The sequence below is a fragment of the Sciurus carolinensis genome, chromosome 17 (assembly GCF_902686445.1).
Source record: "Sciurus carolinensis chromosome 17, mSciCar1.2, whole genome shotgun sequence".
In the NCBI taxonomy this organism is placed as follows: Eukaryota; Metazoa; Chordata; class Mammalia; order Rodentia; family Sciuridae; genus Sciurus; species Sciurus carolinensis.
In genome coordinates this window covers 2,609,588-2,732,690 of record NC_062229.1, presented here as the reverse complement: position 1 = coordinate 2,732,690, position 123,103 = coordinate 2,609,588, and the positions used below count along the sequence as shown (strand labels likewise).

At 61.0% G+C, this 123,103-nt stretch overlaps 3 protein-coding genes and 2 non-coding genes across 17 annotated transcripts; 3 read left to right on the top strand and 2 right to left on the bottom strand.

Moving 5' to 3' along the window:
* The first annotated feature begins 37,305 nt into the window (after window positions 1–37,305).
* Trnav-cac (transfer RNA valine (anticodon CAC)) lies at window positions 37,306–37,378 on the top strand. The gene has a single exon. It is a non-coding gene; the product is annotated as a tRNA-Val (tRNA).
* A 221-nt stretch (window positions 37,379–37,599) lies between these two features.
* On the bottom strand, window positions 37,600–37,671 carry Trnag-ucc (transfer RNA glycine (anticodon UCC)). The gene has a single exon. It is a non-coding gene; the product is annotated as a tRNA-Gly (tRNA).
* A 207-nt stretch (window positions 37,672–37,878) lies between these two features.
* Dpp9 (dipeptidyl peptidase 9) lies at window positions 37,879–72,723 on the top strand. 7 transcript variants are annotated; one of them, XR_007105986.1, is made up of 22 exons: window positions 37,879–38,027; window positions 38,887–38,939; window positions 40,737–40,823; window positions 44,095–44,348; window positions 50,036–50,148; window positions 51,193–51,366; window positions 51,444–51,612; window positions 52,141–52,254; window positions 53,117–53,245; window positions 54,706–54,767; window positions 56,146–56,246; window positions 57,280–57,457; window positions 57,557–57,719; window positions 59,898–59,977; window positions 62,621–62,773; window positions 63,180–63,315; window positions 65,178–65,323; window positions 65,419–65,565; window positions 68,095–68,247; window positions 68,370–68,499; window positions 68,800–68,942; window positions 70,391–70,502. XR_007105986.1 is itself a non-coding variant. In XM_047532538.1 (22 exons), the coding sequence occupies exons 3-22, from the start codon at window positions 40,768–40,770 to the stop codon at window positions 71,832–71,834; spliced, it is 2,676 nt and encodes an 891-aa protein (XP_047388494.1). In that variant the 5' UTR covers window positions 37,879–38,027; window positions 38,887–38,939; window positions 40,737–40,767; the 3' UTR covers window positions 71,835–72,723. The 7 variants fall into 7 exon arrangements, 6 of the variants coding, with proteins under 6 accessions (XP_047388494.1, XP_047388495.1, XP_047388498.1 ...); XM_047532538.1 differs by lacking the exon at window positions 68,370–68,499 and adding an exon at window positions 71,742–72,723; XM_047532539.1 differs by lacking the exons at window positions 38,887–38,939; window positions 68,370–68,499 and adding an exon at window positions 71,742–72,723.
* A 3,832-nt stretch (window positions 72,724–76,555) lies between these two features.
* Window positions 76,556–86,240, top strand: Mydgf (myeloid derived growth factor). The gene is made up of 6 exons (XM_047532598.1): window positions 76,556–77,075; window positions 77,619–77,669; window positions 81,724–81,785; window positions 83,850–83,931; window positions 84,688–84,760; window positions 85,795–86,240. Exons 1-6 carry the CDS (start codon window positions 76,569–76,571, stop codon window positions 85,872–85,874), a joined length of 855 nt encoding a protein of 284 aa, XP_047388554.1. The 5' UTR covers window positions 76,556–76,568; the 3' UTR covers window positions 85,875–86,240.
* Tnfaip8l1 (TNF alpha induced protein 8 like 1) lies at window positions 86,166–95,753 on the bottom strand. 7 transcript variants are annotated; one of them, XM_047532600.1, is made up of 2 exons: window positions 95,644–95,753; window positions 86,166–88,204 (listed from the first exon to the last, which is right to left on the bottom strand). In XM_047532600.1, the coding sequence occupies exon 2, from the start codon at window positions 88,198–88,200 to the stop codon at window positions 87,640–87,642; it is 561 nt and encodes a 186-aa protein (XP_047388556.1). In that variant the 5' UTR covers window positions 88,201–88,204; window positions 95,644–95,753; the 3' UTR covers window positions 86,166–87,639. The 7 variants fall into 7 exon arrangements, with proteins under 7 accessions (XP_047388556.1, XP_047388560.1, XP_047388561.1 ...); XM_047532604.1 differs by lacking the exon at window positions 95,644–95,753 and adding an exon at window positions 94,518–94,653; XM_047532605.1 differs by lacking the exon at window positions 95,644–95,753 and adding an exon at window positions 94,097–94,120.
* Window positions 95,754–123,103: the final 27,350 nt, after the last annotated feature.

Genomic DNA, 123,103 nt, shown 5'->3' with positions numbered 1-123,103 from the left:
CCTTGTGCATCCCTTCACTTGGCAGCCCCTGACTTGTGCCTTTTATAATAAAGCTGTAATTGTTGGCACAGCACTTTTCTGAGTTCTCAGCGTCATTCCTAGTAAATTATCAAGCCTGAGCAAGCTGTGGGAACCCCAGAATCTGTGGCCAGTTGGCCTGAAGTTGGGTGGCCTGAGAACTCTGGAGTGGTGTCTGGAGCCAGGGCGGCTGGTGGGGACCTGCGTTTGACCTGCGGGATGTCAGGCTGACTCTGGGGGCGACTCAAGCTTGCCGGAGGGCACGGAGGGCACGCAGGGCCAGCTCTGCTCTTTCCCAAAAAGTCAGCAGGAAATGGTGTAGTTAGTTCCTCATCAAGTTCACCAGTCACAGCAGCAAAGCCAGAAGGACAAGGAGGGAATCTCCCTCGCCTTCTTGTTACCGCAGCCCCCAGCAGCTGCCAGTTGAGCCCTTTGGGGGTGGCCAGGAGGGTCACAGCTGGCCGGGCTGTGTGGGCGAAGGCAGGTCTGCACGGGTGTGACCGCGTGATTTTGTGACTGCATTCATATTCCAGGTGAATGCGCTCCGCATGCCACCCTGAGCCAAAAATGGAGGTACAAGAGGAGCCAGTGAGGCGAGCAGAGCCCCCGACCCCAGGGGTCTTTCAGCAAAAGAAAATTTGGTGGTGCTTTAACCGGAATCAATCTTGGCAAAACGCAGGATCCTGGGCGGGCCTCGCTCCTGCCTCGTGGGACCTGGAGGGTCCTGGCACGTGTGCGCTGGGCTGAGTCTCCCGCCGGAACTGGGAAGGGTCCTCGCGGGGGTGGGGAGCCAGGCTGGGGCGCGGACTGGGCTCCGCGGCGACGGCGGGGCTGAACAGCAGGGGCCGCGCTGGGTGGGGCTGCTCGGGGGACCTCGGGGGTATTTGGATTTTATCGCAGTCAGCGGGAGTCTCGGGAGCCGGAGCGAAAGGGCGGGGCTGGATCAGAGGAGTGTTCTAGAAGGAGCCCTGACTGTGCCAAGATGAAGGCTGTGCGCCTGTGCAGGCAGGTGGTGGGGTCCGCGAGGAGGGGCGCGCAGGCCGCGGGCCCTGCGGGCAAAGTGCGGGAGGCGAGTGGACTGACGGGCGGCGGGGAGTGCGGAGCACAGAGCCGTGTCGGGAAGGCGGGGGCTGGGTGCTGGGCGTCCCGCCCACAGTGGCGAACGGGGTGATTGCGGAACAGCGGGGCAGCGGCTCCTCTGCCGCAGTACCCCCCTCCGTTCTCTCCCACCCCGGATGCTTCCGAACGCGCCGCGACAGCTCCCGCCACCAGGCTTCGCCAGCCTGCCGCCCGGTCTGCGCGCCCCTTCCCGCACACCTCTGGCATCCGGGGGTCTTAGACTCATATGCTGCTGCGTGTTAATGGACCCACCGAGGCAGCCCTCCAGGGAGAGAGAAAGATTTCATTTTTCTGGGGCTGAAAAGGGAGCGGGGGCAGGGGGGTTGCCCGAGCTAATGAAGAATCAATGCTTCCTAATTGCTAATTAAATGAGCCTGGCCCTCTCCTGGGGCTATTAGTTGTCCCGCTGGCCCTTGAGTGTCCACAAATTTAATTACAGTGCCTCAATAAACACCTGCCGCCACCGGCACCCTGCATCTCTCAGTGGGGGGTCTTCATGTGTGTGGCGAAGCCATCGATCCATTTATTGATTGGTGTATTGGTTTATTTTTCGATGCCTTTATTGATTCAAGAAACATTCATTGAGTGCCTGCTGCATGCCAGTCCTTGGACTGGGTGTTGGGGACAGAGCAGTGAAAATCCAAACTGCAGGTGACAGAAGTGAAATAAAGCACTTGAGGGTGACTGGACTTCCTGCATCTGGGCGGACCTTTCACGGCCAGGTGGTGAGGCCACTGGAGTTTCCCTGGAGGAAGTGAAGCTGGGGCAAGGCAGAATCCTCCAGGGGAACTCTGTGGGAGGGGCAGTGCATTCCAAGCCCTGGGGACCGCAAAAGCAAAGACCTGAAGACAGGTTGTGTCCGTGACATGTCAGGATGTCGCAGAGGGTGGGTGAGCCCAGGCCCGGTTTTGGCTTGTCCCGGGATTAGTCCATGACACTGATGGGCCGGTGAGGGGGGACTCCTGTTGTAAGCATCCTGGGAGCCCTGGTCTGGGAGGGGTCTGGGGGCCACGCCCTCCCTCACCGATTCCCCCAGGATGCCTCAGGTTGTGGCCAAGGGCCCTGAGTGTGAAGGCAGGTGCTCATCAGTGGCGGGAGACACTGGCTCATAGCTGTGGGCTCAGTGGTGTGTGCCTGTGCTCAGCTCCCTCCCCGTCCCTGCCTGCGACCTGTGGCTCCCCTCCCGGCCCTCCACTGCCCAGCTTGTCCATGTCTGGACTGTCGACAGGAGTCTGCGCTGTGAGGCCGGCTGTGACTTGTTGTCATAGTACACCAGAACAACAAAATCACTAGTCTTCCACACAGCACTAGACCACACCACTGGTCTTCCCCGCTCAGCCTGGCCGCAGCCTGGGCCTGCCTGGGGCATCTGGGCTTCCCACTGCCACACTGTCCCCTGTTCTCCATTCCTGGCTCCCCTGGAGAGGGACAGGCACATCAGAAACACGGGGATTTGGGGGCGGCTGGATGTGGGGGTCGTCTACAGCTTGGACTTTGGGTTGGGTGCCCTGGGACGATTTTCCTGCCCCTCTGGGACCTCCTTTCTTTCAACTGTCATCTGGGTGTCTTGACACCCATGTTCTAGAGCTACAGATGACATGATACAGTGTAAGTGCACTGCGTGACAGGTGCTCCCCACGGAGTCTGGAACAGGCGCGGTCCACTTGGCAGGCACGGCTCCCGCTGATGGACGTGTCACCTGTTGGGAATTGCGGGCTTCCTTGCGTGCTTCCCTCTCACCTGCTTATCTGGAAAATAAGCCGTATTTGAAGTCTCTAGGCAGGGGCGGGTCTCCAGCACGCCGCCCCGCCGGACGCCCTCTCCCCCGCCCCTCCCCCGCCAGGCGGCAGGCTGTCCCCACCAGGGGCCAGCAGCGCGGGCCCCGCCGGGAGCTGTCCGGAGCGCGGTGCTGAAGCCGTCGGGATGCCTCGGCGACACGGGAGGAGCCTGCCTGGCTCTCCCGGCCGGTCCCCCACCCGACTCTTGGGAACCCCATTTCTCCCCGCGCCGGCCCTCCCCTAGGGGAGTTTCCGAAGGGCCGGGGGAGGCTGGGGAGGGTTCGTACCTGTTCCGCGCCCGGCGCGGCTCCGCACTCACCGCCAAGGTGCCAGGCTTCCTGGGAAGAGATCCGTGTACTGACTTCCAAACCAGCCTCGTCCAGCTGACCTGCGAACCAGCCCTGTCCCCAGGGTCCCGGCCCCGTGTAGCGTCCCTCCCCCACGCAGTCCCCGCGTGCCTCACCTGCTTCCAGGCTCGCTGGCAGTTGCGGCTGTCCGGTGGCGGCCGAGGCGGGGACCCGCGCTTTTATGCGCTTCGGGAGAGGTGGGGCCTCGGGGACCCTGGGCGGGGGCTTCGCCCGCTAACCAATGGGACTCCGCCTCGAATGAAGCTCCAAGGATTACCTCATAGGTTGCGGCCTCGGCTTCAGAATAAAAGTCTGGCATCTGCCCAAAACCTGGTTTTTTTTCTGGAGCGGGAAGGAGCGCGCCTCGCGGTTCCGCGGAGTTCCCGCACTCGATTCCAGCCCCACCCGTGTCTCTGAGCTTCCGGGGGGCTCAGTAACCTCCCAGTCTGTGCCACTGCTGGGTCAGGGAAGAGCAAACTGGTAAACCATGTGGGAGGAAAACGAGCCGTTGAGTATTGAAGCCAGTTCCACCTCGGGAACCCGAGTCTGCAGAATGGAGGGCTCCAAGGAGCCCGGGCCGAGGAGGGCGCAGACCCACGTCTCTGCCCTTTGTCTCAGAACTCCACGCACAGCACAGTGTACCACAGAGCTTTGCGGAGCAGGCTGCAAGGCAACAACCAGACAGCGCTAAAACCCAGTCCCGGGCCGGGGTGTGACTCCCTGGTGCAGCACTGCAGGGGAGGGGACCGGAATTTCTCCTCGGGTGGCACAGTGCAGCCCCTTTGTATCTCAGTGTGCTCCGCTGTGACGTGGCAGTCTCGGCGAGACCTTCTCAGCACTGCGCTGAGGAACCAGCACCATGTGTGGACCCTGTGTGCAAAGAGCCAGGGCAATCTGGGGAGCCACTGCCTTGGGTGCAAAATCTAAGGGGACACCAAAGAACTCAGCAACCAAGACAAATCGTGTTTTAAGAAAGCCCAGTTCATGCAGAAGAACCATGGTGAGCAGAGTATCAAATCCTTAAACAAAGAGGTTCATTCTTGCTTTTTCCTTTCTTTTAGGCTCCAGGACGGCAGGGCATGACACTAGAACTGTCTGGCCCTGTTATGGTCTCTGTGTCTGTTACTTTGTGAGACAGTCCTTGCATTTATTTGCTCAATAAACTTCCACTGCGGCAGCACAGGTGGCTCTACATGAGTTGAGCATGCAGCCTTATCTTTGGAGAGCGTAAAGATGGAAAAGGTGACCATACTCTAACGTCCTTGTGTGGGACAACAGAGGGATTCCTGTCTTTGCTTGTGCCCTCCGCAGCCGAAAATCTCCAAAGGGGTTGCTCATGTCAGGGAATTTGAGCCCCCAAATGAGCCCCTGTGGATGACCCATGGAGCCTGGGGCTTCAAATAAGCCACCCAGCACCTGTCAACAAAGATGACCACACCAAGTTGCTATGGTCTGGTGAGCGTCCTCCAAAGATCTGTGAGTCAGAGGCCAGTCCCCAGGGCGGCACCATTTGAAGGTGGTGGGGCCTCTAAGAGGGGGACTCCTTGGGAGATCTCGCGGCCTGGGGAGGGGGTCGTGCTCCCAAAGAGGACGGGGTCCTGATCGCTTTCTCTGTTTTTCGCTTCTTGGCAACAGGTGAGTGGGTCTGCTCTGCCTCATGCTCCCAGCAAGATGCGCTGCCTCACTCTAGCCCCAAAGAAATGGGGCCAACCTCCAAAATTATGAGCCAAAATAAGTCTTTTCTCCTGGAGAGTCGCCCGTCTGTGTGACTGCTGTAGTGGTAGAAAACCGGCCCACACACCAGGGGACTCTGAGTTCCCTGGGGAAAGTTCCATCAAACCCCTGGAGCAGGCGCAGAGGTCATGTGCAGCCTGACACACAGTAGGTGCTCAACAAGGTCACTGGCCAGGTAGGACCCGAGGGAGCGCCTCTGCAACACTCTGCAGCCTCTGCTGTGCCTCCGGCTGCCAGGCCGGCTTCCCCGATCCGAAAGGGCACCGAGAGCCAGGCCGAGGAAGGAGCAGAAAGGCAGCGTGGGGAGGGGCTTGGTGCATTTGTTCTCCTTTAGAAAGAGGAAAACAAGATCAAGTCCACAGGCGTGGCAGACGGTGCAGATGAACAAACCCGGCGGCATCTCCACCGTCACTCTCCCGACGCTCCGGGCGCTGTTTCCACTTCTTTCCCAGCCAGCAGGTTGCAGGCATCCCGTTCCTTCATTCCCACGGCCCCCAGGAGGGAGGACGGTTTTCTAGGCGACTGCAGTTACAGAGATCACAACCAAGACGTCGGGACAGCACCATCCATCGCCTAATCAGTACATCTCACCAGCCGTCCTGCCCTGTGGCTCTGTGCTTTTCGGCAGTTCTCTCCAAGCTGGGACCCAACTCAGAGTCCTGCTCCGGTGGGCTGTCTGGTTCCCAGCACTTTAGCAGAGTGGGGCTTTGCAATAACCAGATGACTCTAAGGCCCCAGGATTCTCTTCTTCACCCTTAAATCGGGCTCATTCTCTGTCTTCCAAAGGGTGTGTATGATACAGGGTTTGTCCCCCTTTCTTAAGATAAGAGTTTGTTGAGGGGGATTCTTAAGTTTCTTTTCTTTCAATGTTCTGGAAAGACCAGCCAGATCCGTGCCCCCCATGCACTCCCCAGAAAGTGCGCGATGCTTGGGAAACAGCAGGGAATGAAGCAGAAGTTCTTCCTGTCCTCCGTTTCCTGTGGAAGACAGACAACAGGCAAGTAGACCAATAAGAAGACAGGTAATTTTCAGTGTTGGTGACTTCCATGAGGAAAACGGAGAGCAGGGGTCTGCAAACTTTTCCCATAAAGGGCCAGAAAGTACTTGCATGGAACGAACTGAGTCATGAGCACTGTCCTCTGTCATAGGAACTCACAAGCAGCCCTAGAGAGATGCAAATCAATGGGCATGGCTGTGTGACAATAAAACTTTATTTATAAAAGCAACAGCAGGGGCCACAGTCTGCTGACCCCTGTGGGAAGATGTGATTGGCTGGTGAGAGGCACAGTGCTTGAGCCTGGGTGTCTGGGCAGGCATCGTAGGGTGGGGTCACTTGAGCCCCAACCTGAAAGGTGAGGAGATGGCATGGGGGTGTTTAAAGGGCAGATATTGGGCCAAAGGAAGAGTTGGGGTGAGGGAGAGGCCTGCTGGTGGGCGGGTGGAGGAGTGGAGGACAGGCGGGTGCGGTCAGGGAAGGTGGCGTTCCCACCAGGACCAGTGAGAAGCCCCTCGGGGAGCATGGGGCCTCCCGCCACCCCTCTTGTCCTTTCCTTCCTTGAGTTTTTTTTTTTTTTTTTTTCCAGTGCAGAGCGTGGAAGCCAGAGTCCCCCCACCTATGCCAGGTGAGCAGCCCACCACTGAGCACAGCACCACCTGTCCTTGAGCCCATGTCAGACTCCGCACCAGATGCTGTCCACGCCAAGCATCCCCGAGACCCGGGGCAGCCCCAGAAGACAGCTACCATCATTCCCATTATAAAGGTGGGGAGACGGAGGCCCAGAGAGGCTAAGCAACCACACAGGCCACCTGGCAAGCAGGCGCCAGAGCTGGCGAGGAGCACAGCTCTCCCTGGGCTGAGTCTCCCGCTCCTGGCGGCTGGCCCTGCCCTGCTTCCCTAAGGGCCTTTGTGCCTCCAGGAGGGCCCACGCTCAGGATTCTGGGTGCAGGTCAGTGGTAGACTCCTGCCCAGCATGCATGAGGCCCTGGCTTCCATCCCCAGCACCATGAAAGAAAAGAAAAGTGATTATTTAAAAAAAACCAGGTAGCAGAGGCATGATCCCCGCGCAGTGACGTTTGTGATTTTAGGTGTGCAGCTCTGTACATTCTGGCAATGTATAGTCTTGTGTGACCACCATGAACCAGATGAGAACTATTCCATCACCCCATAGTCCCTCTGGACCCTGCAGGTGTCCCCTCCCCACCCTGCCCGGGCCACCGCCTGTCCCGTCTGCATCCATGCCTCTCCCCATGCTGTCTAAGTAGAATCCCGCAGTGGCTCTGGTCTGGCCTCTCGCCCCGCGGTGTGCTGGAGACCCAGCCCTGCTGTTGCGTGGACCTAGACACAGCACCTTCTCACTACGAAGTGCTAGTCCACGATTCTGGTGGCCATTCTCCAGGGACCTGGGGGCTGGGGCATCTGTTTGGAGACAGAGTGAAGCTGCTCTCACCGCGCAGGCACAGGCTTCTGCAGGGCTTGCTCTCACTTCCTTGGGGTGAATGTCCAGGCGAGGGACAGAGGGTCACGCCGTGAGAGTGCGCGTCACTGTCGCGCACCTGCCGCGCTTCCCCCCAGGCTGGCCTTTCCCGTCTGCATTCCCAGGTGGTGCGTGAGATGTCCCCCTGCTCCCGGCCCTCACCAGCAGCTGGTATCATCGGTTTTTTTATTAGCCACCTAAGAAATGCGTTGTTTCCTTTCCATCCTTTTTTTTTTTGGGGGGGGGGGCGGGGGGTGCTGGGGATGGAACCCAGGGCCTTGTGCTTACAGGGCAAGCACTCTACCGACTGAGCCATCTCCCCAGCCCCCTCCATCCTTTTAATACAAAAGTAGCACCCCCCACGCACCAGATGAAAGGTGCTCCAGCCGAAAATGCCGTCATCCTCCACACAAAAGGTTTGCTCTCCCAGATGGTTACAGCTCAAAAACGAAGGAACAAAACATCTGGAGGAGGCACAGGGAATTTTGGGAACCCAGAGGAGTCACCTGACCCAGGCCAGGTGGAGGGGCCAAGGGTAGATCATGGCGGGCTTCCTGGAGGAAGTGCTGCCATTTCAGCTGAGACTTGGGTAGTGTGCTCGCGGCAGGGGGACCAGCACGTGCAGAGGCCAGGGGGGCACCCCTGGGCCCAGAGTCAGCAGGCTGCAGAGTCTCCCTCCTCCTCCCAGTCCCAGCTTTGGGTCGCCAGGTGGCAACTTCCCCTAGCACTCATTCTACCTTCTGGAACAATCAGAGCTGGCTCTTAAAGTCACTTACTGTGGCTCCCGGCTAATTCTAGCACTGCCCTTTGTCACCTTGCTGGGGGCTTCAGCTTCGAGGAGGGGCCCCTTGTTCAACTTTCTCTCCCTCTGAGACCCCAAGTTCTGCAACACTGGCCTGTGTCCCAGGGGAAGGACAGGTGGCAGCAGGGAATAGTGAATGAATCTCTTCAGAACAGGTGCCCTGGAGACTCCAGTGAAGAACAGTAGCTAATTATCTCCAGAGACACGAAGCCAGCAATGAGTGTGCATTAATAGCTCATCATGGCAGGAAGAGAAGCGTCCAGGAACAGGAGTCTCTTCCTCCCCGTCCCCGCCTGGTCCCTGCCCGGCCCGCGCAGGCGCACAGGCAGGCGCACCAGCCCCTTCCCCAGCCGTTACTATAGAGACCTCCTTCCTACCCTCATGAGCATTTACAAATCAAAACCGCACAGATGGTGGCCTCAGCCGGCCCGTCCTTCTCTCCTGTAGCAACAATTTCTGGAGCCCTGAGGATTAGGGAAACTGAGCTGCTCTGGACAACATCTGCCTGGGGCCCGAAACCTGACCCTGGAGCCCAGGCAGGGGGAGATTAGTGGACGTGTTTGCCCAGAAGCAGGGAGCAAACAGGACCACACGCAGCCCCCCGCCCCCAGGTCTCCAGGGAATCCCTGAGGAGGGTCCAGAGCCCTGAATGAGAGTCGCCAAGCCCTCGGCACCTCGGCCGCGGGAAAGCCAGGAGCCTTGGTAGGCGCGTCCTGGAACCAAAGCTGTGTCACCTCGTGTGCCAGGGACAGTGCTAACTCCAAGCAGGTGACCAGGGTGACGACCACTTACCTGTCACTCCCTGTTGCCCAGAGTGTCATCTACCATGTAGAGGCGAGGACCTCGCCCATTTTAATCATCTTGATCTCCCAACGCCTAGAAGTGATTGCATGTGAAGCGTGGAAGGAAGGGCCAATGGCGTCCCCTCTGTGCTCCTCAGCCAGCTGAGCCATGAGGACGGAACCCCGATTTCAGAGGTGGAAACTGAGGCTCAGAGTGGTGAAGACGTCCTCCCATGGACGCCCAGCAAACAGGCTAAGAAGGGATCTGAAAGGAGGTGATCCTGTTACTGAGCCCCCGTCCCTCTTTTCATTGAGACCCAGGGAGGGGGAATAACTTCCGCTGGCTCGGGGCGTTCCCTGTCCTCTCTTCAATGCTCCTTTCTGTGACCCTCTCACGCTGTCTTGCACCTGCAAATAGTGAGCCCCAATAGATATTTGATGCTGTGATTACCACATTTAGACCTTCCAGAACCTTCCAGAACCCTACACAGGTTATCTGCTCAATCTCACACCCGCACCCTCCAGGAGCCGACGCGAGCTCTGCTCCTATTCAAAGATGGGACAGGAAAGGCTGCAGAGGGGAGCTGGCCGGCTTCCCCTGCCTCCCGCCCTTCTCTGGGACCTGCCAGCTCCCTCCTGTCCTAGCTTTCCTACTGGTCCTGTGACATTTACAACATCCCTTCAATTTACCCCCTTTCTGCCGAAATAACACCAGTTCCCATTTCTTGACAACTCCCTGGGGCTGGCTGCCTATTTCAGTGCTACTAGCCCCACTTTCCAGATGAAGCGGCAGTCAGACAGGCTGAGACACTTTCTCAAGCTCACACAGCAGAAAAGGGAGATGATTCCCTTCTGAAACCATAATCCCCACTTGTAGCCACACCCTGTGGCTGTGTCCTGTGCCTCGAGTGAGACCTAAAGGCGGCTCTAGGCTGCAGAGTCCAGGAGGGAAGCCAAGGGCCTGCAGCCCTGGTTTTCCTTCCAGCCCTGAGTCCCAGGTTGACCTCCAGGGAGGGAAGGCTGTATGCTCCCTGGTTGGGTTTGGCCTGGGAGCAGGGATGGACACAATTCCGAGCACAACCTCCCCTACAACTGCCCTTCCCCTGAGCACCCATCCTAGAGGTGGGGGAAGGGCCAGGAGCCCAAATTTCTGACAACCATTGAGTGTGAACAAGGTCTCTCCATAGGTGAGGCAGAAATAAGATGTGTGTGTTTCCAGGGGGCCCCTCTGGGGCTGTGCTGTTTGTGTAGAGTGGGAACAGGAAGAGAAGAGAGGCAGGATAGAGGAAAGGGACTTCCAGGCAGTGACAACAGCATGTGCAAAGGCCCGGAGGCAGGGCCCAGCATGGGAGAAACTGAGAGGTGACCAGATATGCCCTCCTGTCCACTGAGATCCTGGCCACATCTCTGGCCACTGATAGAGCTCCTTCTTGAAGTCTGTGTTCCCAGTGAGGCTAACAACTGAGACCTACCATAGGGCCCAGGACACAGTAGATGCTCTATGAATGATTGTTGATGGGGGGTGGGAAACAGACCAACAAAGAACTGGAAGAGACCTGAGAAGTCCAGTCCAGGAATAAAAATCTCAGGTGCCTGCAGGGGCATTCCACAGGAGAGCCCCCAGGTTGGGCTCATTGTAAAGGAATCACTGCACAGGCGCAGAGCTGCAGAGGCCTCCCGCCCAGTCCCTGCACTGGACGGTGCTTGCCAGTCTCACAGCTCACCAGGAGCTGAGCTCTGGCGAGGACTAGCTGCTGCTGTTGGCGCCTACTGTATGCTTTGTGTACAACCTCTCTGTAATTACCACTGCCACAGAAAAATATCTTTATTTTTTAACGAATGAGCAGTCAGGGACTCGGTGAAGACACTCACCTAGAGCCGCCATGGGAGGACAGAGAGGAGACTCCGACCCTGTCTTTTTATGCACTTCCCTCAAGAGTTAGCTCTCCGTGTTTTCGCGGAGGGGAAACCCAGGCCCAGCGGGATGGGCCGGTTTATTCAGTAGGCCAACAGCGAATGAACAGTGCCCATGAGGCCCGGTGTTGAGGCCCCAGTTCCTCTGCCCTCAGATCCAGGCTGGAAGCTAGGGTTCCCCACTTTCGCCGCAAACACTCCGATCCTCTCCACCCGCAGTGGATGCACACAGTAGGCGCCTAATGGATGCTTTGGTGGCGGTCGTGGAGGCAGCGGCGAGGCAGCTGGAGCACAGGCTCCGGCTGTCCCGCTCTCCCGGCTCAGCCCCGGCGCACCGCACGCGGACGGAGCTTTCCCACTGCAATTACGGTAATTAGCTCCGCGCGGCGCGGGCCGCGGGGGAGGGAGCAGGTAGGAGGCGGACTTTGGCCCAGGCTGACCTGCTTCCCCGCGGGCCCCCGGATTGGCGGGTGCCGGCACGTGACGCGCGCCGCGGACTTGTTGCTGGGCATCCCGGCGTTGCCAGGGCAACGCCGGCCGCGCGCGCTCTGCGCAGAGTGCCGGGGGAACTGGCCGCGCGAGGGTCTCGAGACCGCGGGAGGCGAGAGCGCGGACCGCGCGCGCCGGCGAGGCTGCCGCACCCCCCCGAGCCCCGCAGCCCCCACGCCCAGGGACGTGACGCAACGCGACATCCTCGTGGGTGGACACAGCAAGCTCAGGGGCACGAACAGGGACAGGGGACACGCATGGGGGAGACAACATGCACAGACACGCACAGACGGGGTGCACAGAGCGGCCCGCTGAGCACGGACAGACAGACGGGCTCCCAGATTTCATGTTCACCAACAGCGGCGGGAGCCCCGCCCCAGTCTCCGTCCCCAAAGCCTTCCTCCTCAGAGCACTGTCCCTGATACCCTTCCTGCAGAGCCTGAGCTAAGCACCTCCTCTGTCCCAGGTCTTCGCCCCCTAGTGAGGCAGACGCTGGTATTGTTGCCATTCTACAGATGAGAAAACTGAGGGCCAGAGTGGGCAGCAAGCACCCAGCGAGGAGCTAGGGACTCACTCCCCAGGTGTCTACTAAAGGCCACATACCTGCCACTCTGAAAAGTTGGTTCTAGTAACAGGGTTTCCCGTCATCTATCACTGGGTAATAAATCACGCAGAACGCAGCAAGCGACAGCTCGGCATCTCTTGCCTCTGTCGGTGGGAACTCCACGTGTGGCCTTGCTGCCTCAGGGCCTGCCCCACCCGTCACCCAGGTGCCAGCCCGAGCTGGGTCTCATCTGAAGACCTGACTGGAGGACTGGCTGCCAGCCCCCATGGTGGTGGACAGGCCTGGCTTCTCAGGGCCCAGCAGGTCCCTTCCATGAGGTGGATGTCGTCACAGAAGGAAGCTGGCCAAGGGGACGGTGGCCTGCTGGGGAACAGGAGCCACGCTGCAGCTGGGCAGGGACGTGCGGTCCCCGCAGTGTCCGCATGCTGCTTGGAACAGGAGCACACAACGTGGAATTGCCACTTTGATCCTGCTGGGCTGTGCGCTCAGTGGCTCAGCGGGCTCACAGCACAGAGCAACCATCACCACCGTCCACTTCCGGAACCTTCCCTCCTCTTCCCAAGCAAGACTGCCCAGGAGGCGAGGTTCCCCATCCCAGCATCCGGTGACTTCAAGTCCACTTTCTTCTCCACAAACGTGCCGTGGGGGCCCCTCACGAGCGGCGTCATTCAGCAGCTGCTCTTTGGTGTCCGGTTCCTTCTCTTGGCATGACCTCCTCCAGGTCTGTCACCCCGCTGGGAGTCTCCTCCCTCCTAAGGACGGTGGTGCTGTGCCGGTGCGACCTTCCGACGTTCCCGCGGCCTCCGTTAGAGCACCCTGGTCCCTCCAGTGTGGAGGGCGCCTTGGCGAGGAGCTGGAGTCCCGTGAGGAAGTGAGATTCCAGCTGGAGCCGCGGGTGGGAACCAGCCAGCTTTCTGACATTGCAGAAGGAGGCAGAGGGTGATCCAGGCAGAGAACGAAAGCCCAGCGGCAGTAGCCAGGTGACACCTGTCATCCTCGCCACTCTGGAGGCTGAGGCAGGGGGATGGAAAGTTCCAGGCCAGCCTGGGCAACAAAGTAGGAACCTGTCTCAAAATAAAAAATGGAGAGGACCACGGAGCGGCTCAGTGGGAGACCACTCCCCGCATGCACGAGGCCGGGTTCCACCCCAGCACCCCCGAAAGCCCAGAGGAGGGAACGTGCTGTGTACTTGAGGACCAAGAGTGCCAATGTGGCTGTGTGGCAGGACGCAGTCCCCAGGGACACAGAGGGACTGTCAGGACTTGGCTGTGGCTGGCCGGAGGGTGCCCACCCCTCTGTACACCCCTTTTTTAGGCCCAAGTTGTGGGGGTCAGACTGGTCCTGCTTCATAGAGTCCATGCTTCGCAGAGTCCCCCATAAACGCACTGCTGTCCCGGCTCTGCCTCTCTCGCTCCCGTGGCCCCGTCCTGGGGCCTGAGGCAGCTCTTCTGGAAGGGCCATTTTTAAGCGTGCTGTTTGGAGTGTCGTGTTTGCTGTTCTAATGCAGATGTCCGGAAGGTCCCACCGTGCAGATCTGAGATCTAACCCTCCTCCCTCCTCCCCAGCCAGCACCGCCAACTGCTTGCTGCTCTCTGACTGGACTGTGAGGACCTCAGGGGCCTCACAGCCATGAGGCGACAGCTGCTTGTCTTCCTGGACTCGTCCTCTCGCCTGGCATGTCCTCCTCGTTCAACCCCATGTGGCATGTGACAGGATTCCTTCCTTTTGAGGACTGAATAATATTCCATATTGTGTGTGTGTGGCACGTTTGTCTACCCACTTATCAATGACGGACGTTTGGGCTATTACCTCTCTATCTCTGTCTTCTGGTTTGGGGTCCTAGAGGTTGAACCTTTACCACTGAGCTGTATATATCCCCTAGATAAGAACAGCAACAGGGCGTCACTGGGCTGCGCGTTAAAGATGATGTTCCACTGTCCCTTGGGGTCTGTGGAGGATCGGTTCCAGGACCCTGTGGACACCAAGATTCCAGGATGCTCAAGTCCCTTTTATGAAATGTCGCAGACTGTTTGCAGGACCTGTTCACGTCCTCCTGAGGACTGTGAGTCATCTCTAGATGTCTTATCACACCTGAGGCAGTGTGATAAGCTGGAGTGCCATGTGGCTTGGGCGCCTTGACAAGCCCGTGCCTGAGCAGGTTCTTGCAGGTCCTTCCCTGAGCATCTTCACCCCCTGGCGACTGAGCCCGCAGATGCAGGACTCAGGGATGTAGAGGGTCGACCGTATCGTATTTTTTTAATATGTGTTTAGCTTGAGATAATTATAAATTCACATGTGGTCGTGAGAGAGAATTCCGAGGTGTTCCATGCGTACCTTGCCAGGTTCCTGCAGTGACAAGGTCACATCCAGGGTACTGGCGCTGACACAGAACTCTCCCCCCTCCATGCCTCCTTGGTCCTCTTGCAGCCTCCTGATTCCCTCCCACCCCTCCCCTTTGCCCCTGGCAACCACTAGCCGATCCAGGTCCACAATTCTGCTTTAAGACTGTGTACTGAGCTGGGTGCAGGGGCCACGCCTGTAGTCTCAGCAGCTCAGGAGGCTGAGGCAGGAGGATTGCAAGCTCAAGGCCAACCTCAGCAACTTAGTGAGGCCCTAAGCAACCTAGCAAGACCGTTTTAAAGTAAAATTTAAAAAGGCTAGGGATGTGGCTCAGTGGGTTCAATCCCTGGTACCAAAAAAATAAAAAGTGTCATACAGAGGCAGCTCTGGCTGCGACCTCTTGGGATTGTCCTCTTTGACGCTACATACTATGTAGTTCTCGGGAATTCAACCAGTCGTGCTGAGCATCAGTTCCGGGACTGATCCTTTCCAGGGCGAGTCCTCCTCCATATTGGCCTTTAACTTTTTATTTTGAAGAGAATCCAGAGTTGTGAGAACAGTGGACTGACCCTCCGGGCCCTCTGCCCTCTTCGCCAGCTGGTGGTCCCTTCATGCCCTGTGATGCCCCTTGTGATGGTCAGTGAGCCCCACAGGGGACTTGGCCTCTCTGGGAACAAGGTTGTTCTCCTCTGTAATCATGAGATTTCACGTTGACTGATGCTGTCCTCCAACGCACAGTCCATAGTCAAACGTCCCCACCCTGCTCTCCCGAGCCCTTTCTTGGTGATCCGGGATCCCCTCAGCGTCCCACGTTGTCTGCAGCCTTCCGTCTGAACCATCCTCAACCTTTGTCTTCCACGACAGAAGGAAAATTTTTCTTAACTTTTAAATCTTGAGACAGGCCTCCCTAAGTTGCCCAGTCTGGCCTTGCCGACCCTGCAGCCTCCTGCCTCAGCCTCCTGCCTAGGTGTCATGGCGGGTGTGCCCACCAAGCCTGCTGCAAGGGATGTTGTGCAGATGCTTTGTGGATGGTTTGGGTTGGGTCTGAGCTGGCCATCTCACGGTCCGTCAGTCGAGCCCACATGTACTGAGGGCCTACTGCATACCAGGCGCTGGTGTCTCAGCTGCAAATGGGGCAAGAGAGGACCCTGCCCGGACTCCCCAGTTGCCTAACAAACAAGTGGAGGTGTAGAGATGCCTTGTCATTCCATCCCAGCTCTGTGACCTTGCATGGACACGCTCCCTCTCTGGGCCTCAGTTTCCCCATCTGGAAAAAGTGGTCAATCAGGGTCTTTTTCCCCTGGACTGAGGTCAGACCCAGAGACCCAGGACTCTGCTGCCCAGTTCTGCCCCAGCCTCAGGGACATAAGGCTTCAGTGGGACATCCCTTGGTGATCCTGGAAAGTGCTGACCGCCAACGTGTCCAGCGGCACCTCAGGAGAACCATTGCGCCACTAGCCCAGCCCAGAATTTCCCTCTCGGCACTGATGACATTTAGGCCAGATGACTTTGGCCGTGAGGACCATCCTGGGCGCCTCAGAGTGCTGAGCCTCCCCCCCCCACGCCAGAGTCATGACAGCCACACACGTCCCCAGACATGACCTAGTGTCCCCTGCACAGAATCACTGGCTGAGGACCACTGGTTGGCGATGGCAAGTGACCTTAAAGAGTGACAATAATGGCAGCGATTTACTAGCCCATCACAGGCTAGGTCTCTGTGGCTGAGTGGAGGGGCGCCCATGCATCCCGGGGTGCAGCCCCAGCCCCTCTGAGCCAAGCTCTCTGGGTCCCCAGGACTGTGACTTTGTGAGTAGCTGCCAGCCCTCTGTTGGACCTGCAGAGGCTGTTCCTGGGGGGAGGCTCCCGGGCCGGTGCCTCTGTGAGAACAGCCCTGGCCTCCGGTCCTCCCAGCCACCCAGCCACCGTGAGGCCCGGGCGGTGGGGTGAGGGCCAGCCGGGTGATCCCTGTGTCCCCTGCAGTTTCCAGGCTCACCTCGGAGGGAGGCCCCTTCCAGGGCCTGGGAAGCAGGAAGAGTCTGACCTGACGTGCCTGCAGCCTCAGGGTGGAGGCAGGGGGCCCACAGGCGACCCCGCCCCCGCCACCGCCTTCCCCAAACCCGCGGGTCCACGCGCACGGCATCTTTTTTTTAAAAGAGGTTTACTTGTGGTCTCTTTCTGATTACAAAAGTACAAAAGTACATATCCCCTGCAGCTAATTTAAGAATCGGAGGAGGCAGGAAGAGAAGGGGGTCGCTCGAGGCCCGCCACCCCGCGCGCTGGAATGGCTGCCGGCACTTTTTTCTGCTACGGATTTTTAATGTCCTCATAGTCTCCTCACTTCTCATTTCTTCTCGGCACATCTTGGTCTCATTCTTAAATTTACAGAAAGAAGCAGCAGCAGCAGCTGGGTGGGGTGCCGCAGCTACTCAGGAGGCCAGGGCAGGGACGCAGGGACGGCAAGCTCAGGTCAGCCTGGGCGATTGGTGCAACCCTGTCCCAAAGAGTCAAAGGGGTGGGGATGGAGCTCAGGGTCAGCACACCTGGGTCCCGTCCCCAGTGTCACAGGAACAGAAGCAAAAGCCCCATTTTGTTTGTCTGGAAATTCCCTCCTCCACCCTGTTCCTGACCGGGTTAGGGAACCAGTGCCCTGGCGGAGTCCCTGGACTGTCCAGCTCGGGGCTCCGCACCCCAGCTCAGCTCGCTGGGCTGAAGCTCTGGTGCTGAAGGTCAGCGTGCGGCAGAGGCCACCAGCCTGCGCTCTTGACCCCCGCTTCTTGGGAAGGTCCTGCAAGCCCAGTGGGATTCGGGCTGGGAATGAGGAGCAGCTGGAAGGACCAGGGTCTTGCCCTGAGGCTGGATGGACGGTGGCCAGGCTGGAGGAGGGCGGGTAATAGGGCGGATGGTGGGTTTGTGTTTGGGTGCACGGGGGACCTGCTGGGGATGGGGGTGGGCCCATGAGGAGGCTGAGAGCAGCGGGATGTGGACGAGAAGCCAGGCTGGGGGACTCGCGGTGCCCAGGATCCTGCAGAGGGGCAGGCGGGGCTGGGGACGAGGTCGCCTCCGACCACGTGCCTGCTCTGGGCCTGGAGTCCTGCTGAGCTCCCCTCCCCCACCAGCAGCCCCTGGTGGCATAGCCTGGGCCTGGGGAAGGGTCCTGAGCCCGGCTGCAGCCCGGTACAGCCCGGGAGCGTCCCCTTCTAGGACACTGAATGTGCCCGTGACATCCAAAGCAGAGGTGCACGCGGAGGCAGCAGACGCTCTCTGCAGAGGGAGGAGGGCCTGGCGCATCCAGACAACAGCCTCCCGGAAACCATGGCGACCAGCGCGGGGGGCGGGGCGCCCGGGGCACTCAGTGATTCTCTGCGGATTTTTCCAGCGAGTCTTACCACGTGGGCGGGCAGCGGGCGAGTGAGTGTGTGAGTGTGACTGTGAGTGTGAGAGTGTGTGAATGTGACTGTGTGTGCGTGACCGTGTGTGTGACTGTCAGTGTGTGTGTGAGTGTGAGAATGTGAGTGTGTGTGAGTATGTGAGTGTGACTGTGTGTGTGAGTGTGTGTGACCGTGTGTGTGTGAATGTGACTGTGTGTGTGTGAATGTGTGTGACTGAGTGTGTGGGTGTGACTGAGTGTGTGTGTGTGTGTGTGTGTGTGAGTGTGTGTGACTGTGTGTGAGTGTGACTGTGTGTGTGAGTGTGTGTGTGAATGTGACTGTGTGTGTGTGAATGTGTGTGACTGAGTGTGTGGGTGTGACTGTGAGTGTGTGTGTGTGAGTGTGTGAGTGTGTGACTGTGTGTGTGTGAGTGTGACTGTGAGTGTGTGTGTGAGTGTGACCGTGAGTGTGTGAGTGTGTGTGTGAGTTTGTGAGTGTTGGCACCGCGCTCGCCGTGGAAGTGGGCAGGAGAAGCAGAGACACGTGGGAGGGTGCGCGACCAGGACTCCTGAGGGGCACGTCCGTGGGCGGGTGTGCGAGTCACCGCGTGTGACTCCATGGGGTGAGGGTGCCAGGGCGCAGGGGGTGGTTCTCCACCCTGCTTGTGTGCACATTCCCCAGGGTCAGTGTCTGTGTGTTCGTGTGGGTGTCTGGATCTGCACACGCGTGTGGCTGCATGTGTGGGGCATGTGTGAGTGTGTGTGCGGTTGTGGATGTCCAGAGCATCAGCAGGCGTCACTCGCGTGCCCATGGAGCAGCCGCGTGCGTTGACTGGTGTGGCGTCCGCTGCCTGGGAGGCGAGCGTGAGTGACTTGTGCACGTGTTCCAGGGTCATCGCGCATCACCCAGAGCGAGCGTGCACACCCAGGGTGTGTGCAAAGAGCTCAGTGGAGCCACCATTGCTGGGAGGGTGGTGGCATGCAGGGAGGGTCCGGCCACGCAGTAGGCGGAGGCCCCAGGGCCCGTGAGCCCCACCATTCAGGGCCAGCCGGGCAACATAGCCTGACCCCATCCCCCCAAAAAAAGAAAAGGAAAATCTGGGCTGAAGACCTTCCCCATCTAGTGGACTATGCAATTTCCTGACTTCCAGAACGTTCTGGAACTGGGTGCAGTGGCGACCCCTTTAATCCCAGCGGCTCGGGAGGCTGAGGCAGGAGGATGTGAGTTCAAAGCGAACCTCAGTAACAGCGAGGCCCTAAGCAACTCAGCGAGACCCGGTCTCTAGATAAAACACAGAACAGGGTTGGGATGTGGCTCAGTGGCCGGGCGCCCCTGGGTTCAATCCCTGGCACCAAATAAATAAATAAATAGATAATACTTTAAAAAAAAAAAAAAAAAGGCGGGCTGGGGAGATGGCTCAGTGGGTGGAGGCTGGCCTTGCAAGCACAAGGCCCTGGGTTCAATCCCCAGCACCCCTTAAAAAAAAAAGGCAAAAGAATGTGCTGGAATTAGAGGGGCCCGGCTCCCAGGACCGGTGGCTGGCTGTGCTGCTGCTGAGAATTCCTGCATTATCGACAATCATTATTTTTAAAATAAAAAAAGTTTTATTTTTAAATCTGAGGATGAGAAAAAGAAAACAAATTTCTTAAAATTTTCCTATCTCCTCAAAACACCAGCCTCTGTGTGTGTGTGTGTGTGTGTGTGTGTGTGTGATAAGATTTTAGCTGAGAAGGGGTCAGCGCCCCTCCTGCTGAAGGTGGCCATTCAGGCATGGTGTTGGGCTGGGGAGGGCCGAGGCTCAGCCCGGCAGGTGCAGTGGGCCTTGTCATGCCGGTGGCCGCCAGGTGACCCGGGAGGGGCCTGGCCAGGGAAGCACAAGGATCAGCTGCTTCTGCAAACGTGTGGGGCCCCTGGGCTGAAGGGGGACATTTAATCAACGGGCTGTGAGAAAAGAGCAGCAAATCCCGGGGAGGGGAGGGCCCGGCACAGCAGGGATCCCAGGTGTCTGGCTGAGTGACCGGGTCCCCTGGGACGAGTGGGGGGGACAAGGCACACAGAGATGGAGAGACAGAAGCAGGCTGGGGGAGGGGAGGAGGCAAGAGCAAAGACGGACAGACAGAGGGAGGGAGACGGGACAGACGAAGCAGCTGGAGATGGAGGTACCAGGCAGAGCACCACAGACCCCGGAGCAGAGACGCCGCAGAGCCGAGCCCAGAGGGAACAGGAGCAGAGAGGAGGCAGGGCAGGAGAGACCTGGAATACCCGGAGCGGCCAGAGACAGTGGTGCAGAGAGGAGACCCTGGAGCGGGAGGCCGACCCGCAGGCAGCGGGTCCACGGGGCGGGAGCCGGGGAAGCCCACCCCAACAAGGGGCCCTCCTCGTCCTCACGTCTGCAGCCTCCTGGTCCCTGAAGACGCTGCCCCTGTGTCAGTCCCTGGACGGTGGCACAGCCGCCCCACCTGCTCAGCGTGGCAAGACCCCAGCCATCCTGGGCTCAGGGGGCAAACTGGACGCAGCCCAGTGAAGACAGTGCTGCAGTTTGGAAGCTGACTGTCCCCCAAAGGCCCCCAGAGGTGTTGCAGGCAGAAAAGGGGGACTTGCGGGCACGGTCGGTCACAGAGGCCCGAGCCGCTCAGCTCCGGCAGGGAACGAGAACGGCTATCGACTCAGTTCTGGAGCCTCAGTCCCCGGGCGGTGGCCTCCTTGCCTTGGGCCCACCACATGGGCCCTGGGGGCACCCGAGCAGACCGCAGCTCCACTAGGCCTGGGCACCTTCCGGCCTGCCTGCCGCAGGCCCCACACCTAGTTGGTGGCTTTTTGTTTTTTGAGACGGGGTCTTGCTGGACCACGCAGGGTGTCTTTGGACTCCAACTCAAGCAGTCCGCCAGCCTCCACCTTCTGAGGACTTCAGATAACAGGGCATGCCGCCGTCCCCGTGAGGCGACGACTTCTTCAAATCCTTAATTGGCTGAGTTTCTGAAAGAAGAGAACACATTTGCCAGAGTGCTGGGGTGCAGCAAACATCCCTGTTGTCCCAGGTGCAGACAACCACCAGCGGTGATGGGAGGGCATATTGGATCAGATGATGTGACATCTCTGTTTGTGTCTGAGACCTCAGAAAACAAGGGTGTATCAGTTAGGGAAATGCTGCAGTAACAAACATCCCCAAAACCTCTCAGTGGCTCAAACTTCCGGATGTTATTTATTCGTTTGTTTTGTGGTGCTGAGGATAGAACAGAGGGCCTTACACATGCTGAGGAGGTGCTCTACTACTGAACTACACCTCATTATTATGAGATAGGGCCTCACTAAGTTGCCCAGGCTGGCCTCAAATTTGTGATCCTCCTACCTCAGCCTCCCAAGCAGCTGGGATGACAGGTAAATAGCATCATGCCTGCTCTGAGATGTACTTCCCGCTGTTCTGCCCTCTCTGTTGGTGGCTGGGGGCTCCCTGCGTATGCCCCTGGGTCTGGGCTGCTGTCTTCACCGGCACCTCCAGTATTGCCAGTCACTGTAGCTCAGGGAAGGAGAGAACAGGACAGGTTATACCCTGAGTTTCCACCCAGAAGGGCCATTGTCACTTCACCTCCCATCAGGAAGGTCACGCAGATCTCATGGCTGCCCTCTGCCTTGGCAGGGGACGAGGACATGCAGTTCTGCTAGGGGGACCTTCCTCTGGTGGGCTTGGGGAGACGCTCCTAGAAATTCTCAGACCGGAGGCAGATGCATGCCCGGGCACCCTGGCTGTGAGCAGCCCCGCCAGCCACTCGGGGAAACACGTCCCCAGTGTGAGCCCTCAGAGGGCAGAGAGACTAATCCAGCTGTGGTGCTGGGCGGCCGTGAAGGTCCCATGAGGCCACGGGGTGGCACCCTGGCCTTGTAAGAGGAGGAAGAGAGCTGGGTGGCTCGCTGGTAGGGCACTAGTACACAGGGCCCTGGGTCCATCCCAGCATCGGGGAAAGGAAGAGAAGAGGAGAGGCCAGAGCGAGGATGTCCGTCTCAACACAGGATACCTGGTGCCAGCAAGGAGGCCCTCATCAGATGTGGCCACTGGGGCTCAGCCCTACCGGCCTGCAGATGGTGAGCCCAGCAGAGCTTGGTGCTGCATAACATTCTCAGTCTGTGGCATTCAATTACAGTAACAGGAAATGGACCAAGAGCCGGGTGTGGTGGCGCACTGCTAGAATCCCAGCAGCTTGGGAGGCTGAGGCAGGAGGACGGCAAGTTCAAAACCAGCCTCAGCAACGTAGCAAGGAGGCCCTAAGCAACTTAGTGAGACCCTGTCTCAAACTAAAATAAATAAAATAGGCTGGGGATGTGGCTCAGTGGCTAAACATTCCTGGGCTCAATTCCTGGTACAAAAAAAGAAAAAGAAAAAGAAAAGAAAATGGATGAAGACACTAGCCAAAGCCACTACCCCTGATGCTAGCAAAAATAAACTCCATTCCAAGCTCGGACATGAAATAGCCCATGTCCTCATGACCACTCTATCCGACAGATAAAGAATCTTAGCACAGAGAGGTTTAGTATCTTTTCCAAGGACCCACAGCAGCAAGGGGGATTTAAACCAAGACAGTGTGTTTTCAAAGTTGGTGCATTTCAACACTTCAAACCCAGAGAAACTTCAGGAAGAAAGAGACCGAGAAACACTAGTGGCTGCTGGACCATGCTGGAGGTCCCAAGGACCCTCACAATGAACCCTCGTGCCCCATGACAAATACAGTCCCCCGAGGACGCTAGCGTGAGCCTCGGGACTCTGAAGCCCATAGGAGGGCTGCAGAGAGGAGCCTGTGTTTGTCTGAGATGCAGGAGACACTGGCGTAGAGGCCATGGGCCAGGAGTGCTGTGACGGTGGGCTGTGTGCCTGGTGGTCAGAGCAGGGGCTCTGGGTCACACCGCTGGGCTCGCTCCCTGGCTTCTGTCTCCTGGCGGTGTGCTCTAAGGCAAGCAACTTACCCTCTCTGTGCATCCATTTTCTCGATTACACAGTGGGGAATCTTATTTCTTGTAAGCCGCGTGTTCTGCACATCTGGGACAGCACGGTGCGTGTGATCATCAGAAGCGTGGGGACTTGACTACGGTTGGTTTATTTTCTTTCTTTGTCCCTTCCTTCCTTCTGTACTGGGGATTGAACCCAGGGCTCTGAGCCCCACCCCAGCCCTTGTTACATTGAGACAGGGCTTCACTAAGTTGCCCAGGCTGGTCTTGAACTTGCAAGCCTCCTGTCTTGGCCTCTGAAGTCTCTGGGAACACAGGCGGGGTGCTGCAGGGGGCGATTTTCTTTATTTTTCAGGGGGCCGGGCTATCCTAAGGTGCTTCTTTCTCTCTCACCCTTCCCCCACAGAGTAGAACACGTGACACAGTCTGGCCAATCAGAGTGTGCCATCCACCTGGCTGCAGAGATTGGTTCAGGGGTAGGCAGCTGCTCTGAGCTGAGCCAATCGGATGCTTCCCTGGGACTCTTTGTCCCCAGATTCTCCTCTCCAGTCTGTTGAGAGGGCTGTGTTCAGGTGATGCATAGAGTTCCACTGGGATCTGGGAACACTTTTGGAAACCAGCTACTTTCCTGGGATAAATCAACACACCATACGTAGAGAGAATGGTTCAGTGGACTTGCCCATCTTCACCGAGTTGTGTGCCCACCACTGCTCTCACATCCCAGAACATTTTTGTCCCCTCTAAATGAAGTCCTGTACCCATGACAGTCACCCTGTCCCCTCCCCAGCCCTGCACTAACAGATCCACATCCTGCCTCTGGACGTCTCTCTCACCTCTGGGTCACACACTGTGTCCTGTACGTCTGGCTCTCACTGAGCGTGAGGTCCTCAGGCCCATCCACGCTGTGACTGTGTCACCTGCTCCCGCTGGTGGCCGAGGAACGCTCCTGCATGAAGGTGGGGCTCGTGTGTCCACTCACCTGTCCAGGGTCCCTTGACTGTCCCACTGTTGGCCATCTGAGTCCCGCTGTGGTGAGCACTGTGTGTGGCTGTCTGCGCTTGCCTCCCCTGGCGTGGACCTGGGTCTCATGGTGGCCCTGTGGGCACCGTGTTGAGAAGGGACAGCTGAGTCCCTGCTGAGGTCACCATGCCGTGCTCTCCACTGCTGGGGTGGCGGCTGGCCTCCCCTCCCCTCCGCAGGACAGGGTTTGCCTAGCTTCTCACTGCCAAGTCCCAGGGTCTGGCCCGGAGCCTGGTGCACACAGGCTCAGCGAGCAGCCCTGGAGTCAGAAGGGCAGCTGGAAACCACTGAGCTCTGAGCTCCTCCCTCCTCTTTCTTCTTCTCTCCTGTAACCCCCCCACCTCTCTTTCCTGCTGTGCCAGGTGTCTCTCCCTGTCCTCCCAGGCTGACCCAGGCAGGCAAGTCTGTCTCTGTCCTGCTCTCTCCATGGGCCACCTTTGTTCCTGTACCCCTCTCCTCCTCTCCTCTCCCTCTCCCCGCTGCCGGCTCTGTCTCTTTGTGCCCCTCTTGTCTCTCTGTCTCTAGTCCTGTGATGTCTCTCTGTCTCTGGCCCTGTGATGTCTCTCTGTCTCTGGCCCTCTCCCTTCCTGCCTCCTGAATCCTGCAGTGAATCTGTGGCCCCTCCTGTCTGGTCTGCTCTGATTTGGGGGCCTCTCCCTCCCTGGCTCTGCACCCCTCTAGGCGTGAACAGCAGGGCCCCCGCTCGGTCACCAGTGCTGGGCAGGGGGCTGCAGGCTCATTACACTAATGGGCTGGCGAGGGCACCCAGCCTCCCAAGAAATGGGCCACTTCAGCCTGTGGCAGCTGATGGCAGCCAGTGGCAGCTTCTGCCCAGCCGCCTTCACTGGGCTGGGGAGGAGGGGAGGAGAGGGAGGGGGAGGGGGAGGGGGAGGGGAGAGGGAGGGGGAGGGGGAGGGGTTCTTCGGGACCTCTTCCGGTCTGGTGTCCTGGGAAGGGGCCTGGGCTGGCTGGGGGCACTGGGAGGCCCCGGGAGGCCCCTCCACATGCATACACTCTGTCACTGGTCATCTAGAGTCACTGTCACCAGGGGATCACAGGCACCCCTTGCTGTTCAGGCAGCCCAGACCTCCTGCTCCATCCTCAGCAACCCCTGGGGACATGCGCAGTGTACCCAGAGTCACAAACGTGGCCATGGACACCTGAGGCCACACCAAAGGGCTTCAGGCAGGATCCAGAACCAGAGAGGCCCACACCCAAGACACCACCAGCTCAACCCAGCACTTACACCCGGTCACAGACACACCTGTCCCCATACAACCACACATGGGGACGGACACGCTCATGTGCCCACGAACGCACACGGCCATAGACTCGTGGTTGCAAGTCCACGTGCACCCGCACCAGTGTGGCTCCACACACGGACCGTCACGTCAGCACACGCAGGAGACCAGGTCCAAACAGCCCTCACACAGAACGTCCCAGCAACCTGGGCGGCACACACAGCACGGTGATGCTCCAGAGGGAGCCACCCTCAGAGGAGCTCCCTGGGGCACACGGGGCCCCGCACGGCCCACGCACCCACATGGCCGGAGAGGCACCTGCAATCCCTGGGCAGCACCGTGTGCACGTGTGTACACATGGCACACCCACCAAGACCCGCCCATCAGGTCACACGGAGAAGTAGCCACTGCCCACCTCCACATGGTCACCTGTCACCAGGGAGGACAGAGTCCAGCAAGGCCAAGTGGGCCAGTGTTTCCCCAGGAAAGCTGGTCACCTGGGATAAAACCGTAGTGGGGAACTGGTTTCCCAGGGCTGCAGCGCAAGCCATCACAAACCAACCGGTGGCTCAAAAAACTAGGACCTTATTGTCGTTTTGCAAATGAGAACTCCCCAAGCCAGGAGCCCTGGGCTGGGGCTGCATCCTGCCTCTCTCCTGGCTTCTGCGCCCCAGGCACTTCTGGCAAGCACATGCCTCCTCCAGTCGCGGCCTCCCTCTCCCCTTCCTTACGCTCTGGGGCTCCTGTGTCCTCATATGAACAGCAGGGCTCTCGGGGCCAGGGCCTGGGACTCAGGGGACCAGAGTCAGGGAAAGACAGTCAGAGAGGAAGAAGGAACCAGACAGACAGACGTGAATGGACCACGAGGCTAGGGAAGGGAAGCGCCTCAAGACATGCCCACCGGGCTGCTGGCAGCAGTGCTGGACGCAGACTCCAAAGACTCCAGCCCAGGCCCTTGTGTCTGAGAAGGGGTGAGTGGGTGGGTGCCCTGGGTGTCTGTGCGTCTGTCCTCCGTGCTTCCTCATGGTTCTGCATGTGGGCAACCCCAGGGTATGCACCGTTTGGACCTGGAAAATCCCCCAGAGGCCCCAGGCCTGATCCCCAGGCTGGTGATTTGGGAGGTGGGGACCTTCAGGAGATGACTTCAAAGGGATGGTGGAGCCCTGCCCACGCCCTCTGCCCTCCCTTTGGCCTCCTGTGCAGGAAGTTAGGGGTCTGCTCCACCAACTCCTGGGATGTGCGGCCTTCTCAGGGGCCCAGAGCCGGGGCCAACTGGTGCGGGATGATACCCTCCAGACTCTGAACCGGAATAAGGAGAAAGAGGCAGGAAGGTGGGGGAGTAGCAGCGAGGTCTGCTCCCCTTCCTGTCTCTGCCCCACCTGGGACCCCAGCCCCGTCCACGCCGTCTTCCCGTCTTCCCGAGCCCCTGTCGACCTCCGGGTCCTCCGCAGCAGCGCCGTGAGCAGAGGGGGCGCGTGTGCATGGCTCTCGGGAGCCGGAGCGGGAGCGGGTCCCCATGGCAGCGCTGGCTGCTCACATTGGGGCGGGGGGCGCGGAACCCCGGGTGCACCCACGCGGCAGAAGCGAGGTCGGTGTGGTCCACACGACCCCCACCTCGTCTCACCCCAGACCCGCCCCACCTTCTGACGCTGCCACCGCAAGCCCTTCCCTCGGACCCTGAGAAGAAGGGATGGACAGTAGCCCCTCTCCCCGTGAAACCCCAAAACCTAGATGGGGAGAATCGCGCCTCTCCAGCAGATCCGGCGCGGGGGAGGGGGAGAGGCGGAGGGTGGGGAAGAGCTGGGACGCCTGCTGAGAGGGGACCTCAGGGTGGGAGGGTTTGACCCCAGGGGTAGGTCGCAGGGCGGCTCAGCGAGGGGGGCTGGGAAAGGGAGGAGGTCTCAGATGGGACTGGAAGCCAAGGGGCTGCAGAGCGGGGCGCGGGGGGCGCGGGGAAAGAGGGAGGGAAGGCCCGAGGGAGGGGCGATCCCCAGCAAGGGGCCTGGGACGGCCCTGGCAGGAGGGCCCCCACGTGACCCTCCTCCGGAAGTGGGCCCCAGGGGCAGCCCTGACAGAGACCAACCAGCTGACCCTTGCTGAGCAGAGGCGCGCAAGTGTGTGGGTGCTTCCCAGGATCGTGGGGTCCCCGTCTTCCTAATCAGGCACGGGGAGGAGGCAGGGGCGGGCCTGGGGAGACGCCGAGGAGTCCAGGATGCCCCAGGGCGGGTCCGCGGAGTGGGGGTCCTTGCCGGCATCCCCCGCACCAGGTCCCCGGGCCCCTCCCCCTTCCCGCCGTCCTCCCCTCCCCCGCACGGTCCACCGCCCCCTGCGGTCTTATTGGCTTTCCGGGAGCCAGACTCTGACAGCAGGGGGGTCCGGGCCGCAGCGCCCGCCTCCGCCTGGCTTCCCGGGGCGCCGCCGGCAGGAGCCTCTCCCGCCCCCGCCGCCGCCCAGCTCGATCGCAGACAATGCGGGGGCCCCGCCGTCCTTAAGGGCCGGCTGCTGCAATTTGGTCTAATTCAGCCCCGAGACAGAGACAGCGAGGCAGCGAGGGAACAGAGCCCTAGCGAGCTGTCTCCCCCGCCCCCGCCTGCCACCCGGTCCCCGCTTCCCGCTCCGAGAGCCCCCTTCCCCCAGCCTGGGCAAGGGAGGACGCGACACAGGGGCCCCCGGGGCTCGGCTTTGCTGTCCAGGGTGTGGTCCCCAGGACTGGGCATCCAGCTGCAGCTGGGGCTGCGCGTGGCTGCCTCAAATCGCCCTTCGGCCTCCCGGCACTAGAGACCCTCTGCTGTCTCCTTGGGGTAGGGTGACAGGAAGACAGGGACCCAGGAAGGACCAGGGCTGTCAGAACGTGCCTTTCCAGGCCTGTCACCTGGATTCCTGGGAAATCCTTCACTCTGCCTGCGCACTGCTGATCAGCCCCAGCAAACCAAAGAGGCAGAGAGGATGTTTTAAGAAATCTATAATTTAGGGGACTTTCCAGTACTATCTATGGATCAGATAACAGAGACCATGTCAGCCTCAGGGTCCTCAGAATGACACCTTCCTGTCCCCACCGCTCCCCAGGTGTCCTTTGGAGAAGAGCCGGGGACCTCAAAGCTGGTCTCTCCCCCGAGATGGCCACATTCTCCCTGGAGGGTTGTCTGCTTCTGACAAGCCTCCCCATGCCCGTGACTGGCACGTGCTGACATTCTTTTGTCACTTGAGTCAAGGACCCCTGGGCCTGAGCCAAGTTCCTGCTCTCTGCAGGAACTGCACCCTCCTCCTGGGACACCCCTTCTCCTCCACACTGCACACTCCACACGGTTGGGGTTGGGGACAGTGATGAGGACCAGGATTGTTCAGGGTGGTGAGCCAGGGTCTTGGCAGCTGGCCTGCTCCAAACAGGACTCTGGACCTGCAGGTGGGGTGAGGGAACCCAGGAGAGAGCCCCTTTGAGCCCCCAACATGGGGCCCTCCGATCCACAGTGGGTCCCTGGAGGGAAGCAGGTAGAAACTAGGAGATAGCCACTCCTCCACCGGCTCAGTCCCCCTCAGGTCTGTGGACACTGGGGCCACAGTGTTCTCAGCACCCAGCATCCATCCCACCCACCCTGAAGTCGGCCTCCACACCCAGCCTGTAGGGTCAGGGGAGCAGAGTGGGGCACGGCCCGGCTGAGACTCCCTGTGTGGAGTGACCATGGGCGTGAGCGCTGCCCTGGAGAGAGCTGTCTTTTGACTCCCATGGACTCTCTGGAGCGACGTGAGGCCGAGTTTTCTCACCAGTGAACGGGGCATGAGCAGTGTTGTGCTTGCCGTGTGATTGCTGTGAGAGCCAAATGAACACAGGCGCGTGAGGTCCTGAGCACAGCTCACGGGGACACACGCTCCTGAAGTGGCGGCTGTTTCACCGCAGTGAATTGTGCTCCCCATGTGTGTGGACAGGTGCTCGGCAAGGGAGGAGTCTGAACAGTGTGTGGGGCGGTGTCCATCCCATTTGGATGACCCCAGGTGAGCCGTGGTGGGACACCAGGAGGAGCAGACCCTCTGTCCTCCTGAGTCCCTTCTGCCTTTCCTTGTGTGTCGTCCAGGCTGGGGTTTCTCAGCCTCAGCACAGTGGACACACAAGAGCAGGTCCTTCACCGTGGTGGGGGTGCCAGTAGGCTCTGAGCACCCCTGGTCTCTGCCCAGCAGATCGGTGCTTGTGGCCTGTCCTTGTTTCCAGGCTTGATAGCCGCGGTGTCCACAGTGTCTCCCAGTGTTCCCCGGGGACCCTCTGAGGCTGGGGTGCCACTTGGTGGTAGAGGGGGCCCCGCATGCGCAAAGCCTTGGGTTCCAGCCCCAGAGAGGGAGGAAGGGGAGAGAAGAGCCGCTGCTTCAGGGAGGAGCTGAGCTGTGAGCCTGGGGCGGGGCTGCGAGCAGGACGGGACAGCTCGGTGTGGCCAGGTCAGGTGTGCCGCAGGCCCCCTGCAGCACGCTTTCCAGGAGGCACGACTGGCTTCAGTGCCACTTACAGATGAGGAAACCGGCCTGCAGCCCCAGCGGGTGCCCACGGCGTGACCGGACTGTTGGAGCCCAGCGCTGCAGGGGTGGGGGGCAGGCTGGGCACAGGGAGGTGCGGCTCAAGAATGTCAGCTCAAGATTCCCCACGGGGCTCAGGACAGAGGCCAGGTGGTCGGGTGGATTCTTCCTCACAGGGGCCTGGGGTGGGCGTGGGAGGCTCCCCGTGTGTGTCCCCGAGACACGTCCAGTCAGGGGCAGGGCTCACTCCAGCGTCCCCACCACACGGGTCGGTCTTGGGACCAAATGCTCGTCACCCTGGATATTCCATGTCAGGCACTGTTGTGGTTTGCAATGTCCCCAGAGGCTCCCGGTTGAAGGCCGGTCCCCCGGTGCATCAGCGTCCAGAGGTGGGCTTTGGGGACGGAGTCGGATCACGGGGCTTCCAGCCTCATCAGTGGACTGGTCCACTCGTGGCCCACTGGACCTCTGGAGTGACGGGAGCCCAGGGCTGGGGGCCGCAGCTGGAGGAAGGGCCGCGGGAGGCCTGTCCCCAGCTGAGCGGCTCCCGGGCTGAGGCGTCCAGAGGCTGTGGTGTTCTGTTCTGCCTCACCTCAGGCCCCGAGCCAGAGTCCAGTGATCACGGACGGAGACCGGCGAGGCCTGAGCCCACAGAAAGCAGTACGGGGGCCCTGGGAGGAGGTGTCCCACCACCTCCTCTGGGTGGTGGTTCTCGGGCGTTTGTGGGGGTGATGGAGAGCCGAGGTGCACAGGCACGTGCTGTGCGTTAACCCTCAGAGAGGGAGACTCATCTGCCCCATGGCACACAGCAAGGATGCACTTAACACAGTGCCCGAGAGGGAGAGGGAGAGGGAGGGAAGGAGAGAAACCCCGTGCAAGGAAATCTCCAGCAGATTCTGCAGTGGGTGGGCAGACATGGGGGCTCAGAAGAGAATCCTCGCGACCCATCTCTGCTACATTTAGTCTCTGCATGGGTGGCTGTTTGTGCAGAGTTAAGAATATCCCTGAAGCTCTCGACATGGCCTTGAGATGCAGGGAGGTGAGGGGTACCAGAGGAGGCGACGGAGGAGGGAAGTCCCGCCCCACTCCAGCCCCTCCCTCCCTCAGCCACTGTACGGCCAAAATAAGAAGCCCACCTCCAGGCGCCATCGGGGAGGGCCGCTTCTATATTTGCAGGCACCACTCGGCTCTGGGGAGACTGCTGCCCGCTCTGTTCCGCGCAGGAGGCTGTCTGCAGATAGTAACGCACCCTGCGCAGGAGCGAGGGCGTGGAACGTTCCACCATACAGAAATAACAGCTGCTGGAGGGACGGTCCGTCTGACCTAACCTCGCGCGGAGCATACGCGCGCTGAAACGTCACATGGCAATTCTTATGTTTTTATGCAGCAGTTAAAAAATAAATCCAGGGCTGGGGTGCAGCTCAGTGGCAGAGTCTGGATTGGCCCGCGGGAGGCCTGGGTTCCGCCCCAGCACCCCTCGCACGCGCACATTGATTAAATTTAAAAAAGAACAAAAAGCACAGACACGCCCTCGAGGAATGCAGGGTTGAAGCCCCACTCCCTGGACCAAGTCTCTGGCCTCAACTCTCCCGTCTGTAAAATGCTTAATCGGCGCACCTCAGAGGGACAGGGCAGGAGGACACAGCGCGGAGCAGGGCTGCCCTCGACCTGTAGCTGCAGGTGGACTTAGGGACCCGAAGGCAGGGAGCAGGGGAGGGTGCCGACATGGCTGCAGACAGCGGCCATTTCCTGAGCCACAGAAAGCAGCAGCACAGGGGCCCTGGGAGGAGGTGTCCGCAGGGACTTCAGACCTCCCCCTAGCTGCCCGTCCCAGAACTGCTGCCGTGGATCCAGAATAAACAGGACCTTCGCGGTTACCAGGCTGAGGGTCCCATCGTTCATATAAAAGTATCTGTCCAAGCGCGGTGGCCCAGGCTCTAATCCCAGCGCCTTGGGAGGCTGAGGCAGGAGGATTGCAAATTTGAGGCCAGGCTCAGCAACTTGGTAGGACTCTGGCACAAAACAAAACAAAACAGAAGAGCTGGGGACTGGGTAAGCACCCTGGGTTCAATCCCCAGCACCAATAAGTAAAGGACTCGGCACCCACACTGCCTCGTTGTCGACGTGGTGCTGCTGCAGGGGCGAGAGGCAGGAAGGACTTCTCTCTTCCCGTCCTCCTCCCGCCTCCCTCCCCCTCCTTCTGCAGAACACAGCTCGGGGCCATCACCCCACCACGGGTTACCAGTGTTGACTCTCATATTTTCTTTCTTGTGACTGACTTCTGATTGCAGATTCAGTGTCACCTCACAGAAGACGTGGGGACGTAAGACGCGGGCGTAACTCTGAAGCCACAGTTGGTCTCCGCCAAGTCCAGCGCCTGGCGAGGATGAGCCCTGGAACACGAGGCTGCCTCTGCCTCGTTCCTGTCCCCAGCGCTGCCTTGGCGCCATCCTAGCAGGTCCACGCTGGGCGAGCCCAGGACCGCACGGCCACCTCCAGCTACCTGACCCGCCTGGGGGAGGAAAGAGGTTCAACGTACGGAAAGGACAGGCCGCCTCCCAGGCTCGAGCCGTCCCGGCTTCCCGCTCCACGGTCCCCTCCAGACACGGCTGTGCACAGGCCCAGGTCCCGTCGGGACTGGGACGGGGCCGTATTACGCACCCCACACCATTCCCGCAAGCAGGATGCGAAGACGCCCTGTGGGCTGTGGTCCCTAGAGCCTCGGACTTCGCCTGCACCCTTGGCTGATTCCCTTCTGCCCACAAAGCTGCCGGCTGCTGTGTCCTGCTGTACCGGGACCCGTGAGGGTCCAGGCAAGTCCTGCATTCCATCGGTACCTTGAACTTAGTCCAGCCCAGCCGCAGACTTGGGCAGAACCTCTGTCTCTGAATCCTGGTTCTGCTGTTTGTGAGCTGTGTGACCTTGGGCAAGTCACCCACCCTGGCTGAGTCTCCTTGACCAAGCTACCTTCTCCCTGCGGGGATCCCCCCGGCCCCTGGAAGGAGGAGGACGCTGCTGAGAGGCGGGCATGCTGGGGAGACGAAGTGACACACCAGCCACTCGCCCCACACGCTTCTGTCCACAGACACAAAAGGGGACGGGGCGCTAGCGTTTGCGAGGACTGTTCCCTAGTCTGGAAACGCGGGCTCCCGCGTGCTGCCCTCCTCGGCTGGCTCTCTTCTCCCTAGACTCTTGCTGCTGGGATGGTGGCACCAGGCGGAGCAGCCCGCTGACCCTGCCGCGTGTCTTGGGGGAGGGAAGTCTGGTTCTGGCATCCGGGGCTGGGAGGAGGGAATGTGAGGAGGGGGCGGCTGCGCTGTCCCCTGCTGGCACCTGCTGGAAAGACAGAACCTCGTCCCTTCCCGCGAGGCAGCTCCACGGGCCGTGGCCTCCCCAGAACACCCACCTGCCCCACCTCGGGCAGGCTCAGGGGGATGGAGCACCCGCGGGACCACGGCGTGCGTTCCCCAGGGGTCCGGGAAGCCCTGGGCGGCCGGGGAGAAAGCCTGCGTGCAGCCCAGCGGCCATCCGCACCCCAGAGGCCATTTTGAAGGAGTGTTGTTGTTTTTGTTTGTTGGCAGCTAAGTGAGCTCCGGGCGGCTCCCAGGGAGTAGCATCAGCTCTCCTCCCTCCTGGAGAAGCCCACCGGCCTCCCCGCCCAGGCTGGCCTCCTCTGGACCATGTTCACTGATCACTTACGGAGGCAACAGGGACCGAAACAGGCTCAGCAAACAACAACGAAAAGCGTGTATTCCTGGAACCCACGGCCTGCGGAGCAACCGGAGGAAACATTCGTCAACGAAATGACTCCTTTGATTGTTTCAAAGATTAGTGACTCCTTAAAGCAATACGGGGACGTGACAGGGATAGAGAATGGGTGCCAAGGTGGGGAGGAGAGGTTCAAAGGTAATCGGGCTCAAGGAAGGTCCCCCTAAGGTAACAGTGAAACCAAGACTTGAAGGAGGAGAGGAAGAAGCCAGCCTTAGAAAGCAGAAACCAGAGGGTGCAGCTATGCAAAGGTCCTGGGGCAGGACAGAGCCCAGAGTGGTGGAGGAGCAGCAAGGAGCATGTGTGGCTGGAGCAGAGTTGCGGGGCAGGGAGTGGGCCACAGTAGGACCTGGGTTTTGACCCAGCGGAGGTGGGAGTCACCCGCTGTGGGCAGAGAAGGGAGCAGACCTGCAGGGGAAGCTGGACGCTGAGTCCGGAGCTGGGAGAGGCCGGGGCAGCGAGAGTCTCCTGGTCTCTCCAAAGAGCCTCAGCACTGGCCCCCACGCTGCCAAGCGCCATTGCAGGTGCGCGACTGTCTGGGCACCGCCACGCCTGCCACGCCTGCTCCCTGGGCTCCCCGCATCTTCGCGTCTCCAGTCTCTGGACTGTCCAGACGCCCTGCCCTTCCCACGCGGCCCCCGGGCCACTTTCTGCTCCGCAACCCACCTGGCCTCCTCCGCCGAGCTCGACCCTTGGCTCCCGGCTTCCCGGGGTTTTATGTCCCCAGGGGCCTCAGGTGCAGGGACCCCAAGTCCTCGCTTCCCTCAGCCCGCACGCCAGGACCTCGCCCCAGACCCGGCCTCCTTCCCCAGGCCAGCGCCAGCCCCTGGGCATTCTCGAAGGGCTTCACTGTGACATCCCGCACACGCGGGCCGTTTGCCCACAGGCAGAAGCTAGCCGGACTGCGTAGATTCTCGGCGCTCAGGGGTGCCCACAGCCACCAAGAAACCTGTCCCAGGTCGGACGCAGCCACGCCTGGAACCCCCGCGGCTCGGGAGTCTGAGGGAGGAGGATCAGGAGTTCAAGGCCAGCCTCAGCAATTTAGCCAGGCCCTGAGCAACTCAGCGAGACCCTGTCTGGAAATGAAGCATAAAAAGGGCTGGAACGTGGCCCAGAGGTGAAGCGCCCCGGGCTGGATCCGCAGTACAAGATAGAAAAGGGGCGAAGGAAAAAGCAAAAGACAAGAAGCCCTTGCCAGTAGCGCTGGCCCCCCCCGACCCCGCCGCCCCAGCCACCGGATCCCCTTGGGTTTGCCTCTTGCGCCGTTTCGTTGCAAGGCGTGTTCGATCTTTACCGCCGGCTCCTCACCAGTGCACGGTGAGTGGTTTTCCAGCTCCGTGTGGTGGCGGGGACTTGCGGAGCCGCTGCGGCTGCACCAGAGTTCAAGGACAGCCTGAGCAACAAAGCAAGACTCCGTCAAAGTTGTTTTCCAGGCTGGCCCACCTCGGGGGCTGCAGCGTGTCAGCCCCGCCCGGGGCACTGGGGAGTCCCTGGGCTCTGCAGTCCCTCCGGCAGACGCTGAGCAGTGGCGTGGCTGGGCACAGGGCATGGTGACTCCACGCCTCGCACCTTCGGGAAGGACCTGACCGCTTCTCCAGAGCGGTCACACTGTCCGGCAGGCCTAGCCTAGGTCGGCTGGGGCTCCGAGTTCTCCACAGCCTCCAACTGCTCGGCCTTCCGGATCACAGCCTTCCGCCCTTGCCTCTGCCCGGCCTCCCCCACCCCACCTCCTTCCCCACCCAAACCCCTGGGTGTCTCCCCTCCCCTCCCCTCCCCCTCTCCTTCTCCTCCTCCTCCTCCTCCTCCTCCTTCTCTCTCTCTCCCTCTCTCAGTACGGGATGGAACTCAGGGTCTCGCACATGCTAAAGCGCTTTACCACTAAACTACAACCCCAGTCCTTTACTTTTTATTTTGAGACAGGTTCTCACTAAGTTGCTGAGGCTGGCCTTGAACTTTCCATCCTCCTGCCTCAGCCTCCCCAGGCGTGTGCCACTGTGTTCCACCTCTACGGAGCCTCTTAAATTCACACCATCAGGACTGCTTCAGACAGAAAAAGGGCTGTTATCATGGACAAAGAGGAGACTCCTTGCCTCCGCCCTCTGCCCATGAACCGTGGCACGCCAGTCTCCCCAGCCCTGTCCTCCTCAGTCAGTGCCCCGCTCCTGCTCGCTCCTGCTCTCCGCAGCTCAGCGTGGCCTCCTCGGGCTGCCCTGACCCCTGCCCTAGAGCCCAAAGCCATGTGGGCTTTCTCTTCTGTCCTCAGAGGGACGAGCTACGTCTGTCCTGCTCAGTGCGTATCCTCAAATCCAGTCTAGTGGTGGCACGCAGCCGGGGATCAGTAAATGGTTGTTCAATGAAAGAAAGAAATGAATTCATGCATGGAATACTATGCAGTCCTCAAAATGATGTTAGGGAAGAATGTTTAAGTGGAAACTCTGATGTCACCAAGGAAGAAAGAGGAATGATGAATCCCAGAGACTCAGAAGGCTGAGGCAGGGGACAGAATTTGAGGCCAGCTTGCACAACTTAGCTGACACCGTGTTTCAAAAATACTAAGGACTGGGGAACTTGTTCTGTGGTGGAGAATTTGCCTAGCATTCGGGAGGCCCTGGCTTCCATCCCCAATACTGCAATCAATCAATACAATTTTAAAAAGAAATAAATGCAAAAAAAGTTTAACAATTGTGAAAGGGTGCTGTTGGAATAATGATCTCCTTCCCTGGGGTCCATGTGTCCACACCTGGAATCTGACATGCGTGTTGCCTCCCATGGCCAAAAGGACTTGGCAGGGGGAATTAAATTGGGTTTTTCAAATGGAAAGATCATCTCAGATTGTCTTTGGTGTGCCTGTTGTAACCACAGGAGTCCTTATAAGAGGGTCACAGTCAAAGGTGTGAGAGGGAGGCATGAACTGGAGCGACGAGCCACAGACCAGGGCCACAGCACCCCTAGAAGTGGGAAAAGGCCAACTTCAGGGGCGCCAGCCAGTGACTTGCTCCTGGCTTCCAGGGGACCACAAGTTTGCATTGTCTTCCGCTAAGTGTGTGATATATATATATATTTTTTAATACAGCAGACTTAGAAATCTAATGCAGAATGAACGATTTCTTGCTAAGCAAGAGTATCCTGGGGTCAGAGGCAAAGGGGAAAACCTTCGTCCCTCTGGGCTTGCTTTTACAAAAATTCTTAACGACTGATTTCAAAATGCTATGGACGTGTTTGCTTCTGTTAAAGGCAGGAAAGTAAAATTATAATACATGCTTAGGTTGTGAGTTTTAATATACCCACTCTTGATGGTTGAATCGTTTTTCTTGGGGGAGAGGGGAAGAGCCATTACAACGCAAAGCCTCCCGCGGAGGTGCCAACCCCAATACAGATTAGTGCTTGAGCCGAGGCGCTGTCAAACCTGATTGACAGCTTTGGTGATTTGCTCCTTATAGGGTCATCTTTCCGTTTTCTTGATTTTCACAGGTATTACCTGGTAAATTGCTCACCTCGGTTTCTGAGGGGCTCCCGGCTCCCCTTAGGAGCCGCATGGGGCCAATCTCTTGCACCTCCCCAGATCTCAGCCCCAGTGGGGAGAGGCAGGGGCTCCTGTTGCAGCAATAGGGTCCTAAATTGTGGCCTGATCCCCGACCCTTTTGCTGTCCCTTAACGGGGAAAACGAACAGAAAGAACACTGGTCCAACGTTTCAACAAGTTGGCTCTGGTGCGGAGACACCAAGCCTTCTAGGTTATCATCTTTCTCCACCTGGACTTTGGTTTTTGTTTTTCCTCCCACGTCCCCTGCACTCAGTGCACACACCCCACACACGCAGGGTTCTTTTCCCAAAGTTCCTTAAGAAGAGGATCTGATCTGAAGCCCAACAGTGAATCTCTGCAAATGCTTGAATGAATTTTTAAGCATCAATCGCACGTGTCAGACAAACCAATGACAGGCTGGTGTGGCTTCTGGATGGGCTGGTGAGTCATTTTTGCGTGTGTTGACTCGTGTCGACAGAGCGGAAGTCAACCGAGAGCCAAGAGTACGCAACAGGAATTACAATGTAACAAGCTGTGCGACCCTACAGTTACATTATTACAATGCGAGGAAAACTGTCCTCCGCCGGTTTCCGTAGTGTAGCGGTTATCACGTTCGCCTCACACGCGAAAGGTCCCCGGTTCGATCCCGGGCGGAAACACTCGGGCTCTTTTTGTGTTCTTTTCTTCTTTCTCTTTCCCTTATTATCCAGTGTTTAAAAATGTTTCAAAGCCCCTATAACAGTAATTCCAGCTTCACTTCTTTTCGTTCCTTGACTTTTAGCAATATTTATGGAATTTAAAAAGCGATTTCAAGGTCATCGATCAGATATCCTGGATCCAGGACCACTAGAGAATTGGGTTTTAATGAGAAAAAGACTCCTGCGTTGGCCGGGAATCGAACCCGGGTCAACTGCTTGGAAGGCAGCTATGCTAACCACTATACCACCAACGCACCGGCAGAAATGCCGGCACCCGGAACTCCTGAAAAGCAGCAGCCCAGACTCGGGCTGTACCACCCGCGCAGGGGCGTCTCTTCCCAGCTCCCCGCAGGTGGAGCCGCCAAACCAAACTCCCCCGGCACCGGAGACCGTTGGTGCCGGCCAAGCGCTGTCCAATCGCAGGCCGCCGCCTGGGTAGCTCAACTTCCGGGTCAAAGGGGCCTGAGCCGGCGGGTCCCCCGTGTCCGCCGCCGCCGCTGTCCCCCGCGCCCGCCACTTCCGGGGCCGCAGTCCCGGGCATGGAGCCGCGAGCGTGAGGCGCCGCCGGCCCGGGACGCCCTGCCCAGCCCGGCCGCCGCCCCGCAACCCGGTGAGCAGCACCCGCGCCCGTCCTGCCTCGCCCGTGACCCGAACCCGCCACTGACCGGCCCCGCCTCGGTCGCGACCCCGGCCCCGCCATTGAACGGCCGCCCCCCGCCGCCGCCCCGGCCCCCCCACGCCGCCCCGCCGTCTCCGCGCCCGCGCGGCGGCCGCGCCCTCCCCGCGCCCGGCCCGCCGGCCCCAGCCGCCCCTCGCAGCCCGCCGCCGCCGACTCCCTGCCGGTCCCGCGGCGCCCTTCGCGCGGCCGCGCCCAGGACCGCCGAGCCTGACGGCCGCCGCCGCCGCCGCCGCGCAGCCGCGGGGGTCCCCACCTCCCGCCGCGAGCGCGGAGAGCCGCCGGCGCCCCGGCGGACCTGCGTCCTGCGCGCGGCCCCTGGCCGCCACTTGCCCTCCCCGGCCCGCCTTCTCGCGGGGCCCGGCCTGTCCAGCCGCCCGCGCCCCACGCAGCCTTAGACCAGCCCTGACACGTCCCCGTCGGTATCGCGGCTAAGCCGTCGAAGGTGACCCGTGCCTTTGGCCCCCACGCCTAACGCCTCCAGGGCCCGGGAGCCAGTCGCTCGCCTCAGCGGCAAGAACGAACCTGCTTCCGAGGAGCTGGGACTAACGCCCAGCGCCGTGGACTTAGTCGCCAGCCCGTAGTCCCTGGCTGGGGCTTAGGGCAGGTGGGCGGGAGGGGCGGCCAGGCTTGCAGGCAGCGCTGCGGGGCCGAGGCACAGCCAGAATCTAGCCAGGTAGAGAGGGCCAGCCCGCAGCCCCCCCTCCCTGGGACAGCCGGCAGGACAGTGAGCCAGCGCTCGGCTGGCCGCTTCCTTGGCCTGTGGTGCTAATGGCTCGTCTGTTCTGTCAAGGTGTGTGTCCCATGCCTGCAGCTGGAATGGAGGTTCCTTGGACCCTCTAGAAGGTCAGTTGTGTGCTGGGGTTGGGCGGCCAGGCAGGCTGGGGTGTGGACTGACTGGAACAGAGAGATAGACAGGAAATGACTTTCTGTGGCCCTGGGGTTACTGTCCTCAGGAACAGTTGACTCAACTCAGGGTGATGGCTGCAGCTTTTTGTGCATCTGCTGGAGACTTTTCTTTCATCCATTGTCCCCTCCCAATGCCTCTGGTAAGAATGCTCCCAGGCTTCAGGGAGAGAGGAGAGTGCTGGTCCAGCTGGACCACACCCCGCACAGGGCCGGCCCTTGGTCTGCAATTGGAGGAGTCTGGCCTTAATGGACAGGTCGAGTTCTCCCTTTGGTGTGATTCTAAGTAACCTGATCAGCTGACAGCACTGCTCCCTGTTCTTGTGCTGTATCAGGTGCGGGAGTGTGGGATCCTGTGTGTGGTCCCATTCGTCCTTGCAGGAGCCCCAGCTGTAGGTCCTGTGTAGTCCCATTTTGTACCTGGGGAAAATCGAGGCACAGAGAGATTAGAAGACTCCCCAAGGTCACACAGACCAGAAGTGGCAGAGTTGGGGTTTGAACCCACTTCTCTCTGACATAGGCACCCCACTTTTCATCACTGACTGAGAAGGCAGCCAGCGCCTCCTTGTGGTGACACTGCTTCCACTGCTCCCGCCCTTGTGTGTCTGGACACAGCTTAGGTGGGGCCTGGCTCTTGTAAGGTGTGGCAGCAAGGGAGCCAGGGCTCCCTGTGACTTTAGACAGCATTCAGGAGAGGACAGCTATTTGTGCCTTCAACCTGAAATGCTGATGGAGTGCTTCTGGGTGCCAGCGTGGTTCCAGGCATAGGGGTTGGATAGGAACTGGACAGCTGTGAGCCTGCAGCCGTGGAGCCGACCTCCAGAGAGCAAGGAGGGCTTGCTTGACCTGGGGGAGCCCCCTCCACACGGAGATAAGTTGGGTCCCTCTGGGGTGGGGTTCTGGGCACTGCAGGGTGCCGAGCAGCATCCCTGGCCTCCACCCACTCTAGCTCCCCAGTTGTGACAGCCACACATGTCCACAGACATGACCTGGTGTCCTCTGGGAGGAGACTCACCCCCAGCCGAGACCCCCCTCAGGAGAAGGGTTGCAGCTAGTTGTTCCTCAGGCCAGCATTCTTGCCTAGGTATGGTGATGGGGTGACCAGGTGGCAGTTGTGGATCAAGTCTCAGGAAGGATGACATTTGTGGTGGTGGGGGCCCCAAGGATGAGAAAGAGCACATCACACAGAAAGCAGGCAAGGGCTTTCCATTGGTGGGACTGGCCAGTGCAAGTGCTGGGAGTGGGGCAAGCTGGTGCTTAGAGACCAGCGTGGCGGAGGTCATGGTCAGGGGCTGAGAGGTGAGGCCATGAAGGCCCTCAGGGGCAGCCACAGTTAGGAATTTGAGGTGGGAAGTCTTTCTGGCAAGTGCCTCTCAGATAGCATCTCTAGAGTCATTGGAAACTCCTAAGGACCTTTCTTCCTAAGTTACAAAGAAAAGAGAAGTATTTGGGCTCATAGTTCTGGTTCAAGGTCAAGAGGCTGCAGCTGCCAATGGCCTCCTTGCTGGCAGAGTGCCAGGCGGGGTGCAGGCATCTCAAGGCAGGACAAGGCGCTCACTCCCAGGGACGGCTAGCCAGAGAAGATGCCAGCTTCAGGGAAGCGCCCAGCTCCCTCTGGCTCTTCAGGGCAGGGCCTGCAGCCCCCACAACCTGGATGTCCTTGGCGTCAGGGTGTCCCCGGCCTGGGAGGTGCTCTCTGCCCACCGGGCTGTCCGTGACCTGTCCTCTGCCATGCAGGCCCCACCCTTCCGAGGTCAGTGAGCAGTTAATGCGGAAGGTGAAGAAGTTGCGCCTGGACAAGGAGAACTCGGGAAGTTGGAGAAGGTGAGGCAGTCCTGGGGCCTCTGGTGGGCTGGGCCTGGGCGTCCCAGATTTCCAGCAGTCCAAAGCATCTCCCCGGGGCCCGTTCCGGGTATTGCCAAGAGGAAGCAGCAGGGCATGGTGCAGGTCAGGTGGGTGCTCTGGGTGTGGGGTGGCTTCCCTGGCCTTCATCCACTTGATGCCAACATCCTGCCCTGTCACCAGGACCACAAATGTCCCTGGACACTGATGAGCTTTGCTGAGAACAGACTCACCCTGGAGGGAACTGGTGGCCAGGGCATGGGGTGGTGGAGTCTGACAGGCCTGGGCTCCGCTCCCCTCCCTCCCTGTGACAGGGACAGGCCTTTCAGTCTCCCCGAGCCCTGTGTTCGCCCTAGAAGTGCCCAGGCCTTGCTGGTCTCCCCAGCTTACCATGCACTTGAAACGTGCTGTCCTGCGAGGTCCAGGGCTCTGGGCAGACCCCACGCCTCAGGGCTTGGTGGGAGGTGAGGGGCTGTGGGAGACCTGGTCGAGGCGCCTACCCTGCCGACACTGAATTCCAGGGCTTGGAGCATGTGCCCTGTGGGCAGCAGGAGGGTACAGGGCTGCAATTTCCCCAGATGCAGGTGCTGGAGGTGGGCAGCACCGGTGTCTCGTGGGCAAATGCACTGGGGGTCCAGTGGTTGGTGGCAGTTGGGCCTTCTGCACAGGCGCCAGGCCCCCGGGGGGCACAGGCTACAAGCCCAGGGAAGCTCAGTCACCCCGCTCAGCAGGACATGGCCTGACCCGGGCCAGCTGCCCGAGTCTCCTGTGCAGCTCATCCCCAGGGTGGTGTGGTGGGACCCCACCCCGACTTGCCTCCTGGGTCCAGTTCCTCGTTAGTTTCTGCCTGCTTCTCTCATCACGGCTCCCTCGGGTCTCTGACAGACACCCAGAGGAGCCACTGGTCCCCACCCTGAAGCACCAGTGTAGGCAGAGGCCACAGAACTCCAGTCCTAACCTCGACAGTGGCCCCAGACGTCTTAACCTTGTGCTGGTGACGGGTTGTGAAGACACCCTGCTGATTGGCGGGAGGAGAGTGAGGTGGCCTGGGCTAAGTGGCTTGGAACACACTTTCCCCTCCCTGGCTGTGTAAACGCCTCACTGGAGAGCCACAGGGCAGGGTGGCTGGAGGAGGACCCACTTCCTCACCTGCGCCTGCCCTGGCAAGTGCCCGCCCTGCTTTGGCTGGGATAGCAGAGGGGCTAGTGGCAGACTGGGCTTGAACTAGAAGGTTCTGGCCACGTCTGGAAGATTCCTAGGCGTTCCTCCCGATGTCTCGTTTCATTTCTCAGCTCCTGGATCGTTTCTTTGCTTCCTGGGCTCTCTGCGGTGATCGGAGGCAAGATAACGTTTGATGGTTCTTTGCTACGAAAATAAGCCATGTGATTCTGAAGTGCTTCCGCTGGGCTCTTAGACTTTGGGTCCCCTTCGGGCGATCTGAAGATCAGGACTGAACCAGGGTGGCAGGACTTGGGGAGGGGGAGCCTCTAAGCCAGTTGGAGCAGTTCCCCTGGCCGGGTATTCTGGGCTCATCGCCAGCAGCATGTGGGACCGTGTGGGTCCTGGGCCCTACCTAACACTGCCCTGGAGATGACCCGCAGCGCTGCAGTGGGCCAGGACGTCCTGTGTGTGACCCGCGGCGAGTCACCCGTCCTGCCAGGGCTTGGCTTGTTTGACCCGAGGGCCCTGGCTGGGCTGGTGCCTCTGTCCAAGTCTCTGGAACCCTGGGGAGCTGCTGCACAAACGGCTCCTGACCGGAGGTGGGGCTGCGGGCCAGCTTGCTCACTGTGGCCAGCCCTCCACCAACAGAGGGTTAAGCCAGGGGAAGCATTTCTGTCCCTCGTCAGGGTCCAAGCTGACTGGGGGACCCTGGGTCAATCTCAGCAATGATGCTCGGAAGCCACCTGCTAAGGGCCCACCTCTGGGTGGCCTCTCAGCTCCCTGAGCCTCCTACGGTGCCTGCCTGCCCTGTGGGCCTGGGCACAGGAAGCCCCAGCTCCAGACTCTCCCTGCAGTGCTGGCTTGGTTGACGACTTTGTCTCAGGTCCTCCGCTCCAACTGGAAGTGAGGCCTTGACCCCTCCAGCCTCTGGCTCCCCTCCTGCACTCCTGGTGGTGCAGCCTGGGTGAGGGGACATTCACAGGGCCTGGCTCTTCAGAGGTGCTCAGCGACCCCTGCATGCCCATCTCCTGTGCTAGTGGCTCTGTGGGGTCTCTTCCTGGCCAGGGACAAAGTCTTTGGGAACTGGGATGTACCAGAGTCAGGGGCCACTCCGCTGCCCTGCGTTCCCTCCCATGTCCTGCATGCAGGCGCTACTGCTCCTGGCCCCTGAGGGTGGGGTGTGCAGGGGCGGGCGCTCAGGGTGCTTGGAGGGCAGCCAGGCCCCCTTGCTGTCCCCTGGACCTTGCTGGTGCCTCTCAAGCTGGGCAGTGCGGCTGGTGTTTGGATTGCCTTAAAACAAATATTTGCCTCACTGGCCCAGTCCAGCCAGACAGCAGACGCTACGCAGGCGGCGAGCAGCGGAGGGACGGGCATTGGCTGCCCTCCAGACCTGGGGGGACAGTGGGGTGCCCTGTGGGAGGACGAGCTCCCTCACCCTTGCCTGGCTGACTTCCGGCCATGCTCCCTGTCGCTCTGAGTCTCCCCTGCTGGGCAGCAAGCCCCCAGGCTGGGTCCCCTGACCAGGAGTGCACCCTTGAAGCTTCGTAGGCTGGGGGTGCCAGGTCTCCTGTCGGGACACAGCTGATGGTGGACAGGCATGCAGCAAGTGGCTGCGGTGACAGATGCTTGAGGTGGCCTGTGCAGGAGTCCCAGAGATGGGGTGGGCGGATGGCTGCAGGTGGTTTCTGAGGACCTGCCAGATACCTCAGCGAGAGCTGTTGAGAAGTTGGTCAGGCGGAGGCGACAAGGGCACGGGGTGGGGGCCGGTGGCAGCTCTGAGGGCAAGCTGAGGACTGTGGCTGGGGTGTCATCGTGTCCCCTGGGCTGGGGGTGAACCGCCGAGCCCCGCCCCAGCCTGGGGAGGGTCTGAAGGGCGGGCTGCAGGGTCTGGGGATCCAGGCTGAGATGGTTTCAGATGCTCAGCCAGGAGGTGACTGACCTCAGAGCAGTGAGGTGGAGGGAAGGGGATGCTCTGAGACGCGTCTAGGGGACAGGGAAGCTGCGCAGAGGAGGGGCCTGCTGACAAGGGGACAGCGCTGAAGCCACACAGCCCTCCCTCCTCAGCTCCGCCACCGGTCCCTTTTCCTCGCAGTTTCTCACTGCGTTCGGAGGGGGCCGAGAGGATGTCCAGCGGGGCCCCAGTGACCGAGCGGGCCGACACGGGCGACATGGACGACCCGGCAGCGCGCTTCCAGGTGCAGAAGCACTCGTGGGACGGGCTCCGGAGCATCATCCACGGCAGCCGCAAGTACTCCGGCCTCATCGTCAACAAGGCCCCGCACGACTTCCAGTTCGTGCAGAAGGCGGACGAGGCGGGCCCCCACTCCCACCGCCTCTACTACCTGGGTAAGCCGCAGGCCTTCTGAGTCAGGGCCCTGCGAGCTGGCAAGGCGCGTGGGGCGGGCCTTCTGTGGGGATGCAGTCCCGTGAGGCCGTGGCACCAGGGGTGGCACCCAGTCATCAGGAGGGCCTGGGCAGGTGTGGAGGGAGGAGGACAGCTGCCCACGAAGGCTGACTGCAGGGATGGAGCAGAGCGCTGGCCTGCCCGTCTGCACTGCCAGGCGCTGGAGGCTCGGAGCCTGCAAGTCGGTCCCAACACGCTCAGCGGGCCTCCTCCCAGGCCCTGGGCCCAGGCTGCGTGGGGCTCATGAAGCAGGGCGGCACTCAGAGGCACATGAACCGCAGCGGGAGCTTGCTGTGCCGGGATGTGTGAAGGAGCCTGAGGCTCAGAGGCACATGGCTCGTGTCACCGCATCTGCCATGGGCCAACAGCACATGGGTGGCTTGCTGCACGTTTGCCACCCCTGCTTCAGGTTCTAGAAGAGCACGCTCATGCTTGGTGGCTTCCTCTCTAGGTGCGTCCCTTGTGAGTGCATTTTCTACGTTGTCTAGTTGTCTGTGGGTTTGTGTCTCCCCTGGCCACCAGACCCTCAGCACAGACCAGCCTGGTGGGCTCTTGCACCCAGAGTAGAGCCATCTCTTATAGGGGACAGGAAATATGTGTGGGATGAATGGATGTCACCCTACCTTGCCTGAAGGGCATCTGAGGAGTAGGACCTTGAAGGAGTCATCCAGGCCTATCTCTGAAAGCTGTTGGCACATGGCTGCTGACCAACGGCAGGGCTTCTCAGCCTGCTACCGTGGACACCTGGCCAGAGTGTTCTGTGTGGGTGATGCCCTGGGCACTGCAGGATGTTGAGCCAAGCCACTTCCCGTTGAGAGCCACCGTCCTGGGTGTCAGTGGCAGCAGGGTTATTCTCCAGGCCCCTGCTTCTGTCCTGGGGGCTCTCTGCTGTTAGCTTGGTCTATGAGGCTATGCCCACTCATGCCTGGGCCTCAGTGGGCCTCAGATATTGGAATGAAAGAACAAATGAGTCACTGCTGCCCTCTGCCTGTGGCTGACCACATGCTCATGACAGAGACCCTGATGGACACCTGATCAGTCCTTTAGAGACAGGCCTGTGTGGAACTCAGGTTCAGCAAGAACAGAATTGAGAGACGTGACCAAGAGCAGGACTCTGCAATCCTTGCCTGAGTGCCATGGGGGCTTTGAGTCATGGTGGCACCATGATAGATCACACAGCCACAAAGCCAAAATTTCACAAAGGTATTTGCCAGTGCTGGCCTGGGAAGTCTTCAGGCTTCATCATGGAGGTTGGGGTCCCCGCTCAGGAGCAGGGCCCGCGCACTCCGGCCTCCTGCTCGTCCCATGTCGCCATCCCCATGTGCCCACAGTCCTGGGCCCTTGGCCTGTGCTCCAGTTTCCCCCCTGCTCTCGGGACTCGAGGTTCCTGTGGCCCTGAGATGGTGATCTCACACAACTTGGCTAGAGTGAACAGTTCACTCTTTACCAGTCTGAGGCCCAGAGTCTGAGATCAGTTGCTCAGGCTGAAACCAAGGTGGTGGTGGGATAGTCCCTCCAGAGGCCCTGGGGGACATCTGTTCACTGCCTTTTCCATCTTTGGAGGCTGCCTGTGTCCCTTGGCTTGTGGCCACATCTCGCCTCTGTGGTTACACTGATTTATTCTCTCCTGTCCATCTGGAATTTCCCTCTGCCTTCCTCTTAAAAGTCTGGGCTCGGGAGGCTAAGGTAGGCAGATTGCAATTTCAGGCCAACCTCAGCAACTTAGTGAGGTCCTGAGCAACCAGGCAGGACCGTCTCCAAATAAAAAATGAAAGGGGCTGGAGATGTCGCTCAGTGGTTAAGCGCCCTGGGTTCCATCCCCGGTACCAGAACAAACACAAGGACAGGGGATGACAGCAGGCCCCCAGGGCAGCCCTGGCCCATGCCCTTCATCTATCTGCAGCTGCAGAACCTTCCTCGACACCATGGTGGTGTTCGTGTCTAGGCCCCAGGACACAGAGACCTGGGTTTGGGGTCCACTATTGAAACTCCACAGAGCTGCTAAAAGGAACAGAAACCCTCCAAGCTGGTCCAAGCTGCAGAGGCGCCTCCTACTAGAGATGGAGGGGCATCTCATGGTGCCCAAGGGTTGAGGGCCCAGAGGCCTCAGGAGGCGGACTGGGAGCCTTCCAGAACCCGGTTACAGTGCTGTGTGCACGCCTCTGCCACCCATGTCGCCTGGCCCTGCCTCCCCATGGCTCCTGGCTGCCAGTGTGCAGCAGGAGTGCAGGAAGGACCAGATTGGCTCAGTGGAGGTCAGCTGTCCAGCCTGTGTCAGGTGGGCAGGACGAGCAGCCACAGGCTGCTGAGAGCCCTGCCAGTGGTGGGCCTCTCCAGACAGGGGCGTGCTCTTGGCAGAAACCCCAGGGTGCGCCGCCTTTTGGACTGATGGTCACCCTTCAACCGATTCTGTCACTTGACGACCAGGGCAGCCTTGGCCTCTCTTCACAGCCTATGCCCCCACATATTTATGACATGTCTTGGTGCCAGGCCATGCCTAGGCTAGCGCCAGCACCCAGCAGACTCCTGGCCCAGGCCCAGCCTGCTGCCCCAGGTTTACCACTTGGGCACGCAGAGCTAATCACTGGGGTACTCTGGGAGCCCTCGACCTGAGCGGAGGAGCCAGTGCAAACTCAGTGGCACGGTGACATGCACATTCCTGCTTCTCCTGCAGTGAGCGGGCAGAGAGGCCCAGGGTCCTGGACTCTAGCTGTCCACTGGCCAGTCATCACCCTGCTGCAAACAGTGTCTCTGTCAGGAAGAGGAGGCCCTGGGGCCCTGGGCGGGTCTCGACTCCTGTGGAAGGACTTGAGTCTGGTGACCAGGGAAAACCACGGCCAGCCACTGAGTCCACACCACTTGGTGGCTGGATGCAGTGTTTGTGCTGGCCTGGGCCACCTGCCACACCTGTGTGGGGAGTGGGTGATGGTGGGCAGTGGTGTGTGGAGGGGTAGGGCTGGCACGAGGGGAGGGGCAGTGGCAGCAGAGGTCAGCAGCTGTCTCTGACCCTCTCCACCTCTTCCTTGATGCCAGGCGTCACTGTGCTGGGCCAGCAGCAGCTCGTCCAGGAACATGCTGGCTTTTGCCCCTTGGCATGGTCACTTCCTGGCCAGCTGTAGAGGGAGGTGGTGCCTTGTCCTCGGTGAGCTTTACCTTCAACTTCCTGTTGGAAGGCTCTCCTTGAGAGTCCCGTGGACGGCTGTCCCCAGCCCAGACTGCTCCCTAGAAGACAGCCACCGGCTCCTCCCAGCCAGCCTCGTTGCCCCCGAGCTCTTGCGTGTGTGTGTGTGTGTGTGTGTGTGCGCGCGCGCGCGCGTGAGTGTGTTTTCCCCTTTCAGTCCTGGGGGTGGAACCCAGGGTGATCTCTTTCTGAGCTACAACCATACTGTGTGTTTGCTCATTTATTGGTACCAGGGAGATCGAACCCAGGGGTGCTTAACCACTAAGCCCCAGCCCCAGCCCCTTTTTCTTTTCTTATCCTTTTTAAAATATTTTTTTAGGTGTTGTTAGACCTTATTTTATTCGTTTATTTTTATGTGGTCCTGAGGATCGAACTCAGTGCCTCACACGTGCTAGGCAAGTGCTCTACCACTGGGCCACAACCCAGCCCCACCTTTTTCTTTTTAACTTTATTTTATTTTGGGTACCGGGGATTGAGCTCAGAGGCACTCAAGCACTGAGCCGCACCCCAGCCCTAGTCTGTACTTCATTTAGAGACAGGGTCTCACTGAGTCGCTTAGTGCCTCGCTGTTGCTGAGGCTGGCTTTGCACCTGGGGTCCTTCTGCCTCAGCCTCCCTAGTGCTGGGATTACAGGCGTCGCCACCACACCGGGCTTATCCCTGTGTTGCTCTGTTTTAAAATTTGAGGTGTAATTCACATTCCTCAGCCTCATGCTGTCTAAGGCGTGGAACTTGGTGGCTTTCAGCAGTGTGTCCGCAGCACTGTGCCCACACCAGCTGTCTAGTTCCATGACATCTGAGCCCAGAGGACGCCTGTGTGCAGCACTCAGGCCAGCTCCCTCCCCAGCGCCTGGCAGCCCTCCTCAGCCTCATCTCTGGAGCTCACATAAACACAGCCACACGCCTCATGGATTTGGTCCCACTCGCCTTGTGCTCCTGGAGAGGAGGAAGGCCCGCGCAGGCGACCTGCGTGGCAGGGAGTGTCGGGCCTCCGAAGCCGGGCGTGGTAGTGTGAGGGCATGCACCTGCGTCCCCATCTGCTCTGGTGGGATCACCCAGGGATCCGGGGCAGCCTGGGCAGCAAAGTGAGATCCTGTCACTTAAAATAGTTTAGAAGCATACAACTCAGGGGTCTCGAGAGCAAGCACGCTCCTAGGGCCCGGGCCTTCACCTTCCGCCACACCGTCCCCCGCTGCACACAGGTCTGCTTTCAAGGAGCCCTGCGAGGGTTCCTTGTTTTCCTGAGGGGTGCTCTTCTGTCACTAGCCCCACTTGACAGGCACTCTGGCAGCACGGGGCCTCCCGGGGCTGATGCCGTGGACACGTGCTGGGCATTCAGCTCTGAGGGGCTCCTCGGATCCCATGGCCAGGCGGCAGACGCAGCCTATGGGTGGGAATGTTCAGGAAGCTGGGCACAGTGGCCACACCTGTCACCCAGCAGCTCAGGATGAGAGCCGGAAATGGAAGGTTGGAGGCCAGCCTTTTAGCAACTGAGACCCTGTTTCAAAGTGAGTGGAGAGGACTGGGTTGTGGCTCGGGAGCACACCTGGGCTCAGTCCCCTGGCCACACACGAGCTTTTTTTTTTTCCCAGAAAAAAATATTGCATCTATCCTGAGCGCCCCTTGTTTTCTTGTTATTGTTTGCTGAACAACACAATACAACAACTGCACACAGCACTTGTTAGGTGATCTGCGTCACCCAGAGATTGCTTCGGTCTGGGGAGGGTGTGCAGGTGCTGTGAATCTGGGCTGTTGACATAAGGGACCTGAGCGTCTAGATGCTGGAATCCTGGGGTCCTGAACCAGTCCCCAAGGACATGGAGGGATAGTGCATCTCATCTTCTACAAAGGAAGTGTCAGTCCTTCCACAGCAAGACCCATCCCAGCCCCAGAGACAGCATTGAAAAACGAAGGGAGGTGCAGGTGACTCCAGGTGACACAGGCGTTGTGCTGATGGCTCCATGTGCCATGCTTTGTTTCACCTGCACGGAAGCCTTCCTCAGCAGTGGTTCTTATCAGGGGACATTCTGTCCCCCAAGGGTCACTGGGCATGTCTGGGGATATCTGTGGCTGTCACATACTCTGAGGGAGGGGGTGGGGCCATGGTGTTGCTGCACAGCCTGCAGAGCCCCCTCCCCCCCCAGGAGGCTGCTGCCGGTGCCGGTGGTGATGAGAAAGGCTGGTTCGTCCCCAGCCTTCTGTGCGGCACCTCACTGGCTCCTGTTCTTCCTCTTCCAAGTGCCGTTACTCCAGCAGTTGTGCCACCATGTTCAGTTCAGCACAGATGCCTCAGGGAGGGAAGACCCTGTTGCTGAAGTGACCTGGGGTCCTGGCTCTGGGGAGGGGTGCGCCAGCTGGACCCAGCCACAAGGAGCCGGAGCCATGGCCCGAGGCCCTCTCCGCATGCTGGCTGGGTCCGCGGTCTAGGTCATTGCTGCTCTACCCACAGGGATGCCGTACGGCAGCCGGGAGAACTCCCTCCTCTACTCCGAGATTCCCAAGAAGGTGCGCAAGGAGGCCTTGCTGCTGCTATCCTGGAAGCAGATGCTGGACCATTTCCAGGTGGGCTGGGTCCTGCTGCAGCCTGGAGGTGGGCAGGGGCCCCTCTGTCAGGACCCCTGTGCTTTCCAGCATGAGGCCATCCAGGCCACGTGCCTCAGAGGTGAGGCCCAGGCCGCAGCCAGCAGGCTCTGCCCTCAGCGCAGGGCTGTCCATGAGAGGCTGGTCAGATGCAGCCTTGCTAGCTGCAGGGCCCCTGTGGAGCCCGCTCTGTGGATGGTGCCTCCTGCGTGCAAAGCCCTTGTGGGCGGGAGCAGAGCGGCTGCATCTCCTTGCACTCCAAGGCCCTCGCCGTGATTTCTCCCTCTTATCCCCAACTGGACCACTTGCATTTGTTCATCTTCTACATCGTGCCGGATGGTTCTGCCTCTGCTTCTCCTTTATTTTACTTATTTTTGTGATGCTGGAGATGAAACCCAGGGCTTCCATGCACACGTGGCACATGCTGTGCTGCTGAGCCACACTGCCGCCCCAATCACTTCAGAAACTGCATGGCTTCGCTGGGTGTGGCCACGCCTGCCATCCAGCCGCTGGAGGCTGAGGCAGGAGGATCCAGGGCTCAAAGCCAGCCTCAGCAAAAGTGAGGACCTAAGCCACTCAGTGAGGCCCTGTCTTTAAATAAAACACAAAACAGGGCTGGAGGTGTGGCTTGGGCCCAGCACCATCCCCACGCTCTGCTCTGTGTTATGCTGCGTGCTGGGCCTGTGACCAGGCCTGAACGTGTACGTCCCCGACTGTTGCAGATACTGTGAACATTTGCAGTTTGGTGGGTTTCCATGGAGTGCTCTTGTGGGAGGGGGCTGCAGGAGTGGCAGTGGGCACCAGGGAAGAGACCCCGATGGCCTGGGACAGGATTGGTTGGAGAGATTGGTGGCAGAGGGTTTAAGGAGCCCTCTGCCAGGCCAGGCCGCCTGGCCCCCCTGGCCCCAGGTCGGGCTCTGCCCACCTGTTGCGCTTGGCATGGAAAGTCCTCGCTGGCATGGTCTTGCAGGCGGGCCGGAGGGGGCGGTCCTGTCTGGCTGCTGACCTGAGCCGTCTGTGCCCCAGGCTACGCCCCACCACGGTGTGTACTCCCGGGAGGAGGAGCTGCTGCGGGAACGCAAGCGCCTGGGCGTCTTCGGCATCACCTCCTACGACTTCCACAGCGAGAGTGGCCTCTTCCTCTTCCAGGCCAGCAATAGCCTTTTCCACTGCCGGGACGGGGGCAAGAACGGCTTCATGGTGAGCACCCCGGCCCGGCCTGGCCAGTGGGGAGGCCAGCTGGGACTCCTCCCTCAACCCGGTCCCTCTGCTCCCAGGTGTCCCCCATGAAGCCACTGGAGATCAAGACCCAGTGCTCAGGGCCCCGGATGGACCCCAAGATCTGCCCTGCCGACCCTGCCTTCTTCTCCTTCATCAACAACAGTGACCTGTGGGTGGCTAACATCGAGACAGGCGAGGAGCGGCGGCTGACCTTCTGCCACAGGGGTGAGGTGCTGGCGCCGCAGGCTGGGGAGGGACTGGGCCCCCCACCCTCCTGGGACAGCTGCCCTGCCACTGCTCAGCTCGTGGCCTTGCCTCTTCCTGCCCTGCCCTAACTGCTGCCCCCGGTGCCGCGGGGCCTCCAGTGCCCTGCCTGCCTGGCCTGCAGCTCCTGCCTGCAGAAACGTGCCCCCACGACCAGCGGGGAGGTGCTGCAGCCCTTGCACGTGGCGAGCGGAGCTTCACCCCAGCTCCCCAGGGATGTCTGCACCAGGACCTGGGGCCCAGCTGCCTGTGTCCCCACCCTGGCCTCAGGCCCCTCTGCTAGACCTGTGGGCTTGGCGCCCCTGGAGAAGTGCTCTTGGTGTGGAGTGGGTGCGCCAGGGACACTGTTCAGCACCCCGTGGTGCCCAGGACGGCCACCACGTCCTCATGGAGAGCAGGGCGGCCACCACGTCCACGTGGAGAGCAGGGCGCACAAGGCTGCCATGCGCTCGAGCTCTGGCCCCTCTCACCCGTGCTCTTTCCTCTCAGGCTTGTCCAACGTCCTGGATGACCCCAAATCTGCTGGCGTTGCCACCTTCGTCATCCAGGAGGAATTTGACCGCTTCACGGGCTGCTGGTGGTGTCCCACGGCCACCTGGGAAGGTAGGGCCTGCCTTGCACCTCCTCGCACAGGCCTCCTTCACCAGCTGGCGTGGCCGCCTGCCATCTGTCTGGCCTGCCTTCCTGCCTGCCACACTGTGTTTGGAGCTGTTGGAGGCCAGTGGTGTGCATCTTGGTGACCCAGTGGGCAGTGGCTAGTGGCCTCTCAGGGAATCAGGAGGGAGCATGGGCTCTGTCCCCAGCACCTCCCTGTGGCCTGTAGGCCAGGCTCCTCGCTTGCTGCGCGGGGCTCCAGTCACGACTTGGTGCTTCCTTTTCTCCTTGGCGCTGAGCGCAGCCCAGCCCTCTCACGATGGCTCCCGTCCTCCTTTCTGGCCTTGCTCGTGGATGTCTTGCTCAGGCTGCCAGCACCAGGCGCCACAGACTGGGCCTCAAACAGCAGCCCTGTCCTGTCCCGCAGGCCGAAGTCTGGCCAAGGTGTGGGGGCCCTGTTCCCCTGAGGCCTCTCCTGGGCCCTCTGTCCTGCCACGGTGTCCCTTTGTGGGTGTCTGGCCTGTCTTTCCTCAGACAGCACTCGCTGGCCAGCTGCCCTTGACCCCCTTCACCCTCACGCCACCTTTAGCGGCCTCCTGCCCACACAAGCCTGCTGAGGGGCTGCACCAGGACGCCAAGGCAGGCTTGCAGCGTGCGGTGGGCCCTTCACGCCCAGTCAGGGCCATTTTGTGCTGGGAATGGTACGGTTCTCATTCTCGTCGGGAAAGGCAGGCCCAGAGAGGACAGGGACTGGCGTGTGTCTGGGGTGCTCCAGGTGGAACCACGTGACGTGCCAGAGCCTGGCATGCCGCCGGGCTGGGCTGGGTGGCAGTGGGACTGTCCCGCACCCTGGCAGCCTCCCTCCCCTCAGGGTCAGAGGGCCTCAAGACGCTGCGCATCTTGTATGAGGAAGTGGATGAGTCGGAAGTGGAGGTCATTCATGTTCCTTCGCCAGCGCTGGAAGAAAGGAAGACGGACTCCTACCGGTACCCCAGGACAGGCGAGTGTCCCTCCCAGCCTCTGCACGGCAGCATTTGCCTTGACATAGCTGCTGGGCCCACAGCCCCTAGGCCCTTGGGGAGCAGTGTGCACAGGGAGGCTGGTCAGGGAGCTCGGATCAGGCGGCCGCCTCTGGGCGGGTTGGGAGCAGACCCGGAACAGCTGCCCTGCAGGCTGCTCTGCTGCCGCTCTGCCCCTGGGCCTCTGCAGCAGCCCTGCGCAGCCGGCACGAGGGCAACCTGTGTCCACCCACTCGGAAGGCTCGAGCCAGGAGTTCAAGGCCAGCCTGGACAGCATAACAAGACCCCATTGCTTAAAAAAAGATGGAAGTGCGCAGCCAGCTGTCACAGTTCAGAGTTGAAATGCCATTACCTCCTGTCACCTGGGACGCCTGAAGTGTCCTGTGGTGACACTTTTGCCCGTAAAAGAGACATTCAGCCATCCAAATCCAGGGCAGGGCAGGTTTGGTCCTCGGCCCTGGCTTGCCAACACCAACTCAGCCGATGGCCAGGGCAGTGCCCTTCCCAGGTCCCTCGGCCCCTCGGCTCCCTCCCTTTCCTACTCCTTTGTAGTGTTTGTGTTTTTGTTGAGCCAGGTCACCTCTGGAGCAAAGCGAGGCCCCACTGGGGTGTGGCCTGGAGCCAGTGAGGAGCCTGGCTCAGCGGTGCTTCCCTGGGCCTGTGGCTGGTGGCCACTCACTGCCCGCTGGCGGCTCCATGTGGAGGCTCCACACTGCGAGCTCCTGGCCTCACCTGGTATGGGGTCTCCTCCTGTGCCACAGAGGGGGCACAAAGGCTCAGAGATGCCGACCTGCCCCACCTCTAGAACCACGAGTCTAAGAAAGATTGGCGTTCCCCTCCGCCCAGTCTGTCCTCTTTCCTGGGCCCCGAACTGCGGCTCCTGGGAAGTATCTGGCCTCCGAGGGCTTGCCAGGCTGTCCGAGGAGAGCCTCCTGTCCCGTCCTCTCTCGCCAGCTCCTGCAGTCTCCCAGGGCAGGGTGTGTCTGCCTCGTGGACACCACCCGCCTCCCGGCACCAGGGTCCGGCCTGAGCCTTCTGTTTAGGTCTGTTTTTGGTACCACTGAGCTACCCCCATCCCTTCTTGGTTTATTTTGAGACAGGATCTTGCTAAGTTGCCCAGGCTGGCCTTGAACTTGAGATCCCCCTGCCTCAGCCTCCCAGGTTGATGGGATGACAGGCCTGCACCTCTGTGCCCGGCAGCAGTCAGGTGTCACACCCTTGTCAGGACTGCTGTCCAGGCAGTAAGTCAAAGTCCCGCCTGTGCCGGGGAGGGGACATGCTGACTCACAGACCTTTGGGCCCTGGCTGCCCACCCCTCAGCCCCACCACGCCAGCTGTGCCACCTCCCTGTGGGTGTGGTCCTGCATCCATGGCTCCAGGAAGTAGCCCCTGGCCATGCTGGTGACACCTGCTGAGGGCTCGGCTCGCTTCCTTTCCACAGGCAGCAAGAATCCCAAGATCGCCTTGAAGCTGGCCGAGTTCCAGACCGACAGTCAGGGCAAGGTGAGGGAGCCTGGCCTGTCCTTGAGAAGCTTCCAAAGGAGGCGGGCAGGGGCTGGCAGGTGGCGGGACCAGCGTCTGCCCGCCTCCTTCCCCAGAGCAGGTGAGGGTGCAGGGAAGCCCCGCCGGAGCCTGAGCTTCCGGGCCCTGAGCTGCACCCCGGCCGGCAGAGCCTCTGCAGAGCCTGCCTCCCCTGCTTCCCAGGGTGGTCGTGCTTAACCACTGTGCCCATGTGGTGAGCGAGCTGGGGTGGACATCCCAGAGACGGGAGCATCGGCGCGCCCAGGACAGGTAGCTCCATGGGGTGTGGCAGCAGCTACCCAGCATCTTGGGCAGGTCCTCACAGGTCACTTCTGTGGACCCATTGACTTCACGGGGTACATGATGTCCTGGGACCTTCTGTCATGTCAGCTTTAGGGATGAGGGTCTGGTAACCAGCAAGTCATGGTGTAGGGCCTCAGGACCATGCTGGGGGTCAGGCAGCAAGGCTTCTTCAGCCCAGAGCTGAGGGTCCTTCCTGCTGGCCGCCCTTCCTGCCCCAGGTCTTCTGCAAGGCTTGCGCTACGTGGCCCCCAGACGCCCAGGGTTCCCCACGTTAGACAGAGCAGGGCTGATGTGGGCACCCAGGAGTCCAGAGGAGAGGCCAGGCATCCAGGAGCCCAGGCAAGCTGGTGAGGTGTGTGTGCATCTGCGGAGATGCTGTCCTCCCCTGAGCTTCTGTCTTTGGCCTCACCAAGCCTCTTTCACACTCTTGACCAGAACGTCCCGCAGTTTTGAGGCAGAGCTGCCATAAGTGACTTCAGTGGTGTCCACAGCTGTCCACTCACCTGGTGGTTTTAAATGGTTCTGAGGCAGGCATGGGATATGCCAGTCGAGCCAGGCGGTCTGCAGATGCAGCCATGCCCACACAGGTGTTAGGGCCCCGTGACGCCTGCCTTCTCCTCTCCAGAGGTGCACTTGGCCCCAGCCACCTGGTTTTCTGGGTTCTGCCCTGAACAGACAACTCAATCCCCAGAACCAGCGAGGGTGCTGTAGGGGACTCACCTGGCCCAGCAGGCCCTGTCGAGTGACCTTAGGAGTCCACCAGGAGTTCCTTGTCCCACAGCCCTGGAGCCCAGAAGGCCAGGCAGGGCGCGCCCCTGTGGGAGAGAGCCGCCTTCATGGGTTTGCAGGTGGCCGTCTTCTGCATCTCCACACGATGGCCCCATGGCGCAAGTCCGCACCCTGTTTCTCCATCACGGGGGCCAGTTACGCTGGGTCAGGGCCCAGTCTGTCCGGTGGGAGTGCAGCCTGACTCGGCACCTGCGTGTCATCCTGGGCCCCACGCCTGCCATCTCCTTGGGTGCGGTGGGCGAGCCTGACGCTCATCTGTCTCCTGCAGATCGTCTGGACCCGCGGGAGGGAGCTGGTGCAGCCCTTCAGCTCGCTCTTCCCCAGGGCTGAGTACATCGCCAGGGCTGGGTGGACGCGGGACGGCAAGTAGTGAGTGTCCGTTTCGGGCGACCAGAGGCTTTCTGAGTTGGGGCTAGGGATGCTGGGTGGGCTGCCGAAGCCACTGCTTCGCCTCTTCACGGGTCTTGCGGTCACAGGACCAGGGCAGGTGACGCTGTCCCACCTGCTGATTTCCAGAGACGCACCCCCAGCCCATCAGTGGCGGTAGACTCAGTCATTTGGTCTGGTTGGTGGCACCAGGACATTGTGGGGCTCAGGTGATCACAGGTGGCCCTAGAGTCCTGGCTGTCCCAGGCACAGTGAGACCCCTGTAATCCCAGCAATGTGGGGGAATGAGGCAGGAGGTGCACAAGTTGAAGGCCAGCCGAGCAACTTAGCAAGGCCCTGTCAGTAAGATAAGAGGACCGGGTGTGGCCCCGGGTTCAGCCCAGCACTGAGCCAGAGAGCCGGGCGCTGCACTCTGCCCTCCCACCTCCCGCAGCTCCAGAAAACAGCTCTAACTCTGCACAGGGTACCCGACCCCGAGGCCACATCCAGTGCCCCTGTTCCTACAGCTGTGGGCACAGAGGGCTCCTGTACTTTCAAGGGAGGGGGAGCCGAGTCGCATCTGCTGCCAGGGGAGCTGCCCTGCTGCCTGCCGCCCACTCCTCAGCCTGTGGGGGCGCCCCGTGACCCACGCACTGGTGCTATCCCCTGGCCCTGGCAGCAGGCCAGGCCCGGCACTCTGCCTCCTGGCACTGGGCTCTCTCTCCTGTCCTCCTCGCGTCCTCTTGTAGAGGTGCTACTTCTGCACGGAGGTCCCAGTGGTCCCTTTGAGTCCAGCTGTGGAGTGGAGGTAGACTGTGGCCTTGGCTGGCCAAGAGGGAAGCCGGTGGCATTTGCAAAACGGCGCCCAAGAGGCCGTTTCCTTGGACAACGGGGTTTGGCCAGCGTGTGCCACAGAGGCCCCCTACTCGGACACGGGGCCAAGTGGAGGCCGGGGGACTGAACTCAGGCCCCGGGGCTTGAGAAGGCGGCAGCGCTGCCCAGCAGCACTGAGGCCACGCTCCCTCCCTCCCCGCAGTGCCTGGGCCATGTTCCTGGACCGGCCACAGCAGCGGCTCCAGCTGGTCCTGCTCCCGCCTGCCCTGTTCATCCCTACGCCCGAGAATGAGGAGCAGCGACTGGCCTTCGCCAGAGCCGTCCCTCAGGATGTGCAGCCCTACGTGGTGTACGAGGAGGTCACCAACGTCTGGATCAACGTAAGGGGCGGGGCTGGGCCCGCGGCCCCCGGGCGGCCTCGGCTGGCTCTGCCCCGCGGGAGAAGAGCTCAGCCCCCTGACGCGCCTGCTCTGCCGCAGGTGCACGACATCTTCCACCCCTTCCCTCAGCCCGAGGGCACCCAGGAGCTCTGCTTCCTGCGCGCCAACGAGTGCAAGACCGGCTTCTGCCACTTGTACAAAGTCACCGCCATTCTGAAGCCCAACGGCTATGACTGGACCGAGCCCCTCAGCCCTGGCGAAGGTGAGCAGAGCCTGGCTCCCGGTAGCCACGGTGGCCAGTGCCCCTCTGTGCGGCCGGCCCTGAGGCACTCACTGCAGCCGGCCCTTTGTGTGCCCAGGGGTGGGAACATGGGCCACAGGCCACTGTGTCAGGGTCTCACTGCACGTGGCCTGATTTGTTGGTGGATGGCTTATGGCCGCTGGGTCACGGGGCAGAGCTGAACAGCAGCAGTTTGCAAAGGCCACAGGTGGAGGGCCCTCTGGAAGGGCCATCCTGTTCTGGGTGCCAGCAGGACAGCCACATGCAAAGACCAAGGGCTCCCTTGGTCTTGGTCTGTCGAGGTTCCGTCCTACAAGATGCCGTCTCGGAAGGCACGTGGAGAGGTGAGGGGGCGGAGTGAGGGCCTCCCCCGAGAACAGGGTTGGGAGGACGTCTCCGGTGCTGTCACGGAGCAGAGACTGCACAGCCGACAGGCACAGGGCACGCCCCAGGCGGAGGGCACAGCCGTGCGGAGGCCCTGGGGCAGGACAAGCCTGGTGTGTTGGAAGCACAGGCAGGATGAGAGGCAGGGAGGGCACGGGGGCCATGCAGGGGCCTGTGGAGGGCTCGGGCTTCGACCCTGCAGGAAGCAGGAAGTCATTGGTCTTTCCCACACTGGCGTGGAGCCTCCCCTGGATGCCACGGTGCAGGCTGCGGACAGGGGAGCATCAGTACCTGGGCCTCGGGGAGCCATTGCAGGCTGAGTGGGAAGGAGTGGCCTGGAGGCCCGGGGTTTGGGCTGACTCAGAAAGGCCGAGAGGGACCACGTCGGGTTGGGCGCTGCTGGGGGTGCTATGGCGAGGCGTGGGAGCGTGGAGCAGCGTGGGTTGGTGATGGAATGCCGGCGTCTTGGCTGCCAGCAGGACACGACCCAGGACACCTTGGAGTCAGGGCAGGATGGACTCGGATCCTCTGGGTGGCATCCTGGGCACTGCAGGTGTGAGCAGCATGGCTGCCTCCACCCCTCCCGGCCAGGAGCTCCCCACTCAGGACAAATGCACGTCCCCAGGGTTTAGAGCAGTGTTGAGTGCGGGGCAGCCTGAGTGGTGGCAGTCGCACGCTGGGTGCCGGGGCGGGGGGGTGCGCGCACCGTGCGGGCCTGAGGTAGTCGAGCTCCGGCTTGGTGAGCGGCTAGCGGTGGCTGGCTGGCTCGGCCCTGCCCAGACACTGAGCACGTGTCGCTGCAGCCCCTGGGGCCTGGCAGCCTTCTGCTCGCTGCTGATCATCGGTGGAGCCAGCAGCAGCTGCTCAGTGGGGACCTGGCTCTCACAGTACCTTGGTGACTTCCTAGTCGCAGGTCTGCGAGCCCAGCGTGCCCGGCCACGTCTGCAGGGTCCCAGCTCATGCCTGCTGGACGGCGACAGGACTGCTAAGCACGGTGCCCAAGTCAGGGTTAATTAGTAGGAGTGGGCACCTGAGCGAGGCGGTGGTGGGCACCTGGTGGCCTGCGGAAGGTGGGGCTCCCGAGGGCCTGGGAGCCTGCAGGAGGAGGGGAGGCATCCAGGAGGAGGCACGACCCTTGGGACCAGAGAGGTGGGCTTACTCTGGGGCCTCAGGAGTCTCCTCAGGCAGGGGCGGAGCAGAGGCCCAGCCAGACTGAGCAGTGCCCGGGCTCCTCAGGTGTCAGGAGGTGGATCTGGGCCAGCAGGCCCAGGAGGGGCCCGAGTACGACTCACCCCACCAACCATGGGTCTCAGCCAGCCAGCATGGCAGGACCCGGCCAGGGACAGTGAGGGCCGGAGTGCCTCTCCTGAGAACCAGCCCTGCTCCCCGTGTTGCCGTGTGCGGAGCCTCGCCATGTGTGTGCTGGCTTCAGGCCCAGAATGATTCCAGAGGAAAGGGAGCCGTCACTGCTGAGCTCGGTCCCTTTCCTGTGGTGTCAGCAACCGTCCTGTATCGCTTCCCTGGCGATGTCTACCCCACAGAAGACACAGGATAGCGAGTCTGGAGCCCTGGCTTTTCTTGGGAAAGGCTGGTCCTGCTGTTGCTGTCCACCCAGCAGGCACGCAGTCCCCTGGGCCACTATGACAGGTCCCCACCCCTCTGGTCAGCCCCTGTGGCTCCGTGGGGAGTTGGCTGGGTAGGATATGGCCCCTGTGCCTCTGGGTACCTGTTGTGGTGCCGTGGTCTTTTCACCTCTTTTCCTTTCCTTACTTCCAGATGAATTTAAATGCCCCATTAAGGAGGAGATCGCTCTGACCAGCGGTGAATGGGAGGTTCTGGCCAGGCACGGCTCCAAGGTACCCGTCTCCTCCCAGGCCCTCCACCCCCTGCACCCCACCGAGTGCATGGACTTGTCCTGCTCCCTCCTAGCTGCTCCCTTCCAGCTCTGCTGCTCTCCCTCTTCCCTGCCTGAGTCCCGCAGGCGGGCCTAGCCCAATCTCAGTGTCACTGGGGCGTTCAGGTGGCCTCCTTCAGATCCCAGGAGCCCCCTCCCCTGCCTCCAGGAGAGCAGTCTTCAGGACATTGCACATCCCATTGAATTAGAACCGCCAGACAGTGTCTCCCACAGCCACCCCACGTTAGCCCCTGAGGTTCCCAAACCGAGGTGCAGCCAGAGACGAGACAGCCCCTTGTCTTCACCAGGGTCCAGTACTACAGCTGCCATGTTTACAGAGTTTGCTGGTCACACTCCTGGGTCCTTCCCTCTCAAAAACAAGCGTGTCTCCTACAGGTGACCTGTCATAAAAGAACAGGGCTGCACAGGTGGCCTGCGGGAGCAACGCAGAAGCCAGCCCACCCTGCCTAGGCTGGCAAGGGAAGGGCAGCAGGACCCTGGGGCACAGCTGAGGCCCAGGGCTCAGCCCCTCTGAGGCAGAGGCCACTTGTGTGAGGGCATCAGTGTGAGTCACGTCTGACCTGGCGCCCAGTGGGCACCAGGTGCTAGGCATGGACCCACGAGGTCACCCCAGAGCTCACTGGCAATGTCTGCGTATCATTGACAGCAGAACATGGCCATCAGTGCACACCTGCATCAGCGAGGGAGGAACAGCCAGAGTGGGTCTGGGCGCGTAGGTCGCAGGAGGGCTACACGTCTGGCCCATCGCTGACCTGGGACGGTGTCCCCTAGCCATTGGGACAGATGCGAGTGGTAGCACCGTAGCAGCCCCTTTCTGGACAGCTGCATGCCTGCATCTTTAGGGTCAAGCCTAAGGGTCAGAATGCCTGTCTCCAAGAGGTTGATTGGTGGCCGGTGGCCACCGGTTCACTTCTACCCAGCCAGGTTGCTGCTGACCGCTCGCCCACCCTTCCCAGGCTGGCTGGGCTCTGGCTCGAGTGCTGGGGCGGTGCATGGCTCCCTGGGCCCTGCAGCGCCCCGAGTGTCGTCCCAGCCTCCACTCACTCCATGGCAGGAGCAGCCCAGTCATGACAGCCATAAGTATCCCTAGATGTCACCCAGGTCCCCTGAAGGGCACAGTCACGTGTGTGCCTGCACAAGTTATAAGACTCTGCTTGAACTGCGACCTGCGGCGCGTGGCTGTGCGGGCGGCACGGACGCAGTCGCTCTGCGGTCTCTGCTGTCCTTGCCCTGTCACCCTGGGTTGGAGGGCAAGGGCACAGGCATCTTCAGATGGAAGGAGAGCCTGGCACATGCAGGCCCTGGATTTGAACCCCAGCACCACAAAAAAGAAATCACACGGGGCCAGGCTCTCCGAAGTGCTGTCTGCCCTGCTCAGCGTCACTTGAGCCAGGCCTTGCTGGGGACAAGCTGTGGCAAGGGCGACGTCCGCTGTGGAGTCGTGCAGCACCGGAGGCCTGGGCGTGGGCGGCTCCCGTATCCTCCCGACAGCGCGCAAGGAGCCCGCCTGGGGTTTTCCACCAGCACCCTTTGCATCTAGAAAACCTGCTTGTAAAACGTAGACGCTAGGCACGCACTGTGATCCCAGGGAGGCTGAGGCAGGAGGATCTCAAGTTCAAGTTTGGCCCTGGCAACTTAGTGAGACCCTGTCTCAAAAAGGTCACAAGGGTTGTAGGTGCAGTTCAGCTGTAGAGCACCTGGGCCACTCCCAGCACCAAAGAAAAACCAAGCAGGCCGGCTGGGGGCTGTGGAGCTCTGCCTGGCGCGTGCAGAGCCCCTCGGGGGGCGCGGGCAGCACAGGCTTGGTGAGGCCAGTCGTTCTGTAGGACAGTCAGTGGCCCCTTGGAGTTCACCCCATGCAGCAGCCGCGCCCCCTCCAGGGGGAACTCGGCCGCCTTGCCCATCTGCAGGAAACGTCGCCATTGTCCTTAGGGCTGCACGGGGGTTACAAAGTGGCACTGCCTCTCCAGCCCTAAACACTTTGGCAGACTCAGCCCCAAGTTCAGGGCTGTGCCCTCTGGGAGGACTTTTGCCTCCCGGGTGCCAAGGAGACCCCAGTGTCCCCCCCTCCACACCGTCCACCAGCCTACCCTGCCCCCACACTCGGCCTGTCCCCACCTAGTCTTCTCTCTTGGGGTCTCTGGTCATCACCCCAGGCTCTGGCCATTTCCTATAGCCTCCTGGGCTTGAGCACAGGCAAGGAGGAGTCCTGAGCAAGGATCAGTGGGGCTGCCACTCTGAGCTCTTCCCGGGACACCATCTCAGAATGTGGGTCTTCGGTGGCCGGGAGGGGCCTTGCTACTTCTGAGCCTCTAGCACCTGGGCCAGAGAGGTGGGCCAGCTATCCAGGAGCTGGCAGGCCCCGGGACCCTCGCAACCTCTCCCAGGTCTGATGCCCCCACAGTCCCAAGGGCCATCCAGGCCTGATGTTGATTCCAGCCCCACTGGAGGACATGGGACCAGACAGGCACAACTCAGAGGCCGCTGTGCAGCGGGTGTGGGCAGAGCAGGTCCCTGGCTGCAGGTGGCTGATTCCACCAGCAGGTGGGCAGGCTGGCCACACGCAGCCCTGTCCTCCCCGCAGATCTGGGTTAACGAGGAGACCAAGCTGGTGTACTTCCAAGGCACAAAGGACACGCCGCTGGAGCACCACCTCTACGTGGTCAGCTACGAGTCGGCCGGTGAGATCGTGCGCCTCACCACACCTGGCTTCTCCCACAGCTGCTCCATGAGCCAGGTGCACAGCCGTGGGGGCCCGGGCAGCACCATGTCCACTGAGGCTCGGCGCTGCTGCTGAGTGGCGTGGGCCGTGGCCCCCAGCTTCAAGCCTTGCAGAACCTGAGGCAGGGGACGCACATAGGCCACTGCCAGCACAGGCAGAACTCGGCTGCCCTTGGCCACTGTCGGAGCAGCAGGGCGAGCAGGCCCGTGGCTACAGCCCCTGGGCACTGCACCAGACAGTGCAGGCAGCCCGCTTCCTCATTGGCAAGTGGGGTGTTGGCACAGGTGGGTGGGGTGTGGTTTGGATGAGCAGTAGATGGAGGACGCCCCAGTGATAGCCACAGGGAAGAGGCACGGGGTGCCCAGGCTGGCAGGGCGGTGTGCCTGCGTTCCCTGGAGGTGAGCGCCTGTGTCCCCTGCAGAGCTTCGACATGTTCATCAGCCACTACAGCAGCGTGAGCACCCCGCCCTGTGTGCACGTCTACAAGCTGAGCGGCCCCGATGATGACCCCCTGCACAAGCAGCCCCGCTTCTGGGCCAGCATGATGGAGGCGGCCAGTGAGTAGCCCCCTGACCCGTGAGCGCACTGGCCCGTCAGCCTGGGGTACGAGGGAGCACCCCAGCATGCAGGAGCCACAGCCAGGTCCTGTCCTTGCAGGGGCCCCAGGAGGTGCCACTGACCCCACCCTGAGGCAGTCTCAGTGGATCTGTAGGGGCTCCGTGCCATCTGCCAGGCAGGGGTGCACGGCACACAGACCTGGCCCGCATCTCAGGGCCCGTGGGAAGGGGGCAGGCGGGCCAAGGTGGGGGCAGGCCCGTCCCAGCCAGCTGGAAACCCACCCTCCAGCCAGCTTGGCAGGCGCGCTGCAGAGTCCTCTGCTCAGAGGTAGCCGCGTGGACAGCAGTTGCACCTGTGCAGAGCAGGTGCTCTGAAGCCATGGTTTCTGAAAAGAGCAGGGGATTGGTCACCTAGGGACCTCAGGGAAATAGGAAGTGTCTGACAGTTTGCCCAGGAGCGCAAGGTCAGTCAGGACATCAAGGTAGTCCCAGGGCCACATTCTGGCGCCAGTGGAGACAAGCTGTGGAGCCTCGGGCATCTGTGGGGTCGTCTGTGGAGCAGGCAAAACAGTGCTCCGTGTGGCACCACGAGAACGACCGTAGCCCTGACTCTGCATGCTGCTGATTTCCAGAACATTCCAGAAAACTGAAGTCCCTGGCCTGCGGGGATGTTAGGTGGCTTGGCAAGCATTTTGCCCTGCTGCACCTCCTGGAGCATCAGTAGGTGAAAGGGCCTCTCCACCCACCAGCTCCACCCTCACTGTCCTGCCCCCTTGGAGACACCCTGGCCAGAGCAGGGGGCAGCACATCCCCAGGCAGGGGTGGGAATGGGTGCACTAGGTGTGCCACAGGTGACTGAGGCCGGCTTCCTGGGCCTCCTAGTCCATACCAGGTTGGAACCTGACCATCTGAGGTCACTTGTAATGCCCAGGCCACTTCCGAGCCATGGCAGCAGTTGAGCAGTTGGGGCACTGAGACAGTGGCCCTTTGCAGCCGACTGCCAACCCCAGATGTGTATCAGTGACGATTTTCCTTCACAGTGATGTCTGTGCCCTATTTTCTTCTTTAATTTTCTGTAGTGGTAGATGGTGCTGAGGATCAAACCTAGGGCCTCATCACTGTGCCACTGAGCCATGCCCGGCCCTCTGTGTACCCTGTTTACCTAAGAAAACATACTACAAGAAAAGCCTCTGCACCTGGGAGGCCAAAGCAGGAGGATGGCAAGTTTGGGGACAACCTCAGCAACTTAGTGAGACCCTGTCTCAAAAACTGAAAAGGGCAGATGGGCGCAGTGGCCACACCTGTAACCCCAGCAGCTCGGGAGGCTGAGGCAGGAGGGACACAAGTTCAAAGCCAGCCTCGGACGGCGAGGCACCGAGCAACTCAGTGAGATCCTGTCTCTAAACAAAGTGCTAAACAGGGCTGGGATGTGGCTCAGTGGGCGAGCACCCCTGTGTTCAATCCCGGTAACCCCGCCCCCCAGAGGAAAGCCCCGCGAGGGCCGGGGTGAGGCCCAGTGCCACAGTGCTTGCCCACACGTGAGGCCCGGGGTCGCCCCTAGCACTGCAAAGACTAAATGCGACCACCGTGGTGACTGGGCAGCGGGGCCGCTTTGCCAGTGTCAGTGGGCAGCAGCCTGCAACCATGTGTTTCTTGCGTTCTGGGGGCAGCGTCGGATCCCTGCCAGGGTGGCACAAGGAAGGAAAGCTGGAGGTCGCTCGCTCACCTGGGCCACTGTGCAGCAGAGCTGTGCACCTACCATCCACAGGGCTTTCCTGGCCCTTGGGAGCCCCAGACGGGGTGCTGTGGGTCCCCCGGAGGCAGCCAGCCCGGGGCCGAGCAGTCACAGGGCTTTCCCACAGGCTGCCCCCCGGACTACGTGCCTCCGGAAATCTTCCACTTCCACACGCGGTCGGACGTGCGGCTCTATGGCATGATCTACAAGCCGCACACCCTGCAGCCGGGGAAGAAGCACCCCACTGTGCTCTTTGTGTACGGGGGCCCCCAGGTGGGTGTGGACCCGTCCCTCGCCCTGGTCCCTGGCCTCTGACAACCCGCCTGCCTGGGCCCTGCAGGCGCTCACTGCAGCCCTCCTGGCCGCAGGTGCAGCTGGTGAACAACTCCTTCAAGGGGACCAAGTACCTGCGCCTCAACACACTGGCCTCCCTGGGCTACGCCGTGGTGGTGATCGACGGCCGGGGCTCGTGCCAGCGAGGGCTTCGCTTCGAAGGGGCCCTGAAAAACCAGATGGTAACTTCTTGGTCACTTAGGGCCCCTCCCAGGTTGTGAAGGGCACTCTGGGTTAGCTGCAGGGCACCACCCTCATGAGGGCAGCCCCGACCACAACAAAATAGTGAGGTGGTCTCCTGGGACCAAGGGCACTGTCCCACTCCACCACTTGACTCTGAGCCAGGCCCCAGGGACAGGTAGCTGTCCATTCCATGTGCCCCTGAGCACCTGGCACCTGAGACACCGCAGGCCAGGGTCACAGGAAGTCCTGAGGCCTGGACCACAGAGGCAGGTGGCTGTAAAAGTGTTAATGGTGGTGGTGATGCTGGTAATGGCAGTAGTCATGGTGGTGTTGGTGATGGTGGTGATGATAGTGATGCTGCTGGTAGTGGTGGTGGTGGTGCTGGTGGTAGTGGTGATGGTGATGGTAGTGGTGATGGTGGTGGTGATGGTAGTGGTGGTGGTGGTGGTGATGGTAATGGTGATGGTGGTGGTGATGGTGGTGACGGTGGTGCTGGTGGTGGTGATAGTGATGGTGGTGATAGTGATGCTGGTGGTGGTGACGGTGGTGCTGGTGGTGGTGATAGTGATGCTGGTGGTGGTGATGGTGGTGATGGTGGTGCTGGTGGTGGTGATAGTGATGGTGGTGATAGTGATGCTGCTGGTGGTGATGGTGGTGACGGTGGTGCTTGTGGTGGTGATAGTGATGGTGGTGATGGTGGTGGTGGTGGTGGTAGTGATGGTAGTGGTGGTGGTGGTGATGGTGATGGTGGTGGTGGTGGTGATAGTGATAGTGATGCTGCTGGTAGTGGTGGTGGTGGTGGTGGTGATGGTTGTGGTGATGGTGGTGATGGTGATGGTAGTGGTGATGGTGGTGGTGATGGTGGTGGTGGTGGTGGTGATGGTAGTGGTGATGGTGGTGATGGTGATGGTGGTGGTGATAGTGATGCTGGTGGTGGTGATGGTGGTGATGGTGGTGATGGTGGTGCTGGTGGTGGTGATAGTGATGGTGGTGATAGTGATGCTGGTGGTGGTGATGGTGGTGACGGTGGTGCTGGTGGTGGTGATAGTGATGGTGGTGATAGTGATGCTGGTGGTGGTGATGGTGGTGACGGTGGTGCTTGTGGTGGTGATAGTGATGATGGTGATAGTGATGCTGGTGGTGGTGATGGTGGTGACGGTGGTGCTTGTGGTGGTGATAGTGATGATGGTGATAGTGATGCTGGTGGTGGTGATGGTGGTGACGGTGGTGCTTGTGGTGGTGATAGTGATGGTGGTGATAGTGATGCTGGTGGTGGTGATGGTGGTAGTGGTGGTGATGGTGGTGATGGTGGTGATGGTGGTGCTGGTGGTGGTGATAGTGATGGTGGTGATAGTGATGCTGGTGGTGGTGATGGTGGTGATGGTGGTGCTGGTGGTGGTGATAGTGATGGTGGTGATAGTGATGCTGGTGGTGGTGATGGTGGTGACGGTGGTGCTTGTGGTGGTGATAGTGATGGTGGTGATAGTGATGCTGGTGGTGGTGATGGTGGTGGTGGTGGTGATGGTGGTGGTGGTGGTGGTGGTGGTGGTAGTGATGGTAGTGGTGATGGTGGTGATGGTGATGGTGGTGATGGTGATGGTGATGGTGGTGGTGATAGTGATGCTGGTGGTGGTGATGGTGGTGATGGTGGTGATGATGGTGGTGATGGTGATGGTGGTGATGGTGGTGACGGTGGTGCTGGAGGTGGTGATGGTGGTGATGGTGATGATGATGGTGGTGGTGGTGGTGGTGGTGGTGATGGTGGTGGTGGTGGTGATAGTGATGGTGGTGATCATGCTGGTGGTGGCGGTGGTGATGCTGTCTTGTCCATTTTTATTGCTGCAAAGCACCATGCCCTGGATAATTTGAAAACCAGAAATTAGGGCAGCCGTAGTGGCATGCACCTCCAACCCCACCTATTCAGGAGGCCGAAGCAGGAGGATTGCAAGTTCAAGGCCGGCCTGAACCACTTTGCGAGACCCCATCTTAAAATAAAAGTGATGGATGCAGCCTAGTGGTGGAGCCCCTGGCCTCAACCCCAGTACCCCTCCAGAAAGACTACCTACCACACGGGCTGGGAGTCCAGGGGCCGGCAGGACAGGTGCCTGGTGCGGGCTGTGCCGCCTCCAGCATGGCTGCGGTGCCTGCTCTGGGGAGGAGCTCACTCCCTGGGCAGCCGTGGGACAAAGTCCCTTCCTAATGGCCACCTGAAGGCTGCCCTTGCAGGACGCCCTCAGCACACTTCCCTCATGCCAACTGTGAAACGGGTCCCGGGCACAGCCATGTCCCCAGTCAAGCACGAGGCGTCCAGGGCCCCAAGAGGGAATGGCACTTCCTCTGTGTCACCCGGGAGGCAGGAGCAGAGCAGGGGGGGCGGGAGTGCCGTCACCTCCTCCCAGAGCAGGTGGGCTGTGGCAGGGCCTGGTGGGGCGGAGCTCCGGAGAGCCGCTTCCGGCCCGGGGAGGAGCCAGGGTGGACTCCAGGGTGTGCCCAGAGGAGGCCACTGAGGTGCCTGGCCTCGCCCCCAGGGCCAGGTGGAGATCGAGGACCAGGTGGAAGGCCTGCAGTTCGTGGCGCAGAAGTATGGCTTTATCGACCTGAGCCGGGTGGCCATCCACGGCTGGTCCTACGGGGGCTTCCTCTCGCTCATGGGGCTGATCCACAAGCCCCAGGTGTTCAAGGTGGGTCCTGCCCCCCTCCGCCACGCCACGCCCCGCCCCGCCCTCCTGCTGGCCGCCCACTCTGCCTGCCCCCGGAGGCACCTCGGCAGGGGCCTTGCCACGTGGCTGTTTCCTCCCTGCAGCAGCCCCCGGGGCCGAGCCCCCTCCTCATGCCCGCCACGCTGACCCCAGGATGGCAACCGGCTGCACAAAACCCCGCCAGCAGCTCTCTGTGGGAGGCTGAGCCCGGGACCCCGCCTCGGATGGGCAGAGGTGGGGCATGGTGTGAAGAGCGTCGGGAGGGCCCAGGCCGAGGCACTGTCAGGGCACCGCGGCGGCGTGCGGAGGAGGAGGCGCAGGCGCAGCCTCACCCACCCTCCCCCTCCCACGGCGCCCCGCCTCCCTTGGCAGCGCACAGTCCACGGGGACAGACGGTCTGAGGGCCCCGCCCCGCCAGGCCCTTGCATGACCATCCTCATGCCCTCCAGGGGAGGCCCCGGGACAGCCGGCCCCAGGCTGGCTCCCGCGACCCACGCGTCTCTCTCTCTCCGCCCATTGCCCTGCGCCCTTCAGGTGGCCATCGCGGGTGCCCCCGTCACGGTCTGGATGGCCTATGACACCGGGTACACGGAGCGCTACATGGACGTCCCAGAAAACAACCAGCATGGCTACGACGCGGGTTCCGTGGCCCTGCACGTGGAGAAGCTGCCCAACGAGTGAGGCCCTGCCACCCACCTGCCTGGCCCTGTCCACGTGCCCTCCTTCTGCCTGGCCCTCTCCTCCCGCCTGCCCACGTGCCCTCCTCGCTGCCTGGCCCTCTCCTCCCGCCTGCCCACGTGCCCTCCTTGCTGCCTGGCCCTTGCCTCCTGCCTGCGAGCTGGGCGCTGAGGCCTGGCCAGGGGCGCTGGCTGTCCCTGAGTCTGCACGCCTGTATGTGGCCTCCTGCCAGCCTCCCTTCCCGGCAGGCCTCACGGGAAGTGGGTACCCGGGGTGCTTCTGGGGGCGTCCGCTGACTGCCCAGGTACAGCCCTCCCTCAGGGTCCGCCCCAGAGCTTGTGGCTGCGAGGCAGGGTCTTGCCCTGAACCACCTGCCACAGGCGCCAACCCCAAGTCTGGCATGTAGCTGGCCGCTGCGGTCTTCCTGTTAGTCTGGAGGCTTGGGTGTTGTGGTCACGCTTTGGCGTTGGCTGCCTCCGACAGAGAGGGCAGTGTGGCACCTTGTGGGGCGTCTGCATCTGGCTGTTGTCCCAGGCCTCGGTGTCATTGGGGCTGAGAGCCACTGGGCGCCCAGTGGTGCTGATGTGCAACTGGATTGACTGTCCTGCACTTGACCCTGCCACTGGCTCAGGGCTGCCACGAGCATTGGGGCCAGCAGGTCTCTGAGCACAGACAGGCGCTGCCAGGGCCTGGTGCAGTTGCTGAGGGGGCTTTACCCTGAGCCAGAGAGGGCGGGGGCACACTGCACTGCAGAGGCACCAGAGGTAGCCGGATTGTCCCCTTGAAAAGGGTCACCTCGCTGGGGACATAGCTCAGTTGGTAAAATGTTTGCCTTGCAAACACAAGACCCCGGGTTCAATCCCCAGCACCGCAAAAAAAAAAAAAAAAAAAAAAATGGTCACCTCTGGGATAAGTGAGTTTCAACTCAGTAGACAATTTATAGAATTAAAGAACCTAATTCTTGACGTGCGTGGGGGCCGCGCCTATAGTCCCAGCCGCGTGAGAGGCTGAGGCAGGAGGATCTCAGGTTTGAAGCGATTCAGTGAGGCTAAGCATCCTCGCTAGACCCTGTCACAAAATACAGACTACGAAGGGCTGGGTGTGGCTCGGTGGTGCAGCGCCCCGCATTCAGTCCCTGTCACCCCACCAAAAAAATAAATTCTTGACCACTCCTGCCACTTTCACATGCTTAGTAGCCATAGGTGACCCGGTCACCTGGCGGGGACAGCACAGCTCTAGAGCATTCTGTCACTCCAGAGTGCCTGAGGAACGTGAGCTCCTTTCCCCCCCTTGCCTGGAAGCCCTGGGACTTGTGACCGGCCAGTCCTGCCCCAGCCTTCACCTCTGTCCTAGGGGCCACGCTGGGGCTGGGAGGGACCCTGAGCCACTGGCGCGTCCTCCCACCTGGGGACCCTGGTCTCAGCCTGCCGCTGGCCTTGTCTTCCAGGCCCAACCGCCTGCTCATCCTCCACGGCTTCCTGGATGAAAACGTGCACTTTTTCCACACAAACTTCCTCGTGTCCCAGCTGATCCGGGCGGGGAAACCTTACCAACTCCAGGTGCGTAGCTCCCGGCACCTGCCTCCACCCCAGGTGGGGCCTCTACCCCCGTGTCCAGGGCCTGTCCCCGCTGCAAGGCCCCAGCCCACCTTCCCCGCTCCTGCAGCCCAGCTGCCCCCAAGGACCCTGGGTTCCCCCAGTTATTGAGTGGTTGTGTATGGTCCCTACCACGTCCCACGTCACCGGTAGTGCTGCTGTCCGGGGAGGCGCACGGCTCGGACATTCCCAGATGCAGGGTGGACGCAGATCCCTGCTGGGAAGAAACCGCTGGATGCCACAAGCAGCTGCAGGGGTGGGGTGCTGCCAAGGGCCAGGGGCCCAAGGGAACCCCGAGTCCTGTGGAACCGGGCCTGGGACCTTGGCCTGTAGGAGGAAGGAACTTGGGGATGAGTGTCCGGCCAGCCGGAGCGCAGAGGGGGCGCCGCCAGCTGGGTATGGCCTTGGAGGCGGGGATTCAGTGGCGGTTGGGGCCGGGAGGGCTCTAGTGACAGGGCAGAGTCGCAGCAGTGAAGCCGGGGTGGGAGGGGTGCCATTTGGGAACTGGGCCCCAGAAACAAGGGTTGTGTCCGGCTGGCCAGGAGGACAGTGTGTTGGGAGAAAGAGGACAAGAGTCTGCAAGGGCCACAGAGAGGAGGGAGGCTGAGAGCCGATGGGCACTCCCTGTCCACGTCGCCCCAGAACTGGGCCAGTTTGAGTGGCAGGTGGGCAGCCCTTGCCCAGGTCTTAGTTGGTGATTCCCCCGGGGCTGGACTAGAGAAGGCCAGGGTAGAGGAGAGAGACTGTGGGTGGCCAGGTGGCCACTGAGGACCTGGAGAGGAGATGGATCCGAAGCCCACTTCCCTGACAGGAGCGGAGGCCGGCCCAGTGTGACTCCGAGCTGGGTCCTCGGTGTGGCACCTCCTCCCGGCCCCTGGGGCAGCAGCGAGCGGTTGTGAGGCTGCCTCATGGCAGGGATGAGACCAGCGTCCCCTTCTCCACCTGCCCAGGGCTGGGCATGGGAGGCACAGGTCATGGCACCTGCCGGTTCTTGGGGGGCCTGGTGCCAGCACATCGTGAGCTTGGGGTGGCTGAGGGCGAGGCCTCGCCCGGAGAGGGCAGGGTGGGCCCTCTCATCCAGGCAGGCGCCCTGCCAGCCTCACCCCTCGGGCTTCCTCAGGCGCCAGGGAGGCCGGGCTTCTCACTGCACTCCCGGCAGTGCCGGGTCGGTGGCCGGCGCCCAGCTGTGCCCTCTCCTTGCAGATCTACCCCAACGAGAGGCACAGCATCCGCTGCCCCGAGTCGGGCGAGCACTACGAGGTCACGCTGCTGCACTTCCTGCAAGAGCACCTCTGAGCCTGCGCCCGCCAGGAGCTGCGCACCAGAGCACAGGGCCACGGCCGGGGCGCCGCTCCCTCAGCCCACGTCCCTAGCCGAGGAGCTGCCGCCCGCCGCCCGGGAGCCTCGGTCCTTGTTCGGACTGCTCCTGTTTCTCTGCTTGCTGCTTCTTGGTTGCCAGGACAGACATGGTGGCCTGTCTCCACGAGGCACTGCCTCAAGCTGTCCCCTCCCCGCCCTGCCTTCTGGGAGGAGAAGGCCACGTCCCCATGGCCACTGGAGACGCCAGAAGAGACTCGCAGGCCCCGGCGGGGAGGCTCTTGCCCGTCCTGGGCCTCTACTCCGCTGGCTCTGGGCCCCTCTTCCCCGACCCAGCCAGCCACCGTCCCCAGCACAGGAGCATGCGAATGCCTGTCCTCCCCGCCGGCCACCCACTTCATATCTGTGTTGTGTTTGGGGGGCATTTTAAATAATTATTTAAAGACAGAAAGCAAGGGGTACCTGGATTAGAATCAGGTGTGCACTGGGCAGCAGGGCGCCGGCCAGGCGGGACGCCCCGAGCCCGCTGCCAGCCCAGGGCAGAGAGCAGCTGGGCAGCCCCAGCCGCCGGCCCAGCTTTCTGGTGGGCTCTGGGCATCCGCAGCTGCCAGCCCCCCCCTTGTGCCTGGCCCCCATGTGCTGGGGTCCTGGGTTGGGAGCAGACCTGGCCCCGCCTCAGGGTCACACTGTCCCTTCCTTTCCCTCCCTGCCAAGAGTTCGGGCAAAAAAAGGAAAAAGAAAAGAAGAAAGAAAAGGAAAACAAACCAACCACCTCTACATATTATGGAAAGAAAATATTTTTGTCGATTCTTATTCTTTTATAATTATGTGTGTGAGAAGTAGACTCATTAAACAGTCCCTCACGGAAGCCTTGCCACCTGCCTGAGGCGCCTGAGCGGGAGGGCGGGGGCCACAAAGACCAGCAGCACAGCCTGCGGCACTGCGGGCCAGCCAGGGACACGGGGCCCCTGACCAGTGCCTCGTCCGCAAGGATCCAGAGACCAGCTGGCCCGTGGCCTCGGCCAGGCAGTGGGGCCTCCCCACCTGGCACCCTGGGCTCCCCCAGGGCACAGCACGGCCAGCGCAGCCTCCCTCCCTCCAGCTTGGCCACCAGCCGTCCTTCCCGTGGTACCTATTGTTGTCCAAAGGATCACAGATGACCAGGCAGGACGAGCTGGGCCCTTCTGCATGTTTGTCCCGATAGCCAAGACAGGGACCCTGTTGATGGTGCGTGGGCATTTAGGCTTGTTTCCGACAGCAAGGACAGACTGCCTGCTCTGTCCCCTCTCAATCCTTTGGGAAGCCCAACTCTTTAAAAATGAATCAGAAACAATTCAGCAGGCTGAGGCAGGTTCGAGGTCAGCCTCAGCAGCTCAGTGACACCCTGTCTCAAAAAATAAGCTCTGGGGTGTGGCTCAGTGGGATGGCACTCACCTTGGTTCCATCCCCAGCACCACAAGAAAGAAGGCGCATTCACATAAATCTGAGGACTGTTGCCAAACTGCCTCCCAAAGAGAATACCTCAAAGTCCACTCCCCCGGGGAGAAGCACAGAGCATGCCGGTTTCTCTTCCTCTACCAGTGCTATGTGTTACCAAATAGCTTTGTCTCTGCCAGTCTTGAGTGGCATCTCTTAAGTAAACTCCATTTCTCTTTCATGTGGTGATCTTTTCATATTTTAAAATGTCTTTTCTAGTAATCATTTGTTCCTGTCCTTTGTCCACCTTTCTTTTTAACCTGTGGGTCTCATTGATTTGTGGGTGCTCTTTATATATGAAAGAAAGCAGTCCACTGTCATACATGTTGTCATTCTCAATGTGTCCTACTGGTAGGCTCAGCCAGTGAATCTTAAAAACCATTCTGTGGGGAAAAGGAAACTGTTTGCACCTGGGGCAAACTCAGAAATTACAAGGCACAGGATCTGGCTCTGGCTAAAGATGACAGAGCTCACAGAATGACCCAACTGGGGGAAAGGGGGTGCTGGGGTTGCCCAGGGAGGCCTGGCCGCTGGAAACCTCTAGCTTTCATCAACCGTCTGTCCTACTAGGCAGGGAAAAGAAGGTGCAGGTCAGCTGCACCCACTGTCTTCTTGGCTACAGCCGGAGATCCCATCACCAGAGGGCCCTGCCCCTCCCACGGTGGGTTCCTTTTCAGTTTGTGGCTTCTCTCCTGATTGGCAAGGAACTGGCGGAGGTGAGCCCACATAAACCAGCTGCAGGTATTTGCCTGGTTGCTCATTTGCTTTCCAGATTTGTCATTTAAAAAATTAAAAAAAAAAAAAAAAAAAAATCCAGGCTCAGTGGCTCAGTGGCAGAGCACTTGCCTGGCCGGAGCTAGTCCCTGGGTTCCATCCCCAGGACTACACACAGAACGCCATGACCACAGTCGTGGCTGGGCCCTGGCTCATGGCAGAGCCTGTGCTGAGCATGGGCGAGGTCCTGGGGTCCAGCCCTGGCACCGCCAAAGACAAAAACAAACTGGAGAAAAAACTGCTTGTAGACACAGGAAGCTGAGAAAGTGGTGCAGGAGCCTCAGGGCTTGCTGGGGTTTCACACCTGGGTGTGCGCTTTGCATCTGCTCCCTGTTGTCGCTAGCAGATTCCTGCAGCCAGCAGCGGCTCCTCCACGCTGCCCCTGAGGGCCACCACAGGGGAGCTTGGGGCCAGAGAACTGAAATGGGTTTGCTATCATGATTCAAGGGCAAGATCTTTGGGATGACAGGGACCTTTAAATTCCTTCAGTGATTTATTTTTCATTTGTTTGTTAGAAACAAAAAGGAAAACAAAGTTGCTGGGGACTTGGGTATTTCCACAAACCACACACAGGGAGATGTATAAAAAACCTACCCGTGTCAGTAGGAGACAAGCAGCTCACAGCCGCAATACCTTGCTGGATGCACAGAGCTTGGCCACTAACTGAATCCTTCACAGTGACAGAGTGAAGATGACATGAGAATCTGTCAACGGAACCATGCTGTGTCAGATGCCCCTGGAAGAGAGCTGTGGTCTTCCAGCTTCTAGTGGCAGGAGGGCCTCTCCCGCTCTCCCTCCGTGCTGGGGATGGAACCCAGGGCCTCAGACATGCCAGGCAAATGCTCTACCAATGAACTACACCCAAACCCTTTTTTCTTTAATTTTGAGATAGGCCATCTCTTAGTTGCTTAGCCTGGCCTGGAACTTGCCATCCTCCTGCCTCGCCTTGTGGCAGGGACAACAGGTGTGCACCACCTTGCCTGGTTGAGAGAAGGGCAGGCTGCTGCAGGTCTCTTGCAGGGCCCTCCACAGCTCCACAAAGCCAACCCCTGTCCTCATGTTGGGGGCTAGAGTGATTAGGTCCTCTAAGGGTGCAGTAGGGCCTGGCCTCAGAGCTTCGCAGGACAGGTTCCTCCTGGATTGCTCCTCTTCTCCAGAAGCACTAGGAATACACTAAACTCCAAGCAACCTGCAATCAATAGAATGATTTCCTTCCAAAGTCGAAAGCCTAGAATCTCTTTTACCCGCCGTTAGAGAATATTAGTTCCTGTCATCAAACCCAAGTAGACAAGACTTACGCATTTGATATAGTGCGTTACCCCTGTACAAATAGAAAAAAAATGTTTCTAGACCAATATGAAAGCACAGAACTTTTTTTTTTTACTTGGTACCAGGGATTGAACTCAGGGGCACTCGACCACTGAGCCACATCCCCAGCCCTATTTTGTATTTTATTTAGGGCCTCACTTGTGCTGAGGCTTTGAACTCAAGATCCTCCTGCCCCAGCCTCCCTAGCCGCTGGGACTGTAGGCACAGCAGGGCACCGGTGTAGCCTGGAACTCTTTAATGGGCGTCTGTTCCTAGTAACAGCTGCTATTCAGAGTTCTCGCTTGGTGCCAAGGGCTGTGACAGGAACTGGACCCGCATCCCCTCGCTTAGCTCACCTGTCAACCCGAAAGGTGGGGGTCACCTCCTTCGTTATTAATTTCGAAGTAATTTTAGGCTCTGAGAACTGCAAAAGTCGTAGAGGCCAGAGGACCTGCATCCAGCTTCGCCTGGGGGCAGCACCTCAAGGAACTGGAGCCGGGCACCAAGAGGTAACCACCTACCTACCTGTTCCCATCCACCGCCCTGCGACTGCATCAGACCCTGTGTCCCTCCCGCGAGGGCCCCGCATCCTGTCCCCTTCAGGCTGGTGTCATCCTGCGGTGGTTTCTGTCTGCGGAGACCGTCGGTTATTTGGTGGAATGTCCTTCGAGTCGCGTTCTTCCAGTGAGGAGCTTGGGATCAGCCGGAGGGCTCACGGTTTCGGCAGGAGCCCCTCCGGTGCGGCCTGCCCCGGGCGCCCTGGCAGGCCCGGGACGGTCTGTTCGCCTTGCCCACCGGGCTCTGCTGTCTCCACTACAAAATGCCTGCGTCCCCTCTGCCGTGCGTAAGCACCTCGGGGGTGCTGTCGAGGCTAGGCGAACACCCTGCCGCGCGTCCTGCTTCCCGCACTCGGTCTCCTACTCGGTCAAGAAAACGCTTCTAACGCGCGGCACTTCGGGGTGCAGCCCTCCTCTGACCGGAAACCGTCGTCCAGGGCGCAGCGGAAGAAGAAAGCCCGACCCAGTGCTCGTACATCAGCAAAGCCGCCAGGTCCTCGGCGAAACGTCCGCGGCGTCTGCACCACGGCGACAGTCGCTGCAGCGTCCTGAGTGGCACCCCGTGGACGAGCAGGCAGGAGACGCTTCATGCAAGGAAATGCCTTCCTCCTCTTTAATTACGAAAGAGACACAGAGACAAGACCCCCGTCAGCCGCAGACACTCCCTCCAGCGTCCCGCACTAATCCGGCGCGTCCCTGGCGGATCCCGGCTGCAGCGCGCGAGCCGACCCGCCCAGACGCACGTTTCCCCCGCGCCCCGGGCGGAAGCGCGCCGGCGCCCCACGCTCCGCCCCAAGAGGGCGGTGTGGCGCTGGAGGGGGCGGGGCGCGCGGTCACGTGGCCGCGCGGACGCCGACGTGGCCGGCGTGGGGCGCCGCACGTGTCCCTCGCCGCGCTCCGTCCGCCCGCCCTGAGCCGAGGACCTGATCCCAAGATGGCGGCGCCCAGCGGAAGGAGGGACGGCGGCGGCGCGGGCTGGTGGGCCGCGCTGCTCTTGGTCGTGGCGCTGAGGCCGGCGGAGGCGGTGTCCGAGCCCATGACGGTGGCGTTTGACGTGCGGCCCGGCGGCGTCGTGCACTCCTTCTCCCAGAACGTGGGCCCCGGGGTACGTGCCCCCGCCGCCCCAGGCGTTTGAGCGAGGGGTGGTGCCGGCTGGGTCGAGGGGCGCCGTCCGCTCAGGGTCGGGTGGTCACTGAAAACCCAGGGGGAGGCGGGGCTTCGGGGCTCGGCGCCTCAAAGGGGCGTGGCCACAGCCCGGCCCCGTCCCACCTGTCACCTGCCGGTGGCGTCTGGGCAGCTGAGGTGGGGAGAGCGGCGGGAGGCCGAGGGGCAGGCGCTCTGCAGGGCCGCGGGAGGTCACCGGCCGGTCCTGCGTCCCGCCCAGCTGACCCCGCTCGCTGGGAAAGCCTTCTCCCTCGGCTTTGCTTTCTTACCCACAGTAGCCGTATCCCTAGTTCCCGTCCGTTCAGTGCCTCCTGATCACCAAGTACTGTGCCAGGCGATGGAGGCAGCTCCAAGCCAGCAGCCACTGGGGGCATTGCAGGGCTGGCCTCCAGGACTTCAGCGGAGGGATCTGGCCCCCACATCTGAGACCCTGTGCCTCTAGGCGCAAGGATTGCTTCCTACTAATCCGCTGTCTCTTTTCTAGGACAAGTACACCTGCATGTTCACCTATGCTTCTCAAGGTGGTACCAACGAGGTGAGTCCTTCAGAAGTCCACATAACTTGTTACACAGAGTTGCTCTCCAGGGGACAGTGAGGCTGGGTTATACGAGGCTCAGCTTGTGGTCATTGAGCCACAAGAGAGATTCTGCTCTTCCGTCCCACAGAGCAAGCAAACTCTAGACAGAAGGAACAGTGTTGGATGTGACTTTGCCATTTCATTGGCCTCTGCCAGAGGTGTTGCCTCGTTTTCTGTGCTGAATAACAAATCACTACAAATTCAGTGACTTAGACCACTTATCTCTCGGTTCTGTGAAAAATCGGGGTTGGCTCAGCAGGGCACTGCATGAAGCCAGAATCAAGGCTTCCCTCCTGGGCCCTTATCTGCAGGATCTGGGGAGAGTCCTCCTACAGGACCATTCTGGCCTTTGGTAGAATTCAGCTCTTTGCTGTTGGAGGCCTGAGGTTCCATTTCCTTGCTGGCTGAAACAGGAAATAGACCAAAAGTTCACTAGTTGGGAAGGACACAGTGTACCGAAACTGGCTTTGAGGAGGGGACTCCATGGGAAGGAGCGCAGGTGGCTTCTGAGAGCAGAAAGCAAGGAAATGTGGTTTCTGTCCTGCAACTGTAAGGAACCCAATTCTGCCATAACTGGGAGTGTGGCAGAGGACCCTGAGCTCCGTGAGACGTTGCCTGGCCGATACCTTGGTTTTAGCTGCATGAGACGAAACAAAGGGCCCAGCTCGCCTGCCTGTCGTCCCAGCTGCACGGCAGGCCCGGCAGGAGGACCACAGTTCCACGCCAGCCTCGGCAACATGCAGCCTGTTCGAGACTGAGAAGAAGGACTGGGGTGCAGCTGAGTGGTGGCGGGCCTGCCTAGCGCGTGCGGGACCCTGGGTTCAGCACCTGGTAGTGGTGGGGGTGGTGAGCTGCTCGATTTGTGGTGATTTGTTAATCAGCATAGTGGGCTGAATGGTGTTCTCATGAAAGATAGGTCTGTGCCTGGAACTCACGAATGTGACCTTATTTAGAATGTGTCTTTGCCAACGTGATTAAGTGAAGGACCTCAAGATGAAAACGGCATCCAGACGTCCAGGTGGGACCTCAGTTCAGTACAAGTGTCCTGATAAGGGACACATGGTGGAGATTTGCTTGATAGAAGAGGGGGACACAGAGGAGAAAGCTGTGTGGCGATGGAGGCAGAGACTGGCATGAAGCAGCCACAGCCCAGGGACCCTGGATCCGCGCAGCTGGAAGAGCAGGACAGCCCTGCCTGGCCCTGGGGAGCCTGGGAGCCCTGCCCACGCCTCGATTTTGGACTCTGCCTGCAGAACTGTGAGAGCGTCGGTTTCTGTTGCTGAGAGCTGCTGAGTGTGTGGCAATTTGTAACAGCAGCCACAGGGAGTGGTACAGTGAGTGACAGGCCGTCACTCGAAGTGCCCGGCAGGCGCGGGCCCCGCTGGAGTCTAGTGGAAGCTGCCATGCGGCTTTCTCTGGAGGGAAAGCAGGCGCCTTCTCGGGCAGCATCGCTACCGTGGCAACTCGGGGAAGCATCTGGTATCCTGCGATAGACTTCCTTCTCCTCGCCCAGGCTTCGGAAACACGCTCTAATTCCAGAACTGTCCTCTAAGGACCTCGCCTGGAGACGGACGCTGCTGGGAAGCCCGTCGGTGGACCCGAGAGCCAGACCAGCTCGCAGCAGGCAGGGTCCTCGCCCTCGCCCGATCAGGAGAGCCCCTGGAGGGGAGAGCAGGCCTCTCCCTCTGCACCGCGGACACAGGCTGTCGTCCTCCGAGTGGCGACTTGGGCACTGCAGGGTGTGGAGCAGTGTCCCTGTGAGTCCTGACAGCCACAGATGTCCCCAGACAACTGCCGGCACTGGCGACACGTGCTTGATGGTGCATCTGGGCTGCTGACTGACAGCTGGGCAGCATCCACAGGCTCTGTCTCCGCCTGCTGCCACCTCCTGGGCAAAAACGCAGACGGGTTCCGAATAAATGGCAGAAACCGGTTGAGATGACCTGTGGTGTCCAGGGAGAGGGGCTGCGGAGAGGCGCAGGCGCTGTGGAAGGGCAGGCCTGTGTCCTGAGGCGGGAGCCATGCTGCTCCCAGCAGAGGCCTGGGCAGAGAGCCCGGGACCAGGGCAGCGGCATCTTCGTCCCTCCACCGTGGTTCGCTGGCGAGGGTGTGGAGCCACCAGGAAGTGTGGTCACGGGCACAGCCACCTGGGGAAACGTCACAGCCTGTGAAGTAGACCAGCGCCACCACCCACCCCCAGCCCCGCCTCCAGGTCTGTTCCCTGTGGTCGCCGTGGTGACGTGACGTGTAGCCAGCAGACAAGCCACCTGAGTGTCCACCACCAGGCGAGGCGAGTGGTGCGCACAAGGTGGGCCTTCGTGCCAGGAGCAGGAGGAGGTGACGCGCTGCGGCGTGGGTGGACCTCGAGGGCCTCATGCTCATGGCAGACCTGAAAGGCCACAGTGTGTGACTCCAGCGTCAGGCAGTGTCCAGGACCGAAGTCCAGCGGCAGAAGGTGGATTCACAGGTGCAGGGCTGGGGAGGGAGGTGACTTGTCACCGGGGCGGGCTTCCTTTTGGGGTGATGCAGGTGTTCTGGGGCCAGGTGGGAGCGATGGTTAGGCGGCGGCACGGGCTGGACGCCACTGACTCGTGCGGAGCCCAGGGCCTCGTGCTTGCTGAACACGCGCTGTGCCGCTGACCTCCACCTGCGCCCTTTTAATTTTATGTTGAGGCAGGGCCTCACCAAGTTGCTGAGGCTGCTCTGGAACTTGTGGTCCTCCTGCCTCAGCCTCCCCAGTCACTGGGGTGACAGGCAGGGCCACAGCACCTGGCTTTTGGGTTTTTAAAAAGTTTGAATATCCGGCTCGTCTTCAGGGCCTCTGTGAGGGCAGAGCGCCTCGCGGGTACTGCAGGAGGCGGTTGGTTTCTCGTGGTACCTCGAGTCAGGCTACGGGGGTCCAGAAGCGGCAGAGGCGGCGACAGGTGTTTCAGGATGGAAGAGATGAACACCCGCCAGTGGCCGCAGGGCTGAGCTCCCGGGCAGAGGCGCCTGGGGAGCATTGGTTCCCACCGCAGTTGACCTGCAGATGGCCTCGCCTCTGGGGACGAGGACCAGTGATCACACTGGAGGGCTCTGTCGCCATCTGCCAGGAATGGAGAGGCCTGGAAGCCTCTGGCTGGTCACTGTTCTGCGGGAAGGACTTTGTTCTGCTGTCGCCCGGGGCCTGGGGCTCCCTGCAGCGTGTCCTCTCTGGTCTTCCTGGGGCTCGGGAGGGAGGCCAGGGTGGCGCCGGCAGGCAAGTGCCCCACCACCCAGCCACCAGCCTGGGCTCCTAGGGCCGCCTGTGCTGGGCGCCCTCGTCCCCACCCACGGCTGCCAGCTCCGTGGCTGGCACGCACGTGGGGTGGCTTCAGGCCCGCTGGCCCACAGCTTGCGGCGTCTGGGGGAGCGCCCAGGAGTGGGGTTCCCGTGCCTCCTCTTATTTTTAAGAACTGTTTTTAGATGGTGACGGGCCTTTGTTTTATTGGCGGGTTTGCGCTTGGTGCTGAGAACAGCCCGGTGCCCCACGTGCGCTCCTCCGCCGAGCCGCAGCCGGCCTGGCGCCTTTCAGAAGTCAGCGCTCCCTCTCAGGCGTGTTCCAGGCTCACGCACAGGGAGAGGCAGGCATCCTGACAGCCGTGCCGTCCCGGCCGCCCGCCTCAGCGCACGGGCCTCGCCACCCCTCCCTCTCAGGGCCTGCATTTCCCCTCGATCGTGCCTGTCAGCCCGCGGCCTGGGTCCACCCCGTGCGCGGTTGGCCGGCTGGAGTCCAGCTTGCTTTTCCCTGGAAGCCTGGACCTCCTCTCCTGCATCCTGGAGCCGGCCGTGGCTCCTGTGCGCGGGCCCTGGAAGTGGAAGACACCACAGCACAGAGGGAAGGGCAGGGAGGGGACGTGGGGCTGGCCTGAGCAGAGGGAGGGCAGCCCTGGCCCTGGGAGTCTGGTGCCAGAGAGGGTCGCGGCTTTACAGAACTCAGCGCACGGGCGGGGCGTGTGTCCTGGGCTGACCTGTGCCCGCCTTCTCTCCCCAGCAATGGCAGATGAGTCTGGGGACCAGTGAAGACCACCAGCACTTCACCTGCACCATCTGGAGGTGAGCCTGCACCTGCGTGGAGTCCCTGCTGCTGGCTTTGCCCGCTGCAGGGAGGGGACAGCCGGACACAGCAGTGGGGTGCATGCCCGCCAGGGCGGACCAGAGGCGTGTCCACGGTGGGGATGGGGTGCGGGTGGTGTGGCGGGGACAGGAAAGCCGCGTGGGCTGTGAGAACTGTCACCTTGCCCTAAGAGTGGCAGGGAGTCACTGCGGGGTACTTTGGGCAGATTCTAAAAATGGAGATAGAAGTCAGCCTTCTAAAGAATGGGCTCAGTGACATTGAGCACCTTCACAAGGTTGTGGAGCCGTCATCTCCGTCTAGTTCCAGAACACTCTGTCACCCCAAAACAGAAACCTTGTCCCCATGAGCAGTCAGCCTGTGCCCTCCACAGCCCCTGGCACCCAAAAACCTTGTCTCATCTCTAGACTCTCCTGTCCTGGATGTTTCCTGTTACTGGGTCACACACTGTGGCCTTGTGCCTGTGATTCACTGAGCACAAGCCCTCAGGTCTGTCTATGCTGCAGCATTTATCAGAACCTCATTCCTTTTCATGACTGAGTAGTATTCCTGAGGGCTCAGGCAAGACAGTGGTATGGTCTAGCTGAAGGAGGCAAGGAGGCCTCAAGGAGGCCAACTAGAGTAGAGCCCTGGGGGCGGCCAAGTTGTTGAGCAGTGAGGCTGCAGTGTGGGCAGTTGGCCATTCGTGGGACTGGGGAGGTGCCCGCATGGCACTTGGCAGGGGGGGCCTGGCTGGGGGTAGCGTGGGTTCTGAGCCTTCAGCACCAGGAGGAGCAGGGCTGGGGGAGGCCTGGGCTTTGGCATCCAGGTGGACATGAGGCAGCGGGAAGCCATGGCCTGTGCAGAGAAGCACCAGCAGGGCCTGTGGGCCAGCCTCCTCCTGGGCAGCTCCATCTGTCCCCTGGGCAGCTCTGAGCTGGACACTCCCTCTGGTTCCTGACGTCCTGCAGGCCACAGGCCTCTGGGAGTCAGACAGCCCATTCCCGCGTCCCTGCCGAGCTGCCACCCGCCCACCACCCTCGGGCGGCTCACACCCTGGGCTCCCTCCCAGTGATCTCGCCTTTCAGACTCCTTGTGGCGGGGGACAGGTGGGTGCTGACCCCTGGCCCTGGCTCAGGCAGCGGCCACTGCTTGGCCTGTTTTGTGCCCGACCCCAACGTGGTACAGGCCGAGCTTTCCGACCTGGGGTGCTGGCCTGCAGCTCCTGGAGTTCACTGGGCACCTGAGGACCCTCACCCACTCCAGAACGGACCCTGCTGCGGAGGCAAAGCCCCATGGCCACCGCCAGCCGCTGAGACCCGGTGGCGCAGCCTCCAGAGGTGCTGCAGAGGGGCCGGGCAGGCGACCCTCTGCTTCATGGCGCCTCAGCCCGGCCTCTCCCTGGCCCCCAGGTGGCACGTGGTGGGCAGGCCTGCAGCCTCTGCAGGCCGGAGCCCGTGTCCTCTCCCTGACCCCTCTGGCTGCTCGAGGACACACGCAGCCCAGAGACTGTGGACAGTTGTGCTGCCGCCCAGCCAGCGGTGCTCAGGCCTGAGTGGGCCTGGCCTGAGACGCGAGGGGCTGGCGGTGGCCATCGGGGCCCAGGGAGTCACCCAGGAGCCCTTACGATGCCTGGTGCTCTTCAGTCCAGGCCCCCGGCTGTGGGCAGTGTGGCAGCGGGGACCTCGTCATCTGTGGCCTGTGCCCCGAGGACCTGCCCTGCTGCAGCCTCCCCTGGCCGTTCCTCCAGCACCCTGGTCGCACCCTCCTGGGGCCTGGGCAGCGGACTCCCCGCCGCAGAGTCCCTGCCGCGCTGCCCTCCCGCGTGGCCCCGCGCGGAGGAGCCGGGCACGCGAGTCAGAGGTCCCAGCCCCACCGTGGCTCACGGCCCGGGCGAGAGGCCTGCATGTGAGCTGGAGGGACGTTCCAGCAGAGCGGGGCGAGGTCTGGCTTGGACGCACACCGTCCGTCCTTCCTGGGGCCCGCAATCCGGGGACAGGCCTGGCCGCTCTCCCGGGGCTCAGCTGGCCCCAGACTGGGTCTGACCTGCGCCCGCTGCTCCGCAGGCCCCAGGGGAAGTCCTACCTCTACTTCACCCAGTTCAAGGCTGAGGTGCGCGGCGCGGAGATCGAGTACGCCATGGCCTACGTGAGTACTGCCGCGGGGACGGCGGGGCCCAGCCACTGCGGCCGCACCATGGGGACACCGGCAGCTCCACCACAGCCCCCTTGTCTGGGTCAGAAACTGTGGAAACTGCATCTGGCTCAACCAGGATGGCTGGGCGCCTCCTGCCCTCCAGGTCGGCCCCCGTAGACCTGCCCCTGCCCCACTCCTGGGGCCTCTTCTGGCCGTCTCGAAAGAAACAATCTAGATTTTTCAATTTAAAAGTTCGCTTCAGTGCTGGGGATGGAACCCAGGGCCCCGTGCCTGCTGGGCAAGAGCCACACCCAGCCCAGGAGTGGTCACCGACCCAGGAGCTCTGCCACTGAGCCCCGTCCCCAGCCCTGCTTTTTCATTTAGCGACAGGGTCTCCCTGAGTTGCTTAGAGCCTCTCTAAGTTGCTGAGGCCAGCCTCGAACTTGCAACCCTCCTGCCTTGCCCTCCCCAGTCGCTGGGGTGACAGGCATGCACCACTGTGTGTGCCTAGCAATTGTGATTTTTTAAAATTACATTCAATAGAGTATGATGTCAATATCGTTTCTGTAAATCATTTTAAAATTATTTTTAAGATTTTTAAAGCCCCTTAATTATCATGTTGGATTCAGTGCTGGAAGTTTGGGCCAGGTGGGGCCTCACAGGTCCCCAGCTGCCCTGCTGGTCCCTTTTGCAAACGCGTGTCTTTGGACGCCAGGGCCTTCCCTTCCTGTCAGATGCTTCTGGTAAAGTCTGCTTGTTCCCTTTCAGTCGAAAGCTGCGTTTGAAAGAGAAAGCGACATTCCTCTGAAAAACGAGGAATTCGAAGTGACCAAAACAGCAGGTGGGTGATTGGAGAGGGAGCCTAGGACGGGGTGACTCCGTATCACTCCGTGTGACTCCGCGGGCCTTGGGGACAGTGTCACAGCACAACACCTCCTCGACTTGGGTCCACAGACGCAGTCCAGCCGTAACAGGTGCCCGAGCAGCTGCTGCACAAGGAGAGGGGTCGGTGGCTCAGTCTGGAGGCCAGGCGGGCACCTGCCTGGGCCTGAGCCGGGCCACGACCTGTGACCCAGATGCCCTCGGACTCCATGCCCTGTGCGGGCGGTGGCCCAGCCCTCAGCCCAGCACCCTTGAAGGCCGCACCGTCTCGGCCCTGGGGGACGCGCTCACGGCGGCACTGTGGGCGGGCTGGCTGCCTGCTGGCAGGTGCGGCTCCTGTGGTCCCGCTTCTCGGGAGGCTGAGGCAGGAGGACTGCTTGAGCCTGGGAGGCTGAGGCCGGCCTGGGCAGCACCGTGCGACCCCAGGCTGTCGGCGGGCCTTGCCTTTGTGTGTTGATTTCTGTGGGTGCCAGGGTGGAACTGGTGCCTCGCGCCAGCCCGTGCTCCACCCGAGCCAGCCCCCTTTTGTCCTTTAAGGCTGTTTAGGAACATCCACCTGCCCTGGGTGCACAGGACCTGCTGTGCTTCCTGACCCCTGCTGCTCCGAGTGCAGAAAGTCACCCTGCCATCAAGGGGCCGGGGCTGGGGTCACGGGCAGCCTGGGGTCCTCCAGGGTTGTCAGCCCCTCCAGGGGGCAGGTGCCACGCCCAGGGAGGGACAGAGGGTCCACCTCGGGCTCCGAGCTCACCAACAGGACAGGCAGGCAGCGTCCTGGCGTGTTGGGAAAGCGTCACGCGGGCCACAACGGCAGGTGGTGGCAGCTGAGTCGCCCGCGCCTGCTCACGCCTGGCCCTTCCCAGGCTGGCCCCTGCGGCCTTCCTGCCCAGCACACGCAGCCCCACCCGGGGCCCGCACCCTCCCTGCCCCACGGCACCCAGGTTCTGGGGCCCTGGGTGGCACTGGCCGTCCTGACCACGTGCTTGTCTCTTGCAGTGGCTCACAAGCCCGGGGCCTTCAAGGCTGAGCTGTCCAAGCTGGTGATCGTGGCCAAGGCCGCCCGCAGCGAGCTGTGACCTGAGACGCGCCCCACAGGCAGCGTGGTCTACCCAGAAGCAGCCCGGGCAGGGGCGACAGCGCAGAGCTGGTCCTGCAGGGGGCTTGGGCGCCCCCTTTCCCCCACGCACTTGGACCCTTGGGCACTTTGCCTGCCTATGACCAGAGGGCACAGGCACACGGGGCAGGAGCGGGGGTCCTCGGCTTACTGAAACCAGCCTGTGTCCCCATGCTCCCCACTGAGCCCAAGCTGGGCACCCCTGCTCCCGGGTCCCCTCGTCGGTTCACCCAGGACGCCTTCCAGACGTGGAGAGAGGCTGTTCTTTTGTATTTAAATAAATAAAACAAATAAAAAGCAGCCCTATGGACGCACCCTGGGCACCTTGGCCACCGCCTGGAAAGGCTGCCCCTTCCTCTCCGCTGGACGCGGTCCACCTGAGCCTGTGGCATCTCCAGAGTGGACGCTTCTGGATCCTGGACTCCGGCTCCGCCCGTGCTCCTGCAGGTGGACGGCAGGACACAGGCCCCCTCTGCCTGTGCGCGGCCTGGGGGAACAGATGTGCTCTGCAGCTGTGGCACCAGCAGAGCAGACGTGGAACCCGTCACCCAGGGCCACAGACGTGGCGTTTACGGCAACCTCAGCTTGAGGCGCTGGCTGCACGTCCCAGACAGGAGGCGCACTGTCCCGCTCATGCTGTTTGAGTTGTTTTAATCGAATTTCACACGTATGGGGTCTGGATGGGGAGCAGGGATGGGCGTGCCGGGCTGGCCAGCTCAGCCCAGGGCTTCTCGGGACAGCACCCGGGCCCTGGCCTGGGGTGGGCAGAGTGTGCCCAGGCGGCACGTTGCCCAGGTGGGGCTCTAGGCCCTGGTGCCGCCTCCTGCTTCAGTGGCGGCAGCAGGTTCTGGATTTCCCACAGGCCAGGCAGGGCCAGCCCAAACCACTCCTGGACTCGCAGGGCCCAGGGCGGCCTTTGCCCCAGCGCCAGACTCGTCCCTCCCGAGGCACCAGACGGCTTGTGGGCCAGAGCCTGGCACGGGCTGGGCCGCCCCGCACCCCTGCACCCAGCCAGCTGCGGGTGGGGGGCTCCTGTGCTAACCACGGCCCTGCGCCTGCTGCCTGCCGGGCACGCGCTCTGGCCCCCGCCCCGCCCAGTCCTGCGGTCTCAAGAAGGAAGATGGTGGATTTTCCAGTGAAGCCCCGACAGTGGACACGCGTCTCAGATGGTTTTGCCCCACCCGAGTGGGGGACGCTTCGTCCCGCCTCTGGCTGTGGCCGGTGGTCCTCGACAGCTGGTTTGGTTGAAGTGTGGCCTGGCTCTGCCTCCTGGTCACCTGATGTCCTTGCTGTGTCTGGGTCCCCACTTCCCCTCAGCAGAAACAGCACTGGTCAGTGCCGTCTGCTCCCCCTGCCTCTTCCGGCTAGAATCCGCCTGCAACGCGCCCTTTCCCAAGTCTGGGGCCTGGGGAGGCGCACAGGGGACCCGGGGGACTTCAGCCTGGAGCACCCCTTCCGTGCATGGCCGCCTGGGTGAAGGGTGCCGGCCACCAGGACGGGGGACGCACTACTTCGGAGCTCCACGTAGTGGTCTGAGGGGAGTGGAGGGGTAGCCTGGGGTCAGCCCAGGCCACAGAACAAACAGGGACAACAGGTGACCTGGTGGGCAGTGGCTTTGTGCGGGGAGGCAGCTGGGCCTGGCGGGCAGGGGAGACGGAGCGTGGGTCCTCGGAGCTGCTAGGGCACCGGAGGGACAGGTGGAGGCCCCGCGGGGCAGCGCCATGGGGTCAAATGCTGTCCTCGTCCAGCATCCTGCCGAGGCCCTCGCAGATCCTGCGCAGGTGGGAGCGGTAGGGCTCGGCCGGGCCGTAGAGGGCCGCCAGGAAGTCGCAGTCGGCCACGTGGCCGAAGACGTGGTTGATGCGGCCGTGGGACTTGGCGGTCAGGTGCGGCCCGGCGGCCTGGTGCAGCAGGTCGCAGCACTCCTGCAGGCCGGCGGCCAGCACGCGCCGGTCGAAGGTGAAGTCCACCTGGTGGAAGCTGAGCGCCGTCATGGCCAGGCTGCGGGCCCTCTGCCGCAAGCGCCCCAGCTGCTCCAGCTCCCGGCCGCCCAGCCGCCCCGCGCGCAGCAGCACGCCCAGCTTCACGGCCACCTTGACCAGGTTCTTCACCACCTTCTGCGCCTCCCTGCGGCTGCGCGTGAACTCCTTGGTGGCCCGGTACAGCTCGTCCAGCACCTGGCTGCTGGCGTCGTCCACGAGCACGGCCACCACGGCCTTGGGCGCCATCTTGCTCAGGACCTTCTTCTGGGCCTGCAGGGCCAGACTCTTGGTGCTGAAGGTGTCCATGGCCCTGCGGGGGCAGACGGACCACTGGTCAGTGCCCGTGCCCGGTGCCTGCCCCTCCCGCCCGTGGAGGCCTGGCCGGGAAGGCCGTGGACAGCTCAGGTGAGCCGGCAGCCGCAGGCCCTGCGGGGCGTGGGGCTGTTTGTTCCCCTGAGAGAGGAAGAGGTGTCCCGGGCCGCCCTGTCCCGCCCCCACTCCTCTCCCCTGACCAGTCCCCTCGCCCCACCTCCTCCCTGAGGGTCTACGGCAGACATAATGGAGGCCGTGGGGCAGGAGCCGGGCAGCGTTCACGGGGCATTCGCTGCTCCCAAGCTTCCCACTCGGGAACACGGGGCTGGGACAGCTCCTGCCCAGGGAGGCCCCGGGAGGGCCAGCAGTGCCCACGGTCCTCAGCCTCGGTCCTTCCCGCCCTCGCAGCCGCCGTTCCTCCCCCTCCGCCTGCCTTCCTCCAGCTGCAGAGCCTCTGCTGCAGACCCAGCCCTGCCTGCTCCCGGGTGAACCCCTGCCGTCCCTGGAGACCACCCCCCAGGACGCCATCCTGACACCCCAGCCTCCACTGAGCACGTGGCGCCCCCGGTGTCCCCTTACCCTGTGTCCTCAGGGGCTCCGGAGCCCTGTCCCTGGAAGAACCAGGAGGAGGGGCAGCGTGCCCCCGCCCACCCCAGTGCCGGTCAGCCAGGCCAGGGTGCCAGGCAGGCCCCGCTCACCTGGAGTCCCCACAGAACCCAGTGTGAGCGCCGACCTGGAGACATGGACCCGGAGCCGCCTCCGCCTGCCCCCGGAGGTCAGGGCAGGCGCGGGATGCCTGCATGGGCCTTCCCTGCCCCCACTCCTCACTGGACCCTGCTCTGCACAGCCAGGGCCAGGATGGTGCCGCTGACCCAGCGCCATGCGGTGGCCACGTGCACCATGCGCCATTCCCTCCAGTAGCTGGGCTGGGAGCCCATTTTTCAGAACCTTCTCTGAGCCTTTTTCACAGGCTCAGAGAGGCTGAGCTGCTCACCCGAGACCACACAGCAAGACACAACTGGCTTCCCCAGACCTGCACCCCAGTCCGCCTGTACTCCCTGCCTGATGCCCACAAATAGGCCCACTGCTTAGAGGTCAGAGCTGCCCCTGCTCTTGAGGGTCTGTTCCTGCTGGCCTCTGGGACCAGCCTTGTCCTGGGGCAGAGGCCTGTGGTCAAGCCATGCCCCCCAAGCTGCCAGCACCCCCTTGGCCAGAGGCTGCACCTTGGGTCTCTGAGCACGGGCGGTCCTGCAGAGGAGCAGGGCTCCGAGCGGCCACCCGGCCTGAGCCTGCCCCCTCCTGCCGCCTGCCGTCTTCTCTAGAACATTTTGTTCCCTCCAGCTGGAACCCCTCTCCCCACCAGCCGGCAAAGAAGAGCTGGTGCTCGAGTCTCAGCCTCACTGTCCCTGGTGCCCAGGCTGTGCCCCCTCCCCGGGGCCCTGGCGTCCGAGTGCCTTGGTTTGGCGTTCCTCTTCCTTGCCGGGAAGGATGCAGGAGACAGGATGCCTGCAAACACCGGAACCGGAGCCGGGAGGGCGTTCCCAGGCCCCTGGGCTGCGAGCAGCAGGCCAAGTGAGCCAAGGAAGGAGGCCCAGGAGCCCCCATCTTGCTGCCCATCCCAGAGGCTGCGTGACCCTGGGCAGAGCTCAGTCCTTCTCTGGGCCTTCACTTGCCCGTCTGCAAGTCTGAAGTTGGTTCAAGAGGGGAGCTGAGCCTGTGCACAGGCTTCAGGAGCGGCCTGGCTCCAGAAGCACCCCTCACAGGAAAAGGCCAGGGACAGAGCAGCTGCAGCCTCCCCTCCTGGAACATTGGCTGCCCTGGACCTGGGACACCTGGGGCAGCCAGCTGTGTGACCGCCTCTTGCTCCTCCGGGACCCATTGTTCTAGAAAGTCCCCCATCCACACACTAGACGGGAACATGACCACTCTCCCAGGGGACAAGGCTTCAGACCAAAATAACCCAGGCCTTCCTTCCCGCAGGAGGCAGTCCTTAGGGCCCGGCCTCCCCAGGGGCCAGCACCCAGTCCTGCTCCTGCCCACCAATGCCCCACGTCCTCATGAGCCAAAGCAGCCTATGCAGCTTCAGGAACTTGGCCCAAATGCTCATTCAGTCACTCAAAAAGCCTCTGTGGAGTACCAGCTGTGTACCAGGCACCAGGAACACAGCAATGCCTTCCCGCCATCCCAGCCTCCAGACAGGCTGCACGTGACCTCCCCACTGTGTGACAAGTCGGCCGTCCTCCACCCGAGGGGGTCCCTGGGCAGCAGCACCTGCCCACGGCCATCTTAGGGTGAGGCCAGAAGGGCGGGGCTGGCAGGTGCACCCTGAGACCCTCGTTTGACCCCAATGAACCCCGGTAAAGGGACACAGACTGGCCCCCACACACCTGGAGCGTCCCTCGGCGGCCTGCAGCAGGAGGAGGTGACACAGCTGCAGCGTGGACAGACCTGAGGACCTCGGGCTCAGTGAGAGGCAGATATAAGGCCAGTGTGTGACCCAGTGACAGGATTCCAAAGACAGGTCATGGACCCGAGGGCACAGGGCCGGGGGCGTCAGGGGCTGCTCTTGGGGACAGGCTCCTTTTGTGGTGGTGGAATGTTCTGGAACTAGGCGGAGGTGGTGGCTGCACAATCTCGTGAACCGCCAAGCTGTGGGCTAAAACGGTGAATTCTGCGGTGTGTGAATCAGGTCTCACAGAGCCGAACACGTAGTGTCTGGCCCTTATTATGTTTTACACATTTCATAAAATGATAAATAAATCTAAGGAATTAAAAATCAGAGTTCGGCCCAAACTGTAACACAAAGAGAAGGAAAACACAACTATCATAGCAACTGAGACGTGTGCACTGCCTCCACGTTGACAGCACACCATCGGCACTCACTGTGGGCGTCATTACAGGGGGATCCCCCTTGCGGGCCCTCGATGGGGCGGCCCCTCCGTCTCAGGGGCTGCAGGGCAGGGGTTTTGCACCACCTGCCCAGACCCCGTGGCCTTAGCTACGCAACCAGCAGGCCATGTGCTATTGGTGGGAGCCAAGGGGACTGCTCCAACCACGGCTGGCTGCCCAGGGTCCCTGGCCCCTGCCCACCAAATGCTAGAACACCCTGTTTTTCGCACAAGCAGAAAGAAAGAAACCCTGCAGATTTGTTTTTCCATACTGTGGACTGAACCCCGGACTGTTCAACCACTGGGCCACCTCCCAGCCCTTTTTATATTTTAATGCATTTTTTAAATATTCTTTTACTTGTTGATGGACCTTTATTTTACCTATTTATATGCGGTGCTGAGATTCGAACCCAGGGACTCACACATGCGAGGCAAGCGCTCGCCACTGAGCCACAGCCCAGCCCCACTTCTGTATTTCGAGACAGCTCTTGCTACGTCGCCCGAGCTGGCCGTTAGCTTGTGATGCTCTTGCCTCAGCCCCCGAGCTGGTGGGAGGACAGGTGTGCGCCACTTCTTAACTTTCATTATCAACATTTTCTTCATCACTAAGTTATAGTAGGAGTTGGCCAAGCTGAGGAGGCAGCTCGGGGGGTAAGGCGTTTGCCTGGTATGTACAAAGCCCTGGGTTCAATCCCAGCACCTCAAAAATAAACAGTGGCTTTCCAGCGGAAGCAGGCGTAAACAACACACCTGACTTAAAAAAAGGAGTTGGCAAACTGTGGCCCCCGTCCTGTTCTTGTCAATCAAGTTTTACTGGCACACAGCCCCGCGCCTTCATGGACATGCTGCCGTGGCAGCGCGCACACCAGCCACAGAGCTGGATGCGGACCGTGGCTCCCAAAGCTGGAAATCTGAACTACCTGGCCCTCTAAAAAACCTGGTCCCGGCAATCAGCAAAATAATAAACCAAGCCCTGATTTTATCACCTGCCGACCTCCATGTGTAGTTACCACCTCTGCCAAACGCACGCTGCTGACGGGGGTCGGTGGACCCTGGCTGGGAAGCGACGCCCCTTCCCGCTGAGCCACGGGAGGGGCTCCTGAGAGCACAGAGCAGCACTGACCTCTGCTCCTTCGTGCACGGCATTGTCCGACAGCACGCAGTACCATGAAACCCACTCACTCAGAGGCTTTGACCCAGTGGGTCTCACAGAGCTGTGCAAGCGGGACTTCTGTCCAGTTCCAGAACATTCCGTCACCCCCAAAGCAGCCCATCTGGGAGCAGCTCCCCGCCCAGCCCGCACCAGGGGTCCGTTCCCCTCTGTGGACTCCCGGGTCCTGGGCGTCTCCATCACTGGGCCACACCTGTGCCTCTGGCTCTCGCCCAGCACGAGGTGCCCAGGCCCGTCCCCGCTGCAGCTGCGTCTCCTGGCTCCTTGCCGTTGCTTTATTTTACTTACTTGTGGTGCCGGGCACACGCGGCAGCCCTTGGTTTAGACAGGACTCGGGCGCCGTCAGGCACGCCGGGCATCGATGCAGAGGGCTGCGGGTGCGCCGGTGGCCGTCGGCAGTGTGCCAGCCCCGCCAGCCCCGGCAGCCCCCGGCCCATGAATTCTTCATGTCCCACACAAAGGGCGTCAATAATTGATGGCCGCTCGGCAGGCCAGGCCAGCCACTCGCCTCTCCAGGCTCAGCCTACGGCAGTGTCCTGCAAGGCTGGCCCTGCTCCAGGGCTCCACCACGCCACCCTTGCCACCCAACCCCTCAGGCCTCCCCAGCCGGGCCATCGGTCCTGCAGCAAATGACAGAGGGCCTGCCGCACCTGGGGAGCCACCGACAGTTCTCAAACTGGGTTCCCCAGGCCCTCCGGGGCCACCCCAAGAATGGACAGGTCCAGCCTCCTGCTGGCCGTTCTGGGAGCCAGGACAGTCTCCACTGTGGACACTCCACTAAAGCAAGCTTGGGGCCAAAGTTGAATGTTGGGACACCACAGCCCACGGCCAACCTGCAGGGGCCAGGACTGCTCTGGCTGACCTGGACAGAGGCCTGAGGCGCGTCAGGAACCGCCCCCCAGTGTGTCCCAGCTTCACCCTCAGCTTCCATCCAGGCCTCCGCCCTGGTCCCTGACTCCCTCCCCACACCAGCCAGAGGGCGCCTGTGAGCACCTAAGTCACATCCCTCCCTCTGCCCACAGCCCTCCATGGCTCCCTCCTCCCGCGGTGCCAAAGTCCAAGTGGTCCCTGTGGCCCATAAGGCCCTGCTCGACCTGCCCCGTCCCCTCCCAACTTTCCTCCTTTCTTCCCTTGGCTCCTCTGCTGCAGCCACTCGGGCTCCTTGCTGAGACTCCAACATGCCAGGCTTGTCCTGCCCAGAGCCTTTGCACAGGCTGTGCCTGCTGCCGAGATGCTTCCACGGGTCTCCAGGTGGCTGTTTGATGCCATTGAGGCCTCGGCTCACAGGTCACCTTCTCAGGAAGCCCTCCCCGATTCCCCACTCACCCAGAGTCCCCATGTGTCTGCCCAGTCCTCTCACGCAGGCACGACGGACCACGTGAGTCTTCTGGAGGAGCCACGTCCACTTCCCCACGTCCACTTCCCATGCCACTCTGAGCCAAGGGAAGGTGGCACCGTGCCAGCTCTTGTCAGCAGGGTCCCTGGTGCCCGGTACCAGAGGGGCCCAGGACCCATTCGTTGAATGATAAGTGGCCTCCCTGGCACACGGGCACAGTGTCACAGATGTCATCCAAGGGCCCCACTGTCCAGCCAGGGAGACTGAGGCCAAGACAGACCCTGAGTCAAAGTGGCGCAGCCAGCCCTGTGGGGCGGCCCTGGCCCTGGGGTGGGGCAGCTGGGGGCAGTGTGCCCTGCAGCCCTGGGGTCCCTGGGGGCACCTCTGATGAGCTCGCAGGACGCCCATCCCGGGTTATCTCAGCCCCTTCCCAGGACAGGGCGGCCCAGTGGAAACCGAGACGGCAGACTCGCCGAGGCGCCTGCCTTCACTCACCTGCTGGGTCCTGGAGCAGGTCCACTGTGGGCCCACCCTGTGCAGGGCAGTGGGCACGCTGAGAAACCCGGCCAAGCCCCCCGCTCTCCAGGCCTCCACTAGCACCTGGCTCTACGCCATGCCGCGAGCCAGTATTCAGCACCCAACTGGGTGGGCCGTTCCAGGACAACATCTGGAGTTTTGTCCTCAGGGTACCCTCTTGTGGCTCCCTTTGACACAGGGACTCTGAGGCTCCCTGGAGCCCCCACAGGGAACCATCCAGCAGGCCAGAGAAGACCCTCCACCACCGGCAGCTGAGTCCCAGTCTGCTCGGGCCTCCAATGGGAAACCAGGCTCAGAGGGCACCCGGCCCACCGAAGGCCACTGGGCCCGGAGTCTACCCTGCCTCCTGTCCCCTGCCAGTGCAGGGTCCAGCACTCACCAGCCACCGGCGGCTGGCCCCAGCCTCTCTGTGTCTGATCGGCGCGCTGGCCAAGTGGAAGAAGTTCAAGCCCAGGTGTCTTTGTTCGTGGTTTCCATGGGCACGGCGTCCCTGGGCCAGCGCCTCCTCCACGCCTCCCAGCTGCCCAGCCCGCTTAGTCAACTTGTTATGTTTTAAAGTTGGCGCCTGTGAGCCCGCTGCGGTGGGAGTGGCACAGCACAGGCAAAGGCCCTGAGGCTGGAGGGCGCAGGGTCTGCGAGACAGCGGGGCGGTGGCCAAGGGAGGGAAGTGTTCCTGCACTGAATCCTCCAAAGCCCCCCACTGCACACAGGAGGAAACCGAGGCCGGGGCAAACGAGCTCCCTGTTCAAGGTGCCACAGCAGCCGGCGGAGTCCGGTTAGGTCTGGGCTCCCCCACTGGACTGCCTGGCTCAGATCCTACAGCTTCCCAGCTGAGCTCCGGAAGTAACTGAGAGTTTAAGGTTGGGGCTGCTCGCTGAATGCGTGGGAATCCAGGAGCAGATCCGGTGCCAGCCCTGTCTCTGGTCTTCTCCCTGGCCATTTGCTGGCCCCCTTCTGGGCCTCAGTTTATCCTCCTGGGAAATGAGCCCAGTGAGCCACCACAGAAGAGGCCAGGAGGCCACAGACCTGGGTCAGGTTGCCTGCTAATTACTTTGGCAGCTGACAGTCCCAGTTCACTGCTAGTAACACTGAGTCCAAGGCCTCAGGCCACTGGAGAGCTCGCTGGCTGCCCTGGGTTCCTGGACCAGCCAGAAGCCAACTCATTCCCGCCTCCACACCTCTGGCCGGACTGCCCACCACCTGGAATGCCCTCCAGATTTGGAGTCTGGCCAGAGCACCTGCCGCCCTGCACTGTTAAAGGGGCAGAGTCCATCAAAGTCCCCAGCGGGGTGGGCACTGGTCCCAGAACAGGTCCTCACACCAGGGGCAAGGGCAATTCAGATCCAATCTGTCTTCCCCAACTCATATGGCCCAAGAGTGAGTGACAGAGACAGAGGTAAACTAAGGCAGGAATGCAGACAGGCAGATGTAGGGTTCAGGGATATGAGGGAACGTGAAGGACAGAGGGCAGTTGGGTCGGGGGCCACCTGGCACAGCTTGCTCACCTACTCTCCGGGGCACTACAGTGCGTCCGATTGTCGGGGATCCGTCCAGCACCTTGGTGGGGTGGGGACCTCTGTCCGCTGCTGCGGGACCTTCCGCGGAGGTTGGGGAACTGGGCGGGGCGGGAAGCTTGGTCACGCCCATGTCCCCGCCCCTCACGAGCCTCCGCCCCTGCTCCGCTCCCGCCCGCGCGGAAGAGACCAGGGCGGGGGTTTGGTCCAGGATCAGCCAATGGCAGCGCGGGCGACGTACGAAGGGGCCAATGGAAGCGAGCCTCCGCGGCGGAGGGGCGGAGCTCGGGGCGGGACCAGGCGGCTCGGGGGGATTCCTCCCGAATAGCTGAAGGACCGGATGCGGGGGCGCGGCGAACCCGGGCGTGGGCTCCCGGGAGCGGAGGAGGGACCGAGAGGGCGAGAAGGGGGGTAGGGACACCAAGACACTGACAGTGACCCGAGAGCCAAAGGAAACGGACCCCACGTGGCTCCGCAAGGGCGCCTTCTCCCTACTGGAGCTCGGTTCACCCGTCTGGGCAGGAGTTTGGGCAGAAGCGTGTTTCTCAGCCCCGCGCCGCGGAGCCTTCCAAGTCGGAATCACCTGGGAGCCCGTGGCCTCCAGGTGCAACCTGTTTCCGTGGGAATGAGGAGGAGCGTCCAGTCTGCCAGCGGGGCGGGGCGACAGGCCAGCTGGGCCCCCCAGGAGGACGCAGCTGTGAGGCCTGGGAACCGCGCCCTGGAGCGGATCCCGGCTCCCGGCTCCCCAGTGCGCCATTTCCTCCCTGGTCTTCTGTCCCAACTTTGGGTCCCAGTGCAGCTAGGAACTGGGAGGCCACAGCAACCAGTCCATGCCCTCCCAGTAGCCACACAACTAATGTTTCTTGAGTGCCACCCTGACCTGCACAGGGGAGTTGCAGGCAGACCCTGGCACAGGACCTCGTGGAGCAAAAAGAAATATCCCATTATGGAGGAAGAAACTGAGGCTGAGAGGAGAGCAACTTGCCTGAGGCCACACGGGCAAAGCGGCTGGGCCGGGATTCTGGCCCAGGAGTGCCAGGCAGCTCCCTCTAGCGTCCCTGCCTCCCCCAGTGTCTCCGCCTGGCGAGGCTGCCTTCACCCTCTGCCGTTTCTCTTCTGTGCGGTCCACATTTGCCCTTGGTAGTTCTTGCTTGTGCTGCACCTTCCTGGCTTTTGAGAGCGTGAGCAGCACCCTTGGCTTCTCCTCACTCCACACCAGGAGCACCCCAGCCCCTTCCAAGTCATGTTAACCAAAAATGTCCCCTGACATTGCCAGGTGTCCCCTGCAGGGCAGTTGGTCCCTGTGCTGGCTGGGCTTCTACATGTCCCCAGGCCACACACTGTACATCAGGGTGGCTACAGGGCCACCGAAACAGAGGGGCTGTTTTTAGCAGCCCCTCTTCACCTCAAAGGAAATAGTTCTAGCAAGTCTGGGATAGGCACCTATCAGGTGGAGTGTGACCCAGGGGGGTTTAGACCCAGTTCTGTGGTGGTCAGCGCACATCCACCCGGGGCACACCTACGTGACCTGCCTGCGTTTCCACCTCTGAACCTCAGTGTCCTGTGAGAATAAAAAGTCTATGGATCCTCAAATAAGGCGGGGGGTTTAAAGGTGCCCTAAGGGTGCAGAGACAGGGGAGCCCTGGGCATTGCTGCTGGGCACAAGTTGGTGCAGCCACCATGGGACAATTGCCAGTTCCTCCAAAGCTAGAAGGAATTACCGCCACCCACTCCTGGGTGGTGTCCGTGGACGTTGAAAGCAGGACCCGGATACCTACTGTGTGCTGTTAATAGTGTGCACACGGGGCACAGGAGCCCGAGGGAGCGGCAGCCTAGTGCCTGACACCCGGATGGACACAGACCCCGGGCTCCACCCACATGCTCCGCTCCTACTCAGCCTTCAAAAGGAAGGAAATTCCCTCACAGGACACTGTGATGAAGCTTGAAAACATGCTGAGTGACATGCGGCAGACCATGGTCCTGGCAGAAGGACCAGAAGGACGCTGCAGCTCCACCCCCAGGAGGTGCCTGGAGGTCAGGGCCAGGGCGGGGAAGCAGCTGCTGGGTGCAGGGCGGGAGGGGCAGAGCTTCAGCCTGGGGAGCCAGGAAGCCCTGGAAGGGGTGGTGGGGACAGTGCCCCATGCCGCTGGGTGGGGCCCTGGACACAGAAGGGTTTGTTGCTGTTGTTTGCGGAGCTGGGGATGGAACCCAGGGCGCTCTTCCACTGGGCTCCATCCCCAGCCCCTTCCTACAATTTTACTTTGAGGCAGGGACTCGCTGAGTTGCCCAGGCTGGCCTTGAACTCTCAATCCTCCTGCCTCAGCCTCCTGGTGTGGCCACTGTGCTCGGCTATTTAGCACGCACATCTCTGGTCTACACCTTGACCAGGCCGCCTCTTGAGACCATCAGGGACGGCACAGGGACACAGGGCAGACGCGCTCGCCCAGCCTTCTACATGTAGGCACGCCAGTCACGCAAGCAGTGTCTGACCGTCAGTGGTGCCGGGCCAGTTTTCCTCGTCTACCCGACCCCGTTGGTCCCCCCTCAAGGCTGAGGACGCCACAAGAAGAGTAAGTAAGGTGCCCCTGGAGCGAGGCCTGGATGTCCGGCCATTGCCTCACCTTCCAGGAACAGCAGGGCCTGGCAGGCAGGCGCTCCGAGCAGGAGCGGCCCCACGTGGGAACCAGACTGCCCCTCCCGGGATGGTGGGACCCACAAGCAACATCTTGCAAGCGCGTGGAGATCTCACCGCAGGCCCGAGGACCTCTCCAGAGGGCCGGAGGCACCAGAGCCCAGGGATGGAGACCCCAGCCCGCCCCAACACGGGGAAACTCATTCCTTCCCTTTTCCAGAGTAGCCTGAGCTCTTAGGGAGGCGCCCCTTTCCTGGGAGCAAAGCCCCCCTATTTAGGTTTTGACTACATCCCACTCCCTGGCCCTATTTCATCTCTATTGTCAGTGGGTCAGAATTTCCCACCTCTGGGATCATTCTGTGTCACATTTCACAGATGACAAACTCAAGGCCCAGAGAGAGCAAGTGATTTATCTCGGGCCACACAGCCAGTAGCTCACAGGGGAGGAGTAGGGCCTATCAGATCTGACTCCATGATGGTCCATGTGCAGATAAGAAGACAGGGCACAGGGCATGAGTGTCCCTGGGTGGGCCATGATCTTGCTTGGCCAGGCAGCGGGGGCTCAGCCCTGGATCTGGGCTCTAGCCCACTGGAGTTGGGACTCAGCTGAGAGGCCAGGCGCTGCGGAGGTCGGGATCAGTACAGCCCAGAGCTGAAGCTGGGCGGGGCTTGGAAGCTCCATCCAGTGTCCTGCCCGGCCTCAGACAAGGGCTTTTGTGGGGGCTGCAGGCTCTGTCTGGGGCCGGGCCTTGGACCCTTGGGGGCTCAGCCCTGAGCTGGGAGCCCTACCTGGGATGAGGCTCAGCCCAGGATCTGAGGTTCCAATTGGGATCAGCCCGTGTCCCGCTCCCCTGCGACCAGGATTCAGTCTGCAGTGGGGCTTGGACGCAGCTGGGGTCATCCGGTCGGGGCTGAGCCGGCGATGGGGGGCTCTGTGCGGAGCAGGGCACCCAAGTTCAGCTCCGCCAGGTGGGGGTGCCGGGCTCCAGGCCGCCGCTCCCGGCCGCTCCCAGCAGGGGGCGCGCTCTGCACGCAGCCCGGGCTGGCGGCGCCTTCGCTCCTGGGAAAGGGTCCCGCGCGAGGTTCCCGAGCCCCAGTCGCCCCAGACCCTAGACTCACCCGCACCCCGCGACCTGGCCGTGCACTCCACAGGGCCGTGCGATCCGGGGCCGGCGACCGCCTGCGCATGGGGACGCGTCGGGGGCGCGGCCGGGGCTGGGGGCCTCCTCCGGGTGGTGCCCAGAACGCCCGGCCCCCGGCCTGCTCGCTCCCAGGCGACTCCCACCTGCCAGAGTCCACGTGTGCCCAGACCACCTGTCTCTCCGTAAGACCGTCCAGGGCCACCGGAGAGGAGGGTCGCGTGGGCGGGCCCAGGGGGCCGGAGGGAGGGAGCTATCTTTCTGGGGTCCCCCACTTCAGACCAGGTCAGGGGGTGCCAAGGGACGGTCCCAAAGGCACGCGGGCGGGGGCGCTGCACTTCCCCAGGGCCAGGAGCGCTGAGGTTGGGCACGCGGCTCACCCCATCCTCCTGCTGCCGGAGAGGAGCGAGCGACTGGGAGGACGGATTTAAGTATTTAGGGGAGTGTTGCTCACAGATGCCAGCTGCCACCCGCCTGTGGGAGGCAGGCGTCTGGGGACATAAATGGCACGTGTGCCTGAAAGGGTGGGATCTGCCGCTGCCTGTGAGGCTAGTGAGCCCCCGACAGCCTGGGCGGCAGGAAACTGCTTTGGGACCCTCAGTCACTCTCGTCTGGAAGATGGGTACAGGGACAGAGACCAGGATTCTGCCGCTTGGAAGACGGCTGTGGGCACCACCTCCAGGAGCCCAGGCCAGGACTGGCCAGGGAGCGGAGCATGGACCTCAACTCTCCGCCAGCACCACCCGGGGCTGCTCCCAGGAAGGCCGGCTCTGGGTGGAGGGAGGACCCCAAGGTCAGGAGATGCACCTGGAGTTCTGACGCCAGCCCTGGGACTTGATCGGAAACAGAGAAGCCGCCAGTAAACTGCGAACCCTCGGCTGGGGCTGCCGTGGGCCAGGATGAGAGGTGGCACTTCAAACACAGAAGCTGGGGACAGCAGCACTGAGTCCTGGAGGAGATGGAATTCTGAAGCCCCTTGATCCAGCTGTCCCTGAAGTCCATGGACTTTATAGTTTGGACCACTGGGTGAAACCAAAGAAACCCTCATAAAACTAAACAGGATGTGTGCAGAGGGGGTGGCAGAAGGACAGGAAAGAAGCTCTGTGGCTCCACAGATCTCCCAAGAATAAAAAACTGTATTCACTTATTTCACTCTCACCCCCTAAACCCACCCGCTGTGTGCTGGCCTTGTGCACACGGGGCCCACAGGGCCACCTCCAGGCCTGCATGTCCAGGAGCGCCGTCGGGAGCAGGCAGAGTTCAGCAAGGAGGTGGCAGGGGACAGAGGGAGGGAGAGGTGTCTGTGGGAGTCCAGGTGGACGGCAGGAGGCGGCCCTGATGGCCGAGCGGGCGTTTCCGGAGGCCAGTGTAGTTTAGCAACAAGAAAAGAGAACAAGGCAGAGGGTCTGGGCGGAAGCCGCAGTGGCCCCAGGGCTGGGTTGGTGGGAGCCGGAGGCTGGGGAGGACCAGAGTCCAGGGGAGAGTGTCTTCCTCCCAGCGTGGAGAGGACCACCGCGGAGCTCGTCCTGGTCAGCTTTCGCATCACGACCAAAACACCCGACGAGAGCAACTTGAGGGAGGGACGGCTTCTTTGGGACTCGCGATTTCAGAGGTCAGTCCCTGGTCAGTCCAGTCCACGGCTCTGGACCCGAAGTGAGGCAGCATCATGGGGCGGGCCCAGCACAGCAAAGCGGCTCAGCTCTGGAGGGTTCAGGAGGCAGGGAGTCGGGAGGGGCGCCGGCCAGGGCCCCGGCAGGACCCTCCTCCAGCCACGCCCGCCTGCCTAGGGTCCCACGTCAGTCCTTCCACTACCCTGTGCGGATCAGGGTGCAGCTCTCAGGACCCAGTCTTCTCGCCCCTGAACCTTCCTGCGTTGCGGGAACTGTGGGGGCACCTCACATCCAGGCCGCGCAGTTCCCGCCCGAGCAGAGCCCACCACGACCCCATGGTCTATTCGCACAGTAAACCTCCGAGGGGCTGGAATTCCTGCTCCTCCAGCTGCTTTCTGTGTGGCTCCAGAGAAGTCGCTCACACTCAGCCTCAACTTACTGCTGTGTGAAATGAGCACCGACTGCACGCAGGCCCTGCACTGCTGGCCGGGAGGTTCCGAGTGCCTCCCAGGCAGGGTGGGAGCTGGCATCGGGCTGCTGAGCGCAGGCCTGCGGGAGGGTTTGCTGTTCAGTGTGCCCCTCGGCCTTGCACAGGCAGGTCCTGCAGCGCGTCTTCCTTTATTCTCTCACCGCCGCTGTGCCGTGGGGGCCTGCCGCCATGGACGCTCTTCCTCGCCTCTGCCTGGTCAGCTGTCCGCTCCCAGCAGAGGGCTAGCTGGGCCCTCTTCCCTGGCGCTCCCCTAAGCTGAACCAGGCTTCCCCTGGCGCCCAGAGCCCATGTGCCCGCACGACAGCCACGGTCACCCCGAATTTCGACAGCCCAGGGACAAGTCCGTGTCCCTGGCTGGACGGAGAGCCAGGTCTACCTTGTTCCTCTGTGTCCCTGGGGCTCCTGACTGGGTACACAGTAGGTGCTCACTAAATACTTGTTAAATAGTCCAAGATTTCCGTCCCCGGGGTGGTGACTGAGGAACAGGCGGGCCGGAGCCGCTCCCGCCCACACCCGAGGTCAGGTGTCGGGCTTGCTTCCCTGCTGAGGTCCCTTGGCTCTTCCCCTGCCACGCTGGCCTGGCCAGCTCTGGGGTCCCCACCCCGCTGCTTCCTGTGAGCCCCCAGTGGCCCATCCCGTGACTTCCAGGTGGGCAGGGGGAGCCCAAGGCGAGTTTGCTCAGCCCCGTCTCCCGGGCTTGGGAGGCCTGTGAAGCTTCTTTCCGCCACCGTGCTCACACCCACCCCACTGTTGCGGTGACCTCACGGCCCGAGCCAGGGTGCTGCTGACCTCATCCTCCCACCTGCACGAGGTGCGAGCCGAATCCCGACCTGAATCTGGGCCAGTGTGCGCCTCCCTTGCATCATGAGTCCCTGCTGTGGCCCGGGGACAGGCCTTGTTATAGTCTTCCTGGGGCAGATTTGGACACTGACTGCAGAGAGGGCATCCCCTTGCCCAGACACACAGCATTGAAGCCACTGAACCCCCACGGGTTTCCCCTTCAATGCATTCTCTGTGCAGTCACCAGAGGGCGCCGGTGAGCGCCAGAGTCAGGCCCCTCCTCTGCCCACAGCTCTGCATGGCTCCCACCTCCCTCAGGGTCAAAGCCCAGATCCTCCCTGCAGGTCACAGGGCCCTGAAAGTCCTTGTCTCCCTGACTCCCTCGTCTCTCACCTCCTCCCTCTGCTCCACCCACATGGACTCCTTCCTGTGCCTCCTGTTCCCAGACTCATCCTGCCCCAGGGCCTTTGCACAACTCTGTCCTCTGCCTGGAATGCTGTGCCTGGGAGATCGTCATGAACATCTCCTCTCGTCAGCACAGGGTGAGGAGCGCTGGGGGTGGAGACGACAGGGTGCTTCTTATCTCTTCACCTCTCCCCTCCTGAAGAAAGACCGCATCCCACGCAGCGGGCTGTGGTCCCACAAAGTCCTCCTCTCCCCGTTTGTGAGACCAGCAGGCAGCACTTCCGGAACCTGCGATAACAGCTCCTCATCTTTCCCAGGTCCCCCATGTCTGTGGTTGTGGGATGGTTTCCTAAACCACTCACATTTACAACCTCTAGAGATCGCAGGTGACTGAAGATGCCATGTAACCTGGGTGTCACGACGGGATCAAGGGCGGCTTCAGGGCTGGAGGTGGCTTTACCCAGGGGGCGGAGGGAGGAAGGAGAGGCTGCTGCAGGTCAATCTGTGTGGCTGGGTCTCAAGCCACTTGCTACCTCGCCCAAGTCCCAGGGCGCAGTCCCTCTGACGGAGGGCCTCCAGTGCTGCACACGGCCCGCCAGGACACCCAGGACGGGGGCCACGACGACCCCGGCAGCCAACACCAGACAGTATGTTCACTGCACTGGGCTCTGTCCTATTGACCCCCCACTGGAATCGACGTACTTACTTATCATTCATTTTGGGTAACTTTGGGAGTGACCCGGGAGTGCCCCACCAGGAGACCACTCACCAGGTTGCTGGGTTGGCCTCGAACTTGCGATCCTCGGACTTCAGTCTCCTGAGCGGCTGGGAGGACAGCCTGGTGCCTAACTTCCCTCACTAGAGTGCATCCTCAGGAAGGCTGGGCTGTGTCCCAGGTCCTAGAGTGGCTGACACACAGTAGGCGCTCCATAAATATTTGTGGAATGAACAGTTGGATCAGCAACCACATGACCTGTGGCCCCCTTGAACTTGGAGATGGTGCCCGGCTCCTAATGCCTGAAACCTGCCAAGCATGGCCTTCCTGGTGGAAGGATGAAGTGAAGGCTCTGGAAACTGGACATGACCGTGGATCATCCGGCTGCGTCATCTCAGGGTCCTTATGAGAACGTGGGGTTCAGAGACTGCCAGCAAAGTCGGGCAGCGCAGCTTCGGGAAGACTTGCCGGGCGGGGCTGGTCCCAGGAGGGATGAGACCCTGCCGACACCTTGATTTTAGCCCAGGGACCCTGGAGAGCTCGCCCAGCACTGGCACCCACTGGACTGTTGACCCGCATCTCCTTTGTGCCAGGTGCTGTTGTGGGCGCTGGACGCCCCTGGGGAGCTGACATTCCAGAAGAAGGTGCCCAGCAAGGAGCAGGTGCCCCAGCAGCGAGTGTGGTGGCAAGGGCTCCGCCCCGAGTTAGGCGGCTACTGGAAGGGACCGGGAGGGGCAGGGTGTCCCAGGGAGGGCTATCGGAAGAGGTCACCTGGGCAGAGGCCTGAAGGAGGAGAGCAGATGGGGAACCGCACGTGCGAAGGCCCGGGGGCACGGATCCCGGAGAGCCGACTTGGGGAATGGACCGGGAGAGGGTGGAAGGGCGTCCCTGCGCGCGGGTCCCATCCTGTGCCAGGTGGCCACGCCATCTTCCCTGTCCCAACGGTCCTGGGACGTTGGGCTGCGCGGGAGAGGAGACGCCATGTGTCCAGGTCACGGAGCCAGCCGGTGGCCAGTCCACGGCTGCGACCCCATCCTGTGCTCCCTTGATAGCATCGCAGGCGACAGGAAGCGAGGGCTCTTCACCTGGACTTCCCGGCGGCCGACCCTCCGGGGCACCTGCAGCCCCATCTTCCCTGAGGGGCCAGCTCCTTTCCCAGTTGGCTGGCTCCGCCCCCGCCCGGAGCCTGGCCAATCAGAGCCCTGCAGCTTCTCGGCCTCACCGCGATTGGTCGGAAGTGAGTCAATGACAGTGAGAAGAGGGGCTCGCCTTTCCCGCTGCGCCTCGGTGGGGAGCGGGCGGCCCGGGCTCTGGCCCCCGAGAGCGGGAGCCTCGGGTGGAGCCCGCGAGGAAGGCAGGGCGCAGAGAGCTCCGAATTCCTGGACCAGCCGAGGTCCCGCACCCAGCGACACCTAAGGCCATGTAGGCTGCTCAGGTGGAAGCTTGCCCTTTCTTCTTATGGCGGCGGTTGTGTCAAGGCCGGCAAACGTGTTTTGGCGCCTGCATTTCCTGGAAAATGAGTAGGGTCTAGGGGTCTGGGAACTTCCGGGACGGCTTTGGGAAAGGGGCCACGACCTGAGATTCATCCGGGCGTCTGTGGGTCGGAAGGCAGACACTGGGGCACTGGGGTCAGGGGTACTTGGCAGGTGTCAGTTCAGTGGGTGGCCATGGGGCCGAGTCCAGGAATCCAAGAGACATAAATGCCACAACAGACTGACTCTGGGGACTCTGAGAATTTGAGCATGGGTGAGCCTGTGGCATAAGGGGAGCCACGTCCACTGCTCTGCACATCTATGTAGAGTCGTGGACCTGAAGAGCCAGAAGTGGGGCCACAGCCGCGACCAGGCCTTCTGCCTCCCCACGGTCCTTGCACGAACCCTTTGCCTGGTGTGCGGAGAGGGAGCGAACACTGTTCGTGGCAGCCTCACTTGCAGTCTAAAGATATGTGGCAGATGTGTGGGGCACACCTGTCATCCCCGGTACCCAGAGGCTGAGGCAGGAGGACCTCTGGACCCCAGGAGTTCAAGACCAGCCTGGGCAGCACAGCAAGGCCCCGAATCAAAACAACCACCAAATCCCAGGACTTGACCTGGAAGTCCATGGACAGGAGTATGAGTGAATAAACCGAGCTGTGTTCCCAAGGTGCAGTCTGGCACTAACCGGCTCTGCACAGCAATGACCATTGCTACCTTGTTTTCCTTTTGTGCTGCTGGGGACGGAACCCAGGGTCTTGCACATCCTTGGCAAGTGCTCTACCCCTGAGCTGCGCCCCCACAATCTCCAACGTTCATTGCAACCTACTATGTGCTGGTAACCATACTAAGCATTCATGCATGATGGCATGCAGAATCTCCAGAAAACCACCCTTAAAATGGAGCTGCAAGGCTGTTTTTCATGTGCAACACTTTTAAAATAGGCCTGTGCATTCTTTGACCATTTCTTCCACGTGGAGACCAACTCCTCTCTCCTAGAGCAGGTTGCACTCAGTGACTCTCTTTTGATATATGGAGTAGGGCAGAAGTGACAGGACGTGACTTCCAAGACGAGGTCATAAAAGGCCGGCGGCTCGCCCTGGCCAGGTGTAGAGGTAGCCGAGCAGCTCCCTGCAGAAGGACAAGCCGAGCAGCCGCGGCCTCCTGCTCACAGCCACGGGGACGACCCCCACGGAGTCGGCTCCTCGGGCCCCAGCGGAACCTTCTGAGAGTGTGTCCATGGCCCACGCCCTGACCGCAGACTCAGTCAAGACCCTGAGTCAGAACCACCCACCCAGATCCCTGATTCGCAGCTGCAGCCCCAGCCGATGCACTGCCGGCAATGTCCTGTGTGTCCCCAGCCAGAACCACGCACACAAATAACTCCCTGGGCCTCGGCCCGGAGGTGCATACATCATGCCCTTCTGTTTCAGTTATATATGTGGGGCCTTGTTGGCAACAGAAACTAATACACTGGATGAGGAAACTTAGGCACAGAGAGGTTAAGTGATTTGCCCCAGGTCACAGAGCTTGTACATGGTGGAGCTTGAATTTGAACCCAGTCAAAAAATTGAAATATTGAATCGAAATAGCAAGTTGCAAGATTATATATATGTCTTATGTGAAGATTAATGTGGTATTTTGGATACACAAAATAACACTATTCATTGTTCATGGATGTGTGTGGGTAAAATAATGTCCCAATATAACGTCTATGTGTTAATGACACTTTTGATTCTGAAATTCATTCTCCCTCCCTGTCTCTCTCTCTCTCTCTCTCTCTCTCTCTCTCTCTCTCTCTCTCTCTCTCTCTCTGCCTCTCTTGGTGCTGTGACCCAAGCCAGGGCCTTGTGCAGTCATATGTTATTGCTCACAAAGTGGAGAAACCTGGAGCAGAACCAGATGAGGTGGGTGTTGCGAGCTCTCCTCGACACCTCTCTTTCTGTTGGACTCCTCTCAAAATTAGCATGTAGGTAGACATATGGGGAGTGACATTGGCCAAACTCTGTACTGTGTGCATGTACAAATATGTGACAACAAATCCCATCGGGACGTGACCTATGAGGCCCCAGTTAGTGCCGTGTGGGGAAAAGCAGCATACATAAAGCCACGCGTGCATGTGCGTGCGCCCGTGGGTTTGTAGCAGAGACAGCTGTGAAGTATTTACCGAGGTGGAGAGGCACTGGGAGGTTGTTCTGGAGAGCCAGCTTCAGCAAAGTTGTGAGGGGTTTGGGAAATAAGGAACCTATAGCGGTTGGCCTGCATTCTGGCGGCTCATTGCAATTGTGGAATCAGGTCCCAGCCCCAGACGGGTTCATTCAGAATATCTGGAGGGTGAGGAGGCCATGGTTGGAATGAGAAGCTCCTCACTGAGTCTGATAGGCGAGCAAAGCTGGGAGCCGCTGGATGCATGGTCTAGTGCAGTAGCCACTCACTGCCGCAGAAGGTGAGAGAATCATGAGGGAGAAGGAAGGACAGAGGTGCGGGGAGGGGCCCCTGCCGGCCTGTGGTTTGGACCTGCGAGGACAGTCAAGGTCCTTTCCCTTGATTGCATTTAAGGAGCCTCCACCATTGGCCTGAGAATTCCAGGTAAGGAATTCTAAAGAAAATGTAGGCCAGGATGGGCTGGAGAGCCCTGCCAGCCTTCCTGCTGGGCCTCTTCAGCTGGAGTGGCAAGAGGGCTGCGGGAGGAGGCGCAGGCCGAGCGGGAAGGGCTCCCGGGAGGGCGAGCACCAAGGCCTTGAGGAGGCCAGACCCTGGCCCAGCGTCCCCAGGGAGGAGCCACCTGAACCGAGGCCCCATTTTCCCGAGGGGAGTGGCTGAGCACCATCAGCTCGCCATCCGTCTGCTTTTTAAATTTAGCCTGGTGCACATGGAACGCGCTCCAGGAAAACCGAGAAGCTATAAAAATACAGCTCTGTTCTCTGTCACGGGCAGCGGAGGGTGTGGCCAGGGGAGACCGGAGTCCGCCAATGGGGCGCTCCGCGGCCCCAGGGAGGCTCCAGCACCCCAGGAGGGACTGGTCACCTCCTGCCCTGCCGTCGCCAGGGGTCCCCATGTCATCCCGGTCCCCCTTCTTCCCTTTGCCCAGCAGCAACCCCAGCCTCCCCCTGTCCCCGGCTGTCCCCAACACAGCCAGGACCCGAATGACCAAGGAAAAAACCAGATTCAGCCGCCCTAGGTGCCCAAGCTTGGTGCTGCTGGTGGGCTCACCTCCAGCCTCTGTCCACACTCCTCCCCGGCCTCCGAGCCCAGGGGAAAAAGCCTCCTGGGTCAGCTGTGACTGGAGGCTCACCCCAGCCTCCACTGCTCCAGGGCGCCCAGGTGGAGCGGTGGCCGTGGCTGGGGTCTGGTCTGAGGGTCAGCTGGGGCAGGGGCGCGGGCTGGCGAAGGGGAAGTCTCAGTGCTCTGGAACCCGATTCATCTCCACAGTCACAGGCCACCTGCGACTGTGCTCTGGTGGCCCCAGGAGCCCAGGGAGCGGGGGCTGCAGAGGCCCAGGCCCCTGTACAGCCTCCTTGCAGCCTGCAGCCTCCCTTGGACCCAGAGTCCTTCCTAGATGGCTTATGTCCCTGGGGAGGGGAATGCCGGGCACTCAGTTGTTACACTGTGTCCCTTAGGGGACAGTGACAAGGAGAGAAGCCAGATGCGTTCAGTCCAGGTGCGATTCTTTTGGGGTACTTTTGACGGTGATGGCTGGACCTGGGCAGCCGAGCCTGGCCCGGAGGCCACCAGCTCTGCGGGTGAGAAGCAAGCCGCAGCTCTGCACGTGCCCCGTGGGCAGCAGGGACAGAGGCCCCTCCACCTGCCGCCTGCCGGTGACCTGTGGCCACTTCCTCCAAGGCAGCTGGCTGCCCTGAGGCCAGGAGTGGAGCAACCTGGCTGCCCGGCAGCTGGGGCTTCGTGGCCGCACAGCAGACCAGGCGAGGCGAGGGGCGAGTGGGCAGGCGGCCAGCTGCCACTCCGGGAGCGGTGTCTACGGAGAGGTGCCCATGGCTACCGCCTGTCCTGGCTCCCGGCCCACCAGGGCCCTCCCTGGACCTCCCCTGTCTGTCCAGTGGCATCCACCTCCCCAGTAGGACGTCAGCTCCCAGGCCGGCTCCCCATGGCTGGCACAAAGTAGGAGAGTGAACGGCGAGTGAGGAAATGGATCTGCACACGCAGACCTGTGGACACACCTGCCTCCCGTCCCGGGCTGGGCACGCTAGGACACCAGGCACACTGTCCCCACTGTGTCCCCAGTAAAGGTTCCTCTTGCTGGTGCCAGTTCGTGTCCTAGGCCTGGGGTCTCCAAGCCCCTTGAGGTTGGGGCGAGCTCTGCTGAAGGGTGGGGGCCATGAGGGTCCTCGCAGGCCAGAGGCACACAGGGTCCTGACGGTCAGCTCCCCTCTCAGGTGCTGATCCTGGGGTTCCATCCCTGTTGCTAGGCACCCCCAATGCTCTGGATGCCCCCAGACCCACACTGACCCTCCTTTATCAGACACTCTGCCCACTGCCCAGTCCATGTGCCCTGGCCACACTTTCTGAACAAAACTGGCCTCTGTGTGGGGCCCCCCAACCAGCAGTCCCTCCCGTCTCCTCTCGGTCCCTGAGGGACAGACATGCCCCTAGTGGTCATCCCAAGTCTCTCCCACATTCCGAAGGCCTTTCTTGATTCTGCTGGCTGAACGTCACCCACGAGGTGCCCTTGACATTGTCCCTCTACAGATGAGGACGCCGAGGCCAGAGACTCAGGGTTCCTGCCTGGGTGACACAGCAAGCTGAGGCTTTAGGAGCTCACAGTCAGAGCCTGCGGGCACCTCCCCAGGACGCCGGGGGTCCGGACCTGCGGAAGCCCTCTCCCCCGAAGCTGGCCCGTCTCCACCCTGCCTGGCTACCTGGGAGGCAGGTGGGGGCCTGGGAAGAGGCCCCGGTGGACGGGGTGCCTGCAGTCAGACCCACAGCCCTGCAGGAGGGCGCCGGACACCCGAGACCCCAGGCAGGGAAGGGGAACAACGGAGAGGAGGCGCCATGGGGCTGCAGGGAGGCAGACCCCCTCCCGGTGGCCAGGGACGGCGGGGAGCAGGGTCCCCACAGTGGCGGGGAGGAGAGAAGGGAAGGGGAGCCCTGGGTAGGGAGCCCAGGGAGGAGGGAGAGGCTTGAAGGACCCGGTACCCCCTGGGGTTCAGAGGAGGCAGAGGAGCAGAGGCCGGGCATCGGCGGGCAGGGGGCCAAGCGGGCCTGGCTTGTCCTCTGGCTCCGGTTGGGAAAGGAGCAGCCCCCAGTGCTGGGCACCCCGCGCTGCGGGCACTGGGGGCCACAGAGGCCCTGCTTTGGTGCATGAGGGGCCACCAGGCTGTGGGGAGATAAAACTGGCCAAGGGGCCGGACAGGGACGGGGACAGGGACGGGGACAGGGACGAGCTGGCGCCCAGAGGGGAGGGAGGAGGCAAGGCGGACATGGAACCTGTAAGAAATACCTTGATTTAACCAGGCGAGTCACAGCGGTGGGGGGGGGGGGGCGTTTCAGCCAGGCCTCTCTGAGCAGGCGACAGTTAACGCAAGTCCTCAACTATGAACCCATTAATACAGGAGCAACGAGAGGTCGCATGGAACGTGGGCCCCCTGTAACATGGGCCCCCTGACTTCAGGAGGGCCGCACCTCCTCCCGCTGGCCTGCCCACCTGGCCGTTCCTGGGGCTGGGGCCCCAGCTGCCCTTCCCCAGGAGCCTTTCAGGCAAGGAGGCCGGTGGCCTCCCAAAGCCTCCAACTCAGGCCTCAGCTCTGGGGCCCAACTGTGCATGGAATCTAATCAAGCTGTCGGGCCCTGACGAGCAACACCCGATCATTTAGCTCAGTGCAGTGAACGATGACATTAGCTGTCACTCCCCGGGAAGCTCCTCCCCGGTCAGCCTGCGAGGGAGCCCCCTCCTTGCAGCCCCTGGCTTTCCAGGCGCTCCTGGGGTCTTTGCCCCTCACTCTGAGCGGGGTGGCAGTGTCCTAGCAGGGAGGCGGCGGGTGTTGCACCCGCCCCAAGCCGCGGTTAGTGTCCCCCGACTCCATCTCCAGCTCTCCTGAGATTCCCTCAAGCCAGGGCAACTCTCACTGGCAACTGTCCCCAGCCCCCCTTCACCTTGGGGACACCAGGACTCAAGTACCAGACCACAGTGACATTCGGAGCTGGGGTGGGGCTGGAGCGCAGGCGTCCGGAGACCCGTGGTTGGAAGGAACGGACGCCCGAGCGGAGCAGGTCACACGTTTAAGAGGGTCAGGACACTGACTCAGGACAGAAAGGGACAAAGGCCTTCCAGAGCATTAGAGGGGACGAAAAAGGAAATCTGACCGATTCAGCAGGAGGCTGGGGAGGAGGTAAACAGGAAGCAGCAGGAAAAAGCCACGTGGAGTCGAAGACACAATCAAAGAAGGCTGTTTGGAAGTAAGTCCCCAATCCGTGACGCCCACGCAGACGGCACAGGCCGGCAGGGAGCAGCCAGGGCAGAGCTTCCCGGCTCGCTGGGGCCTGGGCTCGAGCCTGCGAGGCGGTCCAAGGAGTCCCGGCTCCTGGGCGTGGACGCCGGGAAACACAGACAAGTCTGCGCTTTGGGATCCGTTTGAAGACATGCACCTGAGAGGACCACACGTCATCAGATGGATCACAGGTGGACGAGGGCAGAGGCCGGAGGGAATGCAAGGCAGCCTCGCGGAACAGGGCCCCAAACAGACTGGTGGACACGGCCTTCGACAGCTGGACGCTGGAAGACAGACGAGCTGTCCGACAGCATCGGAACCACTGGACCTAGAAGCATGATCTTCGCCTGTTAGAGGTAGAAATAGAAATACTTGTGAATAATTATCTGGGGTCTGGAATTTTCTTCCAGCAAGGAGGGGAAGGAGTCAGGCAGAGAAGACGTGAGAGCGACGCCACGGTTGGTGAGGACGTGGGGTTCATAGGGCCACGTCCTCTCCTTTACGTGTGTCTGCAGACTCCTGCCATGAAGTGCTAACATGGATGACATAGCATCGGAAATCAGAGGACAGAAAAGGACTTACCAGGCAGATGTCAGCCCTAAATGGGCAGCGAATGATGAGCCCCTGGGCAGACCCTGACCTGTACCCTGCTTCTTATGTCCCTTCCTCTCTCTGTAATCCCCAAGGCTCGGGAGGCTGAGGCCGGAGGATCGAAAGTTCAAAGCCAGCCTCAGCAACTTAGCAAGGCCCTAAGCAACTCAGTGAGGCCCTGTCTCCAAGTAAAATATTAAAAAGGGCTGGGGATGCGGCCAGGTTCAATCCCCAGTACCAAAAAAATCTTAAAAAGTACTCTTTCAAGCCAGGTGTGTCGACACGCGCCCGTTACCCAGGCCGCCGGGGAGGCCGAGGCGGGAAGATGGCAAGTTCAAGGTCAGACTCAGCAACTTAGCAAGACTCAAAATAAAAAGTGAAAAAGCCTGGGGTGAGCTCGGTGGGGGGCGGCCCAGGGCTCAATCCCCAATCGAAATACTTAAAACATAAAAATAAATAAAGGTTTTTTTTTTTTTTAATTGTAAACAAATGGGATACCTGTTGTCTCTCTGTACATGGAGTCAAGGCATACCATTTGTGTAATCATAAATTTACATAGGGTAATGCTGTTTGATTCATTCTGTTATTTTTTCCCTTCCCCCCACCCCTGGCACCCCTCTTTTCCCTCTATACAGTCCTTCCTTCCCCCATTCTTGCCCCCCTCCCTAACCCTAACTCTAACCCTAAAACTAACCCCTCCCACGCCCCATTATGTATCATCATCCACTTATCAGCGAGATCATTCTTCCTTTGGTTTTTTGAGATTGGCTTATCTCACTTAGCATGATATTCTCCAATTTCATCCATTTGCCTGCAAATGCCATAATTTTATCATTCTTTATGGCTGAGTAATATTCCATTGTATATATATGTATATGCCACAGTTTCTTTATCCATTCATCAACTGCAGGGCATCTAGGTTGGTTCCACAATCTGGCTATGGTGAATTGAGCAGCTATGAACATTGATGTGGCTGTATCTCTGTAGTATGCTGATTGTAAGTCCTTTGGGTATAGGCCAAGGAGTGGGATAGCTGGGTCAAATGGTAGGTCCATTCCAAGTTTTCTAAGGAGTCTCCACACTGCTTTCCAGAGTGGCTGCACTAATTTGCAGCCCCACCAGCAATGTATGAGTGTACCTTTTTCCCCACATCCTCGCCAACACCTGTTGTTGCTTGTATTCTTGATAATCGCCATTCCATGAGATGGAATCTTAGGGTGGTTTTGATTTGCATTTCTCTTATTACTAGAGATGTTGAACATTTTTCCATATGTTTGTTGATTGCTTGTAGATCTTCTTCTGTGAAGTGTCTGTTCATTTCCTTAGACCATTTATTGATTGGGTTATTTGTAGTCTTGGTATTGAGTTTTTTGAGTTCTTTATAGATTCTGGAGATTAGTGCTCTATCTGAAGTATGATTGGCAAAGATTTTCTCCCACTCTGTTGGCTCTTTCTTCGCATTGCTGATAGTTTCCTTTGCTGAGAGAAAGCTTTTTAGTTTGAATCTATCCCAGTTATTAATTCTTGCTTTTATTTCTTGTGCTATGGGAGTCCTGTTGAGGAAGTCTAGTCCTAAGCTGACATGTTGAAGATCTGGACCTACTTTTTCTTCTATAAGATGCAGGGTCTCTGGTCTGATTCCGAGGTCCTTAATCCATTTTGAGTTTAGTTTCCTGCATGGTGAGAGATATGGGTTTAGTTTCATTCTGTTGCATATGGATTTCCAATTTTCCCAGCACCATTTGTTGAAGAGGCTGTCTTTTCTCCATTGCATATTTTTGGCACCTTTGTCTAGTATGAGAAAATTATATTTATTTGGGTTTGTGTCCGTGTCCTCTATTCTGTACCATTGATCTACCTGTCTATTTTGGTACCAATACCTTGCCGTTTTTGTTACTATTGCTTTGTAGTATAGTTGAAGTTCTGGTATTGCAATACCCCCTGCTTCATTTTTCCTGCAAAGGATTGCTTTAGCTATTCTGGGTTTCTTATTCTTCCAGATGAATTTCATGATTGCTTGTTCTATTTCTGTAAGGTACGTTGTTGGGATTTTATTTGGAATGGCATTGAATCTGTATATCACTTTAGGTAGTATGGCCATTTTGACAATATTAATTCTGCCTATCCAGGAACATGGGAGATCTTTCCATCTTCTAAGGTCTTCTTTAATTTCTTTCTTTAGGGTTCTGTAGTTCTCATTGTAGAGGTCTTTCACCTCTTTTGTGAGATTGATTCCCAAGTATTTTATTTTTTTTGAGGCTATTGTGAATGGGATAGTTTTCCTAATTTCTCTTTCTGAAGATTCATCACTTATGTATAAAAATGCCTTAGATTTATGTGCATTGATCTTATATCCTGCTACTTTACTGAATTCACTTATGAGATCTAAAAGTTTTCTGGTGGAATTTCCTGGTTCCTCTAAGTATATAATCATATACTTATATGATAGTTTGAGTTCTTCTTTTCCTATTCGTATCCCTTTAATTTCTTTGGTCTGTCTTATTGCTCTGGCTAGAGTTTCAAGGACGAAGTGGTGAAAGAGGGCATCCCTGCCTTGTTCCAGTTTTTAGGGGGAATGCTTTCAGTTTTTCACCGTTTAGAATGATATTAGCCATGGGCTTAGCGTAGATGGCCTTTACAATGTTAAGGAATGTTCCCACTATCCCTATTTTTTCTAGTGTTAAATAAAGGTTTAAAAGGAGAAATTAAAGGACAGGCTCAGAAGAGCGACTCTGGCGGCTCCCCCTCTGCCGTCCAGCAGCTTCAGGCCCGACTCAGTGGCTCCGTCAGGCCGCTGTCCACGCCAGAGCCTGGGTCTTGCCGAGTTGCCCCTCGTCACCAGCATCGTCCCAGGGTGTCATGGCCTGACTGCAGTTCTTGGCATCATGGGTCGGCATGCAGCAGGCGCTCAGTACTTGCTTTCTGGGTGAAAGAACACACACCCTGGAGAATCCCTCCCGTTTTGGAGCCTTGGATTGTCCCCGGGAACACAGGGTGAAACTGCCCCACAGGCTGGGAGAGGCCAGGAGGAAGGCCGGAGGCGCCCTGGCCCTGCACACGGGGCGCCCCGTGAACCAGCCCCCCGCTTCAGGATTAATGGCCCACGTCTTTCCGTGCAGCTCAGGCCCGTGCAGCCAGGACCCCAGCCCCAGAAGGGCCCCAGGAGCCTGTGCAGGGGAGGAGCCAGGCCCAGGGGTAGCGGAGGAGGACAGGGTGGGCTGGTGGCACCTCTGCCCGCCTCTGTCCCCTGGCCGCCCGCTCTCTTCGAGGCGGCCCCTCCCCAGGCACAAGGAGGTCGTGAGGTCAGGGGCGTGGCTTATAGCCAGGCGGATGGATCGGTGCTTCTTGGGTTGAAAGTCCTGCCGCTCCGGCAGCCTCCGTGGTCACAGCCCCAGCACCAGACAGGGGGCTGGGTCTCCAGCCCCGGGGGGGCACAGGAGGCCTTCTGGCCCCAGGCTGGACGCAGCTCACAGGTGGCGCTCAGCACGTGTGTCTGGTCGGTCCAGGGCTGCCTGCTCGCTCGGGTCTGTGAAGAGGAGCCGCGGCCCTGGCCTGGCTCTGCCCGCGAGGCTCTGCCAGGGAGGCCCCCACAGGGCCTCGTCTTTGAAGGGCCTTTTACTTAGGCCGCGCTCCAGAGCTAATTGATTGCCGCCCCCGGGGGACTCCACCAGGCCCGGCAGCTGGGCCGGCCCAGCAGGCAGGTGGGAGGCAGCAGCTCTGGGGAACCGGGCCCCAGGCAGGACCTGCTGCCCACCTGGCCTCCTCCGACCCAAGCCCCCCAGGCTCCTGCTGTGCCAGCCGGCCGTGCACCTGGTCACACCGAGGCTCCTGGCCGAGGAGCCCACGAGGCAATGCAGACCCAGAGGCTGCGGAGCTGGAATCTGGAATCCGCCCTTGCAGAACAGCCGGCCTCAGTCTCCACCTGTAAAACGAGATCGGAACACCGCTCGGAAAGGGCCTTTCAGTGGACGCACCGTGCAGGCCGGGTGGCCCCACGAGGTCGTAATGAGGCGGAGAAGGGCCCGCTGGGCTCTCACATCACAGGCAAGTGTCCCGCAGCCAGGGCAGGACAGGAGCTTGTGGGGGTGATGGTGGCTCTGAGGGTCGTGTCCTCACCATGCTGTCCCTCCTGCTCCTCCGGTGGGTTCCATGAACAGCCTGCCTCCTGCAGCGGACCTTCACCCACCCCAAAGCACCTGGTGACCTGTGCCACCCAGGGTGGATGGCGTGCCTAGCCCAGAGGGTCACGTGACACGATGCACTGACCGCGCAGCAGAGACCTGCTCCCGGGACTCCACACAGTGTGACCTGTCCTACTTCCGTCAGGAGCTTCATGGGAGTGAAGCAAGTGAGCATCTAGGACATGCTGGCCCTGGTGGGCACCGACTCAGCGCTGCCCCATGCTGATCATTGATGCCGCCTAAAGCCAGGCCCTGGCGCACCTGCCACGGGCTACTCCGGAGGCTGAGGCAGGAGGACTGCTGGAGCCCAGGAGTTGAGACCGCCAGACTGGGAAATCTGATGCGACCTTATCTCTGAAAGTGTTTCAGCTTATGCGCTATGTAGGCATTAGTTGAGCACCTCTGTGTGCCAGGCTAGGCTGGAACAGTAGGAACAGCAGCTCAAATTCTTGTCATGGAGCTGACACAGATGGGGAGAGGGCAGGCACCAGGCAGAAGCCCACGCTGAGCCCGGGGGCGCGACGTGGCACTACAGCAAGTGTCCAGCACGCAGAGCCCAGAATTCAACCCCAGCACTGAAAATAACACGAAAGCCAAGGCCGGCGTCTGTTGAGGTGACACGGGTGGACACACACAGGGTCTGGACACTGCCTGGAGAGGCTGGTTCTGAGACGTTCCATCCAAGACCCTGAGTGGAGAAAACAATGGGCTTCGTCAGGGTCCACAGTTTCTGCCAGTCTGTGTGCTCGGTGTGGCCCCAGGACCCGATCCTGCTGTTCCTCAATAACCGTTGGGATGCCTGAAAGTGCAGGCACGCAGGTGCAACTCTGGGGAGCAGCGCCTCTCAGACCGAGCCTCCTGAGCTGCTGCCCCGGCCACCTGGCTGCTGCAAGCTGGCCGGTCTCTCACCCTCCCCGCACAAGCCCCGTGACTGCTCAGGGCTGCAGAAGCACCTCTGCCTCTTGGCCTTTGAGATGGACAGGTTAAACCAAACCTGACAGCCTGCACCTGGGGCCCTGGGCCTGGGCCTTAGGCTGCGGGCCCTGGCAACTTGCTGCCACTGGTCACCCTACTTTGTGGCCTGAAGGGATGACAGGCTTTGAGCTGTCTGGGATTTGCCCAAAGCACCGGGAACTGGTAATAACCATCATTAGGATAATGATCTTAATTATTATCTAATAAAAGTATATTTAGCAGCACCCGTGTTGTGAGCATCACACTGCTCAAGGCACTTTCCAGAGTTCCAGAACCTTCTGTGGACGCAGCAGCCCTCTGCAGTGGCTGCAGACTTTCAGCTTCCCCTCGGCGGGATTCTGAGAGGTGTCTGCTACAGCCGGCTCCGTCCCCTCCTGCGCTCCCTCCTCAGCTGGCTCCACAGGGCTCCCCCTACCCAGCAGGAAACGGCCCTCGTCAAGGTCACCCGAGTCCAAACCCTGAGCAGGGTCAGTAGCATCTGACCTGAGAACACCTCCTCTGGGTCACGGGCTTCTCTCCTGCTCCCTGCAGGCCCCTGGCCTTCCAGGTGTGCCCCTGAGGGACTCTGCCTGCCCCAGCTCTGCCACCTCCCGGTCGGTGCCTGGAGCAGCACCTGGCATGAAGTAGGTACTCTGGGATTTTGCTGAGGAGTGAATGGAGGGACGAGGGACGCTCCTCAGACCTGCCCTGGGATTGCCCAGAGTCCACTCCAGCAACCCCAGCCACCTCCCCTCACCGCATCTGCAGATGGCCAAGTCACAGGGGCAGGTGGGAAGCCAACCCAGCAGCACCCCTGCCTCCAGCCACGGGCCCACACGTCTACTCTCCCTCCCTCCCTCCCACATTATTCAGCCAGAAGCAGGCTAATCCCTGTGCAGGTCTTTATTCCCCCTCCACTTGCTGTGTGCCCTTGAGCCAGGCCCCGGCCCTCTCTGGGCCTCAGTGCCACCGGGTTGATTACAGCACAGCCGCCCAGCCTGGCACAGTGCATTTGTTCCCAAGGGCAGGCAAGGGCCATAGTGAGGTAGACAGCCCAGAGTCTGGGTCTCACACTCTCCTGCTGTGTGCCCTTGGGCGACTAAAAGGACCTCTCGGCCGCTCCTTGGGGGCTGTTGGGGAATTAGATGGTCACAGGTGTGGTGGGTCCTGTTCAGCAGTGTTGGTGGGCTGTCACTGCTGATGGTAACCCCAGGCGGCAGGGCAGGGCTGCTTTCCGGGAAGGGGACCACTGGCCACAGCTCCCCAGGGGCCTGCCAGGCAGGGCATATGTGCGGAACATGGAGCCCACAGCTTCTGCACCCCGGGGGGTGATTCGGACAGGGACAGAGCTGAGAGGTGCCCACCATCTGAGGGCTCTGCTGGTCCCCGTCCACAGAGCAGAAGGAGGGCGCAGCGGTGGTGGCAGGAGCCTGCCGTGCCCCTCGCGCCTGGCCTGGCAGGTCCTGGGGAAGAGCCCCGCTGAGAGGGAAAGGGTCAGAGCCACAGGGACCCCCAAGGGGCTCCCCACAGCCAAATGTGCACGGACTCACTCCCGTAATGGTCACGTGCCTTCTCGCTCAATGTTATTCTAGTGTCCACTTCACTGCTGGGGAAACCGAGGCACAGAGAGGCCATGTGGCCTGGCCAGTCACTCAACTGACAAGTGGCACACAAGTCCACACTGGGCTCTCGGGTCTCTAGGTCCCTGCGCTAAGCGGCTATTCACTGGCGGCCACAGAAGCCAGGGGACAGGTGAGGAAACCAGGCTGAGACCCACGGTGACACTGAAGGGAACAGCAGGACTCAGGCTCCAGTCCAAGATCACAGCCCCAGATGTGGCCCCTCGCCGTTCCAGCCACCAAACCCAACTCTCTGGGCACCTCTGCGTCTCCCTGGCCAGGCCGTAGGGAGGAAAAGGAAAGGGGGACATGCGGCTGCTGGGGGGCGGGTTCCCGTGGCTCTTCATGCCCCTCTCCAACCCGGGGAAGCTCCCTCTGCCTCGCAGACCCCCTGCTGGAGTCGCCCTTCCCGCTGTCACCCAGCATCTCCCAGTCGCCTCCAGCCTCGGTCCCTGCCCTGAACAGCGCGCCTCTGTGTCCGGGCTCTGTGTGCCAGCGTTGCCCAGAGACCAGGGGGTAGCAGGCAGCCCCCGCCCTGCGTGCAGACCCCTGCCCGCCCAGCCGCCGAGACCCCAGATCTAGGACAAAGCGGCGGCCAGGGGAGGAGGGGGACAGGCAGGGCGCCGGGCCTCGGGGGCCTGGGAAAGACGCTTGGGTTTGTGTCCAGGGAGGGGCTCGGAGGAGGGGGCGATGGAGGGGCGGGGACTCGCAGAGGCGGGTCTCCGAGAGCGGGGGGCGGAGCCCAGCAAGGGCGCGTCGCCCGGGCCGCAGCTCCGCCCCTGGTCCCCAGCGGCACGGCCAACAGGTGCGCGGCTCCTGCCGGCGGCGGTAGGGGCGCGATCCCTTTCGGAAGTGAAGTGGCACGGGCCGCCCCGCTATAAATACTGACAGCTGACCCGCGTGGGGGGGTCCGCGGCGGGACCTGGAGGACCCGGGGGGAGGGGGAGGCACGGGATGGGGCGACCCTGAGCCCTGGGGACGCGGTCAGGTTTCTGGATGGACATGGAACCCGGTGACATGATACACGCCTGACCCTGGCATCCTGGGGCCCCAGGGGAGGACAGAAGGAAGGCGACCCAGCCTTCCCGACCTTCCCGAGCCCACCCCTCAAGCCCCGCCCTCCCCAGTCCCGCATCTCGGCCCCTCTTCTTTCTGAGCCCAACCCTAGGAAGGCCTTCCCCTCTGTGAGGCCCCGCCCACGAGGCCCCGCCCTCCAAGAAGCTCCTCCCCTCGGCGAGGCCCCGCCCTCTGTGAAGCCCCGCCCTCTAGGGAGGCCCGCTTGCTCTCAGTTCTCTTTGCCAGACCCTCATGTTGCTCACCTCTTCCTCTTTTTAAAATTTATTTAGTTGTAGATGGACTCAGCACCTTTATTTTGCTTATTTAGTATTTTTTATTTGGTGCTGGGGTTCGAACTCAGCACCAGGCAAGCACTCAACCACTGAGCCACACCCCGGCCCTCACCCCTTCCTCTTGCCGAGCACCTTCCCGATCCGCTTCTGGCTCCTGCAAAAGACCACAGTGGCCGGCGCCATGGACAGCCAGGATTTCTGGGCTCCCTGCAGTTCCCGCGGATGGTTCCCCAGCAAACATCAGCAGAGACCCCCTGCCTATGCACCAGGCCTGGGCTGGGTTCGACCTGTCAGACCCTGTCAGAAGGACCGTCCCGCATCCACACCGGTTTCAAGTCTCAGGGGAGACCTTGGCACCTGGTCCCAACTAGGAGCCAGTTTCCCCAGCTCTGAATTAGGGACGGAGAGGAAGCTGGGCTTCACTCCCTCGCCCGCTCCTCCACCACTCAACACTTAAGGAGCACGTGCTGTCTGCAAACCTGGGCTGGGAGCTGAGGGTACAGGAGTGAGCACCAGAGGACCAGCCCCACCTTGATGGGTTCACGGTCCAGTGGAGGGGGAGCAGCGAGGTCAGGGGCCCGGTGGGGGGCAGGAAGCCAGTGCATCCCTGTAGCCCCCCACAGGAAGTGCCACCTGAGCTGAGGTAAGGCTCCAGGGAAGGACCAGGAAGGTTGCAGGCAGTGCGTGCAAAGGCCCTGAGGTGGGAGCAAGAGAGAGGCTGTCTGTTCCTGTTTTGCTGTTTATTTGCTGTGTGACTTGGCCAGTGACTGTCCCTTTCTGGGCCTTTGTAAAGGATGTTCAACATAGCACTCAAGAGAGAGTTCAGCAGGGCACCTGGCACACCGAGAAGATCATACTACGTCCCACATATCCGTGAAGAAATGGGATTCTGGGTGCTGGTCATGAACAGGAAGCTTGTGGCTCCTGTCTGTTGGGGCAGGGGGCTCGGGCAGCTCATGACCTCATCTTCTGGCCAAGCCCCCCTTCCTTGGGGCCCCTCCTCCCTCGCCACCAGTCCCCTGCCAGCTGTCCCTCCATGTGCGCGGCGCCTGTCAAGAGCAGGCGCCCTGTTCCGGGACACCTGATGCCTTGCTTCCCAGGGAATTCTGAGTCGCAGGTCTACGGAAGTTCAGCTGCTGCACAGGCTTAACCCTGGAGCCTGGGCGCCGGGTCCTCAGAGGCCCGACGCTGCCCCTCTTGACCTCATGGAGAGCCCTGGCACTGCTCCCAACCTTAGCTGGAGCGACCCTGCTTCAGTTCCTAGCTCTGGCATTGCCTGGCTGTGTGACCTTAAATAAACTAGAGAACCTCTCTGGTCACCTCTCCCTCTCATAATAGCAGATAACACCTCCACACTTACAATGGGCCAGCACCTGTGCTGAGACTTTCTATACAGAAACTATTCTCATTGCATCTAAGTCACCGAGTGTCACTGAGCCCACTTCACAGATGTCCAATGAGGTGCAGGTGGCCACACAACTTACAGGGTGAAATAGTCCAATTGGAGAAACCACAGGAAGGTCTACCGGGCTCACTTCGCGCCTGGCTGAGTCTCAGTGCTCTGTGTAACTAACTCATCGAATCCCCCCAAACTCATCTGTTGACTTAGGTTTCTTTTTACAGATCTGGAAACAGGCCCAGAAAGGGCTTGCAATTACCCGAAGTCACACAGCCACTCAGCGTGTGGCGGGACCCTGGGGTCAACAGCACACTACTCTCTTGCCTGCTAGGCACCCGCTGTGGAGAAGGTTCCACCGTGGGGGCTGCCGGATGCGGCAAGGCTGGCGGGCTCACCCTTAAGAAAACTTAGGAAACTTAGGAAACTTCTAGAACGTGGAGGGGCAACCGGGAGCGGAAGGTGCAGCTGGGTGCTCGGCTGCATTGCGCCTGCGCGGAGGGCCATAGGCCCTCCCCACCCTGCACAGCGGGCAGCCCCGGGGGCGCCGAGGACCGTGCAGAGTCAACCCACGTGCATCAGAACCAGCGAAGGGCAAAATCCAGTTGCCCACTAGGCTGGCCGCTTGGGCGATAGGTGCCTGTCGCATGACGAGCCCTGGGCACACAGCCCCGCGGGACCTGCTGTCCCGTGACTGTGTTGCAATCTCCTGGGGGTCCAGGTTACCGGGGAGATGCCTACGTGGTAGGAAAGAGCCCCTGATCTTATCCTGACAATCTTGTAAAAAATCCCACAAAGTTGGGCACTGTGGCCACCCTGCCATCCCAGCCACTTGGGAGGCTGAGGCAGGAGGACGGCGAATTTGAGGCCAGCCTCAGCAACTTAGGGAGGCTTCGTCTCAAAACAAAAAATAAACAGGGCCGGGGGTGCAGCTGGGCGGTGAAGCACCTGGTTCCATTCCCAAGAGCGCGCATGCGCACACAACCCCAGGACGCACTGCCCGTCCAAGGCCCGCTGAGGCGGCTCCCTGAGAACGAGCTAAAAGTCACCCAGGGGAGCCTCCTGGGCGTCTGGGTGCCAAGTTTCCACGTCTTTGACAACCGTCCCTTGACATCCTCATTTGCATGTGGGGAAACTGAGGCCAGCTCCGGCCTCCCGCTCCCGAGCCCGACCTGGGCGCCCACCTGGCTTCCTCACCCAGGCCGCGAAGCAGCTGCAGCACCTGCCTTCCTCCTGCCGGCCGGCCGGGAACCAGGTCAGCGAGAGGCGGCATCAAAGGGAATCTATAAATACAGCTGCAGGGGAAGCAGTGCCGCCCCTCCCGCCCCTTCTCTCCGCTCCAGATCTTTCCCGGCGGCTCCCACCCGGGCGCCAGGCTGCAGCCCAGCTCGGGGACCCCTCGGAAAGCAGCCAGGCCTCAGTTTCCCCCAGCACGCAACCTCCTCTGCCCTCCCCCAACCAGGCGTCTGAGATGAGAGGCGCCGCTGGCCCGTCCCCCAGGCCAGCGGGGCTCTGAGCCAGCGCTGAGGGTCCCAGCTCCTCGCGGGGAGTGTGCCCGGCTTCTCCTGGGTGCCAGCTGGAAGCGGCCAGGGCAGGGCTCAGACATGGCCAGGCGGAGGTGACGGGGTGACACGGACAGATGAGCCGGGCTGGGGCTGGCCGCGAGCAAGGA

Coding starts and splice junctions, on each gene's coding strand:
- Tnfaip8l1 (XM_047532599.1), bottom strand. CDS start 92,702: ATGGGCCGGGGGCTGCCGGGGCTGGCGGGGCTGGCACACTGCCGACGG. Junction 88,205..92,553: donor GCGTGTGCCCGGCACCACAA/GTAAGTAAAATA, acceptor CTGCCCCCGCAG/GGCCATGGACACCTTCAGCA.
- Dpp9 (XM_047532539.1), top strand. CDS start 40,768: ATGCGGAAGGTGAAGAAGTTGCGCCTGGACAAGGAGAACTCGGGAAGT. Junction 40,824..44,094: donor AACTCGGGAAGTTGGAGAAG/GTGAGGCAGTCC, acceptor TTTTCCTCGCAG/TTTCTCACTGCGTTCGGAGG. Junction 63,316..65,177: donor CAGCATGATGGAGGCGGCCA/GTGAGTAGCCCC, acceptor GCTTTCCCACAG/GCTGCCCCCCGGACTACGTG.
- Mydgf (XM_047532598.1), top strand. CDS start 76,569: ATGCCTTCCTCCTCTTTAATTACGAAAGAGACACAGAGACAAGACCCC. Junction 77,076..77,618: donor CCCAGAACGTGGGCCCCGGG/GTACGTGCCCCC, acceptor TCTCTTTTCTAG/GACAAGTACACCTGCATGTT. Junction 77,670..81,723: donor CTCAAGGTGGTACCAACGAG/GTGAGTCCTTCA, acceptor TTCTCTCCCCAG/CAATGGCAGATGAGTCTGGG.